Source organism: Ovis canadensis, chromosome 10 (assembly GCF_042477335.2).
Source record: "Ovis canadensis isolate MfBH-ARS-UI-01 breed Bighorn chromosome 10, ARS-UI_OviCan_v2, whole genome shotgun sequence".
Lineage (NCBI taxonomy): Eukaryota > Metazoa > Chordata > Mammalia > Artiodactyla > Bovidae > Ovis > Ovis canadensis.
The window spans coordinates 5,720,774-5,861,038 of NC_091254.1; positions in this window are offsets into that span (position 1 = coordinate 5,720,774).

Below are 140,265 nucleotides of genomic sequence, written 5' to 3' on the forward strand. Positions count from 1 at the left end.
CGGGTATGTCGGGGAACTTCTTGAGTTGCAGCAAGGGTGTGAAGGACCCTTTGGAAGTTCCAGTGGTTAGACGTGATTAGCCTCGAGAAGCCTCAGCGGAAATGGGCCTCATCTCGCCTGGAGGGCAAAACCTCCTGGATTTTCTCGAGTTGCGGCAGGTGCTCTCGACTTACGACGGGGACCTCAGGGACCCGCTCTGGTGGCCTCAGGAAAGGCCAGTCCCCAAGCGAGTTCCTCGGGGGCCTCTCGGGATTCCTCTCCCGTCGATGCCGGGGCCTAAGACCTTGTGTGGAGTCGGGGCCGGAACCTGAGGATTCCTCTCCAGTGCTGACATGGATCTTGGGGTACTTCTGGAGTCTCCCCAGGGGAGTCAGTCCTCGTCTCGAATGCGGGCATGCACTTGCGCTTTCCTCCAGAGCGGTAGCAGCAGTGTCACGCAGTCCGCCGCGTGGATCAAAGGATCTATGGTTTTCCCTCGAGTCTTTCCCACGAGGCTTTCCCACGAGGCTTTCCCACAGGGCTGTCCCACGTGCACACGTGGTGGGAGTGGATTCTCGGCTTGAACGTCAAGGCAGTGCAGGGAAAACAGGTTCCTCTGGAATGGACTGACACATCTGGGGGACTCTTGGAATGGTGGCACGACCCTGGAGTTCCTCTCGCCTTTCCTGTGGAGAGCGCCTCCTCTTGAGATGCGACGGGAACGCCGGGAATTCTTTCCCTACGAAACAGGGAAAGGATCCCTCATCTCGAGCTAGGAGGCGGAAACGGGGCTCCCCTGGATGTGTGCGGGAACCCACGTGCTTCCTCTCGAGTGGAGACGGGTATGTCGGGGAACTTCTTGAGTTGCAGCAAGGGTGTGAAGGACCCTTTGGAAGTTCCAGTGGTTAGACGTGATTAGCCTCGAGAAGCCTCAGCGGAAATGGGCCTCATCTCGCCTGGAGGGCAAAACCTCCTGGATTTTCTCGAGTTGCGGCAGGTGCTCCCGACTTACGACTTGGACCTCAGGGACCCGCTCTGGTGGCCTCAGGAAAGGCCAGTCCCCATGCGAGTTCCTTGGGGGCTTCTAGGGATTCCTCTCCCGTCGATGCCGGGGCCTAAGACCTTGTGTGGAATCGGGGCCGGAACCTGCGGATTCCTCTCCAGTGCTGACATGGATCTTGGGGTACTTCTGGAGTCTCCCCTGGGGAGTCAGTCCTCGTCTCGAATGCGGGCATGCACTTGCGCTTTCCTCCAGAGCGGTAGCAGCAGTGTCACGCAGTCCGCCGCGTGGATCAAAGGATCTATGGTTTTCCCTCGAGTCTTTCCCACGAGGCTTTCCCACGAGGCTTTCCCACAGGGCTGTCCCACGTGCACACGTGGTGGGAGTGGATCCTCGGCTTGAACGTCAAGGCAGTGCAGGGAAAACAGGTTCCTCTGGAATGGACTGACACATCTGGGGGACTCTTGGAATGGTGGCACGACCCTGGAGTTCCTCTCGCCTTTCCTGTGGAGAGCGCCTCCTCTTGAGATGCGACGGGAACGCCGGGAATTCTTTCCCTACGAAACAGGGAAAGGATCCCTCATCTCGAGCTAGGAGGCGGAAACGGGGCTCCCCTGGATGTGTGCGGGACCCCACGTGCTTCCTCTCGAGTGGAGACGGGTATGTCGGGGAACTTCTTGACTTGCAGCAAGGGTGTGAAGGACCCTTTGGAAGTTCCAGTGGTTAGATGTGATTAGCCTCGAGAAGCCTCAGCGGAAATGGGCCTCATCTCGCCTGGAGGGCAAAACCTCCTGGATTTTCTCGAGTTGCGGCATGTGCTCTCGACTTACGACGGGGACTTCGGGGACCCGCTCTGGTGACCTCAGGAAAGGCCAGTCCCCATGCGAGTTCCTCGGGGGCCTCTCGGGATTCCTCTCCCGTCGATGCCGGGGCCTAAGACCTTGTGTGGAGTCGGGGCCGGAACCTGAGGATTCCTCTCCAGTGCTGACATGGATCTTGGGGTACTTCTGGAGTCTCCCCAGGGGAGTCAGTCCTCGTCTCGAATGCGGGCATGCACTTGCGCTTTCCTCCAGAGCGGTAGCAGCAGTGTCACGCAGTCCGCCGCGTGGATCAAAGGATCTATGGTTTTCCCTCGAGTCTTTCCCACGAGGCTTTCCCACGAGGCTTTCCCACAGGGCTGTCCCACGTGCACACGTGGTGTGAGTGGATCCTCTGCTTGAACGTCAAGGCAGTGCAGGGAAAACAGGTTCCTCTGGAATGGACTGACACATCTGGGGGACTCTTGGAATGGTGGCACGACCCTGGAGTTCCTCTCGCCTTTCCTGTGGAGAGCGCCTCCTCTTGAGATGCGACGGGAACGCCGGGAATTCTTTCCCTACGAAACAGGGAAAGGATCCCTCATCTCGAGCTAGGAGGCGGAAACGGGGCTCCCCTGGATGTGTGCGGGACCCCACGTGCTTCCTCTCGAGTGGAGACGGGTATGTCGGGGAACTTCTTGAGTTGCAGCAAGGGTGTGAAGGACCCTTTGGAAGTTCCTGTGGTTAGACGTGATTAGCCTCGAGAAGCCTCAGCGGAAATGGGCCTCATCTCGCCTGGAGGGCAAAACCTCCTGGATTTTCTCGAGTTGCGGCAGGTGCTCTCCACTTACGACGGGGACCTCAGGGACCCGCTCTGGTGGCCTCAGGAAAGGCCAGTCCCCATGCGAGTTCCTCGGGGGCCTCTCGGGATTCCTCTCCCGTCGATGCCGGGGCCTAAGACCTTGTGTGGAGTCGGGGCCGGAACCTGAGGATTCCTCTCCAGTGCTGACATGGATCTTGGGGTACTTCTGGAGTCTCCCCAGGGGAGTTAGTCCTCGTCTCGAATGCGGGCATGCACTTGCGCTTTCCTCCAGAGCGGTAGCAGCAGTGTCACGCAGTCCGCCGCGTGGATCAAAGGATCTATGGTTTTCCCTCGAGTCTTTCCCACGAGGCTTTCCCACGAGGCTTTCCCACAGGGCTGTCCCACGTGCACACGTGGTGGGAGTCGATCCTCGGCTTGAACGTCAAGGCAGTGCAGGGAAAACAGGTTCCTCTGGAATGGACTGACACATCTGGGGGACTCTTGGAATGGTGGCACGACCCTGGAGTTCCTCTCGCCTTTCCTGTGGAGAGCGCCTCCCCTTGAGATGCGACGGGAACGCCGGGAATTCTTTCCCTACGAAACAGGGAAAGGATCCCTCATCTCGAGCTAGGAGGCGGAAACGGGGCTCCCCTGGATGTGTGCGGGACACCACGTGCTTCCTCTCGAGTGGAGACGGGTATGTCGGGGAACTTCTTTAGTTGCAGCAAGGGTGTGAAGGACCCTTTGGAAGTTCCAGTGGTTAGACGTGATTAGCCTCGAGAAGATTCAGCGGAAATGGGCCTCATCTCGCCTGGAGGGCAAAACCTCCTGGATTTTCTCGAGTTGCGGCAGGTGCTCTCGACTTACGACAGGGACCTCAGGGACCCGCTCTGGTGGCCTCAGGAAAGGCCAGTCCCCATGCGAGTTCCTCGGGGGCCTCTCGGGATTCCTCTCCCGTCGATGCCGGGGCCTAAGACCTTGTGTGGAGTCGGGGCCGGAACCTGAGGATTCCTCTCCAGTGCTGACATGGATCTTGGGGTACTTCTGGAGTCTCCCCAGGGGAGTCAGTCCTCGTCTCGAATACGGGCATGCACTTGCGCTTTCCTCCAGAGCGGTAGCAGCAGTGTCACGCAGTCCGCCGCGTGGATCAAAGGATCTATGGTTTTCCCTCGAGTCTTTCCCACGAGGCTTTCCCACGAGGCTTTCCCACAGGGCTGTCCCACGTGCACACGTGGTGGGAGTCGATCCTCGGCTTGAACGTCAAGGCAGTGCAGGGAAAACAGGTTCCTCTGGAATGGACTGACACATCTGTGGGTCTCTTGGAATGGTGCCACGACCCTGGAGTTCCTCTCGCCTCTCCTGCGGAGAGCGCCTCCTCTTGAGATGCGACGGGAACGCCGGGAATTCTTTCCGTACGAAACAGGGAAAGGATCCCTCATCTCGAGCTAGGAGGCGGAAACAGAGCTCCCCTGGATGTGTGCGGGACCCCACGTGCTTCCTCTCGAGTTGAGACGGGTATGTTGCGGAACTGCTTCAGTTGCAGCAAGGGTGTGAAGGACCCTTTGGAAGTTCAAGTGTTTAGATGTGATTAGCCTCGAGAAGTCTCAGTGGAAATGGGCCTCATCTCACCTGGAGGGCAAAACCTCCTGGATTTTCTCGAGTTGCGGCAGGTGCTCTCGACTTACGATGGGGAACTCAGGGACCCGCTCTGGTGGCCTCAGGAAAGGCCAGTCCCCATGCGAGTTCCTCGGGGGCCTCTCGGGATTCCTCTCCCGTCGATGCCGGGGCCTAAGACCTTGTGTGGAGTCGGGGCCGGAACCTGAGGATTCCTCTCCAGTGCTGACATGGATCTTGGGGTACTTCTGGAGTCTCCCCAGGGGAGTCAGTCCTCGTCTCGAATGCGGGCATGCACTTGCGCTTTCCTCCAGAGCGGTAGCAGCGGTGTCACGCAGTCCGCCGCGTGGATCAAAGGATCTATGGTTTTCCCTCGAGTCTTTCCCACGAGGCTTTCCCACGAGGCTTTCCCACAGGGCTGTCCCACGTGCACACGTGGTGGGAGTGGATCCTCGGCTTGAACGTCAAGGCAGTGCAGGGAAAACAGGTTCCTCTGGAATGGACTGACACATCTGGGGGACTCTTGGAATGGTGGCACGACCCTGGAGTTCCTCTCGCCTTTCCTGTGGAGAGCGCCTCCTCTTGAGATGCGACGGGAACGCCGGGAATTCTTCCCTACGAAACAGGGAAAGGATCCCTCATCTCGAGCTAGGAGGCGGAAACGGGGCTCCCCTGGATGTGTGCGGGACCCCACGTGCTTCCTTTCGAGTGGTGACGGGTATGTCGGGGAACTTCTTGAGTTGCAGGAAGGGTGTGAAGGACCCTTTGGAAATTCCAGTGGTTAGACGTGATTAGCCTCGAGAAGATTCAGCGGAAATGGGCCTCATCTCGCCTGGAGGGCAAAACCTCCTGGATTTTCTCGAGTTGCGGCAGGTGCTCTCGACTTACGACGAGGACCTCAGGGACCCGCTCTGGCGACCTCAGGAAAGGCCAGTCCCCATGCGAGTTCCTCGGGGGCCTCTCGGCATTCCTCTCCCGTCGATGCCGGGGCCTAAGACCTTGTGTGGAGTCGGGGCCGGAACCTGAGGATTCCTCTCCAGTGCTGACATGGATCTTGGGGTACTTCTGGAGTCTCCCCAGGGGAGTCAGTCCTCGTCTCGAATGCGGGCATGCACTTGCACTTTCCTCCAGAGCGGTAGCAGCAGTGTCACGCAGTCCGCCGCGTGGATCAAAGGATCTATGGTTTTCCCTCGAGTCTTTCCCACGAGGCTTTCCCACCAGGCTTTCCCACAGGGCTGTCCCACGTGCACACGTGGTGGGAGTGGATCCACGGCTTGAAAGTCAAGGCAGTGCAGGGAAAACAGGTTCCTCTGGAATGGACTGACACATCTGGGGGACTCTTGGAATGGTGGCACGACCCTGGAGTTCCTCTCGCCTTTGCTGCGGAGAGCGCCTCCTCTTGAGATGCGACGGGAACGCCGGGAATTCTTTCCCTACGAAACAGGGAAAGGATCCCTCATCTCGAGCTAGGAGGCGGAAACGGGGCTCCCCTGGATGTGTGCGGGACCCCACGTGCTTCCTCTCGAGTGGAGACGGGTATGTCGGGGAACTTCTTGAGTTGCAGCAAGGGTGTGAAAGACCCTTTGGAAGTTCCAGTGGTTAGACGTGATTAGCCTCGAGAAGCCTCAGCGGAAATGGGCCTCATCTCGCCTGGAGGGCAAAACCTCCTGGATTTTCTCGAGTTGCGGCAGGTGCTCTCGACTTACGACGAGGACCTCAGGGACCCGCTCTGGTGGCCTCAGGAAAGGCCAGTCCCCATGCGAGTTCCTCGGGGGCCTCTCGGCATTCCCCCCCCTCGATGCCGGGGCCTAAGACCTTGTGTGGAGTCGGGGCCGGAACCTGAGGATTCCTCTCCAGTGCTGACATGGACCTTGGGGTACTTCTGGAGTCTCCCCAGGGGAGTCAGTCCTCGTCTCGAATGCGGGCATGCACTTGCGCTTTCCTCCAGAGCGGTAGCAGCAGTGTCACGCAGTCCGCCGCGTGGATCAAAGGATCTATGGTTTTCCCTCGAGTCTTTCCCACGAGGCTTTCCCACGAGGCTTTCCCACAGGGCTGTCCCACGTGCACACGTGGTGGGAGTCGATCCTCGGCTTGAACGTCAAGGCAGTGCAGGGAAAACAGGTTCCTCTGGAATGGACTGACACATCTGGGGGTCTCTTGGAATGGTGGCACGACCCTGGAGTTCCTCTCGCCTTTGCTGTGGAGAGCGCCTCCTCTTGAGATGCGACGGGAACGCCGGGAATTCTTTCCCTACGAAACAGGGAAAGGATCCCTCATCTCGAGCTAGGAGGCGGAAACGGGGCTCCCCTGGATGTGTGCGGGACCCCACGTGCTTCCTCTCGAGTGGAGACGGGTATGTCGGGGAACTTCTTGAGTTGCAGCAAGGGTGTGAAGGACCCTTTGGAAGTTCCAGTGGTTAGACGTGATTAGCCTCGAGAAGCCTCAGCGGAAATGGGCCTCATCTCGCCTGGAGGGCAAAACCTCCTGGATTTTCTCGAGTTGCGGCAGGTGCTCTCGACTTACGACGAGGACCTCAGGGACCCGCTCTGGTGGCCCCAGGAAAGGCCAGTCCCCATGCGAGTTCCTCGGGGGCCTCTCGGCATTCCTCTCCCGTCGATGCCGGGGCCTAAGACCTTGTGTGGAGTCGGGGCCGGAACCTGAGGATTCCTCTCCAGTGCTGACATGGACCTTGGGGTACTTCTGGAGTCTCCCCAGGGGAGTCAGTCCTCGTCTCGAATGCGTGCATGCACTTGCGCTTTCCTCCAGAGCGGTAGCAGCAGTGTCACGCAGTCCGCCGCGTGGATCAAAGGATCTATGGTTTTCCCTCGAGTCTTTCCCACGAGGCTTTCCCACGAGGCTTTCCCACAGGGCTGTCCCACGTGCACACGTGGTGGGAGTCGATCCTCGGCTTGAACGTCAAGGCAGTGCAGGGAAAACAGGTTCCTCTGGAATGGACTGACACATCTGGGGGACTCTTGGAATGGTGGCACGACCCTGGAGTTCCTCTCGCCTTTCCTGTGGAGAGCGCCTCCTCTTGAGATGCGACGGGAACGCCGGGAATTCTTTCCCTACGAAACAGGGAAAGGATCCCTCATCTCGAGCTAGGAGGCGGAAACGGGGCTCCCCTGGATGTGTGCGGGACCCCACGTGCTTCCTCTCGAGTGGAGACGGGTATGTCGGGGAACTTCTTAAGTTGCAGCAAGGGTGTGAAGGACCCTTTGGAAGTTCCAGTGGTTAGACATGATTAGCCTCGAGAAGCCTCAGCGGAAATGGGCCTCATCTCGCCTGGAGGGCAAAACCTCCTGGATTTTCTCGAGTTGCGGCAGGTGCTCTCGACTTACGACAGGGACCTCAGGGACCCGCTCTGGTGGCCTCAGGAAAGGCCAGTCCCCATGCGAGTTCCTCGGGGGCCTCTCGGCATTCCTCTCCCGTCGATGCCGGGGCCTAAGACCTTGTGTGGAATCGGGGCCGGAACCTGCGGATTCCTCTCCAGTGCTGACATGGATCTTGGGGTACTTCTGGAGTCTCCCCAGGGGAGTCAGTCCTCGTCTCGAATGCGGGCATGCACTTGTGCTTTCCTCCAGAGCGGTAGCAGCAGTGTCACGCAGTCCGCCGCGTGGATCAAAGGATCTATGGTTTTCCCTCGAGTCTTTCCCACGAGGCTTTCCCACGAGGCTTTCCCACAGGGCTGTCCCACGTCCACACGTGGTGGGAGTGGATCCTCGGCTTGAACGTCAAGGCAGTGCAGGGAAAACAGGTTCCTCTGGAATGGACTGACACATCTGGGGGACTCTTGGAATGGTGGCACGACCCTGGAGTTCCTCTCGCCTTTCCTGTGGAGAGCGCCTCCTCTTGAGATGCGACGGGAACGCCGGGAATTCTTTCCCTACGAAACAGGGAAAGGATCCCTCATCTCGAGCTAGGAGGCGGAAACGGGGCTCCCCTGGATGTGTGCAGGACCCTCGTGCTTCCTCTCGAGTGGAGAAGGGTATGTCGGGGAACTTCTTGAGTTGCAGCAAGGGTGTGAAGGACCCTTTGGAAGTTCCAGTGGTTAGATGTGATTAGCCATGAGAAGCCTCAGCGGAAATGGGCCTCATCTCGCCTGGAGGGCAAAACCCCCTGGATTTTCTCGAGTTGCGGCAGGTGCTCTCGACTTACGACGGGGACATCAGGGACCCACTCTGGTGGCCTCAGGAAAGGCCAGTCCCCATGCGAGTTCCTCGGGGGCCTCTCGGGATTCCTCTCCCGTCGATGCCGGGGCCTAAGACCTTGTGTGGAGTCGGGGCCGGAACCTGAGTATTCCTCTCCAGTGCTGACATGGATCTTGGGGTACTGTTGGAGTCTCCCCAGGGGAGTCAGTCCTCGTCTCGAATGCGGGCATGCACTTGCGCTTTCCTCCAGAGCGGTAGCAGCAGTGTCACGCAGTCCGCCGCGTGGATCAAAGGATCTATGGTTTTCCCTCGAGTCTTTCCCACGAGGCTTTCCCACGAGGCTTTCCCTCAGGGCTGTCCCACGTGCACACGTGATGGGAGTCGATCCTCGGCTTGAACGTCTCGGCAGTGCAGGGAAAACAGGTTCCTCTGGAATGAACTGACACATCTGGGGGACTCTTAGAATGGTGGCACGACCCTGGAGTTCCTCTCGCCTTTCCTGTGGAGAGCGCCTCCTCTTGAGATGCGACGGGAAAGCCGGGAATTCTTTCCCTAGGAAACAGGGAAAGGATCCCTGATCTCGAGCTAGGAGGCGGAAACGGGTCTCCCCTGGATGTGTGCGGGACCCCACGTGCTTCCTCTCGAGTGGAGACGGGTATGTCGGGGAACTTCTTGAGTCGCAGCAAGGGTGTGAAGGACCCGTTGGAAGTTCCAGTATTTAGACGTGATTAGCCTCGAGAAGCCTCAGCGGAAATGGGCCTCATCTCGCCTGGAGGACAAAACCTCCTGGATTTTGTCGAGTTGCGGCAGGTGCTCTCGACTTACGACGGGGACCTCAGGGACCAGCTCGGGTGGCCTCAGGTAAGGCCAGTCCCCATGCGAGTTCCTCGGGGGCCTCTGGGGATTCCTCTCCCATCGATGCCGGTGCCGAAGACCTTGTGTGGAGTCATGGCCGGAACCTGAGGATTCCTCTCCAGTGCTGACATGGATCTTGGGGTACTTCTGGAGTCTCCCGAGGGGAGTCAGTCCTCGTCTCGAATGCGGGCATGCACTTGCGCTTTCCTCCAGAGCGGTAGCAGCAGTGTCACGCAGTCCGCCCAATGGATCAAAGGATCTATGGTTTTCCCTCGAGTCTTTCCCACGAGGCTTTCCCACGAGGCTTTCCCTCAGGGCTGTCCCACGTGCACACGTGATGGGAGTCGATCCTCGGCTTGAACGTCAAGGCAGTGCAGGGAAAACAGGTTCCTCTGGAATGGACTGACACATCTGGGGGACTCTTGGAATGGTGGCACGACCCTGGAGTTCCTCTCGCCTTTCCTGTGGAGAGCGCCTCCTCTTGAGATGCGACGGGAACGCCGGGAATTCCTTCCCTACGAAACAGGGAAAGGATCCCTCATCTCGAGCTAGGAGGCGGAAACGGGGCTCCCCTGGATGTGTGCGGGACCCCACGTGCTTCCTCTCGAGTGGAGACGGGTATGTCGGGGAACTTCTTGAGTTGCAGCAAGGGTGTGAAGGACCCTTTGGAAGTTCCAGTGGTTAGATGTGATTGGCCTCGAGAAGCCTCAGCGGAAATGGGCCTCATCTCGCCTGGAGGGCATAACCTCCTGGATTTTCTCGAGTTGCGGCAGGTGCCCTCGACTTACGACGGGGACCTCAGGGACCCGCTCTGGTGGCCTCAGGAATGGTCAGTCCCCATGCGAGTTCCTCGGGGCCTCTCGGGATTCCTCTCCCGTCGATGCCGGGGCCTAAGACCTTGTGTGGAGTCGGGGCCGGAACCTGAGGATTCCTCTCCAGTGCTGACATGGATCTTGGGGTACTTCTGGAGTCTCCCCAGGGGAGTCAGTCCTCGTCTCGAATGCGGGCATGCACTTGCGCTTTCCTCCAGAGCGGTAGCAGCAGTGTCACGCAGTCCGCCGCGTGGATCAAAGGATCTATGGTTTTCCCTCGAGTCTTTCCCACGAGGCTTTCCCACGAGGCTTTCCCACAGGGCTGTCCCACGTGCACACGTGGTGGGAGTCGATCCTCGGCTTGAACGTCAAGGCAGTGCAGGGAAAACAGGTTCCTCTGGAATGGACTGACACATCTGGGGGACTCTTGGACTGGTGGCACGACCCTGGAGTTCCTCTCGCCTTTCCTGTGGAGAGCGCCTCCTCTTGAGATGCGACGGGAACGCCGGGAATTCTTTCCCTACGAAACAGGGAAAGGATCCCTCATCTCGAGCTAGGAGGCGGAAACGGGGCTCCCCTGGATGTGTGCGGGACCCCACGTCCTTCCTCTCGAGTGGAGACGGGTATGTCGGGGAACTTCTTGAGTTGCAGCAATGGTGTGAAGGACCCTTTGGAAGTTCCAGTGGTTAGATGTGATTGGCCTCGAGAAGCCTCAGCGGAAATGGGCCTCATCTCGCCTGGAGGGCAAAACCTCCTGGATTTTCTCGAGTTGCGGCAGGTGCTCTCGACTTACGACGGGGACCTCAGGGACCCGCTCTGGTGGCCTCAGGAAAGGCCAGTCCCCGTGCGAGTTCCGCGGGGGCCTCTCGGGATTCCTCTCCCGTCGATGCCGGGGCCTAAGACCTTGTGTGGAGTCGGGGCCGGAACCTGAGGATTCCTCTCCAGTGCTGACATGGATCTTGGGGTACTTCTGGAGTCTCCCCAGGGGAGTCAGTCCTCGTCTCGAATGCGGGCATGCACTTGCACTTTCCTCCAGAGCAGTAGCAGCAGTGTCACGCAGTCCGCCGCGTGGATCAAAGGATCTATGGTTTTCCCTCGAGTCTTTCCCACGAGGCTTTCCCAAGAGGCTTTCCCACAGGGCTGTCCCACGTGCACACGTGGTGGGAGTCGATCCTCGGCTTGAACGTCAAGGCAGTGCAGGGAAAACAGGTTCCTCTGGAATGGACTGACACATCTGGGAGACTCTTGGAATGGTGGCACGACCGTGGAGTTCCTCTCGCCTTTCCTGTGGAGAGCGCCTCCTCTTGAGATGCGACGGGAACGCCGGGAATTCTTTCTCTAGGAAACAGGGAAAGGATCCCTCATCTCGAGCTAGGAGGCGGAAACGGGGCTCCCCTGGATGTGTGCGGGACCCCACGTGCTTCCTCTCGAGTGGAGACGGGTATGTCGGGGAACTTCTTGAGTTGCAGCAATGGTGTGAAGGACCCTTTGGAAGTTCCAGTGGTTAGATGTGATTGGCCTCGAGAAGCCTCAGCGGAAATGGGCCTCATCTCGCCTGGAGGGCAAAACCTCCTGGATTTTCTCGAGTTGCGGCAGGTGCTCTCGACTTACGACGGGGACCTCAGGGACCCGCTCTGGTGGCCTCAGGAAAGGCCAGTCCCCATGCGAGTTCCTCGGGGGCCTCTCGGGATTCCTCTCCCGTCGATGCCGGGGCCTAAGACCTTGTGTGGAGTCGGGGCCGGAACCTGAGGATTCCTCTCCAGTGCTGACATGGATCTTGGGGTACTTCTGGAGTCTCCCCAGGGGAGTCAGTCCTCGTCTCGAATGCGGGCATGCACTTGCACTTTCCTCCAGAGCTGTAGCAGCAGTGTCACGCAGTCCGCCGCGTGGATCAAAGGATCTATGGTTTTCCCTCGAGTCTTTCCCACGAGGCTTTCCCACGAGGCTTTCCCACAGGGCTGTCCCACGTGCACACGTGGTGGGAGTCGATCCTCGGCTTGAACGTCAAGGCAGTGCAGGGAAAACAGGTTCCTCTGGAATGGACTGACACATCTGGGGGACTCTTGGAATGGTGGCACGAACCTGGAGTTCCTCTCGCCTTTCCTGTGGAGAGCGCCTCCTCTTGAGATGCGACGGGAACGCCGGGAATTCTTTCCCTACGAAACAGGGAAAGGATCCCTCATCTCAAGCTAGGAGGCGGAAACGGGGCTCCCCTGGATGTGTGCGGGACACCACGTGCTTCCTCTCGAGTGGAGACGGGTATGTCGGGGAACTTCTTGAGTTGCAGCAAGGGTGTGAAGGACCCTTTGGAAGTTCCAGTGGTTAGATGTGATTAGCCTCGAGAAGCCTCAGCGGAAATGGGCCTCATCTCGCCTGGAGGGCAAAACCTCCTGGATTTTCTCGAGTTGCGGCAGGTGCTCTCGACTTACGACGGGGACCTCAGGGACCCGCTCTGGTGGCCTCAGGAAAGGCCAGTCCCCATGCGAGTTCCTCGGGGGCCTCTCGGGATTCCTCTCCCATCGATGCCGGGGCCTAAGACCCTGTGTGGAGTCGGGGCCGGAACCTGAGGATTCCTCTCCAGTGCTGACATGGATCTTGGGGTACTTCTGGAGTCTCCCCAGGGGAGTCAGTCCTCGTCTCGAATGCGGGCATGCACTTGCGCTTTCCTCCAGAGCGGTAGCAGCAGTGTCACGCAGTCCGCCGCGTGGATCAAAGGATCTATGGTTTTCCCTCGAGTCTTTCCCACGAGGCTTTCCCACGAGGCTTTCCCACAGGGCTTTCCCACGTGCACACGTGGTGGGAGTCGATCCTCGGCTTGAACGTCAAGGCAGTGCAGGGAAAACAGGTTCCTCTGGAATGGACTGACACATCTGGGGGACTCTTGGAATGCTGGCACGACCCTGGAGTTCCTCTCGCCTTTCCTGTGGAGAGCGCCTCCTCTTGAGATGCGACGGGAACGCCGGGAATTCTTTCCCTACGAAACAGGGAAAGGATCCCTCATCTCGAGCTAGGAGGCGGAAACGGGGCTCCCCTGGATGTGTGCGGGACACCACGTGCTTCCTCTCGAGTGGAGACGGGTATGTCGGGGAACTTCTTGAGTTGCAGCAATGGTGTGAAGGACCCTTTGGAAGTTCCAGTGGTAAGATGTGATTGGCCTCGAGAAGCCTCAGCGGAAATGGGCCTCATCTCGCCTGGAGGGCAAAACCTCCTGGATTTTCTCGAGTTGCTTCAGGTGCTCTCGACTTACGACGGGGACCTCAGGGACCCGCTCTGGTGGCCTCAGGAAAGGCCAGTCCCCATGCGAGTTCCTCGGGGGCCTCTCGGGATTCCTCTTCCGTCGATGCCGGGGCCTAAGGCCTTGTGTGGAGTCGGGGCCGGAACCTGAGGATTCCTCTCCAGTGCTGACATGGATCTTGGGGTACTTCTGGAGTCTCCCCAGGGGAGTCAGTCCTCGTCTCGAATGCGGGCATGCACTTGCGCTTTCCTCCAGAGCGGTAGCAGCAGTGTCACGCAGTCCGCCGCGTGCATCAAAGGATCTATGGTTTTCCCTCGAGTCTTTCCCATGAGGCTTTCCGACGAGGCTTTCCCACAGGGCTGTCCCACGTGCACACGTGGTGGGAGTCGATCCTCGGCTTGAACGTCAAGGCAGTGCAGGGAAAACAGGTTCCTCTGGAATGGACTGACACATCTGGGGGACTCTTGGAATGGTGGCATGACCCTGGAGTTCCTCTCGCCTTTCCTGTGGAGAGCGCCTCCTCTTGAGATGCGACAGGAACGCCGGGAATTCTTTCCCTAAGAAACAGGGAAAGGATCCCTCATCTCGAGCTAGGAGGCGGAAAAGGGGCTCCCCTGGATGTGTGCGGGACCGCACGTGCTTCCTCTCGAGTGGAGATGGGTATGTCGGGGAACTTCTTGAGTTGCAGCAATGGTGTGAAGGACCCTTTGGAAGTTCCAGTGGTTAGATGTGATTGGCCTCGAGAAGCCTCAGCGGAAATGGGCCTCATCTCGCCTGGAGGGCAAAACCTCCTGGATTTTCTCGAGTTGCGGCAGGTGCTCTCGACTTACGACGGGGACCTCAGGGAACCGCTCTGGTGGCCTCAGGAAAGGCCAGTCCCCATGCGAGTTCCTCGGGGGCCTCTCGGGATTCCTCTCCCGTCGATGCTGGGGCCTAAGACCTTGTGTGGAGACGGGGCCGGAACCTGAGGATTCCTCTCCAGTGCTGACCTGGATCTTGGGGTACTTCTGTAGTCTTCCCAGGGGAGTCAGTCCTCGTCTCGAATGCGGGCATGCACTTGCGCTTTCCTCCAGAGCGGTAGCAGCAGTGTCACGCAGTCCGCCGCGTGGATCAAAGGATCTATGGTTTTCCCTCGAGTCTTTCCCACGAGGCTTTCCCTCGAGGCTTTCCCACAGGGCTGTCCCACGTGCACACGTGGTGGGAGTCGATCCTCGGCTTGAACGTCAAGGCAGTGCAGGGAAAACAGGTTCTTCTGGAATGGACTGACACATCTGGGGGACTCTTGGAATGGTGGCACGACCCTGGAGTTCCTCTCGCCTTTCCTGTGGAGAGCGCCTCCTCTTGAGATGCGACGGGAACGCCGGGAATTCTTTCCCTACGAAACAGGGAAAGGATCCCTCATCTCGAGCTAGGAGGCGGAAACGGGGCTCCCCTGGATGTGTGCGGGACACCACGTGCTTCCTCTCGAGTGGAGACGGGTATGTCGGGGAACTTCTTGAGTTGCAGCAAGGGTGTGAAGGACCCTTTGGAAGTTCCAGTGGTTAGATGTGATTGGCCTCGAGAAGCCTCAGCGGAAATGGGCCTCATCTCGCCTGGAGGGCAAAACCTCCTGGATTTTCTCGAGTTGCGGCAGGTGCTCTCGACTTACGACGGGGACCTCAGGGACCCGCTCTGGTGGCCTCAGGAAAGGCCAGTCCCCATGCGAGTTCCTCGGGGGCCTCTCGGGATTCCTCTCCCGTCGATGCCGGGGCCTAAGACCTTGTGTAGAGTCGGGGCCGGATCCTGAGGATTCCTCTCCAGTGCTGACATGGATCTTGGGGTACTTCTGGAGTCTCCCCAGGGGAGTCAGTCCTCGTCTCGAATGCGGGCATGCACTTGCGCTTTCCTCCAGAGCGGTAGCAGCAGTGTCACGCAGTCCCCCGCGTTGAGCAAAGGATCTATGGTTTTCCCTCGAGTCTTTCCCACGAGGCTTTCCCACGAGGCTTTCCCACAGGGCTGTCCCACGTGCACACGTGGTGGGAGTCGATCCTCGGCTTGATCGTCAAGGCAGTGCAGGGAAAACAGGTTCCTCTGGAATGGACTGACACATCTGGGGGCTCTTGGAATGGTGGCACGACCCTGGAGTTCCTCTCGCCTTTCCTGTGGAGAGCGCCTCCTCTTGAGATGCGACGGGAACGCCGGGAATTCTTTCCCTACGAAACAGGGAAAGGATCCCTCATCTCGAGCTAGGAGGCGGAAACGGGGCTCCCCTGGATGTGTGCGGGACCCCACGTGCTTCCTCTCGAGTGGAGACGGGTATGTCGGGGAACTTCTTAAGTTGCAGCAATGGCGTGAAGGACCCTTTGGAAGTTCCAGTGGTTAGATGTGATTGGCCTCGAGAAGCCTCAGCGGAAATGGGCCTCATCTCGCCTGGAGGGCAAAACCTCCTGGATTTTCTCGAGTTGCGGCAGGTGCTCTCGACTTACGACGGGGACCTCAGGGAACCGCTCTGGTGGCCGCAGGAAAGGCCAGTCCCCATGCGAGTTCCTCGGGGGCTTCTCGGGATTCCTCTCCGTCGATGCCGGGGCCTAAGACCTTGTGTGGAGTCGGGGCCGGAACCTGAGGATTCCTCTCCAGTGCTGACATGGATCTTGGGGTACTTCTGGAGTCTCCCCAGGGGAGTCAGTCCTCGTCTCGAATGCGGGCATGCACTTGCGCTTTCCTCCAGAGCGGTAGCAGCAGTGTCACGCAGTCCGCCGCGTGGATCAAAGGATCTATGGTTTTCCCTCGAGTCTTTCCCACGAGGCTTTCCCACAGGGCTGTCCCACGTGCACACGTGGTGGGAGTCGATCCTCGGATTGAACTTCAAGGCAGTGCAGGGAAAAAAGTTTCCTCTGGAATGGACTGACACATCTGGGGGACTCTTGGAATGGTGGCACGACCCTGGAGTTCCTCTCGCCTTTCCTGTGGAGAGCGCCTCCTATTGAGATGCGACGGGATCGCCGGGAATTCTTTCCCTACGAAACAGGGAAAGGATCCCTCATCTCGAGCTAGGAGGCAGAAACGGGGCTCCCCTGGATGTGTGCGGGACCCACGTGCTTCCTCCCCAGTGGAGACGGGTATGTCGGGGAACTTCTTGAGTTGCAGCAAGGGTGTGAAGGACCCTTTGGAAGTTCCAGTGGTTAGACGTGATTAGCCTCGAGAAGCCTCAGCGGAAATGGGCCTCATCTCGCCTGAAGGGTAATACCTCCTGGATTTTCTCGAGTTGCGGCAGGTGCTCTCGACTTACGACGGGGACCTCAGGGACCCGCTCTCGTGGCCTCAGGAAAGGCCAGTCCTCATGCGAGTTCCTCGGGGGCCTCTCGGGATTCCTCTCCCGTCGATGCCGGGGCCTAAGACCTTGTGTGGAGTCGGGGCCGGAACCTGAGGATTCCTCTCCAGTGCTGACATGGATCTTGGGGTACTTCTGGAGTCTCCCCAGGGGAGTCAGTCCTCGTCTCGAATGCGAGCATGCACTTGCGCTTTCCTCCAGAGCGGTAGCAGCAGTGTCACGCAGTCCGCCGCGTGGATCAAAGGATCTATGGTTTTCCCTCGAGTCTTTCCCACGAGGCTTTCCCACGAGGCTTTCCCACAGGGCTGTCCCACGTGCACACGTGGTGGGAGTCGATCCTCGGCTTGAACGTCAAGGCAGTGCAGGGAAAACAGTTTCCTCTGGAATGGACTGACACATCTGGGGGACTCTTGGAATGGTGGCATGACCCTGGAGTTCCTCTCTCCTTTCCTGTGGAGAGCGCCTCCTCTTGAGATGCGACGGGAACGCCGGGAATTGTTTCCCTACGAAACAGGGAAAGGATCCCTCATCTCGAGCTAGGAGGCGGAAACGGGGCTCCCCTGGATGTGTGCGGGACCCCACGTGCTTCCTCTCGAGTGGAGACGGGTATGTCGGGGAACTTCTTGAGTTGCAGCAAGGGTGTGAAGGACCCTTTGGAAGTTCCAGTGGTTAGATGTGATTGGCCTCGAGAAGCCTCAGCGGAAATGGGCCTCATCTCGCCTGGAGGGCAAAACCTCCTGGATTTTCTCGAGTTGCGGCAGGTGCTCTCGACTTACAACGGGGACCTCAGGGAACCGCTCTGATGGCCTCAGGAAAGGCCAGTCTCCATGCGAGTTCCTCGGGGGCGTCTCGGGATTCCTCTCCCGTCGATGCCGGGGCTTAAGACCTTGTGTGGAGTCGGGGCCGGAACCTGAGGATTCCTCTCCAGTGCTGACATGGATCTTGAGGTACTTCTGGAGTCTCCCCAGGGGAGTCAGTCCTCGTCTCGAATGCGGGCATGCACTTGCGCTTTCCTCCAGAGCGGTAGCAGCAGTGTCACGCAGTCCGCCGCGTGGATCAAAGGATCTATGGTTTTCCCTCGAGGCTTTCCCACGAGGCTTTCCCACAGGGCTGTCCCACGTGCACACGTGGTGGGAGTCGATCCTCGGCTTGAACGTCAAGGCAGTGCAGGGAAAACAGGTTCCTCTGGAATGGACTGACACATCTGGGGGACTCTTGGAATGGTGGCACGACCCTGGAGTTCCTCTCGCCTTTCCTGTGGAGAGCGCCTCCTCTTGAGATGCGACGGGAACGCCGGGAATTCTTTCCCTACGAAACAGGGAAAGGATCCCTCATCTCGAGCTAGGAGGCGGAAACGGGGCTCCCCTGGATGTGTGCGGGACACCACGTGCTTCCTCTCGAGTGGAGACGGGTATGTCGGGGAACTTCTTGAGTTGCAGCAAGGGTGTGAAGGACCCTTTGGAAGTTCCAGTGGTTAGATGTGATTGGCCTCGAGAAGCCTCAGCGGAAATGGGCCTCATCTCGCCTGGACGGCAAAACCTCCTGGATTTTCTCGAGTTGCGGCAGGTGCTCTCGACTTACGACGGGGACCTCAGGGACCCGCTCTGTTGGCCTCAGGAAAAGCCAGTCCCCATGCGAGTTCATCGGGGGCGTCTCGGGATTCCTCTCCCGTCAATGCCGGGGCCTAAGACCTTGTGTGGAGTCGGGGCCGGAACCTGAGGATTCCTCTCCAGTGCTGACATGGATCTTGGGGTACTTCTGGAGTCTTCCCAGGGGAGTCAGTCCTCGTCTCGAATGCGGGCATGCACTTGCGCTTTCCTCCAGAGCGGTAGCAGCAGTGTCACGCAGTCCCCCGCGTGGAGCAAAGGATCTATGGTTTTCCCTCGAGTCTTTCCCACGAGGCTTTCCCACGAGGCTTTCCCACAGGGCTGTCCCACGTGCACACGTGGTGGGAGTCGATCCTCGGCTGGAACGTCAAGGCAGTGCAGGGAAAACAGGTTCCTCTGGAATGGACTGACACATCTGGGGGACTCTTGGAATGGTGGCACGACCCTGGAGTTCCTCTCGCCTTTCCTGTGGAGAGCGCCTCCTCTTGAGATGCGACGGGAACGCCGGGAATTCTTTCCCTACGAAACAGGGAAAGGATCCCTCATCTCGAGCTCGGAGGCGGAAACGGGGCTCCCCTGGATGTGTGCGGGACCCCACGTGCTTCCTCTCGAGTGGAGACGGGTATGTCGGGGAACTTCTTGAGTTGCAGCAAGGGTGTGAAGGACCCTTTGGAAGTTCCAGTGGTTAGATGTGATTGGCCTCGATAAGCCTCAGCGGAAATGGGCCTCATCTCGCCTGGAGGGCAAAACCTCCTGGATTTTCTCGAGTTGCGGCAGGTGCTCTCGACTTACGACGGGGACCTCAGGGAACCGCTCTGGTGGCCTCAGGAAAGGCCAGTCCCCATGCGAGTTCCTCGGGGGCCTCTCGGGATTCCTCTCCGGTCGATGCCGGGGCCTAAGACCTTGTGTGGAGTCGGGGCCGGAACCTGAGGATTCCTCTCCAGTGCTGACATGGATCTTGGGGTACTTCTGGAGTCTCCCCAGGGGAGTCAGTGCTCGTCTCGAATGCGGGCATGCACTTGCGCTTTCCTCCAGAGCGGTAGCAGCAGTGTCACGCAGTCCGCCGCGTGGATCAAAGGATCTATGGTTTTCCCTCGAGTCTTTCCCACGAGGCTTTCCCACGAGGCTTTCCCACAGGGCTGTCCCACGTGCACACGTGGTGGGAGTCGATCCTCGGCTTGAACGTCAAGGCAGTGCAGGGAAAACAGGTTCTTCTTAAATGGACTGACACATCTGGGGGACTCTTGGAATGGTGGCACGACCCTGGAGTTCCTCTCGCCTTTCCTGTGGAGAGCGCCTCCTCTTGAGATGCGACGGGAACGCCGGGAATTCTTTCCCTACGAAACAGGGAAAGGATCCCTCATCTCGAGCTAGGAGGTGGAAACGGGGCTCCCCTGGACGTTTGCGGGATACCACATGCTTCCTCTCGAGTGCAGACGGGTATGTCGGGGAACTTCTTGAGTTGCAGCAAGGGTGTGAAGGACCCTTTGGAAGTTCCAGTGGTTAGATGTGATTGGCCTCGAGAAGCCTCAGCGGAAATGGGCCTCATCTCGCCTGGAGGGCAAAACCTCCTGGATTTTCTCGAGTTGCGCAGGTGTTCTCGACTTACGACGGGGACCTCAGGGACCCTCTCTGGTGGCCTCAGGAAAGGCCAGTCCCCATGCGAGTTCCTCGGGGGCCTCTCGGGATTCCTCTCCCGTCGATGCCGGGGCCTAAGGCCTTGTGTGGAGTCGGGGCCGGAACCTGAGGATTCCTTTCCAGTGCTGACATGGATCTTGGGGTACTTCTGGAGTCTCCCCAGGGGAGTCAGTCCTCGTCTCGAATGCGGGCATGCACTTGCGCTTTCCTCCAGAGCGGTAGCAGCAGTGTCACGCAGTCCGCCGCGTGGATCAAAGGATCTATGGTTTTCCCTGGAGTCTTTCCCACGAGGCTTTCCCACGATGCTTTCCCACAGGGCTGTCCCACGTGCACACGTGGTGGGAGTCGATCCTCGGCTTGAACGTCAAGGCAGTGCAGGGAAAACAGGTTCCTCTGGAATGGACTGACACATCTGGGGGACTCTTGGAATGGTGTCACGACCCTGGAGTTCCTGTCGCCTTTCCTGTGGAGAGCGCCTCCTCTTGAGATGCGACGGGAACGCCGGGAATTCTTTCCCTACGAAACAGGGAAAGGATCCCTCATCTCGAGCTAGGAGGCGGAAACGGGGCTCCCCTGGATTTTTGCGGGACCCACGTGCTTCCTCTCGAGTGGAGACGGGTATGTCGGGGAACTTCTTGAGTTGCAGCAAGGGTGTGAAGGACCCTTTGGAAGTTCCATGGTTAGATGTGATTGGCCTCGAGAAGCCTCAGTGGAAATGGGCCTCATCTCGCCTGGAGAGCAAAACCTCCTGGATTTTCTCGAGTTGCGGCAGGTGCTCTCGACTTACGACGGGGACCTCAGGGACCCGCTCTGGTGGCCTCAGGAAAGGCCAGTCCCCATGCGAGTTCCTCGGGGGCCTCTCGGGATTCCTCTCCAGTTGATGCCGGGGCCTAAGACCTTGTGTGGAGTCGGGCCCGGAACCTGAGGATTCCTCTCCAGTGCTGACATGGATCTTGGGGTACTTCTGGAGTTCCCCGAAGGGAGTCAGTCCTCGTCTCGAATGCGGGCATGCACTTGCGCTTTCCTCCAGAGCGGTAGCAGCAGTGTCACGCATTCCGCCGCTTGGATCAAGGGAAATATGGCTTTCCCTCGAGGCTTTCCCACGAGGCTTTCCCACAGGGCTGTCCCACGTGCACACGTGGTGGGAGTCCATCCTCGGCATGAAAGTCGAGGCAGTGCAGGGAAAATACGTTCCTCTGGAATGGACTGACACATCTGGGGGACTCTTGGAATGGTGGGACGACCCTGGAGTTCCTCTCGCCTTTTCTGTGGAGAGCACCTCCTCTTGAGATGCGATGGGAACGCCGGGAATTCTTTCCCTACGAAACAGGGAAAGGATCCCTCATATCGAGCTAGGAGGCGGAAACGGGGCTGCCCTGGATGTGTGCGGGACCCCACGTGCTTCCTCTCGAGTGGAGACGGGTATGTCGGGGAACTTCTGGAGTTGCAGCAAGGGTGTGAAGGACCCTTTGGAAGTTCCAGTGGTTAGATGTGATTAGCCTCGAGAAGCCTCAGCGGAAATGGGCCTCATCTCGCCTGGAGGGCAAAACCTCCTGGATTTTCTCGAGTTGCGGCAGGTGCTCTCAACGTACGACGGGGACCTCAGGGACCCGCTCTGGTGGCCTCAGGAAAGGCCAGTCCCCTTTCGCGTTGCTCGGGGGCCTCTCAGGATTGCTCTCCCATCGATGCCGGGGCCTAAGACCTTGTGTGGAGTCGGGGCCGGAACCTGAGGATTCCTCTCCAGAGCTGACATGGATCTTGGGGTACTTCTGGAGTCTCCCCAGGGGATTCAGTCCTCGTCTCGAATGCGGGAATGCTCTTGCGCTTTCCTCCAGAGCGGTAGCAGACGTGTCACGCAGTCCGCCGCGTGGAGAAAAGGATCTATGGTTTTCCCTCGTGTCTTTCCCACAAGGCTTTCCCACGAGGCTTTCCCACAGGGCTGTCCCACGTGCACACGTGGTGGGAGTTGATCCTCGGCTTGAACGTCAAGGCAGTGCAGGGAAAACAGGTTCCTCTGGAATGGACTGACACATCTGGGGGACTCTTGGAATGGTGGCACGACCCTGGAGTTCCTCTCGCCTTTCCTGTGGAGAGCGCCCCTCTTGAGATCCGACGGGAACACCGGGAATTCTTTCCCTACGAAACAGGGAAAGGATCCCTCATCTCGAGCTAGGAGGCGGAAACGGGGCTCCCCTGCATGCGTGCGGGACCCTCGTGCTTCCTCTCCAGTGGAGACGGGTATGTCGGGGAACTTCTGGAGTTGCAGCAAGGGTGTGAAGGACCCTTTGGAAGTTCCAGTGGTTAGATGTGATTAGCCTGGAGAAGCCTCATCGGAAATGGGCCTCATCTCGCCTGGAGGGCAAAACCTCCTGAATTTTCTCAAGTTGCGGCAGGTACTCTCGACTTACGACGGGGACCTCAGGGACCCGCTCTGGTGGCCTCAGGAAAGGCCAGTCCCCATGCGAGTTCCTCGGGGGCCTCTCGGGATTCCTCTCCCGTCGATGCCGGGGCCTAAGACCTTGTGTGGAGTCGGGGCCGGAACCTGAGGATTCCTCTCCAGTGCTGACATGGATCTTGGGGTACTTCTGGAGTCTCCCCAGGGGAGTCAGTCCTCGTCTCGAATGCGGGCATGCACTTGCGCTTTCCTCCAGAGCGGTAGCAGCGGTGTCACGCAGTGCGCCGCGTGGATCAAAGGATCTATGTTGTTCCCTCGAGTTTTTCCCACAAGTCTTTCCCACGAGGCTTTCCCACAGGGCTGTCCCACGTGCACATGTGGTGGGAGTCGATCCTCGGCTTGAACGTCAAGGCAGTGCAGGGAAAACAGGTTCCTCTGGAATGGACTGACACACCTGGGGGACTCTTGGAATGGTGGCATGACCCTGGAGTTGCTCTCGCCTTTCCTGTGGAGAGCGACTCCTCTTGAGATGTGACGGGAACGCCGGAAACTCTTTCCCTACGAAACAGGGAAAGGATCCCTCATCTCGAGCTAGGAGGTGGAAACGGGGCTCCCCTGGGTGTGTGCGGGACCCTCGTGCTTCCTCTCGAGTGGAGACGGGTATGTCGGGGAACTTCTTGAGTTGCAGCAAGTGTGTGAAGGACCCTTTGGAAGTTCCAGTGGTTAGATGTGATTAGCCTCGAGAAGCCTCAGCGGAAATGGGCCTCATCTCACCTGGAGGGCAAAACCTCCTGGATTTTCTCGAGTTGCGGCAGGTGTTCTCGACTTACGACGCGGACCTCAGGGACCCTCTCTGGTGGCCTCAGGAAAGGCCAGTCCCCATGCGAGTTCCTCGGGGGCCTCTCGGGATTCCTCTCCCGTCGATGCCGGGGCCTAACACCTTGTGTGGAGTCGGGGCCGGAACCTGAGGATTCCTCTCCAGTGCTGACATGGATCTTGGGGTACTTCTGGAGTCTCCCCAGGGGAGTCAGTCCTCGTCTCAAATGCGGGCATGCACCTGCTCTTTCCTCCAGAGCGGTAGCAGCAGTGTCACGCAGTCCTCCGCTTAGATCAAAGGATCTATGGTTTTGCCTCGTGTCTTTCCCACGAGTCTTTCCCACGAGGCTTTCCCACAGGGCTGTCCCAAGTGCACACGTGGTGGGAGTTGATCCTAGGCTTGAACGTCAAGGCAGTGCAGGGAAAACAGGGTCCTCTGGAATGGACTGACACATCTGGGGGCTCTTGGAATGGTGGCACGACCCTGGAGTTCCTCTCGCCTTTCCTGTAGAGAGCGCCTCCTCTTGAGATGCGACGGGAACGCAGGGAATTCTTTCCCTACGAAACAGGGAAAGGATCCCTCATCTCGAGCTAGGAGGCGGAAACGGGGCTCCCCTGGATGTGTGCGGGACCCTCGTGCTTCCTCTCGAGTGGAGACGGGTATGTCGGGGAACTTCTTGAGTTGCAGCAAGGGTGTGAAGGACCCTTTGGAAGTTCCAGTGGTTAGATGTGATTAGCCTGGAGAAGCCTCAGCGGAAATGGGCCTCATTTCGCCTGGAGGGCAAAACCTCCTGGATTTTCTCGAGTTGCCGCAGGTGTTCTCGATTAACGACGGGGCCCTCAGGGACCCGCTCTGGTGTCCTCAGGAAAGGCCAGTCCCCATGCGAGTTCCTCGGGGGCCTCTCGGGATTCCTCTCCCGTCGATGCCGGGGCCTAAGACCTTGTGTGGAGTCGGGGCCGGATCATGAGGATTCCGCTCCAGTGCTGACATGGATCTTGGGGTACTTCTGGAGTCTCCCCAGGGGAGTCAGTCCTCGTCTCGAATGCGGGCATGCACTTGCGCTTTCCTCCAGAGCGTTAGCAGCAATGTCACGCAGGCCGCCGCGTGGATCAAGGGATCTATGGCGTTCCCTCGAGTCTTTCCCACGAGGCTTTCCCACGAGGCTTTCCCACAGGGCTGTCCCACGTGCACACGTGGTGGGAGTCGATCCTCGCTTGAAAGTCAAGGCAGTGCAGGGAAAACAGTTTCCTCTGGAATGGACTGACACATCTGGGGGACTCTTGGAATGGTGGCACGACCCTGGAGTTCCTCTCGCCTTTCCTGTGGAGAGAGCCTCCTCTTGAGATGCGACGGGAACGCCGGGAATTCTTTCCCTACGAAACAGGGAAAGGATCCCTCATCTCGAGCAAGGAGGCGGAAACGGAGCTCCCCTGGATGTGTGCGGGACCCTCGTGCTTCCTCTCGAGGGAGACGGGTATGTCGGGGAACTTCTTGAGTTGCAGCAAGGGTGTGAAGGACCCTTTGGAAGTTCCAGGGGTTAGATGTGATTAGCCTCGAGAACCCTCAGCGGAAATGGGCCTCATCTCGCCTGGAGGGCAAAACCTCCTGGATTTTCTCGCATTGCGGCAGTTGCTTTCGACTCTACGACGGGGCCCTCAGGGACCCACTCTGGTGGCCTCAGGAAAGTCCAGTCCCCATGCGAGTTCCTCAAGGGCCTTTCGGGCTAACTGTCCCGTTGATGCCGGGGCCTAAGACCTTGTGTGGAGTCGGGGCCGGAACCTGAGGATTCCTCTCCGGTGCTGACATGGATCTTGGGGTACTTCTGGAGTCTCCCCAGGGGAGTCAGTCCTCGTCTCGAATGCGGGCATGCACTTGCGCTTTCCTACAGAGCTGTAGCAGCAGTGTCAACCTTCTGCCGCGTGGATCAAAGGATCTATGGTTTTCCCTCGAGACTTTCCCACGAGGCTTTCCCATGAGGCTTTCCCACAGGGCTGTCCCACGTGCACACGTGGTGGGAGTCGATCCTCGGCTTGAACGTCAAGGCAGTGCAGGGAAAACAGGTTCCTCTGGAATGGACTGACACATCTGGGGGACTCTTGGAATGGTGGCACGACCCTGGAGTTCCTCTCGCCTTTCCTGTGGAGAGCGCCTCCTCTTGAGATGCGAAGGGAACGGCGGGAATTCTTTCCCTACGAAACAGGGAAAGGATCCCTCATCTCGAGCTAGGAGCCGGAAACGGGGCTCCCCTGCATGTGTGCGGGACCCTCGTGTTTCCTCTCGAGTGGAGACGGGTATGTCGGGGAACTTCCTGAGTTGCAGCAAGGGTGTGAAGGACCCTTTGGAAGTTCCAGTGGTTAGATGTGATTAGCCTCGAGAAGCCTCAGCAGAAATGGGCCTCATCTCGCCTGGAGGGCAAAACCTCCTGGATTTTCTCGAGTTGTGGCAGTTGCTCTCGACTTACGACAGGGACCTCAGGGACCCGCTCTGGTGGCCTCAGGAAAGGCCAGTCCCCATGCGAGTTCCTCGGGGGCCTCTCGGGATTCCTCTCCCGGCGATACCGGGGCCTAAGACCTTGTGTGGAGTCGGGGCCGGAACCTGAGATTCCTCTCCAGTGCTGACATGGATCTTGGGGTACTTCTGGAGTCTCCCCAGGGGAGTCAGTCCTCGTCTCGAATGCGGGCATGCACTTGCGCTTTCCTCCACATTGGTAGCAGCAGTGTCACGCAGTCCACCGTGTGGATCAAAGGATCTATGGTTTTCCCTCGAGTCTTTCCCACGAGGCTTTCCCACGAGGCTTTCCCACAGGGCTGTCACACGTGCACACGTGGTGGGAGTCGATCCTCAGCTTGTACGTCAAGGCAGTGCAGGGAAAACAGGTTCCTCTGGAATGGACTGACACATCTGGGGGTCTCTTGGAATGGTGGCACAACCCTGGAGTTCCTCTCGCCTTTCCTGTGGAGAGCGCCTCCTCTTGAGTTGCGACGGGAATGCCGGGAATTCTTTCCCTACGAAACAGGGAAAGGATCCCTCATCTCGAGCTAGGAGGCGGAAACGGGGCTCCCCTGGATGTGTGCGGGACCCTCGTGCTTCCTCTCGAGTGGAGACGGTTATGTCGGGGAACTTCCTGAGTTTCAGCAAGGGTGTGAAGGACCCTTTGGAAGTTCCAGTGGTTAGATGTGATTAGCCTCGAGAACCCTCAGCGGAAATGGGCCTCATCTCGCCTGGAGGGCAAAACCTCCTCGATTTTCTCGAGTTGCGGCAGGTGCTCTCGACTTACGACGGGGACCTCAGGGACCCGCTCTGGTGGCCTCAGGAAAGGCCAGTCCCCATGCGAGTTCCTCGGGGGCCTCTCGGGATTCCTCTCCCGTCGATGCCGGGGCCTAAGACCTTGTGTGGAGTCGGGGCCGGAACCTGAGGAGTCCTCTCCAGTGTTGACATGGATCTTGGGGTAATTCTGGAGTCTTCCCAGGGGAGTCAGTCCTCGTCACGAGTGGGGTCATGCAGGTGTGCTTTCCTCCTGAGCAGTAGCAGCAGTGTCTCGCTTCCCGTCTTGTGGATCAAGGGATCTGTGTCTTTCCCTCGAGGCTTTTCCATGGGCTTTCCCACAGGGCTATTCCACGTGCCACCATGCAGTGCTGGGAAAACAGGAACCTCCTTCCCCACATAGGGGGTACACTGTCCCCTTGGGCGTGTATCTCCGGGGCATTCGCGCTTGGGGGTTGCCACGGATGTTGGCCTCAGGCTCCACATGAAAAAGCCCCTAATGGCATTAGCTGCCGGTCCAGACGCTGGCCCCTCAGGTCTCTGGCCGGAGCCTTGGGCTCCAGGCAACTCAAAGCCCTCGGGGCTGGTGCTCTGGGACTGCTGTAGGGAAAGGACGCCAGGAGCCCACGGAGGAGTTGGGGAGGCGCAGGTGGCATATGGAGGCGAGGACAGCGTGGGATCTAGGTGGAGGCGCTGGAGAGAGCGTCCGTTGTCCCGGAATGCCTCGGAGGAGCCAGCGGGGGACAGTCCAGGCCCAGGGACCTGTGGTATGTGAAAAGGTGGGAAACCCCAGAACAAGGCAGGCTGGGAAAGGGGGCGTGGGCGGCCAATTCAAAGGGACCTAGGGGGCGTTTCCTGGGCGTTGAGCTCCCTTGGCACTGCTGAGGGCCCCTGATTGATCCACCCGGGGTTGATCCCACCATCCGCTGCGAGGGAGGGCCACAAACCAAAGCCCCCGAACTGCCCACCCACCCCAACGGGGATCTTGGCGGTCCGGGGCACAGCTGTGCCCGGGAAAAGCCCACTCACTCCACGGGACTCCGTCCAGGGTCTCTGCTTGGAAAGAGGCCAGGGGCGGCCCCCTCCATCTACGCACCCAAACCCTATTGACGTCAATGGGGGCGGAGACGCCTCCCGCTCTCCAGAGTCCTGGGCTGCTGGGTCCCCGCCCACTCGACCAGCAGTCTGCAGCGCTCCTGTGTGCCTCTCCCACCATGGCTTCGTCCAGCTCCTCCAGCACCTCAAGCGGTACGTTTGCCCTCGGTCCCTGGGGTCGAATCACGTCTCAGGGGATTTGCGGGTGGCCCGGGCAAGGGCTCTCGGCCCACGTGTCGACCCCCGCTCCCGCCCAAGAACGGCGGGGACCCATCGGCCGGGCCCCGGGTTCCCAGGCGTCAGGTGTGCCCAATGTTGGAGGGTGTTGCATCGTTCGTTCATCTTGCTCCTTTGGCACACACATGGCTTTTCCGTTCTCTTTTCTGGGAAGACAGTGTTGTTTTAGGGGGCATGCTGTGGGAGTCAGGGGCCGGTGGGAGCGGGTGCTGTGCTGGGATGAGGCCCTTTATCCTCACATCTTCCTGTGGGAACGGGAGTCGGGGAGCTCTGTGGCCTTGCCGCCTTCAGTGGCTTCCTCTGCACACGGGCTTAGTGCCTTCTGCCTTCTGTCAGTCGTTACGGGGTTTGGGCTTCGCTTTGGCGGCCTTGGCCTTGGCCCTGGCCTGGGGCTTGGCCTTACCCTTGGCGTTGCCCTTGCCCTTGCCCTTGGCCTTCGGCTTGGCCTTCCCTAGGCCTTGCCCTTGGCCTTACCTTGTCCTTGCCCTTACCTTGTCCTTGCCCTTAAACTTAAACTTGACCTTGACTTTGACCTTGAACTTGAAATTGACCTTGACTTTGACCTTGAACTTGAACTTGACCTTGACTTTGACTTTGAACTTTACCATGACTTTGACCTTGAACTTGAACTTGACCTTGACTTTGACCTTGAACTTGACCTTGAACTTGAACTTGACCTTGACCTTGACCTTGACTTTGACCTTGAACTTGAACTTGAACTTGACCTTGACTTTGACCTTGACCTTGAACTTGAACTTGAATTTGACCTTGAACTTGAACTTGACCTTGACCTTGACCTTGACCTTGAACTTGAACTTGACCAAGAACGGGAGACCAGATTTGCTCAGAGCACCGGAGGTCCAGAGGCAGGGCCGTGTATCTCCCCTTCCCTTTGTGATCATTGCAAAGACATTCCTAGCTGATAGCGGGAGTGCCCATGAAGAAGCAAGCAGTGGGAGTGTGTTTGACACGACTGTGTGCCTCAACTCCACAAGGGGCCTTTCCTCTCGAAGTAGGCCCCATGTCCCCTTGGGGAGGGTGTCATGCCTCTTTTCTCCACACTGCCAAAGGGTGGAGCAAAGCTCGCTCTGACAGAGGTACAAAAACAGCAATTGAATGGATTTTCAAGCTCTTGCTAGGCTGCACCCTTTCAGGGCCCACTTTACTGAAACAGGTGCTCTGTGGCCCCCGGTTGGGTATGCAGGTTCACAAACAGGGTGAGATCCTGTCCAAGCCAACAATTTTCCTGAAAGACCTAGGCTCACTAAAGCTCTCCTCCAGAGCAAAGGGGATAGAGGAGATGTATGGAGGAGTCTTTGCCTTTCCCTGTGAGTGTGGGGCTACTCCCTACGGCCCCAAGCTCAGGGATAACTGCCTCTAAGAAAGGAATGGCAAGAAGCGCTAATCTTGGAGGTTGGGACAGGGAGTTCGCAGCATGTGGGGAAAGAAAGACTTCTTCGGGGAAGAAGAGGCAACCACCGGGGGTGTGTTCACAAGCCTCTATTTGGAAGGAACACGTTTGCTTATACAACTCAAGACCTCCAGATCTGCTCAGAGGACTGAAGTTCCAGAGACAGGGCCATGTATCTCCCCTTCCCTTTGAGATCCTTGCCAAGACATTCCTAGCAGATTGTCGGAGTGCCCATGAAGAAGCAAGCAGCGGGAGTGTGCTTGACATCACTGGCTGCCTACCTGGGCTCAGCTCCTCAAGGGGCCTTTCTCTCCTGGTAGGCCCTATGTCCCCTTTGGGAGAGGGTTGTGCCCTCTTCCCTCCACACTGCCAAAGGGTGGAGGTGGAGCAAACTCGTTCTCTCCGAGGTAAAAGAAAGACAAATTGGATGGATCTTTAAGCTCTTGCTATGCTGCACCCCTCCAGGACCCACTCGAGCAAAACAGGTGCCCTGTGGCCCCTAGGTCGGGTATGCAGGTTCACACACCGGGTGTGATCCCGTCAAAGCCAACAATTTTCCTGACAGACCTAGGCTCACTAGAGCTCTCCTCCAGAGGAAAGGGGACAGAAAAGATGTGTGTGTGGAGGTGGCTCTGCCTTTCCAGGTCCCAATCTCAGGGATAACTGCCCCTAAGAAAGGAACTGCTGCTGCTGCTGCTGCTGCTGCTGCTGCTGCTGCTGCTGCTGCTGCTGCTGCTGCTAAGTTGGTTCAGTCGTGTTCGACTCTGTGCGACGCCATAGACGGTAGCCCACTAGGCTCCCCCGTCCCTGGGATTCTCCAGGCAAGAACAGTAAGTGGGTTGCCATTGCCTTCTCCAATGCATGAAAGTGAAAATGAAAGTGCAGTCGCTCAGTCGTGTCCGACCCTCAGCGACCCCATGGACTGCAGCCTACCAGGCTTCTCTGTCCATAGGATTTTCTGAAAGGAACTGCAAGAAGCACTTTTCCAGGAGGCTGGGAAAGGGAGTTTGCAGGATGTGGGGAAAGAGAGCCTCCTTCGGGGAAGAATAGGCGGCCACTTGTTTTGTGTTGCAAACCTCTATTTGGAAGGAACAGGTTAGCTTATACAAAGGGAGACCTCCAGATCTGCTCAGAGGAGCGAAGTTGCAGAGGCAGGTCGGTGTATCTTCCCTTCACTTTGCGATCCTTGCAAAGACATTCCTTGCTGCTAGATGACTCAGCAAGGGCCTTTGAGACTGTTGTTTTCTTTCCTAGGTTCAAAGATTCCTTCAGTTCCTAATATAGATATCCTAGAAATGATATGACATCCGTGAAAATCTGATATGTCCTGGTCAAATGCTGTCAGTTATCATTCTAGTTATCATATTAAAGCATTTCAAGTCGCAGCAGTGACCAGATGACATTGTCAATTTCTATTTCATCAGGTTTTAACCATGTCCTCTGTGGTTTCACACTGATGACTTTGCAGAAATACTGCTACTTCAAGATATATGGAAAATACTTTTTTTAAGCTTACTGATAATTTGTTTGTTTGTTTGCTTGTCTTCTGGTAAGCTGCTACCAGATGGAATTTAGTCTCCTCTCTAGGTTAAGAGAACTAAGTTTTCTTAGAATGCAATTTTTGATCACAGACTATGAGTTTCTCTACCTTTCATTGATTTATAATTGTTTTCATCATCTGTTTTTTTACTTCGGTAAAGTAAATAAGCCTTATTTAAGATTTTGGTACATGTAGGATGGACTAAGCTTTCCCAACTCTTGCAAGTTTCCTTAACCCTTCAGATTCTTCTCGTGGGACCAAGATCTCACTTTCCTCCAGAGGGACAATCCAAGCTTTTTATCAGTTGATCTGCCCCTGACATCAGAGTCAAGTTGAGCACGAGTTGGCCTATAATTTAGGCATGAAACTATGACTACATAAAGAAAAGGTGACTTTATGATTCAGGGATGGCCATGATATGCTTTGCACTTCAGAGAAAATGGGTTAAAATGATTTTTTTTTCCTTCAAAACTGCACACCCAGTTCTTTCAGCATATGCAATTGAAAACATCTAGTCATTAGGTCAGTTTTCATTCCAATCCCAAAGAAAGGCAATGACAAAGACTATTCAAGCTGCTGCACAATTGCACTCATCTCACACACTAGTAAAGTAATGCTCAAAATTCTCCAAGTTCACATGAACTGTGAACTTCCAGATGTTCAAGAGGGATTTAAAAAATGCAGAGAAACCAGAGATCAAATTGCCAACATCCACTGGATCATTGAAAAAGCAAGAGAGTTCCGGAAAAAAAAAAAAACCATCTATTTCTGCTTTATTGACAATGCCAAAGCCTTTGACTGTGTGGATCACAAGAAACTGGGAAAAATTCTGAAAGAGATGGGAATACCAGACCACCTGACCTGTCTCTTGAGAAACCTGTATGCAGGTCAGGAAGAAACAGTTCGAACTGGACATGGAACAACAGACTGGTTCTACATAGGAAAAGGAACATGTCAAGGCTGTATATTGTCACCCTGCTTATTTAACTTATATGCAGAGTACAGCATGAGAAACACTGGGCTGGAGGAAGCACACGCTGGAATCAAGGTTGCTGGGAGAAATATCAATAATCTCAGATATTCAGATGACACCACCCTTATGGCAGAAAGTGAAGAAGAGCTAAAGAGTCTCCTGATGAAAGTGAAAGAGGAGAGTGAAAAAGTTAGCTTAAAGCTCAGCATTCAGAAAACTACAATCATTGCATCCAGTCTCATCACTTCATGGCAAATAGATGGGAAAACATTGGAAACAGCAGCAGACTATTTTGGGGGGCTTGGAAATCACTGCAGGTGATGGCTGCCTCCATGAACTTAAAACATATTTATGACTTGGAAGAAAAGTGATGACCAAACTAGACAGCATATTAAAAAGCCGAGACGTTGCTTTGCCAACAAAGATCCATCCGGTCAAGGCTATGGTTTTTCCATATGTCATGGATGGATATGAAAGATGTACTATAAAGAAAGTGACAGCTGAAAATTTGATGCTTTTGAACAGTGGTGTTGGAGAAGATGCTTGTAGGTCGCTTAGACTACAAGGAGACGCAACCACTCCATCCTAAAGGAAATCAGGTCTGAATATCCATTGGAAGGACTAATACTGAACCTGAAACTCCAATACTTTGGCCACTTGATGTGAAGAGCTGACTCACTTGGAAGTTGCTTTGATTTGCCTATGAGTGTGGGAGCCCTCCCTGGGCAAAGGGCCTCAGGGGTCATTGCCACTGAATCATGACATCCAAGCAAGCGCATTCCAGCTGTGTGACATGCAGGAAGCAGGAGACTGGGAAAACTGTCTTCCTTAGAGGAAGGAAAGTCATCCACAGAGAGTGTGTTTTCAGGCCTCTCTTTGCAGCAAGTGTTTTGCTTCTCAGACATCAGAGCTGCAGGCTTGCTCTGAGGGCCTCAATTCCAGAGTCAGGGCTGTGTGTCTCACTGCACTTTCCAAGCATTGCAGACACATTCCTAGGTTGGAGCAGTGCTTCCCATGAGAAAGAAGCCTCGGGAGTGTGTCTGAGCGGGCTGAGTGCCATGCTAGGGTCACCTAGTCGAGGGCACCTTGCACATCCAATGGGCCCCAGGCGAGTAGCTATGGACCGGCCCCTCGGTTGAGATATCCCAAAGCAGGGAACAAAGCTAGCTCTGTCTGTCAGAAGGAGGAAAACAGCAATGGGATGGATTTTCAAGCAGTTGCTAAGTCACACCACGTGAGGGCTCCGCGGGAAAGAAATGCGAATTTTGGCCTCTAGGCCCAGTATCCAGATGTGTGCACAGGATATTTTCCCCACAGGATCCAAGAATGTTCCAGACAGACCTAAGCTCACTAGCTCTCTCCTGCAGAGGAAATGAAATATTGTTGCTGAACCACGAAAAGATGCTGGGATTCTTGGCTTATGGAGGAGAAGAATTCAATCCAGGGCCCAAGACGAGGCTTGATTGCTCAGAGCTTTTGTGCAATCGAGTCTTATTCAAGTAGAAAGGAGATAGAGAAAGTTTCTGACAGAGACATCACAAGGGGCAGAAAGTGTACCCCCTTGCTAGTGTTAGTAATGGAGTTATATACTCTCCAATAAGTTATTACAACGAACAAAAGAATGTCTGGAGGTTGTAAAGACTCACTAGACCTACTCCCATCATTTACATTTTAAGATAACAGGATTAGCCAGAAGGTTTTTCCAGAGACCGTCCTCAAGAAGGATGCATGATTGTTATATAATCCGAAGGAATGTAGAGGGAAAAAAGTGTGCCCTTTCTTCCTCCTTGAGAATTCTAGACCCCTCTCTCCTTGGGGACCCTCGAACTTCTTATAAACCTGCCTTGGCAATGACTCTCTCCGAAACATGATTGAACAGCCGTTTGGAGCTTCCTTTGACTTTCCCTGGGAGGGAGGGAGCCCTCCCTGAGCACAGGGCCTCAGGGGCCATGGCCAATGAAAACTAATCTCCCAGTAAGTGCTTTTCAGCCCTGTGTGACTCTCAGCCCACAGGAGGCTGAGAAAACTCTTTTCCTTGGAGGAAGGAAAGGCAGCCCAAGAGTGTGTTTTCAGGCCTGTATCTTGCAGCAAGTGTTTGGCTTGTTAGACATAAGACCTGCAGGCCTGCTCCAACAGACTCCATTCCAGAATCAGGGCCTTGTGTCTCCCTGCAGTTTCCTGGCCTCGCAAACACATTCCTAGGGGAGAGCAGTCCTGCCCATGGGGAAGCAGGCTGCGGGAGTGTGTCTGAGGGGGCCAGGTGCCATGCTGGGGTCACCTGGTCGAGGGCACCTTGCACCTCCAATGGACCCCAGGCAAGGAGTTGCAGGCCACCACCTTGCTTCTGAAATCCCAAAGTGGGGAGCAAAGCTCGCTCTGTCAGAGGGAAGAAAACAGCAACAGGATGGATTTTCAAGCAGTTGCTAGGCTGTACTGCGTTAGGGCTCCAAGGAAGAAAAATGCAGATGTTAGCCCCTACGACTGGTATCCAGGTGGGCTCCCAGGATGATTTCCCCGCAGGATCCAAGAACGTTCCAGACAGACCTGGGCTCACTAGCTCCCTCCTGCAGAGGAAACATGATAGAACAGCTGTTTGGAGGTTGCTTTGACTTCCCCTGGGAGGGTAGGATCCCTCCCTGGGTGCAGGGCCTCAGGGGCCATTGCCGCTGAGAAATGCCCTCTAAGCCAGACCTTTCCAGCCTTGTATGACTCAGCACGGAGGAGACTGGAAAAGCTATCTTCCTTGGAGGAAGGAAAGGCAGCCCCAGAGAGTGTGTTTTCACACCTGTATCTCGCAGCAAGCGTTTGCCGTCTCAGACGTCAGACCTCCAGGCCTGCTCCAACGGCCTCAGTTCCAGAGTCAGGGCCGTGTGTCTCCCTGCATTTTCTGAGCCTTGGGAACACATTCCTAGGTCAGAACAGTCCTGCCCATGGGGAAGGAGGCTGCGGGAGTGTGTCTGAGGGGGTCGGGTGCCATGCTGGGGTCCAGTAGACCTGGTACCTCCAATAGACCCCAGGACAACAGCGGTGGGGCTCCCCCTGGCTTCCGAAATGCCAAAGCGAGAAGCAAAGCTAGCTCTATCAGAAGGAAGAAAAGAGCAATTAGATGGATGTTCAGGCTGTTGCTGGGCCGCACCACTTCAGGTTACCCCCCGAGAGGAGCAGGCGCCCTGTGGCCCCTCGGTCCCATATGCAGGTTAACACACAGGATGTGTCCCCATAGGAGCCAAGAATTTTCCTGACAGACCTAGGCTCACTAGAGCTCTCCTACAGGGCAAAAGGGATAGAACAGACTGTGGATGTGACTCTGCCTTTCCCAGCGAGCATGGGGCCCTCCCTACGGCCCCGGGCTCCAGGGAAAATTGTCCCTGAAAAATGACCTCCAAGAAGCGCTTTTCCAGCAGGCTGGGATGCAGAGTTCACAGGATGTGGGGAAAGTGATCGTCCTTCAGGGAAGAAGAGGCAGCCACCCAGTGTGTGTTTGCAAGCCTGTATTTGGAAGAAACTGGTTTGCTTCTTCAAGGGGAGACCTCCAGGTCTGCTCAGAGGACCGAAATTCCAGAGGCAGCACCATGCATCTCCCCTGTCCTTTCTGAGCCTTGGAAAGACATTCCTAGCTTATAGCGGTATTGCTCATGAAGAAGCAGGATGCAGGAATGTGTCAGACATGACTGGGTGCCTTCCTGGGTTCAGCTCCGTGAGGGGCCTTTCCACTCAAAGTAGGTCCCATGCCTCCTTGGGGAGGAAGTGGGGCCCGCATGCCTCCAAATTGCCAAAGGCTGGAACAAAGCTAGTTCTATCAGAGGTAAGAAAAGAGCAATTGGATGGATGTGGAAGCTGTTGCTGGGCCGCACTGCTTCAGGCCCCCCACCCCTCCGGCCCCGAGAGAAACAGGCGCCCTGTGGCCCCTCGGTCCTGTATGCAGTTTCACACATAGAATGTGTCCCCATAGGAGCCAAGAATTTTCCTGACAGACCTAGGCTCACTAGAGCTCTCCTACAGAGCAAAGGGGATGGGACAGATGTGTGGCTGTGGCTCTGCCTTTCCCTGGGAGTGTGGAGCCACTCCCTATGGCCCCGGGCTCCAGGGGAAATTGCCCCTGAATAATGACCTCCAAGAAGCGCTTTTCCAACTGGCTGAGACGTGGAGTTCTCAGGATGCAGGGAAAGCGAGTGTCCCTTCGGGGAAGCAAAGGCAGTCACCTGTTATCATTACTTACTAGAATAGTAGGTACCTTCTCTGGTTGGGCAGAGGCCTTCCCTACCTGATCTGAAAAAGAAAATGAAGTAGCTCGCTGATTTGAGAAATAATTCCCAGACTTGGGTTTCCAACCAGTATAGAATCCGACAATGGCCCTGTCTTTGTAGCCGCGTTAATTAACAGGTATGTGAAGCTCTAAATATCAGTGGAAATTACATACAGCATATAGGCCCCATGTTCTGGAATGGTGGAAAGAAACAACCAAACTCTTGAAGAGACTCTTTCAAAATGGATCATAGAGACTGACTGTACATGGATGGGCTTACTTCTGGCAGACTTACTCATATTACGGGTAACTGCACGTTCCCATTGTTGTTGTCCTTATGAAATTTTCTATGGGAGAACCCCCCACCCCAAATGAGGCAGGTGTTAGCAGATTTGCCACAAGTAAGGAGGTGGGATTTCACAGCAGCTGGAACAATTAGGTAAGGTAATAAATCAGGTAACTAAGTTTGTGTAAAAAAAAATATCATTCCCCCTTGAGGAACAGATTCATGAATTTGTGCTCAGTGATCAGGTGTGGCTCAATGACTGGAAACACAATTCCTTGGCCTGACATCGGAAAGGTCCTTATACTGTTGTTTTAGCCACAATTCTGAAAGAGAAGGGAATACTAGACCACCTAACCTGCCTCTTGAGAAATCTGTATGACGGTCAGGAAGCAACAGTTAGAGCAGGACATGGAACAACATACTGGTTCCAAAAAGGAAAAGGAGTATGTCAAGGCTGTATATTGTCACCCTGTTTATTTAACTTATATGCAGACTACATCATGAAAAATGCTGGGATGGAAGATACCTGAGCTGGAATCAAGATTGCCGGAAGAAATAGCAACAAACTTAGATATGCAGATGTCACCACCATTATGGCAGAATGGGAAGAGGAACGCGTATGTCGGGGAACTTCTTGAGTTGCAGCAAAGGTGTGAAGGACCCTTTCGAAGTTCCAGAGGTTAGGTGTGGTTAGTCTCGAGATGCCTCAGCAGAAATGGGCCTCATGGCGCCTGGAATGGAGAGGCTTCTAGATATTCCCCAGTTTCAGCAGGTGCTCTCAAGTTACCACGGGGACTTCAGGGACCCGCTCTGGCGGCCTCAGGAAAGGCCAGTCATCATGCGTGTTGCTAGGGGGCCTCTCGTGATTCCTCTCCCGTCGGTGCCGGGGCCTAAGACGTTGTGTGGAGTCGGGGCCGGAACCTGAGGATTCCTCACCAATGCCGACATGGATCTTGGGGTAATTATGGAGTCTCCCCAGGGGAGTCAGTCCTCGTCTCGAGAGGGGGCATGCAGGTGCGCTTTCCTCCTGATCTGTAGCAGCAGTGTCACGCTTCCCATCTCGTGAGTCATGGGATCTGTGGCTTTCCCTCCAGGATTTTCCACGAGGCTTTCCCACGAGGCTTTCCCACAGGGCTGTCCCACGAGGCTTTCGCACAGGGCTGTCTCACGTGCCACCTTGGTGGCAGTCGATCCTCGGCGTGAAAGTCGAGGCAGTGCAGGGAAAACAGGTTCCTCTGGAATGGACTGAGACATCTGGGGGACTCTTGGAATGGTGGAACGACGCTGGCGTACCTCTCGCCTTTCCTGTGGAGAGCGCCTCCTCTTGAGATGTGACGGGAACGCCCAGAATTCTTTCCCGGCCACCAGCGAAAGGATCCCTCATCACGAGCTACGAGCGGAAACGGGGCTCTTCTGGATGTGGGCCGGACCCTCGTGCTTCCTCTCGAGTGGAGACGGGTATGTCAGGCAACTTCTTGAGTTGCAGCAAGGGTGTGAAGGACCTTTTGGAAGTTACAGACTGTAGGTTTGATTAGCTTCGAGAAGCCTCAACGGAAATGGGCCTCATCTCGCCTGGAGGGCAAAACCTCCTGGATTTTCTCGAGTTGCGGCAGGTGCTCTCGACTTACGACGGGGACCTCAGGGACCCTCTCTGGTGGCCTCAGGAAAGGCCAATCCCCATGCGAGTTGCTCGGGGGCCTCTCGGCATTCCTCTCCTTTCGATGCCGGGGCCTAAGACCTTGTGTGGAGTCGGGGCCAGAACCTGAGGATTCCTCTCCAGGGCTGACATGGATCTTGGGGTACTTCTGGAGTCTCCCCAGGGGAGTAAGTCCTCGTCTCGAATGGGGGCATGCACGTGCGCTTTCCTCCAGAGCAGTAGCAGCAGTGTCACCCTTCCTGTCACGTGGATCAAGGAATCTGTGGCTTTCCCTCGAGGCTTTCCCACGAGGTTTTCCCACGTGGCTTTCCCACGAGGCTTTCCCACGTGGCTTTCCCACGAGGCTTTAACACAGGGCTGTCCCACCTGCCACCGTGGTGGGAGTCGATCCTCGGCGTGAAAGTCGAGGCAGTGCATGGAAAATAGGTTCCTCTGGAATGGACTGAGACATCTGGGGGCTCTCGGAATGGTGGCACGACGCTGGAGTTCCTCTCGCCTTTCCTATTGCGACCGCCTCCTCTTGAAATGCAACGGGAACGCCGAGAATTCTTCCTCGACCAAGAAGCGAAAGGATGCCTCATCTCGAGCCACTAGGCGGAAACGAGGCTCCTCTGGATGTGCCCAGGACCCTCGTGCTTCCTCTAGAGTGGAGACGGGTAAGTCGGGGAACTTCTCGAGTGGCAGCAAGGGAGTGAAGGACCTTTTGGAAGTTCCAGAGGTTAGGTGTGATTAGCCTCGAGAAGCATCAGTGGAAATGGGACTCTTCTCGCCTGGAGGGCAAAACCTCCTGGATTTTTTCGAGTTGCGGCTGGTGCTCTCGACTTACCACGGGGACCTCAGGGACACTATCTGGTGGCCTCAGGAAAGGCCAGTCCCCATGCAGGTTTCTCGTGGGCATCTTGGGATTCCTCTCACTTTGATGTCGGGGCCTAAGACCTTGTGTGGTGTTGGGCCCGGAACATGAGGATTCCTCTCCAGTGTTGAAATGGATCTTGGGTCACTTCTGGAGTCTCCCCAGGGGAGTGAGTCCTCGTCTCGAGAGGGGGCATGCACGTGCGCTTTCCTTCCGACCTGTAGCAGCAGTGTCACGCTTCCCGTGGCGTGGATCAAGGGATCTGTGGCTTTCCCTCGAGGCTTTCCCACGAGGCTTTCCCACAGGGCTGTCCCACGTGAGACTGTGGTGGGAGTCGATCCTCGGCGTGAAAGTCGAGGCAGTGCAGGGAAAACAGGTTCCTCCGGAATGGACTGAGACATCTGGGGGACTCTTGGAATGGTGGCACGACACTGGAGTTGCTCTCACCTTTCCTGTGGAGAGCACCTCCTCTTGCGATGCGACGGGAACGCCCAGGATTCTCTCCCGAACAATCAGCGAAAGGATCCCTCATCTCCAGCTACGAGGCGGAAACGGAGCTCTTCTGGATGTGGGCGGGACCCACGTGCTTTCTCTCGAGTGGAGAGGGGTATGTCGGGGAACTTCTTGAGTTGCAACAAGGGTGTGAAGGACCCTTTGGAAGTTCCAGAGGTTAGATGTGATTAGCCTCGAGACGCCTCAGCGGAAATGGGCCTCATCGAGCCTGGATGGGAGAACTTCCTGGATTTTCTCGAGTTTTGGCAGGTGGTCTCGTCTTACGACGGTGACCTAAGGAACCCGGTCTGGTGACCTCAGGACTGGCCAGTCCCCATACGACTTGTTCGGTGGCCTCCTGGGATTACACTCCCGTCGATGCCAGGGCCTAAGTTGTTGTGTGGAGTCGGGGCCGGCACCTGAGAATTCCTCTCCAGTGCTGAAATGGATATTGGGGTAATTCTGGAGTCTCCCCAGGGAAGTCAGCCCTCCGCTCTAAGGGACATGCACGTGCGCTTTCCTCCCGAGCTGTAGCAGCAGTGTGACGCTTGCCATCGCGTCGACCATGGGATCTGTGGCTTTCCCTCGAGGATTTCCCTCGAAGCTTTCTCACGAGGATTTCGTACAGAGCTTTCCAACGTGCCACCGTGGTCGGAGTCGATCCTCGGCGTGAAAGTAGAGGCAGCACAGGGAAAACAGGTCCTCTGGAATGGACTGAGACAATGGGGGACTCTTGGTTTGGTGGCACGACCCTGGTGTTCCTTTCGCGTTTCCTGTGGAGAACGCATCCTCTTGAGATGGGACGGGAATGCCGAGAATTCTTTCCCGACCAAGCAGGGAAAGGATCCCTCATGTCAAGCTAGGAGGCGGAAACGGGGCTCCTCTGGATGTGGGCGGGACCTTCGTGCTTCCTCTCGAGTGGAGACAGGTAAGTCGGGGAACTTCTTCAGTTGCAGCAAGGGTGTGAAGGACCTTTTGAAAGTCCCAGATGTTAGGTGTGATTAGCCTCGAAACGCCTCAGCGGAAATGGGCCTCATCTCACCTGGAGGGCAAAACCTCGTGGATTTTCTCGAGTTGCGGCAGGTGCTCTCGACTTACGACGGGGACCTCAGGGACCCGCTCTGGTGGCCTCAGGAAAGGCCAGTCCCCATGCGAGTTTCTCGGGGTCCTCTCAGGATTCCTCTCCCTTTGATGCCAGGGCCTAAAACCTTGTGTGGAATCCGGGCCGGAACCTGAGGATTCCTCTCCAGTGCTGACATGGATCTTGGGGTACTTCTGGAGTCTTCCCAGGGGAGTAAGTCCTCGTCTCCAATGGGGGCATGCACGTGCGCTTTCCTCCAGAGTGGTAGCAGCAGTGTCACGCTACCGTCGCGTGGATCAAGGGATCTGTGGCTTTCCCTCAAAGCTTTCCCACGAGGCTTTCCCACAGGGCTCTCCCACGTGCCACCGTGGTGGTAGTCGATCCTCGGCGTGAAAGTCGAGGCAGTGCAGGGAAAACAGGTTCCTCTAGAATGGACTGAGATATTTGGGGGACTCTTGGAATGGCGGCACGACGCTGGAGTTCCTCTCGCCTTTCCTGTGGAGAGTGCCTCCTCTTGAGATGCGACGGGAATGCCCAGAATTCTTTCCCGACCAAGCAGGGAAAGGATCCCTCATCTCAAGGGGCGAGGCGGAAATGGGGCTTCTCTGGATGTGGGCGGGACCCTCGTGCTTCCTCTAGAGTGGAGAAGGGTATGTCGGGGAACTACTTGAGTTGCAGCAAGGGTGTGAAGGACCCTTTGGAAGTTCCAGAGGTTAGATGTGATTAGCCTCGAGACGCCTCAGCGAAAATGGGCCTCATCGAGCCTGGATGGGAGAACTTCCTGGATTTTCTCGAGTTTCGGCAGGTGATCTCGTCTTACGACGGTGACCTAAGGAACCCGCTCTGGTGACCTCAGGACTGGCCAGTCCCCATACAACTTGTTCGGTGGCCTCCTGGGATTACACTGCCGTTGATGCCGGGGCCTAAGAGGTTGTATGGAGTCGGGGCCGGAACCTGAGGCTTCCTCTCCAGTGCTGAAATGGATATTGGGGTAATTCTTGAGTCTCCCCAGGGAAGTCAGTCCTCGTCTCAAGAAGGGGCATGCACGTGCGCTTTCCTCCTGAGCTGTAGCAGCAGTTTCACGCTTCCCATCGCGTGAGTCATGGGATCTGTGGCTTTCCCTCGAGGATTTAACATGAGGCATTCCCACGAGGCTTTCCCACAGGGCTGTCACACGTGCCACCGTGGTGGGAGTCGATCCTCGGCGTGAAAGTCGAGGCAGTGCAGGGAAAACAGGTTCCTCTAGAATGGAATGAAACATCTGGGGTTTTCTGGGAATGGTGGCACGACGCTGGAGTTCTAGCCTTTCCTGTGGAGAGCACCTCCTAATTGAGATGCGACAGGAATGCACAGAATTCTTTCCCGAACACGCAGCGAAAGGATTCCTCATCTCGAGCTACGTAGCGGAAACGGGGCTCCTCTGGATGTGGCCGGGACCCTCGTGTTTCCTCTAGATGTGAGACGGGTATGTCAGGCAACTTCTTGAGCTGCAGCAAGGGTGCGAAAGACCTTTTGGAAATTCCATAGTTTAGGTGTGATTAGCTTCGGAAAGCCTCAGTGGAAATGGGCCTCATCTCTCCTGGAGGGCAAAACCTCTTGGATTCTGTCGAGTTGCGGCAGGTGCTCTCAACTTCCGACGGGGACCTCATGGACCCGCTCTGGTTGCCTCAGGAAAGGCCAGTCCCTATGCGAGTTGCACGGGGGCCACTCAGGATAACTTTCCCTTCGAAGCCGGGGCCTAAGACCTTGTGTGGAGTCGTGCCTGGAACATGAGGTTTCCTCTCCAGTGCTGACATGGATCGTGGGGTACTTCTGGAGTCTCCCCAGGGGAGTAAGTCCTCGTCTCGAATGGGTGCATGCACGTGTGCTTTCCTCCAGAGCTGTAGCTGCAGTGTCACTCTTCCCGTCCCGTGGATCAAGGGATCTGTGGCTTTCCCTCGAGGCTTTCCCACGAGGCTTTCCACTAGGCTTTCCCACAGGGCTGCTTCACGTGCCACCGTTGTGGCTGTCGATCCTCGGCGAGAAAGTCGAGGCAGTGCAGGGAAAACAGGTTCCTCTGAAATGAACTGAGAAATCTGGGGGACTCGGAATGGTGGCGCGGCCCTGGAGTTCCTCTTGCCTTTCCTGTGGAGACGGCCTCCTCTTGAGATGCAACGGGAACGACGGGAATTCTTTCCCAACCAAGCAGGGAAAGGATCCCTCATCTCGAGCTATGAGGCAGAAACGGGGCTCCCCTGGATGTGCGAGGGAGCCTCGTGCTCCCTCTAGAGTGGATACAGGTATGTCGGGGTCCTTCTTGAGCTGCGGCAAGTGTGTGAAGGACCTTTTAGAATTTCCACAAATTAGGTGTGATTAGCCTTGAGAAGCCTCAGAGGAAATGGGCCTCATCTCGCCTGGAGGGCAAAACCTCCTGGATTTTCTCGAGTTGGGGCAGGTGCTCTCGACTTACGATGGGGACCTCAGGGACCCGCTCTGGTGACTTCAGGAAAGGCCAGTCCCCATGCGAGTTGCTCGGGGGCCTCTCGGGATTCCTCTCCCGTCCTTGCCGGGGTCTAAGACCTTGTGTGGAGTCGGGGCCGGAAAGTGAAGATTCCACTCCAGTGCTGACATGGATCTTGGGGTTCTTCTGAAGTCCCCCGAGGGGAGGCAGTACTCGTCTTTAGAGGGGGCATGCACGTTCGCTTTCATCCCGAGGTGTAACAACAGTGTCACGCCTCCCGGCACGCCGATCATGGGATCTGTGGCTTACCCACGAGGCTTTCCCACGAGGCTTTCCCACAGGGCTGTCCCACGTGCCACCGTGGTGTGAGTCGATGCTCGGTGTGAAACTCGAGGCAATGCAGGGAAAACAGGTTCCTCTGGAATGGACTGAGATATCTGGGGGACTCTGGGAATGGTGGCACGACGCTGGAGTTCCTCTCGCCTTTCCTGTGGGGAGCGCCTCCACTTGAGATGCAACAGGAACTCCCAGAATTATTTCCCGAAAAAGCTGCGAAAGGATCCCTCATCTTGAGCTACGAGGCGGACACGGGGCTCCTCTGGATGTGGGCGGGACCGTCGTGCTTCCTCTCGAGTGGAGATGGGTATGTTAGGGAACTTCTTGAGTTGCAGCAAGGGTGTGAAGGACCTTTTAGAAGTTCCAGAGGTTAGATGTGATTACCTTCCAGAAGCCTCAGCGGAAATGGGCGTCATCTCGCCTGGAGTGCCAAACCTCCTTGATTTTCCCGAGTTGCCGCAGGTGCTCTCGACTTACGACGTGGACTTTAGGGACCAGCTCTGGTGGCCTCAAGAGTGGCCCGTCCCCATCCGAATTGCTCGGGGTCCTCTCGGGTTTCCTCTTCCGTAGATGCCGGGGCCTAAGTCCTTGTGTGGAGTCGGGGCCGGAACCTGAGGATTCCTCTCCAGTACTGACATGGATCTTGGAGTACTTTTGGAGTCTCCCCAAGGGAGTAAGTCCTCGTCTCGAATGGGGGCATGCACGTGCGCTTTCCTCCGAGCTGTAGCACCAGCGTCACGATTCCTGTCGCATGGATCAAGGGATCTGTGGCTTTCCCTCGAGGCTTTCCCACGAGGCTTTCCCACAGGGCTGTCCTACGTGAGACCGTGGTTGGAGTCGATCCTCCTCGTGAAAGTCAAGGCAGTGCAGGGAAAACAGTTTCCTCAGGAATGTTCTGAGACATCTGGGGGACTCTTGGAATGGTGGCACTACGCTGGAGTTGCTCTCAGCTTTCCTGTGGAGAGCCCCTACCCTTGAGATGCGACGGGAACGCCCAGGAATCTCTCCTGAACAAGCAGCGAAAGGATTCCTCATCTCGACCTACGAGGCGGAAATGGAGCTCTTCTGGATGTGGGTGGGACCCACGTGCTTCCTCTCGAGTGGGAGGGGTATCTCGGGGAACTTCTTGAGTTGCAGCAAGGGTGTCAAGGACCCTTTGAAAGTTCCAGAGCTTAGGTGTGATTAGCCTTGAGAAGCCTCAGCGGAAATGGTCCTCATCTCGCCTGGAGGGCAAATCCTCCTGGATTTTCTGAAGTTGCCGCAGGTGCTCTCGACATACGACGGGGACCTCTGGGACCCGCTCTGGTGGCCTCAGGAAAGGCCAGTCCCCATGCGAGTTGCACGTGGGCCTCTCGGGATACCTCTCCCTTCGATGCCTGCGCCTAATACCTTGTGTGGAGGCGGGGCCGGAATCGGAGGATTCCTCTCCAGTGCTGACATGGATAATGGGGTAATTCTGGAGTCTCCCCAGGGGAGTAAGTCCTCGTCTCAAATGGGGGCATGCACGTGTGCTTTCCTCCAGAGCAGTAGCAGCAGTGTCATGCTTTCCATCGCCTGGAACAAGGGATCTGTGGCTTTCCCTCGAGGCTTTCCCACGAGGCTTTCCCACAGGGCTGTCACACGTGCCACTGTGGTGGGAGTCAATCCTCGGCGTGAAAGTCGAGGCAGTGCAGGGAAAACAGGTTCCACTGGAATGGACTGAGACTTCTGGGGAACTCTTGGAATGGTGACACGACGCTGGAGTTCCTCTCGCCTTTCCTGTGGAGAGCACCTCCTCTTGAGGTGAGAGTGGAACGCCGGGAATTCTTTCCCGACAAAGCAGAGAAATGTCCCTCATCTCGAGGCGGAAACGGGTCTCCTCTGGATGTGGCCGGGACCCTTGTGCTTCCTCTAGAGTGGAGACGGGTATGTCAGGCAACTTCTTGAGTTACAGCAAGGGTGTGAAGGAACTTTTGGAAGTTACAGAGGTTAGGTTTGATTAGCTTCGAGAAGCCTCAGCGGAAATGGGCTCTTCTCGCCTGGAGGGCAATACCTCCTAGATTTTTTCGAGTTGCGGCAGGTGCTCTCGATTTACGACGGGGACCTCAGGGACTCGCTCTGGTGGCCTCAGGCAATGCCAGTCCTCATGCGAGTTGCTCGGGTGCCTCTCGGGATTCCTCTCGCTTCGATGCCGGGGCCTGAGACCTTGTGTGGCGTCGGGGCGGAACATGAGGATTCCTCTTCAGTGCTGACATGGATCTTGTGGGAACTTCTGGAGTCTCCCCAGGGGAGTAAGTCCTCGTCTCGAGAGGGGGTCATGCACGTGCGCTTTCCTCCAGAACGGTAGCAGCAGTGTCTGGTTCCAGGAGCATGGATCATGAGATCTGTGGCTTTCCCTCGAGGTTTTTCAATGAGGATTTTCCACGAGGCTTTCCCACAGGGCGGTCCCAAGTGCCACTGTGGTGGGAGTCGATCCTCGGCGTGAAAGTCAAGGCAGTGCAGGGAAAACAGGTTCCTCTGGAATGGACAAAGACATCTGGGGGACTCTGGGAATGGTCGCACGACACTGGAGTTCTTCTCTCCTTTCCTGTGGAGAGCTTCTCCTCTTAAGATGCGACGGGAATGCCCCGAATTCTTTCTCGACCAAGCAGGGAAAGGATCCCTCATCTCGAGCTACGAGGCGGAAACGGGGCTCTTCTGGATGTGGCCAGGACCCTCGTGCTTCCTCTCTAGTGTAAACGGTTATGTCAGGGAACCTCGTGAGTTGAAGCAAGGGTGTGAAGGACCTTTTTGAAGTTCCAGAGTTTAGGTGTCATTAGCTTCGAGAAGCCTCAGTGGAAATGGGCATCACCTCGCCTGGAGGGCAAAACTTCCTGGATTTTATCCAGTTGTGGCAGCTGCTCTCGACTTACCACGGCGACCTCAGGGACCCTCTCTAGTGGCCTCAGGAAAGGCCAGTCCGTATGCGAGTTGCTCAGGGGCCTCTCGGGATTCCTGTACCATCGATGCCGGGACTCAAGACCTTGTGTGGAGTTGGCGCCGGAACCTGCGGATTCCTCCCCAGTGCTGACATGGATCTTGGGGTACTTCTGGAGTCTCCCCAGGGGAGTCAGTCATTATCTCCAGAGGGGGTATTCACGTGTGCTGTCCTCCCGAGCTGTACCAGCAGTGTCACGTTTCCTGTCGCGTTGATCATGGGATCTCTGGTTTTCCTTTGAGGATTTCCCACGAGGCTTTCCCAACAGGCTCTCCCACAGTGCTCTCCCACGTATCACCGAGGTGGGAGTCGAACCTCGGCTTGAAAGTCGAGGCAGTGCAGGGAAAACAGGTTCCTCTGGAATGGACTGAGACTTCTGGAGGACTCTTGGAATGGTGGAACGATGCTGTAGTTCCTCCCGCGTTTCCTGTGGAGACCGCCTCCTCTTGAGATTGGACGGGAATGCCCAGAATTCTTTCCCGACAAAGCAGTGAAAGGATCCCTCATCTCGAGCTACGAGGCGGAAACGGGGCTCCTCTGGATGTGGGCGGGACCCTCTGCTTCCGCTCGAAGGGAGACGGGTATGTCGGGGAACTTCTTGAGTTGCAGCAAGGGTGTGAAGGAACTTTTGGAAGTTCCAGGGCTTAGATGTGATTAGCCTTGAGAAACCTCCGAGGAAATCGGCCCCATCTCTCCTGGAGGGCAAAACCTGCTGGATTTACTCGAGTTGCGGCAGGTGCTCTCGACTTACGACGGGGACCTCAGGGACACACTCTGGTGGCCTCAGGAAAGGCCAGTCCCCATGCGAGTTGAAAGGGGACCTCTCATGATTCCTGTACCTTCTATAACGGGGCCTAAGACATTGTGTGGAGTTGGGGCTGGAACCTGAGGATTCCTCTCCAGTGCTGACATGGATCTTGGGGTACTTCTGGAGTCTCCCCAGGGGAGTAAGTCCTCGTCTCAAATGGGGGCATGCACGTGCCCTTTCCTCCCGAGCGGTAGCAGCAATGTCACGCTTCCTGTTGCGTGGTTCAAGGGATCTGTGGCTTTCCCTCGAGGCTTTCCCACGAGGCTTTCCCACGAGGCTTTCCCACAGGGCTGTCCCACTTGCCACCGTGGTGGAGTCGTACCTCGGCGAGAAAGTCGAGGCAGTGCAGGGAAAACAGGTTCCTCTGGAATGGACCTAGAATTCTGGGGGACTCTTGGAATGGTGGCACGACGCTGGAGTTCCTCTCGCCTTTCCTGTGGAGAGCGGCTCCTCTTGAGAAGTGACGGGAATGCCAAGAATTCTTTCCCGTCCAAGCCGCGAAAGGATCACTCATCTCGAGGTACGAGGCGGAAACAGGGCTTCTCTGAATGTGGCCGGGACCCTCGTGCTTCCTCTAGATTGGAGACGGGTATGTCAGGGAACATCTTGAGTTGCAGCAAGGGTGTGAAGGACCTTTCGGAAGTTCCAGAGGTTAGGTGTGATTAGCCTCGAGAAGCCTCAGTGGAAATGGGCCTCATCTCGCCTGGAGGGCAAAACCTCCTAGATTTTCTCGAGTTGTGGCAGGTGCTCTCGACTTACGACGGGGACCTCAGGGACCCGCTCTGGTGGCCTCAGGAAAGGCCAGTCCCAATGCGAGTTGCTCGGGGGCCTCTCGGGATTCCTCTCCTTTCGATGCCGCGGCCTAAGTCCTTGTGTGGTGTCGGGCCCGGAACCTTAGGATTCCTCTCCTGTGCTGACATGGATCTTGGGGTACTTCTGGAGTCTCCCCAGGGGAGTAAGTCCTCGTCTCGATTGGCGGAATGCACGAGCGCTTTCCTCAAGACTGTATCAGCAGTGTCACGCTTCCCATCGCCTGGATCAAGGGATCTGTATTTTTCCCTCGAGGCTTTCCCCCGAGGTGTTCTCACGAGGCTATCCAACAGGGCTGTCCCACGTGCCACCATTGTGTGAGTAGATCCTCAGCGTGAAAGTCGTGGCAGTGCAAGGAAAACATGTTCCTCTTGAATGGACTGAGATATCTGGGGGACTTTGGGATAGCGGCACGGCCCTCGATTTCCCCTCGCTTTTGCTGTCGAGAGCGCCTCCTCTTGAGATGCGATGGGAACCCCGGGAATTCTTTCCCGAGGAAGCATGGGAAGGATCCCTCATCTCGAGCTACAAGGCGTAAACGGGGGCTCCTCTGGATGTGGGCGGGACCGTCGTGCTTCCTCTACAGTGGAGACGGAGATGTCGGGGAACTTCTTGAGTTGCAGCAAGGGTGTGAAGTACCTTTTGGAAGTTCCAGAGGTTAGGTGTGATCAGCCTCGAGAAGCCTCAGCGGAAATGGGCCTCATCTCGCCTGGAGGGCAAAACCGCTTGGATTTTCTCGAGTTGTGGCAGGTGCTCTCGACTTAAGGCGGGGACATCAGGGACCTGCTCTGGTGGCCTCAGGACTGGCCAGTCCCCAATCGAGTTGCTCGGGGGCCTCTCGGGATTACTTTCCCGTCGATGCCGGGGCCTAAGTCCTTGTGTGGTGTCGGGCCCAGGACCTGAGGATTCCTCTGCAGTGCTGACATGGATTTTCGGGTACGTCTGGAGTCTCCCCATTGGAGTAAGTCCTCGTCTCGAATGGGGGCATGCACGTGCGCTTTCCTCAACAGCTGTAGCAGCAGTGTCAACTTCCCATCGCCTACATCAAGTGATCTGTGCCTTTTCCTTGAGGATTTCCCACGAGGTGTTTCCACCAGTCCTTCCCACAGGGCTGTCCCACGTGCCACCGAGTTGTGAGTCGATCCTCGGCTTGAATGTCGAGGCAGTGCAGGGAAAACAGATTCCTCTGGAATGGACTAAGACATCTAGCCGACTCTTGGAATGGTGGCACGACGCTGGAGTTCCTCTCGCCTTCCCTATGGAGAGCGCCTCCTCTTGAGATGCGAAGGGAACGCCGGGAATTCTTGCCCGACGAAGCAGGGAAAGGATCCCACATCTCGAGCAACGAGCAGAAACGGGGCTCCTCTGGATGTGGGCGGGACCCTCGTGCTTCCTCTACAGTGGAGACCAGGATGTCGAGGAACTTCTTGAGTTGCAGCAAGGTTGTGAAGGACCTTTTGGAAGTTCCAGAGGTTAGGTGTGATTAGCCTCGAGAAGCCTCAGTGGAAATGGGCCTCATCTCGCCTGGAGGGCAAACCTCCTGGATTTTCTCGAGTTGCCGCAGGTGCTCTCGACTTACGACGGGGACCTCAGGGACCCGCTCTGGTGGCCTCAGGAAAGGCCAGTCGCCATGCGAGTTCCTCGGGGTCCTCTCGGGATTCCTCTCCCGTCGATGCCGGGGCATAAGACCTTGTGTGGAGTCGGGGCCGGAACCTGAGGATTCCTCTCCAGTGCTGACATGGATCTTGGGGTACTTCTGGAGTCTCCCCAGGGGAGTCAGTCCTCGTCTCGAATGCGGGCATGCACTTGCGCTTTCCTCCAGAGCGGTAGCAGCAGTGTCACGCAGTCCGCCGCGTGGATCAAAGGATCTATGGCTTTCCATCGAGTCTTTCCCACGAGGCTTTTTCACGAGGCTTTCCCACAGGGCTGTCCCACGTGCACACGTGGTGGGAGTCGATCCTTGGCTTGAACGTCAAGGCAGTGAAGGGAAAACAGGTTCCTCTGGAATGGACTGACACATCTGGGGGACTCTTGGAACGGTGGCACGACCCTGGAGTTCCTCTCGCCTTTCCTATGGAGAGCGCCTCGTCTTGAGATGCGACGGGAACGCCGGGAATTCTTTCCCTACGAAACAGGGAAAGGATCCCTCATCTCGAGCTAGGAGGCGGAAACGGGGCTCCCCTGGATGTGTGCGGGACCCTCGTGCTTCCTCTCGAGTGGAGACGGCTATGTCGGGGAACTTCTTGAGTTGCAGCAAGGGTGTGAAGGACCCTTTGGAAGTTCCAGTGGTTAGATGTGATTAGCCTCGAGAAGCCTCAGCGGAAATGGGCCTCATCACGCCTGGAGGGCAAAACCTCCTGGATTTTCTCGAGTTGCGGCAGGTGCTCTCGACGTACGACGGGGACCTCAGGGACCCGCTCTGGTGGCCTCAGGAAAGGCCAGTCAGCACGCGAGTTCCTCGGGGGCCTCTCGGGATTCCGCTCCAGTCCATGCCGTGGCCTAAGACCTTGTGTGGAGTCGGGGCCGGAACCTGCGGATTCCTCTCCAGTGCTGACATGGATCTTGGGGTACTTCTGGAGTCTCCTCAGGGGAGTCAGTCCTCGTCTCGAATGCGGGCATGCACTTGCGCTTTCCTCCAGATCGGTAGCAGCAGTGTCACGCAGTCCGATGCGTGGATCAAAGGATCTATGGTTTTCCCTCGAGTCTTTCCCACGAGGCTTTCCCACGAGGCTTTCCCATGAGGCTTTCCCACAGGGCTGTCCCACGTGCACACGTGGTGGGAGTCGATCCTCGGCTTGAACGTCAATGTAGTGCAGGGAAAACAGGTTCCTCTGGAATGGACTGACACATCTGGGGGACTCTAGGAATGGTGGCACGACCCTGAAGTTCCTCCCGGCGTTCCTGTGGAGAGCGCCTTCTCTTGAGATGCGACGGGAACGCCGGGAATTCTTTCCCTACGAAACAGGGAAAGGATCCCTCATCTCGAGCTAGGAGGCGGAAACGGGGCTCCCCTGGATGTGTGCGGGACCCTGGTGCTTCCTCTCGGCTGGATACGGGTAAGGCGGGGAACTTCTTGAGTTGCAGCAAGAGTGTGAAGGACCCTTTGGAAGTTCCAGTGGTTAGATGTGATTAGCCTCGAGAATCCCGAAAGGAAATGGGCCTCATCTCGCCTGGAGGGCAAAACCTCCTGGATTTTCTCGAGTTGCGGCAGGTGCTCTCGACTTACGACGGGGACCTCAGGGACCCGCTCTGCTGGACTCAGGAAAGGCCAGTCCCCAGGCGAGTTCCTCGGGGGCCTCTCGGGATTCCTCTCCCGTCGATGCCGGGGCCTAAGACCTTGTGTGGAGTCGGGGCCGGAACCTGAGGAATCCTCTCCAGTGCTGACATGGATCTTGGGGTACTTCTGAAGTCTCCCCAGGGGAGTCAGTCCTCGTCTCGAATGCGGGCATGCACTTGCGCTTTCCTCCAGAGCGGTAGCAGCAGTGTCACGCAGTCCGCCGCGTGGAGCAAAGGATCTATGGTTTTCCCTCGAGTCTTTCCCTCGAGGCTTTCCCACGAGGCTTTCGCACAGGGCTGTCCCACGTGCACACGTGCTGGGAGTCGATCCTCGGCTTGAACGTCAAGGCAGTGCAGGGAAAACAGGTTCCTCTGGAATGGACTGACACAACTGGGGAACTCTTGGAATGGTGGCACGACCCTGGAGTTCCTCTCGCCTTTCCTGTGGAGAGCGCCTCCTCTTGAGGTGCGACGGGAACGCCGGGAATTCTTTCCCTACGAAACAGGGAAAGGATCCCTCATCTCGAGCTAGGAGGCGGAAACGGGGCTCTGCTGGATGTGTGCGGGACCCTCGTCCTTCCTCTCGAGTGAAGACGAGTATGTCAGGGAACTTCTTGAGTTGCAGCAAGGGTGTGAAGGACCCTTTGGAAGTTCCAGTGGTTAGATGTGATTAGCCTCGAGAAGCCTCAGCGGAAATGGGCCTCATTTCTCCTGGAGGGCAAAACCTCCTGGATTTTCTCGAGTTGCGGCAGTTGCTCTCGACTTAAGACGGGGACCTCAGGGACCCGTTCTGGTGGCCTCAGGAAAGGCCAGTCCCCATGCGAGTTCCTCGGGGGCCTCTCGGGATTCCTCTCCCGTCGATGCCGGGGCCTAACCTTGCGTGGAGTCGGGGCCGGAACCTGAGGATTCCTCTCCAGTGCTGACATGGATCTTGGGGTACTTCTGGAGTCTCCCCAGGGGAGTCAGTCCTCGTCTCGAATGCGGGCATGCACTTGCGCTTTCCTCCAGAGCGGTAGCAGCAGTGTCACCCAGTCCGCCTCATGGATAAAAGGATCTATGGTGTTCCCTCGAGTCTTTCCCACGAGGCTTTCCCACGAGGCTTTCCCACAGGGCTGTCCCACGTGCACACGTGGTGGGAGTCGATCCTTGGCTTGAACGTCAAGGCAGTGCAGGGAAAACAGTTTCCTCTGGAATGGACTGACACATCTGGGGGCCTCTTGGAATGGTGGCACGACCCTGGAGTTCCTCTCGCCTTTCCTGTGGAGAGCGCCTCTTCTTGAGATGCGACGGGAACGCCGGGAATTCTTTCCCTACGAAACAGGGAAAGGATCCCTCATCTGGAGCTAGGAGGCGGAAACGGGGCTCCCCTGGATGTGTTCGGGACCCCACGTGCTTCCTTTCGAGTGGAGACGGGTATGTCGGGGAACTTCTTGAGTTGCAGCAAGGGTGTGAAGGACCCTTTGGAAGTTCCAGTGGTTAGACGTGATTAGCCTCGAGAAGCCTCAGAGGAAATGAGCCTCATCTCGCCTGGAGGGCAAAACCTCCTGGATTTTCTCGAGTTGCAGCAGGTGCTCTCGACTTACGACGGGGACCTCAGGGACCCTCTCTGGTGGCCTCAGGAAAGGCCAGTCCCCATGCGAGTTCCTCGGGGGCCTCTCGGGATTCCTCTCCCGTCGATGCCGGGGCCTAAGACCTTGTGTGGAGTCGGGGCCGGAACCTGAGGATTCCTCTCCAGTGCTGACATGGATCTTGGGGTACTTCTGGAGTCTCCCCAGGGGAGTCAGTCCTCGTCTCGAATGCGGGCATGCACTTGCGCTTTCCTCCAGAGCGGTAGCAGCAGTGTCACGCAGTCCGCCGCGTGAATCAAAGGATCTATGGTTTTCCCTCGAGTCTTTCCCACGAGGCTTTCCCACGAGGCTTTCCCACAGGGCTGTCCCACGTGCACACGTGGTGGGAGTCGATCCTCGGCTTGAACGTCAAGGCAGTTCAGTGAAAACAGGTTCCTCTGGAATGGACTGACACATCTGGGGGACTCTTGGAATGGTGGCACGACCCTGGAGTTCCTCTCGCCTTTCCTGTGGAGAGCGCCTCTTCTTGAGATGCGACGGGAACGCAGGGAATTCTTTCCTACGAAACAGGGAAGGATCACTCATCTCGAGCTAGGAGGCGGAAACGGGGCTCCCCTGGATGTGTGAGGGACCCCACGTGCTTCCTCTCGAGTGGAGACGGGTATGTAGGGGAACTTCTTGAGTTTCAGCAATGGTGTGAAGGACCCTTTGGAAGTTCCAGTGGTTAGATGTGATTAGCCTAGAGAAGCCTCAGCGGAAATGGGCCTCATCTCGCCTGGAGGGCAAAACCTCCTGGATTTTCTCGAGTTGCGGCAGGTGCTCTCGACTTACGACGGGGACCTCAGGGACCCGCTCTGGTGGCCTCAGGAAAGGCCAGTCCCCATGCGAGTTCCTCGGGGGCCTCTCGGGATTCCTCTCCCGTCGATGCCGGGGCCTAAGACCTTGTGTGGAGTCGGGGCCGGAACCTGAGGTTTCCTCTCCAGTGCTGACATGGATCTTGGGGTACTTCTGGAGTCTCTCCAGGGGAGTCAGTCCTCGTCTCGAATGCGGGCATGCACTTGCGCTTTCCTCCAGAGCGGTAGCAGCAGTGTCACGCAGTCCGCCGCGTGGATCAAAGGATCTATGGTTTTCCCTCGAGTCTTTCCCACGAGGCTTTCCCACGAGGCTTTCCCACAGGGCTGTCCCACGTGCACACGTGATGGGAGTCGATCCTCGGATTGAACGTCAAGGCAGTGCAGGGAAAACAGGTTCCTCTGGAATGGACTGACCCATCTGGGGGACTCTTGGAATGGTGGCACAACCCTGGAGTTCCTCTCGCCTTTCCTGTGGAGAGCACCTCCTCTTGAGATGCGACGGGAACGCCGGGAATTCTTTCCCTACGAAACAGGGAAAGGATCCCTCATCTCGAGCTAGGAGGCAGAAACGGGGCTCCCCTGGATGTGTGCGGGACCCACGTGCTTCCTCTCGAGTGGAGACGGGTATGTCGGGGAACTTCTTGAGTTGCAGCAAGGGTGTGAAGGACCCTTTGAAAGTTCCAGTGGTTAGACGTGATTAGCCTCGAGAAGCCTCAGCGGAAATGGGCCTCATCTCGCCTGGAGGGCAAAACCTCCTGGATTTTCTCGAGTTGCGGCAGGTGCTCTCGACTTACGACGGGGACCTCAGGGACCCGCTCTGGTGGCCTCAGGAAAGGCCAGTCCCCATGCGAGTTCCTCGGGGGCCTCTCGGGATTCCTCTCCCGTCGATGTCGGGGCCTAAGACCTTGTGTGGAGTCGGGGCCGGAACCTGAGGATTCCTCTCCAGTGCTGACATGGATCTTGGGGTACTTCTGGAGTCTCCCCAGGGGAGTCAGTCCTCGTCTCTAATGCGGGCATGCACTTGCGCTTTCCTCCAGAGCGGTAGCAGCAGTGTCACGCAGTCCGCCGCATGGATCAAAGGATCTATGGTTTTCCCTCGAGTCTTTCCCACGAGGCTTTCCCACGAGGCTTTCCCACAGGGCTGTCCCACGTGCACACGTGGTGGGAGTCGATCCTCGGCTTGAACGTCAAGGCAGTGCAGGGAAAACAGGTTCCTCTGGAATGGACTGACACATCTGGGGGACTCTTGGAATGGTGGCATGACCCTTGAGTTCCTTTCGCCTTTCCTGTGGAGAGCGCCTCCTCTTGAGATGCGACGGGAACGCCGGGAATTCTTTCCCTACGAAACAGGGAAAGGATCCCTCATCTCGAGCTAGGAGGCGGAAACGGGGCTCCCCTGGATGTGTGCGGGACACCACGTGCTTCCTCTCGAGTGGAGACCGGTATGTCGGGGAACTTCTTGAGTTGCAGCAAGGGTGTGAAGGACCCTTTGAAAGTTCCAGTGGTTAAATGTGATTGGCCTCGAGAGGCCTCAGCGGAAATGGGCCTCATCTCGCCTGGAGGGCAAAACCTCCTGGATTTTCTCTAGTTGCGGCAGGTGCTCTCGACTTACGACGCGGAGCTCAGGGACCCGCTCTGGTGGCCTCAGGAAAGGCCAGTCCCCATGCGAGTTCCTCGGGGGCCTCTCGGGATTCCTCTCCCGTCGATGCCGGGGCCTAAGACCTTGTGTGGAGTCGGGGCCGGAACCTGAGGATTCCTCTCCAGTGCTGACATGGATCTTGGGGTACTTCTGGAGTCTCCCCAGGGGAGTCAGTCCTCGTCTCGAATGCGGGCATGCACTTGCGCTTTCCTCCAGAGCGGTAGCAGCAGTGTCACGCAGTCCGCCGCGTGGATCAAAGGATCTATGGTTTTCCCTCGAGTCTTTTCCACGAGGCTTTCCCACGAGGCTTTCCCACAGGGCTGTCCCACGTGCACACGTGGTGGGAGTCGATCCTCGGCTTGAACGTCAAGGCAGTGCAGGGAAAACAGGTTCCTCTGGAATGGACTGACACATCTGGGGGACTCTTGGAATGGTGGCACGAACCTGGAGTTCCTCTCGCCTTTCCTGTGGAGAGCGCCTCCTCTTGAGATGCGACGGGAACGCCGGGAATTCTTTCCCTACGAAACAGGGAAAGGATCCCTCATCTCGAGCTAGGAGGCGGAAACGGGGCTCCCCTGGATGTGTGCGGTACCCCACGTGCTTCCTCTCGAGTGGAGACGGGTATGTCGGGGAACTTCTGGAGTTGCAGCAAGGGTGTGAAGGACCCTTTGGAAGTTCCAGTGGTTAGACGTGATTGGCCTCGAGAAGCCTCAGCGGAAATGGGCCTCATCTCGCCTGGAGGGCAAAACCTCCTGGATTTTCTCGAGTTGTGGCAGGTGCTCTCGACTTACCACGGGGACCTCTGGGAACCGCTCTGGTGGCCTCAGGAAAGGCCAGTCCCCATGCGAGTTCCTCGGGGGCCTCTCGGGATTCCTCTCCCGTCGATGCCGGGGCCTAAGACCTTGTGTGGAATCGGGGCCGGAACCTGAGGATTCCTCTCCAGTGCTGACATGGATCTTGGGGTACTTCTGGAGTCTCCCCAGGGGAGTCAGTCCTCGTCTCGAATGCGGGCATGCACTTGCGTTTTCCTCCAGAGCGGTAGCAGCAGTGTCACGCAGTCTGCCGCGTGGATCAAAGGATCTATGGTTTTCCCTCGAGTCTTTCCCACGAGGCTTTCCCACGAGGCTTTCCCACAGGGCTGTCCCACGTGCACACGTGGTGGGAGTCGATCCTCGGCTTGAACGTCAAGGCAGTGCAGGGAAAACAGGTTCCTCTGGAATGGACTGACACATCTGGGGGACTCTTGGAATGGTGTCACGACCCTGGAGTTCCTCTCGCCTTTCCTGTGGAGAGCGCCTCCTCTTGAGATGCGACGGGAACGCGGGGAATTCTTTCCCTACGAAACAGGGAAAGGATCCCTCATCTCGAGCTAGGAGGCGGAAACGTTGCTCCCCTGGATGTGTGCGCGACCCCACGTGCTTCCTCTCGAGTGGAGACGGGTATGTCGGGGAACTTCTTGAGTTGCAGCAATGGTGTGAAGGACCCTTTGGAAGTTCCAGTTGTTAGATGTGATTGGCCTCGAGAAGCCTCAGCGGAAATGGGCCTCATCTCGCCTGAAGGGCAAAACCTCCTGGATTTTCTCGAGTTGCTGCAGGTGCTCTCGACTTACGACGAGGACCTCAGGGAACCCCTCTGGTGGCCTCAGGAAAGGCCAGTCCCCATGCGAGTTCCTCGGGGGCGTCTCGGGATTCCTCTCCCGTCGATGCCGGGGCCTAAGACCTTGTGTGGAGTCGGGGCCGGAACCTGAGGATTCCTCTCCAGTGCTGACATGGATCTTGGGGTACTTCTGGAGTCTCCCCAGGGGAGTCAGTCCTCGTCTCGAATGCGGGCATGCACTTGCGCTTTCCTCCAGAGCGGTAGCAGCAGTGTCACGCAGTCCGCCGCGTGGATCAAAGGATCTATGGTTTTCCCTCGAGTCTTTTCCACGAGGCTTTCCCACGAGGCTTTCCCACAGGGCTGTCCCACGTGCACACGTGGTGGGAGTCGATCCTCGGCTTGAACGTCAAGGCAGTGCAGGGAAAACAGGTTCCTCTGGAATGGACTGACACATCTGGGGGACTCTTGGAATGGTGGCACGACCCTGGAGTTCCTCTCGCCTTTCCTGTGGTGAGCGCCTCCTCTTGAGATGCGACGGGAACGCCGGGAATTCTTTCCCTACGAAACAGGGAAAGGATCCCTCATCTCGAGCTAGGAGGCGGAAACGGGGCTCCCCTGGATGTGTGCGGGACCCTCGTCCTTCCTCTCGAGTGGAGACGAGTATGTCAGGGAACTTCCTGAGTTGCAGCAAGGGTGTGAAGGACCCTTTGGAAGTTCCAGTGGTTAGATGTGATTAGCCTCGAGAAGCCTCAGCGGAAATGGGCCTCATTTCTCCTGGAGGGCAAAACCTCCTGGATTTTCTCGAGTTGCGGCAGTTGCTCTCGACTTAAGACGGGGACCTCAGGGACCCGCTCTGGTGGCCTCAGGAAAGGCCAGTCCCCATGCGAGTTCCTCGGGGGCCTCTCGGGATTCCTCTCCCGTCGATGCCGGGGCCTAACCTTGCGTGGAGTCGGGGCCGGAACCTGAGGATTCCTCTCCAGTGCTGACATGGATCTTGGGGTACTTCTGGAGTCTCCCCAGGGGAGTCAGTCCTCGTCTCGAATGCGGGCATGCACTTGCGCTTTCCTCCAGAGCGGTAGCAGCAGTGTCACGCAGTCCGCCTCATGGATCAAAGGATCTATGGTGTTCCCTCGAGTCTTTCCCACGAGGCTTTCCCACGAGGCTTTCCCACAGGGCTGTCCCACGTGCACACGTGGTGGGAGTCGATCCTTGGCTTGAACGTCAAGGCAGTGCAGGGAAAACAGGTTCCTCTGGAATGGACTGACACATCTGGGGGCCTCTTGGAATGGTGGCACGACCCTGGAGTTCCTCTCGCCTTTCCTGTGGAGAGCGCCTCTTCTTGAGATGCGACGGGAACGCCGGGAATTCTTTCCCTACGAAACAGGGAAAGGATCCCTCATCTGGAGCTAGGAGGCGGAAACGGGGCTCCCCTGGATGTGTTCGGGACCCCACGTGCTTCCTTTCGAGTGGAGACGGGTATTCGGGGAACTTCTTGAGTTGCAGCAAGGGTGTGAAGGACCCTTTGGAAGTTCCAGTGGTTAGACGTGATTAGCCTCGAGAAGCCTCAGAGGAAATGAGCCTCATCTCGCCTGGAGGGCAAAACCTCCTGGATTTTCTCGAGTTGCAGCAGGTGCTCTCGACTTACGACGGGGACCTCAGGAACCCGCTCTGGTGGCCTCAGGAAAGGCCAGTCCCCATGCGAGTTCCTCTGGGGATTCCTTTCCCGTCGATGCCGGGGCCTAAGACCTTGTGTGGAGTCGGGGCCGGAACCTGAGGATTCCTCTCCAGTGCTGACATGGATCTTGGGGTACTTCTGGAGTCTCCCCAGGGGAGTCAGTCCTCGTCTCGAATGCGGGCATGCACTTGCGCTTTCCTCCAGAGCGGTAGCAGCAGTGTCACGCAGTCCGCCGCATGGATCAAAGGATCTATGGTTTTCCCTCGAGTCTTTCCCACGAGGCTTTCCCACGAGGCTTTCCCACAGGGCTGTCCCACGTGCACACGTGGTGGGAGTCGATCCTTGGCTTGAACGTCAAGGCAGTGCAGGGAAAACAGGTTCCTCTGGAATGGACTGACACATCTGGGGGACTCTTGGAATGGTGGCACGACCCTGGAGTTCCTGTCGCCTTTCCTGTGGAGAGCGCCTCCTCTTGAGATGCGACGGGAACGCCGGGAATTCTTTCCCTACGAAACAGGGAAAGGATCCCTCATCTGGAGCTAGGAGGCGGAAACGGGGCTCCCCTGGATGTGTGCGGGACCCCACGTGCTTCCTCTCGAGTGGAGACGGGTATGTCGGGGAACTTCTTGAGTTGCAACAAGGGTGTGAAGGACCCTTTAGAAGTTCCAGTGGTTAGATGTGATTGGCCTCGAGAAGCCTCAGCGGAAATGGGCCTCATCTCGCCTGGAGGGCAAAACCTCCTGGATTTTCTCGAGTTGCGGCAGGTGCTCTCGACTTACGACGGGGACCTCAGGGACCCTCTCTGGTGGCCTCAGGAAAGGCCTGTCCCCATGCGAGTTCCTCGGGGGCCTCTCGGGATTCCTCTCCCGTCGATGCCGGGGCCTAAGACCTTGTGTGGAGTCGGGGCCGGAACCTGAGGATTCCTCTCCAGTGCTGACATGGATCTTGGGGTACTTCTGGAGTCTCCCCAGGGGAGTCAGTCCTCGTCTCGAATGCGGGCATGCACTTGCGCTTTCCTCCAGAGCGGTAGCAGCAGTGTCACGCAGTCCGCCGCGTGGATCAAAGGATCTATGGTTTTCCCTCGAGTCTTTCCCACGAGGCTTTCCCACGAGGCTTTCCCACAGGGCTGTCCCACGTGCACACGTGGTGGGAGTCGATCCTCGGCTTGAACGTCAAGGCAGTGCAGGGAAAACAGGTTCCTCTGGAATGGACTGACACATCTGGGGGACTCTTGGAATGGTGGCACGACCCTGGAGTTCCTCTCGCCTTTCCTGTGGAGAGCGCCTCCTCTTGAGATGCGACGGGAACGCCGGGAATTCTTTCCCTACGAAACAGGGAAAGGATCCCTCATCTCGAGCTAGGAGGCGAAACGGGGCTCCCCTGGATGTGTGCGGGACACCACGTGCTTCCTCTCGAGTGGAGACGGGTATGTCGGGGAACTTCTTGAGTTGCAGCAAGGGTGTGAAGGACCCTTTGGAAGTTCCAGTGGTTAGATGTGATTGGCCTCGAGAAGCCTAAGCGGAAATGGGCCTCATCTCGCCTGGAGGGCAAAACCTCCTGGATTTTCTCGAGTTGCGGCAGGTGCTCTCGACTTACGACGGGGACCTCAGGGACCCGCTCTGGTGGCCTCAGGAAAGGCCAGTCCCCATGCGAGTTCCTCGGGGGCCTCTCGGGATTCCTCTCCCGTCGATGCCGGGGCCTAAGACCTTGTGTGGAGTCGGGCCGGAACCTGAGGATTCCTCTCCAGTGCTGACATGGATCTTGGGGTACTTCTGGAGTCTCCCCAGGGGAGTCAGTCCTCGTCTCGAATGCGGGCATGCACTTGCGCTTTCCTCCAGAGCGGTAGCAGCAGTGTCACGCAGTCTGCCGCGTGGATCAAAGGATCTATGGTTTTCCCTCGAGTCTTTCCCACGAGGCTTTCCCACGAGGCTTTCCCACAGGGCTGTCCCACGTGCACACGTGGTGGGAGTCGATTCTCGGCTTGAACGTCAAGGCAGTGCAGGGAAAACAGGTTCCTCTGGAATGGACTGACACATCTGGGGGACTCTTGGAATGGTGGCACGACCCTGGAGTTCCTCTCGCCTTTCCTGTGGAGAGCGCCTCCTCTTGAGATGCGACGGGAACGCCGGGAATTCTTTCCCTACGAAACAGGGAAAGGATCCCTCATCTCGAGCTAGGAGGCGGAAACGGGGCTCCCCTGGATGTGTGCGGTACCCCACGTGCTTCCTCTCGAGTGGAGACGGGTATGTCGGGGAACTTCTTGAGTTGCAGCAAGGGTGTGAAGGACCCTTTGGAAGTTCCAGTGGTTAGATGTGATTGGCCTCGAGAAGCCTCAGCGGAAATGGGCCTCATCTCGCCTGGAGGGCAAAACCTCCTGGATTTTCTCGAGTTGTGGCAGGTGCTCTCGACTTACCACGGGGACCTCTGGGAACCGCTCTGGTGGCCTCAGGAAAGGCCAGTCCCCATGCGAGTTCCTCGGGGGCCTCTCGGGATTCCTCTCCCGTCGATGCCAGGGCCTAAGACCTTGTGTGGAGTCGGGGCCGGAACCTGAGGATTCCTCTCCAGTGCTGACATGGATCTTGGGGTACTTCTGGAGTCTCCCCAGGGGAGTCAGTCCTCGTCTCGAATGCGGGCATGCACTTGCGCTTTCCTCCAGATCGGTAGCAGCAGTGTCACGCAGTCTGCCGCGTGGATCAAAGGATCTATGGTTTTCCCTCGAGTCTTTCCCACGAGGCTTTCCCTCGAGGCTTTCCCACAGGGCTGTCCCACGTGCACACGTGGTGGGAGTCGATCCTCGGCTTGAACGTCAAGGCAGTGCATGGAAAACAGGTTCCTCTGGAATGGACTGACACATCTGGGGGACTCTTGGAATGGTGGCACGACACTGGAGTTCCTCTCGCCTTTCCTGTGGAGAGCGCCTCCTCTTGAGATGCGACGGGAACGCCGGGAATTCTTTCCCTTCGAAACAGGGAAAGGATCCCTCATCTCGAGCTAGGAGGCGAAACGGGGCTCCCCTGGATGTGTGCGGGACACCACGTGTTTCCTCTCGAGTGGAGACGGGTATGTCGGGGAACTTCTTGAGTTGCAGCAAGGGTGTGAAGGACCCTTTGGAAGTTCCAGTGGTTAGATGTGATTGGCCTCGAGAAGCCTAAGCGGAAATGGGCCTCATCTCGCCTGGAGGGCAAAACCTCCTGGATTTTCTCGAGTTGCGGCAGGTGCTCTCGACTTACCACGGGGACCTCAGGGACCCGCTCTGGTGGCCTCAGGAAAGGCCAGTCCCCATGCGAGTTCCTCGGGGGCCTCTCGGGATTCCTCTCCCGTCGATGCCGGGGCCTAAGACCTTGTGTGGAGTCGGGGCCGGAACCTGAGGATTCCTCTCCAGTGCTGACATGGATCTTGGGGTACTTCTGGAGTCTCCCCAGGGGAGTCAGTCCTCGTCTCGAATGCGGGCATGCACTTGCGCTTTCCTCCAGAGCGGTAGCAGCAGTGTCACGCAGTCCGCCGCGTGGATCAAAGGATCTATGGTTTTCCCTCGAGTCTTTCCCACGAGGCTTTCCCACGAGGCTTTCCCACAGGGATGTCCCACGTGCACACGTGGTGGGAGTCGATCCTCGGCTTGAACGTCAAGGCAGTTCAGGGAAAACAGGTTCCTCGGGAATGGACTGACACATCTGGGGGACTCTTGGAATGGTGTCACGACCCTGGAGTTCCTCTCGCCTTTCCTGTGGAGAGCGACTCCTCTTGAGATGCGACGGGAACGCCGGGAATTCTTTCCCTTTGAAACAGTGAAAGGATCCCTCATCTCGAGTTAGGAGGCGGAAACGGGGCTCCCCTGTATGTGTGCGGGACCCACGTGCTTCCTCTCGAGTGGAGACGGGTATGTCGGGGAACTTCTTGAGTTGCAGCAAGGGTGTGAAGGACCCTTTGGAAATTCCAGTGGTTAGACGTGATTAGCCTCGAGAAGCCTCAGCGGAAATGGGCCTCATCTCGCCTGGAGGGCAAAACCTCCTGGATTTTCTCGAGTTGCGGCAGGTGCTCTCGACTTACGACGGGGACCTCAGGGACCCGCTCTGGTGGCCTCAGGAAAGGCCAGTCCCCATGCGAGTTCCTCGGGGGCCTCTCGGGATTCCTCTCCCGTCGATGCCGGGGCCTAAGACCTTGTGTGGAGTCGGGGCCGGAACCTGAGGATTCCTCTCCAGTGCTGACATGGATCTTGGGGTACTTCTGGAGTCTCCCCAGGGGAGTCAGTCCTCGTCTCGAATGCGGGCATGCACTTGCGCTTTCCTCCAGAGCGGTAGCAGCAGTGTCACGCAGTCCGCCGCGTGGATCAAAGGATCTATGGTTTTCCCTCGAGTCTTTCCCACGAGGCTTTCCCACGAGGCTTTCCCACAGGGCTGTCCCACGTGCACACGTGGTGGGAGTCGATCCTCGGCTTGAACGTCAAGGCAGTGCAGGGAAAACAGGTTCCTCTGGAATGGACTGACACATCTGGGGGACTCATGGAATGGTGGCATGACCCTGGAGTTCCTCTCGCCTTTCCTGTGGAGAGCGCCTCCTCTTGAGATGCGACGGGAACGCCGGGAATTCTTTCCCTACGAAACAGGGAAAGGATCCCTCATCTCGAGCTAGGAGGCGGAAACGGGGCTCCCCTGGATGTGTGCGGGACCCACGTGCTTCCTCTCGATTGGAGACGGGTATGTCGGGGAACTTCTTGAGTTGCAGCAAGGGTGTGAAGGACCCTTTGGAATTTCCAGTGGTTAGACGTGATTAGCCTCGAGAAGCCTCAGCGGAAATGGGCCTCATCTCGCCTGGAGGGCAAAACCTCCTGGATTTTCTCGAGTTGCGGCAGGTGCTCTCGACTTACCACGGGGACCTCAGGGACCCGCTCTGGTGGCCTCAGGAAAGGCCAGTCCCCATGCGAGTTCCTCGGGGGCCTCTCGGGATTCCTCTCCCGTCGATGCCGGGGCCTAAGACCTTGTGTGGAGTCGGGGCCGGAACCTGAGGATTCCTCTCCAGTGCTGACATGGATCTTGGGGTACTTCTGGAGTCTCCCCAGGGGAGTCAGTCCTCGTCTCGAATGCGGGCATGCACTTGCGCTTTCCTCCAGAGCGGTAGCAGCAGTGTCACGCAGTCCGCCGCGTGGATCAAAGGATCTATGGTTTTCCCTCGAGTCTTTCCCACGAGGCTTTCCCACGAGGCTTTCCCACAGGGATGTCCCACGTGCACACGTGGTGGGAGTCGATCCTCGGCTTGAACGTCAAGGCAGTTCAGGGAAAACAGGTTCCTCTGGAATGGACTGACACATCTGGGGGACTCTTGGAATGGTGTCACGACCCTGGAGTTCCTCTCGCCTTTCCTGTGGAGAGCGCCTCCTCTTGAGATGCGACGGGAACGCCGGGAATTCTTTCCCTTTGAAACAGGGAAAGGATCCCTCATCTCGAGTTAGGAGGCGGAAACGGGGCTCCCCTGTATGTGTGCGGGACCCACGTGCTTCCTCTCGAGTGGAGACGGGTATGTCGGGGAACTTCTTGAGTTGCAGCAAGGGTGTGAAGGACCCTTTGGAAATTCCAGTGGTTAGACGTGATTAGCCTCGAGAAGCCTCAGCGGAAATGGGCCTCATCTCGCCTGGAGGGCAAAACCTCCTGGATTTTCTCGAGTTGCGGCAGGTGCTCTCGACTTACGACGGGGACCTCAGGGACCCGCTCTGGTGGCCTCAGGAAAGGCCAGTCCCCATGCGAGTTCCTCGGGGGCCTCTCGGGATTCCTCTCCCGTCGATGCCGGGGCCTAAGACCTTGTGTGGAGTCGGGGCCGGAACCTGAGGATTCCTCTCCAGTGCTGACATGGATCTTGGGGTACTTCTGGAGTCTCCCCAGGGGAGTCAGTCCTCGTCTCGAATGCGGGCATGCACTTGCGCTTTCCTCCAGAGCGGTAGCAGCAGTGTCACGCAGTCTGCCGCGTGGATCAAAGGATCTATGGTTTTCCCTCGAGTCTTTCCCACGAGGCTTTCCCACGAGGCTTTCCCACAGGGCTGTCCCACGTGCACACGTGGTGGGAGTCGATCCTCGGCTTGAACGTCAAGGCAGTGCAGGGAAAACAGGTTCCTCTGGAATGGACTGACACATCTGGGGGACTCTTGGAATGGTGGCACGACCCTGGAGTTCCTCTCGCCATACCTGTGGTGAGCGCCTCCTCTTGAGATGCGACGGGAACGCCGGGAAATCTTTCCCTACGAAACAGGGAAAGGATCCCTCATCTCGAGCTAGGAGGCGGAAACGGGGCTCCCCTGGATGTGTGCGGGACCCCACGTGCTTCCTCTCGAGTGGAGACGGGTATGTCGGGGAACTTCTTGAGTTGCAGCAATGGTGTGAAGGACCCTTTGGAAGTTCCAGTGGTTAGATGTGATTGGCCTCGAGAAGCCTCAGCGGAAATGGGCCTCATCTCGCCTGGAGGGCAAAACCTCCTGGATTTTCTCGAGTTGCGGCAGGTGCTCTCGACTTACGACGGGGACCTCAGGGAACCGCTCTGGTGGCCTCAGGAAAGGCCAGTCCCCATGCGAGTTCCTCGGGGGCCTTTCCGGATTCCTCTCCCGTCGATGCCAAGGGCCTAAGACCTTGTGCGGAGTCGGCGCCGGAACCTGAGGATTCCTCTCCAGTGCTGACATGGATCTTGGGGTACTTCTGGAGTCTCCCCAGGGGAGTCAGTCCTCGTCTCGAATGCGGACATGCACTTGCGCTTTCCTCCAGAGCGGTAGCAGCAGTGTCACGCAGTCCGCCGCGTGGATCAAAGGATCTATGGTTTTCCCTCGAGTCTTTCCCACGAGGCTTTCCCACAGGGCTGTCCCACGTGCACACGTGGTGGGAGTCGATCCTCGGCTTGAACGTCAAGGCAGTGCAGGGAAAACAGGTTCCTCTGGAATGGACTGACACATCTGGGGGACTCTTGGAATGGTGGCACGACCCTGGAGTTCCTCTCGCCTTTCCTGTGGAGAGCGCCTCCTCTTGAGATGCGACGGGAACGCCGGGAATTCTTTCCCTACGAAACAGGGAAAGTATCCCTCATCTAGAGCTAGGAGGCGAAACGGGGCTCCCCTGGATGTGTGCGGGACACCACGTGCTTCCTCTCGAGTGGAGACGGGTATGTCGGGGAACTTCTTGAGTTGCAGCAAGGGTGTGAAGGACACTTTGGAAGTTCCAGTGGTTAGATGTGATTGGCCTCGAGAAGCCTAAGCGGAAATGGGCCTCATCTCGCCTGGAGGGCAAAACCTCCTGGATTTTCTCGAGTTGCGGCAGGTGCTCTCGACTTACGACGGGGACCTCAGGGACCCGCTCTGGTGGCCTCAGGAAAGGCCAGTCCCCATGCGAGTTCCTCGGGGGCCTCTCGGGATTCCTCTCCCGTCGATGCCGGGGCCTAAGACCTTGTGTGGAGTCGGGGCCGGAACCTGAGGATTCCTCTCCAGTGCTGACATGGATCTTGGGGTACTTCTGGAGTCTCCCCAGGGGAGTCAGTCCTCGTCTCGAATGCGGGCATGCACTTGCGCTTTCCTCCAGAGCGGTAGCAGCAGTGTCACGCAGTCCGCCGCGTGGATCAAAGGATCTATGGTTTTCCCTCGAGTCTTTCCCACGAGGCTTTCCCACGAGGCTTTCCCACAGGGCTGTCCCACGTGCACACGTGGTGGGAGTCGATCCTCGGCTTGAACGTCAAGGCAGTTCAGGGAAAACAGGTTCCTCTGGAATGGACTGACACATCTGGGGGACTCTTGGAATGGTGTCACGACCCTGGAGTTCCTCTCGCCTTTCCTGTGGAGAGCGCCTCCTCTTGAGATGCGACGGGAACGCAGGGAATTCTTTCCTACGAAACAGGGAAGGATCACTCATCTCGAGCTAGTAGGCGGAAACGGAGCTCCCCTGGATGTGTGAGGGACCCCACGTGCTTCCTCTCGAGTGGAGACGGGTATGTCGGGGAACTTCTTGAGTTTCAGCAATGGTGTGAAGGACCCTTTGGAAGTTCCAGTGGTTAGATATGATTGGCCTCGAGAAGCCTCAGCGGAAATGGGCCTCATCTCGCCTGGAGGGCAAAACCTCCTGGATTTTCTCGAGTTGCGGCAGGTGCTCTCGACTTACGACGGGGACCTCAGGGACCCGCTCTGGTGGCCTCAGGAAAGGCCAGTCCCCATGCGAGTTCCTCGGGGGCGTCTCAGGATTCCTCTCCCGTCGATGCCGGAGCCTAAGCCCTTCTGTGGAGTCGGGGCCGGAACCTGAGGATTCCTCTCCAGTGCTGACATGGATCTTGGGGTACTTCTGGAGTCTCCCCAGGGGAGTCAGTCCTCGTCTCGAATGCGGGCATGCACTTGCGCTTTCCTCCAGAGCGGTAGCAGCAGTGTCACGCAGTCCGCCACGTGGATCAAAGGATCTATGGTTTTCCCTCGAGTCTTTCCCACAAGGCTTTCCCACGAGGCTTTCCCACAGGGCTGTCCCACGTGCACACGTGGTGGGAGTCGATCCTCGGCTTGAACGTCAAGGCAGTGCAGGGAAAACAGTTTCCTCTGGAATGGGCTGACACATCTGGGGGACTCTTGGAATGGTGGCACGACCCTGGAGTTCCTCTCGCCTTTCCTGTGGAGAGCGCCTCCTCTTGAGATGCGACGGGAACGCCGGGAAATCTTTCTCTACGAAACAGGGAAAGGATCCCTCATCTCGAGCTAGGAGGCGGAAACGGGGCTCCCATGGATGTGTGCGGGACACCACGTGCTTCCTCTCGAGTGGAGACGGGTATGTCGTGGAACTTCTTGAGTTGCAGCAAGGGTGTGAAGGACCCTTTGGAAGTTCCAGTGGTTAGATGTGATTGGCCTCGAGAAGCCTCAGCGGAAATGGGCCTCATCTCGCCTGGAGGGCAAAACCTCCTGGATTTTCTCGAGTTGCGGCAGGTGCTCTCGACTTACGACGGGGACCTCAGGGACCCGCTCTGGTGGCCTCAGGAAAGGCCAGTCCCCATGCGAGTTCCTCGGGGGCGTCTCGGGATTCCTCTCCCGTCGATGCCAGGGCCTAAGACCTTGTGTGGAGTCGTGGCCGGAACCTGAGGATTCCTCTCCAGTGCTGACATGGATCTTGGGGTACTTCTGGAGTCTCCCCAGGGGAGTCAGTCCTCGTCTCGAATGCGGGCATGCACTTGCGCTTTCCTCCAGAGCGGTAGCAGCAGTGTCACGCATTCCGCCGCGTGGATCAAAGGATCTATGGTTTTCCCTCGAGTCTTTCCCACGAGGCTTTCCCACGAGGCTTTCCCACAGGTATGTCCCACGTGCACACGTGGTGGGAGTCGATCCTCGGCTTGAACGTCAAGGCAGTGCAGGGAAAACAGGTTCCTCTGGAATGGACTGACACATCTGGTGGACTCTTGGAATGGTGTCTCGACCCTGGAGTTCCTCTCGCCTTTCCTGTGGAGAGCGCCTCCTCTTGAGATGCGACGGGAACGCCGGGAATTCTTTCCCTACGAAACAGGGAAAGGATCCCTCATCTCGAGCTAGGAGGCGGAAACGGGGCTCACCTGGATGTGTGCGGGAACTCACGTGCTTCCTCTCGAGTGGAGACGGGTATGTCGGGGAACTTCTTGAGTTGCAGCAATGGTGTGAAGGACCCTTTGGAAGTTCCAGTGGTTAGATGTGATTGGCCTCGAGAAGCCTCAGCGGAAATGGGCCTCATCTCGCCTGGAGGGCAAAACCTCCTGGATTTTCTCGAGTTGCGGCAGGTGCTCTCGACTTACCACGGGGACCTCTGAGAACCGCTCTGGTGGCCTCAGGAAAGGCCAGTCCCCATGCAAGTTCCTCGGGGGCCTCTCGGGATTCCTCTCCCGTCGATGCCAGGGCCTAAGACCTTGTGTGGAGTCGGGGCCGGAACCTGAGGATTCCTCTCCAGTGCTGACATGGATCTTGGGGTACTTCTGGAGTCTCCCCAGGGGAGTCAGTCCTCGTCTCGAATGCGGGCATGCACTTGCGCTTTCCTCCTGAGCGGTAGCAGCAGTGTCACGCAGTCTGCCGCGTGGATCAAAGGATCTATGGTTTTCCCTCGAGGCTTTTCCCCGAGGCTTTCCCACAGGGCTGTCCCACGTGCACACGTGGTGGGAGTCGATCCTCGGCTTGAACGTCAAGGCAGTGCAGGGAAAACAGGTTCCTCTGGAATGGACTGACACATCTGGGGGACTCTTGGAATGGTGGCACGACCCTGGAGTTCCTCTCGCCTTTCCTGTGGAGAGCGCCTCCTCTTGAGATGCGACGGGAATGCCGGGAATTCTTTCCCTACGAAACAGGGAAAGGATCCCTCATCTCGAGCTAGGAGGCGAAACGGGGCTCCCCTGGATGTGTGCGGGACACCACGTGCTTCCTCTCGAGTGGAGACGGGTATGTCGGGGAACTTCTTGAGTTGCAGCAAGGGTGTGAAGGACCCTTTGGAAGTTCCAGTGGTTAGATGTGATTGGCCTCGAGAAGCCTAAGCGGAAATGGGCCTCATCTCGCCTGGAGGACAAAACCTCCTGGATTTTCTCGAGTTGCGGCAGGTGCTCTCGACTTACGACGGGGACCTCAGGGACCCGCTCTGGTGGCCTCAGGAAAGGCCAGTCCCCATGCGAGTTCCTCGGGGGCCTCTCGGGATTCCTCTCCCGTCGATGCCGGGGCCTAAGACCTTGTGTGGAGTCGGGGCCGGAACCTGAGGATTCCTCTCCAGTGCTGACATGGATCTTGGGGTACTTCTGGAGTCTCCCCAGGGGAGTCAGTCCTCGTCTCGAATGTGGGCATGCACTTGCGCTTTCCTCCAGAGCGGTAGCAGCGGTGTCACGCAGTCTGGTACGTTGATCAAAGGATCTATGGTTTTCCCTCGAGTCTTTCCCACGAGGCTTTCCCACGAGGCTTTCCCACAGGGCTGTCCCACGTGCACACGTGGTGGGAGTCGATCCTCGGCTTGAACGTCAAGGCAGTGCAGGGAAAACAGGTTCCTCTGGAATGGACTGACACATCTGGGGGACTCTTGGAATGGTGGCACGACCCTGGAGTTCCTCTCGCCTTTCCTGTGGAGAGCGCCTCCTCTTGAGATGCGACGGGAACGCCGGGAATTCTTTCCCTATGAAACAGGGAAAGGATCCCTCATCTCGAGCTAGGAGGCGGAAACGGGGCTCCCCTGGATGTGTGCGGGACCCACGTGCTTCCTCTCGAGTGGAGACGGGTATGTCGGGGAACTTCTTGAGTTGCAGCAAGGGTGTGAAAGACCCTTTGGAAGTTCCAGTGGTTAGACGTGATTGGCCTCGAGAAGCCTCAGCGGAAAAGGGCCTCATCTCGCCTGGAGGGCAAAACCTCCTGGATTTTCTCGAGTTGCGGCAGGTGCTCTCGACTTATGACAGGGACCTCAGGGACCCGCTCTGGTGGCCTCAGGAAAGGCCAGTCCCCATGCGAGTTCCTCGGGGGCCTCTCGGGATTCCTCTCCCGTCGATGCCGGGGCCTAAGACCTTGTGTGGAGTCGGGGCCGGAACCTGAGGATTCCTCTCCAGTGCTGACATGGATCTTGCGGTACTTCTGGAGTCTCCCCAGGGGAGTCAGTCCTCGTCTCGAATGCCGGCATGCACTTGCGCTTTCCTCCAGAGCGGTAGCAGCAGTGTCACGCAGTCCGCCGCGTGGATCAAAGGATCTATGGTTTTCCCTCGAGTCTTTCCCACGAGGCTTTCCCACGAGGCTTTCCCACAGGGCTGTCCCACGTGCACACGTGGTGGGAGTCGATCCTCGGCTTGAACGTCAAGGCAGTGCAGGGAAAACAGGTTCCTCTGGAATGGACTGACACATCTGGGGGACTCTTGGAATGGTGACACGACCCTGGAGTTTCTCTCGCCTTTCCTGTGGAGAGCGCCTCCTCTTGAGATGCGACGGGAACGCCGGGAATTCTTTCCCTACGAAACAGGGAAAGGATCCCTCATCTCTAGCTAGGAGGTGGAAACGGGGCTCCCCTGGATGTGTGCGGGACACCACGTGCTTCCTCTCGAGTGGAGACGGGTATGTCGGGAAACTTCTTGAGTTGCAGCAAGGGTGTGAAGGACCCTTTGGAAGTTCCAGTGGTTAGACGTGATTGGCCTCGAGAAGCCTCAGCGGAAATGGGCCTCATCTCGCCTGGAGGGCAAAACCTCCTGGATTATCTCGAGTTGCGGCAGGTGCTCTCGACTTACGACGGGGACCTCAGGGACCCGCTCTGGTGGCCTCAGGAAAGGCCAGTCCCCATGCGAGTTCCTCGGGGTCCTCTCGGGATTCCTCTCCCGTCGATGCCGGGGCCTAAGACCTTGTGTGGAGTCGGGGCCGGAACCTGAGGATTCCTCTCCAATGCTGACATGGATCTTGGGGTACTTCTGGAGTCTCCCCAGGGGAGTCAGTCCTCGTCTCGAATGCGGGCATGCACTTGCGCTTTCCTCCAGAGCGGTAGCAGCAGTGTCACGCAGTCCGCCGCGTGGATCAAAGGATCTATGGTTTTCCCTCGAGTCTTTCCCACGAGGCTTTCCCACGAGGCTTTCCCCCAGGGCTGTCCCACATGCACACGTGGTGGGAGTCGATCCTCGGCTTGAACGTCAAGGCAGTGCAGGGAAAACAGGTTCCTCTGGAATGGACTGACACATCTGGGGGAGTCTTGGAATGGTGGCACGACCCTGGAGTTCCTCTCGCCTTTGCTGTGGAGAGCGCCTCCTCTTGAGATGCGACGGGAACGCCGGGAATTCTTTCCCTACGAAACAGGGAAAGGATCCCTCATCTCGAGCTAGGAGGCGGAAACGGGGCTCCCCTGGATGTGTGCGGGACCCCACGTGCTTCCTCTCGAGTGCAGACGGGTATGTCGGGGAACTTCTTGAGTTGCAGGAAGGGTGTGAAGGACCCTTTGGAAGTTCCAGTGGTTAGATGTGATTGGCCTCGAGAAGCCTCAGCGGAAATGGGCCTCATCTCGCCTGGAGGGCAAAACCTCCTGGATTTTCTCGAGTTGCGGCAGGTGCTCTCGACTTACGACGAGGACCTCAGGGAACCGCTCTGGTGGCCTCAGGAAAGGCCAGTCCCCATGCGAGTTCCTCGGGGGCGGCTCGTGATTCCTCTCCCGTCGATCCCGGGCCTAAGACCTTGTGTGGAGTCGGGGCCGGAACCTGAGGATTCCTCTCCAGTGCTGACATGGATTTTGGGGTACTTCTGGAGTCTCCCCAGGGGAGTCAGTCCTCGTCTCGAATGCGGGCATGCACTTGCGCTTTCCTCCAGAGCGGTAGCAGCAGTGTCACGCAGTCCGCCCCGTGGATCAAAGGATCTATGGTTTTCCCTCGAGTCTTTCCCACGAGGCTTTCCCACGAGGCTTTCCCACAGGTCTGTCCCACGTGCACACGTGGTGGGAGTCGGTCCTCGGCTTGAACGTCAAGGCAGTGCAGGGAAAACAGGTTCCTCTGGAATGGACTGGCACATCTGGGGGACTCTTGGAATGGTGACACGACCCTGGAGTTCCTCTCGCCTTTCCTGTGGAGAGCGCCTCCTCTTGAGATGCGACGGGAACGCCGGGAATTCTTTCCCTACGAAACAGGGAAAGGATCCCTCATCTCTAGCTAGGAGGCGGAAACGGGGCTCCCCTGGATGTGTGCGGGACACCACGTGCTTCCTCTCGAGTGGAGACGGGTATGTCGGGAAACTTCTTGAGTTGCAGCAAGGGTGTGAAGGACCCTTTGGAAGTTCCAGTGGTTAGACGTGATTGGCCTCGAGAAGCCTCAGCGGAAATGGGCCTCATCTCGCCTGGAGGGCAAAACCTCCTGGATTTTCTCGAGTTGCGGCAGGTGCTCTCGACTTACGACGGGGACCTCAGGGACCCGCTCTGGTGGCCTCAGGAAAGGCCAGTCCCCATGCGAGTTCCTCGGGGGCCTCTCGGGATTCCTCTCCCGTCGATGCCGGGGCCTAAGACCTTGTGTGGAGTCGGGGCCGGAACCTGAGGATTCCTCTCCAGTGCTGACATGGATCTTGGGGTACTTCTGGAGTCTCCCCAGGGGAGTCAGTCCTCGTCTCGAATGCGGGCATGCACTTGCGCTTTCCTCCAGAGCGGTAGCAGCAGTGTCACGCAGTCCGCCGCCTGGATCAAAGTATCTATGGTTTTCCCTCGAGTCTTTCCCACGAGGCTTTCCCACAGGGCTGTCCCATGTGCACACCTGTTGGGAGTCGATCCTCGGCTTGAACGTCAAGGCAGTGCAGGGAAAACAGGTTCCTCTGGAATGGACTGACACATCTGGGGGACTCTTGGAATGGTGGCACGACCCTGGAGTTCCTCTCGCCTTTCCTGTGGAGAGCGCCTCCTCTTGAGATGCGACGGGAACGCCGGGAATTCTTTCCCTACGAAACAGGGAAAGGATCCCTCATCTCGAGCAAGGAGGCGGAAATGGGGCTCCCCTGGATGTGTGCGGGACCCCACGTGCTTCCTCTCGAGTGGAGACGGGTATGTCGGGGAACTTCTTGAGTTGCAGCAATTGTGTGAAGGACCCTTTGGAAGGTCCAGTGGTTAGATGTGATTGGCCTCGAGAAGCCTCAGCGGAAATGGGCCTCATCTCGCCTGGAGGGCAAAACCTCCTGGATTTTCTCGAGTTGCGGCAGGTGCTCTCGACTTACGACGGGGACCTCAGGGACCCGCTCTGGTGGCCTCAGGAAAGGCCAGTCCCCATGCGATTTCCTCGGGGGCCTCTCGGGATTCCTCTTCCGTCGATGCCGTGGCCTAAGACCTTGTGTGGAGTCGGGGCCGGAACCTGAGGATTCCTCTCCAGTGCTGACATGGATCTTGGGGTACTTCTGGAGTCTCCCCAGGGGAGTCAGTCCTCGTCTCGAAAGCGGGCATGCACTTGCGCTTTCCTCCAGAGCGGTAGCAGCAGTGTCACGCAGTCCGCCGCGTGGATCAAAGGATCTATGGTTTTCCCTCGAGTCTTTCCCACGAGGCTTTCCCACGAGGCTTTCCCACAGGGCTGTCCCACGTGCACACGTGGTGGGAGTCGATCCTCGGCTTGAACGTCAAGGCAGTGCAGGGAAAGCAGGTTCCTCTGGAATGGACTGACACATCTGGGGGACTCTTGGAATGGTGGCATGACCCTGGAGTTCCTCTCGCCTTTCCTGTGCAGAGCGCCTCCTCTTGAGATGCGACGGGAACGCCGGGAATTCTTTCCCTAAGAAACAGGGAAAGGATCCCTCATCTCGAGCTAGGAGGCGGAAACGGGGCTCCCCTGGATGTGTGCGGGACCCCACGTGCTTCCTCTCGAGTGCAGACGGTTATGTCGGGGAACATCTTGAGTTGCAGCAATGGTGTGAGGGACCCTATTGGAAGTTCCAGTGGTTAGATGTGATTGGCCTCGAGAAGCCTCAGCGGAAATGGGCATCATCGCGCCTGGAGGGCAAAACCTCCTGGATTTTCTCGAGTTGCGGCAGGTGCTCTCGACTTACGACGAGGACATCAGGGAACCGCTCTGGTGGCCTCAGGAAAGGCCAGTCCCCATGCGAGTTCCTCGGGGGCGTCTCGTGATTCCTCTCCCGTCGATGCCGGGGCCTAAGACCTTGTGTGGAGTCGGGGCCGGAACCTGAGGATTCCTCTCCAGTGCTGACATGGATCTTGGGGTACTTCTGGAGTCTCCCCAGGGGAGTCAGTCCTCGTCTCGAATGCGGGCATGCACTTGCACTTTCCTCCAGAGCGGTAGCAGCAGTGTCACCCAGTCCGCCGCGTGGATCAAAGGATCTATGGTTTTCCCTCGAGTCTTTCCCACGAGGCTTTCCCAAAGGGCTGTCCCACGTGCACACGTGTTGGGAGTCGATCCTCGGCTTGAACGTCAAGGCAGTGCAGGGAAAACAGGTTCCTCTGGAATGGACTGACACATCTGGGGGACTCTTGGAATGGTGGCACGACCCTGGAGTTCCTCTCGCCTTTCCTGTGGAGAGCGCCTCCTCTTGAGATGCGACGGGAACGCCGGGAATTCTTTCCCTACGAAACAGGGAAAGGATCCCTCATCTCGAGATAGGAGGCGGAAACGGGGCTCCCCTGGATGTGTGCGGGACCCCACGTGCTTCCTCTCGAGTGGAGACGGGTATGTCGGGGAACTTCTTGAGTTGCAGCAATTGTGTGAAGGACCCTTTGCAAGGTCCAGTGGTTAGATGTGATTGGCCTCGAGAAGCCTCAGCGGAAATGGGCCTCATCTCGCCTGGAGGGCAAAACCTCCTGGATTTTCTCGAGTTGCGGCAGGTGCTCTCTACTTACGACGGGGACCTCAGGGACCCGCTCTGGTGGCCTCGGGAAAGGCCAGTCCCCATGCGAGTTCCTCGGGGGCCTCTCGGGATTCCTCTCCCTTCGATGCCGGGGCCTAAGACCTTGTGTGGAGACGGGGCCGGAACTTGAGGATTCCTCTCCAGTGCTGACATGGATCTTGGGGTACTTCTGGAGTCTCCCCAGGGGAGTCAGTCCTCGTCTCGAATGCGGGCATGCACTTGCGCTTTCCTCCAGAGCGGTAGCAGCAGTGTCACCCAGTCCGCCGCGTGGATCAAAGGATCTATGGTTTTCCCTCGAGTCTTTCCCTCGAGGCTTTCCCACAGGGCTGTCCCACGTGCACACGTGGTGGGAGTCGATCCTCGGCTTGAACGTCAAGGCAGTGCAGGGAAAACAGGTTCCTCTGGAATGGACTGACACATCTGGGGGACTCTTGGAATGGTGGCACGACCCTGGAGTTCCTCTCGCCTTTCCTGTGGAGAGCGCCTCCTCTTGAGATGCGACGGGAACGCCGGGAATTCTTTCCCTACGAAACAGGGAAAGGATCCCTCATCTCGAGCAAGGAGGCGGAAACGGGGCTCCCCTGGATGTGTGCGGGACCCCACGTGCTTCCTCTCGAGTGGAGACGGGTATGTCGGGGAACTTCTTGAGTTGCAGAAATTGTGTGAAGGACCCTTTGGAAGGTCCAGTGCTTAGATGTGATTGGCCTCGAGAAGCCTCAGCGGAAATGGGCCTCATCTCGCCTGGAGGGCAAAACCTCCTGGATTTTCTCGAGTTGCGGCAGGTGCTCTCGACTTACGACGGGGACCTCAGGGACCCGCTCTGGTGGCCTCAGGAAAGGCCAGTCCCCATGCGATTTCCTCGGGGGCCTCTCCGGATTCCTCTTCCGTCGATGCCGGGGCCTAAGACCTTGTGTGGAGTCGGGGCCGGAACCTGAGGATTCCTCTCCAGTGCTGACATGGATCTTGGGGTACTTTTGGAGTCTCCCCAGTGGAGTCAGTCCTCGTCTCGAATGCGAGCATGCACTTGCGCTTTCCTCCAGAGCGGTAGCAGCAGTGTCACGCAGTCCGCCGCGTGGATCAAAGGATCTATGGTTTTCCCTCGAGTCTTTCCCACGAGGCTTTCCCACGAGGCTTTCCCACAGGGCTGTTCCACGTGCACACGTGGTGGGAGTCGATCCTCGGCTTGAACGTCAAGGCAGTGCAGGGAAAACAGGTTCCTCTGGAATGGACTGACACATCTGGGGGACTCTTGGAATGGTGGCATGACCCTGGAGTTCCTCTCGCCTTTCCTGTGGAGAGCGCCTCCTCTTGAAATGCGACGGGAACGCCGGGAATTCTTTCCCTAAGAAACAGGGAAAGGATCCCTCATCTCGAGCTAGGAGGCGGAAACGGGGCTCCCCTGGATGTGTGCGGGACCCCACGTGCTTCCTCTCGAGTGGAGACGGGTATGTCGGGGAACTTCTTGAGTTGCAGCAATGGTGTGAAGGACCCTTTGGAAGTTCCAGTGGTTAGATGTGATTGGCCTCGAGAAGCCTCAGCGGAAATGGGCCTCATCGCGCCTGGAGGGCAAAACCTCCTGGATTTTCTCGAGTTGCGGCAGGTGCTCTCGACTTACGACGGGGACCTCAGGGACCCGCTCTGGTGGCCTCAGGAAAGGCCAGTCCCCATGCGAGTTCCTTGGGGGCGTCTCGTGATTCCTCTCCCGTCGATGCCGGGGCCTAAGACCTTGTGTGGAGTCGGGGCCGGAACCTGAGGATTCCTCTCCAGTGCTGACATGGATCTTGGGGTACTTCTGGAGTCTCCCCAGGGGAGTCAGTCCTCGTGTCGAATGCGGGCATGCACTTGCGCTTTCCTCCAGAGCGGTAGCAGCAGTGTCACGCAGTCCGCCGCGTGCATCAAAGGATCTATGGTTTTCCCTCGAGTCTTTCCCACGAGGCTTTCCCACGAGGCTTTCCCACAGGGCTGTCCCACGTGCACACGTGGTGGGAGTCGATCCTCGGCTTGAACGTCAAGGCAGTGCAGGGAAAACAGGTTCCTCTGGAATGGACTGACACATCTGGGGGAGTCTTGGAATGGTGGCACGACCCTGGAGTTCCTCTCGCCTTTCCTGTGGAGAGCGCCTCCTCTTGAGATGCGACGGGAACGCCGGGAATTCTTTCCCTACGAAACAGGTAAAGGATCCCTCATCTCGAGCTAGGAGGCGGAAACGGGGCTCCCCTGGATGTGTGCGGGACCCCACGTGCTTCCTCTCGAGTGGGGACGGGTATGTCGGGGAACTTCTTGAGTTGCAGCAATCGTGTGAAGGACCCTTTGGAAGTTCCTGTGGTTAGACTTGATTGGCCTCGAGAAGCCTCAGCGGAAATGGGCCTCATCTCCCTGGAGGGCAAAACCTCCTGGATTTTCTCGAGTTGCGGCAGGTGCTCTCGACTTACGACGGGGACCTCAGGGACCCGCTCTGGTGGCCTCAGGAAAGGCCAGTCCCCATGCGAGTTCCTCGGGGGCCTCTCGGGATTCCTCTTCCGTCGATGCCGGGGCCTAAGACCTTGTGTGGAGTCGGGGCCGGAACCTGAGGATTCCTCTCCAGTGCTGACATGGATCTTTTGGTACTTCTGGAGTCTCCCCAGGGGAGTCAGTCCTCGTCTCGAATGCGAGCATGAACTTGCGCTTTCCTCCAGAGCGGTAGCAGCAGTGTCACGCACTCCGCCGCGTGGATCAAAGGATCTATGGTTTTCCCTCGAGTCTTTCCCACGAGGCTTTCCCACGAGGCTTTCCCACAGGGCTGTCCCACGTGCACACGTGGTGGGAGTCGATCCTCGGCTTGAACGTCAAGGCAGTGCAGGGAAAACAGGTTCCTCTGGAATGGACTGACACATCTGGGGGACTCTTGGAATGGTGGCATGACCCTGGAGTTCCTCTCGCCTTTCCTGTGGAGAGCGCCTCCTCTTGAGATGCGACGGGAACGCCGGGAATTCTTTCCCTACGAAACAGGGAAAGGATCCCTCATCTCGAGCTAGGAGGCGGAAACGGGGCTCCCCTGGATGTGTGCGGGACCCCAAGTGCTTCCTCTCGAGTGGAGACGGGTATGTCGGGGAACTTCTTGAGTTGCAGCAAGGGTGTGAAGGACCCTTTGGAAGGTCCAGTGGTTAGATGTGATTGGCCTCGAGAAGCCTCAGCGGAAATGGGCCTCATCTCGCCTGGAGGGCAAAACCTCCTGGATTTTCTCGAGTTGCGGCAGGTGCTCTCGACTTACGACGGGGACCTCAGGGACCCGCTCTGGTGGCCTCAGGAAAGGCCAGTCCCCATGCGAGTTTCTCGGGGGCCTCTCGGGATTCCTCTCCCGTCGATGCCGGGGCCTAAGACCTTGTGTGGAGTCGGGGCCGGAACCTGAGGATTCCTCTCCAGTGCTGACATGGATCTTGGGGTACTTCTGGAGTCTCCCCAGGGGAGTCAGTCCTCGTCTCGAATGCGGGCATGCACTTGCGCTTTCCTCCAGAGCGGTAGCAGCAGTGTCACGCAGTCCGCCGCCTGGATCAAAGTATCTATGGTTTTCCCTCGAGTCTTTCCCACGAGGCTTTCCCACAGGGCTGTCCCACGTGCACACCTGTTGGGAGTCGATCCTCGGCTTGAACGTCAAGGCAGTGCAGGGAAAACAGGTTCCTCTGGAATGGACTGACACATCTGGGGGACTCTTGGAATGGTGGCACGACCCTGGAGTTCCTCTCGCCTTTCCTGTGGAGAGCGCCTCCTCTTGAGATGCGACGGGAACGCCGGGAATTCTTTCCCTACGAAACAGGGAAAGGATCCCTCATCTCGAGCAAGGAGGCGGAAATGGGGCTCCCCTGGATGTGTGCGGGACCCCACGTGCTTCCTCTCGAGTGGAGACGGGTATGTCGGGGAACTTCTTGAGTTGCAGCAATTGTGTGAAGGACCCTTTGGAAGGTCCAGTGGTTAGATGTGATTGGCCTCGAGAAGCCTCAGCGGAAATGGGCCTCATCTCGCCTGGAGGGCAAAACCTCCTGGATTTTCTCGAGTTGCGGCAGGTGCTCTCGACTTACGACGGGGACCTCAGGGACCCGCTCTGGTGGCCTCAGGAAAGGCCAGTCCCCATGCGATTTCCTCGGGGGCCTCTCGGGATTCCTCTTCCGTCGATGCCGTGGCCTAAGACCTTGTGTGGAGTCGGGGCCGGAACCTGAGGATTCCTCTCCAGTGCTGACATGGATCTTGGGGTACTTCTGGAGTCTCCCCAGGGGAGTCAGTCCTCGTCTCGAAAGCGGGCATGCACTTGCGCTTTCCTCCAGAGCGGTAGCAGCAGTGTCACGCAGTCCGCCGCGTGGATCAAAGGATCTATGGTTTTCCCTCGAGTCTTTCCCACGAGGCTTTCCCACGAGGCTTTCCCACAGGGCTGTCCCACGTGCACACGTGGTGGGAGTCGATCCTCGGCTTGAACGTCAAGGCAGTGCAGGGAAAACAGGTTCCTCTGGAATGGACTGACACATCTGGGGGACTCTTGGAATGGTGGCACGACCCTGGAGTTCCTCTCGCCTTTCCTGTGGAGAGCGCCTCCTCTTGAGATGCGACGGGAACGCCGGGAATTCTTTCCCTACGAAACAGGGAAAGGATCCCTCATCTCGAGCTAGGAGGCGGAAACGGGGCTCCCCTGGATGTGTGCGGGACCCACGTGCTTCCTCTCCAGTGGAGATGGGTATGTCGGGGAACTTCTTGAGTTGCAGCAAGGGTGTGAAGGACCCTTTGGAAGTTCCAGTGGTTAGACGTGATTAGCCTCGAGAAGCCTTAGCGGAAATGGGCCTCATCTCGCCTGGAGGGCAAAACCTCCTGGATTTTCTCGAGTTGCGGCAGGTGCTCTCGACTTACGACGGGGACCTCAGGGACCCGCTCTGGTGGCCTAAGGAAAGGCCAGTCCCCATGCGAGTTCCTCGGGGGCCTCTCGGGATTCCTCTCGCGTCGATGCCGGGGCCTAAGACCTTGTGTGGAGTCGGGGCCGGAAACTGAGGATTCCTCTCCAGTGCTGACATGGATCTTGGGGTACTTCTGGAGTCTCCCCAGGATAGTCAGTCCTCGTCTCGAATGCGAGCATGCACTTGCGCTTTCCTCCAGAGCGGTAGCAGCAGTGTCACGCAGTCCGCCCCGTGGATCAAAGGATCTATGGTTTTCCCTCGAGTCTTTCCCAAGAGGCTTTCCCACGAGGCTTTCCCACAGGGCTGTCCCACGTGCACACGTGGTGGGAGTCGATCCTCGGCTTGAACGTCAAGGCAGTGCAGGGAAAGCAGGTTCCTCTGGAATGGACTGACACATCTGGGGGACTCTTGGAATGGTGGCATGACCCTGGAGTTCCTCTCGCCTTTCCTGTGCAGAGCGCCTCCTCTTGAGATGCGACGGGAACGCCGGGAATTCTTTCCCTAAGAAACAGGGAAAGGATCCCTCATCTCGAGCTAGGAGGCGGAAACGGGGCTCCCCTGGATGTGTGCGGGACCCCACGTGCTTCCTCTCGAGTGCAGACGGTTATGTCGGGGAACTTCTTGAGTTGCAGCAATGGTGTGAGGGACCCTATTGGAAGTTCCAGTGGTTAGATGTGATTGGCCTCGAGAAGCCTCAGCGGAAATGGGCATCATCGCGCCTGGAGGGCAAAACCTCCTGGATTTTCTCGAGTTGCGGCAGGTGCTCTCGACTTACGACGAGGACATCAGGGAACCGCTCTGGTGGCCTCAGGAAAGGCCAGTCCCCATGCGAGTTCCTCGGGGGCGTCTCGTGATTCCTCTCCCGTCGATGCCGGGGCCTAAGACCTTGTGTGGAGTCGGGGCCGGAACCTGAGGATTCCTCTCCAGTGCTGACATGGATCTTGGGGTACTTCTGGAGTCTCCCCAGGGGAGTCAGTCCTCGTCTCGAATGCGGGCATGCACTTGCACTTTCCTCCAGAGCGGTAGCAGCAGTGTCACCCAGTCCGCCGCGTGGATCAAAGGATCTATGGTTTTCCCTCGAGTCTTTCCCACGAGGCTTTCCCAAAGGGCTGTCCCACGTGCACACGTGGTGGGAGTCGATCCTCGGCTTGAACGTCAAGGCAGTGCAGGGAAAACAGGTTCCTCTGGAATGGACTGACACATCTGGGGGACTCTTGGAATGGTGGCACGACCCTGGAGTTCCTCTCGCCTTTCCTGTGGAGAGCGCCTCCTCTTGAGATGCGACGGGAACGCCGGGAATTCTTTCCCTACGAAACAGGGAAAGGATCCCTCATCTCGAGATAGGAGGCGGAAACGGGGCTCCCCTGGATGTGTGCGGGACCCCACGTGCTTCCTCTCGAGTGGAGACGGGTATGTCGGGGAACTTCTTGAGTTGCAGCAATTGTGTGAAGGACCCTTTGCAAGGTCCAGTGGTTAGATGTGATTGGCCTCGAGAAGCCTCAGCGGAAATGGGCCTCATCTCGCCTGGAGGGCAAAACCTCCTGGATTTTCTCGAGTTGCGGCAGGTGCTCTCTACTTACGACGGGGACCTCAGGGACCCGCTCTGGTGGCCTCGGGAAAGGCCAGTCCCCATGCGAGTTCCTCGGGGGCCTCTCGGGATTCCTCTCCCTTCGATGCCGGGGCCTAAGACCTTGTGTGGAGACGGGGCCGGAACTTGAGGATTCCTCTCCAGTGCTGACATGGATCTTGGGGTACTTCTGGAGTCTCCCCAGGGGAGTCAGTCCTCGTCTCGAATGCGGGCATGCACTTGCGCTTTCCTCCAGAGCGGTAGCAGCAGTGTCACCCAGTCCGCCGCGTGGATCAAAGGATCTATGGTTTTCCCTCGAGTCTTTCCCTCGAGGCTTTCCCACAGGGCTGTCCCACGTGCACACGTGGTGGAAGTCGATCCTCGGCTTGAACGTCAAGGCAGTGCAGGGAAAACAGGTTCCTCTGGAATGGACTGACACATCTGGGGGACTCTTGGAATGGTGGCACGACCCTGGAGTTCCTCTCGCCTTTCCTGTGGAGAGCGCCTCCTCTTGAGATGCGACGGGAACGCCGGGAATTCTTTCCCTACGAAACAGGGAAAGGATCCCTCATCTCGAGCAAGGAGGCGGAAACGGGGCTCCCCTGGATGTGTGCGGGACCCCACGTGCTTCCTCTCGAGTGGAGACGGGTATGTCGGGGAACTTCTTGAGTTGCAGAAATTGTGTGAAGGACCCTTTGGAAGGTCCAGTGCTTAGATGTGATTGGCCTCGAGAAGCCTCAGCGGAAATGGGCCTCATCTCGCCTGGAGGGCAAAACCTCCTGGATTTTCTCGAGTTGCGGCAGGTGCTCTCGACTTACGACGGGGACCTCAGGGACCCGCTCTGGTGGCCTCAGGAAAGGCCAGTCCCCATGCGATTTCCTCGGGGGCCTCTCCGGATTCCTCTTCCGTCGATGCCGGGGCCTAAGACCTTGTGTGGAGTCGGGGCCGGAACCTGAGGATTCCTCTCCAGTGCTGACATGGATCTTGGGGTACTTTTGGAGTCTCCCCAGTGGAGTCAGTCCTCGTCTCGAATGCGAGCATGCACTTGCGCTTTCCTCCAGAGCGGTAGCAGCAGTGTCACGCAGTCCGCCGCGTGGATCAAAGGATCTATGGTTTTCCCTCGAGTCTTTCCCACGAGGCTTTCCCACGAGGCTTTCCCACAGGGCTGTCCCACGTGCACACGTGGTGGGAGTCGATCCTCGGCTTGAACGTCAAGGCAGTGCAGGGAAAACAGGTTCCTCTGGAATGGACTGACACATCTGGGGGACTCTTGGAATGGTGGCATGACCCTGGAGTTCCTCTCGCCTTTCCTGTGGAGAGCGCCTCCTCTTGAAATGCGACGGGAACGCCGGGAATTCTTTCCCTAAGAAACAGGGAAAGGATCCCTCATCTCGAGCTAGGAGGCGGAAACGGGGCTCCCCTGGATGTGTGCGGGACCCCACGTGCTTCCTCTCGAGTGGAGACGGGTATGTCGGGGAACTTCTTGAGTTGCAGCAATGGTGTGAAGGACCCTTTGGAAGTTCCAGTGGTTAGATGTGATTGGCCTCGAGAAGCCTCAGCGGAAATGGGCCTCATCGCGCCTGGAGGGCAAAACCTCCTGGATTTTCTCGAGTTGCGGCAGGTGCTCTCGACTTACGACGAGGACATCAGGGAACCGCTCTGGTGGCCTCAGGAAAGGCCAGTCCCCATGCGAGTTCCTCGGGGGCGTCTCGTGATTCCTCTCCCGTCGATGCCGGGGCCTAAGACCTTGTGTGGAGTCGGGGCCGGAACCTGAGGATTCCTCTCCAGTGCTGACATGGATCTTGGGGTACTTCTGGAGTCTCCCCAGGGGAGTCAGTCCTCGTCTCGAATGCGGGCATGCACTTGCGCTTTCCTCCAGAGCGGTAGCAGCAGTGTCACGCAGTCCGCCGCGTGCATCAAAGGATCTATGGTTTTCCCTCGAGTCTTTCCCACGAGGCTTTCCCACGAGGCTTTCCCACAGGGCTGTCCCACGTGCACACGTGGTGGGAGTCGATCCTCCGCTTGAACGTCAAGGCAGTGCAGGGAAAACAGGTTCCTCTGGAATGGACTGACACATCTGGGGGAGTCTTGGAATGGTGGCACGACCCTGGAGTTCCTCTCGCCTTTCCTGTGGAGAGCGCCTCCTCTTGAGATGCGACGGGAACGCCGGGAAGTCTTTCCCTACGAAACAGGAAAGGATCCGTCATCTGGAGCTAGGAGGCAGAAACGGGGCTTCCCTGGATGTGTGCGGGACCCCCGTGCTTCCTCTCGAGTGGAGACGGCTATGTCGGGGAACTTCTTGAGTTGCAGCAAGGGTGTGAAGGACCCTTTGGAAATTCCAATGGTTAGATGTGATTAGCCTCGAGAAGCCTCAGCGGAAATGGGCCTCATCTCGCCTGGAGGGCAAAACCTCCTGGATTTTCTCGAGTTGCGGCAGGTGCTCTCGACTTACGACGTGGACCTCAGGGACCCGCTCTGGTGGCCTCAGGAAAGCCCAGTCCTCATGCGAGTTCTTCGGGGGCCACTCGGGATTCCTCTCCCCTCGATGCCGGGGCCTAAGATCTTGTGTGGAGTCGGGGCCGGAACCTGAGGATTCCTCTCCAGTGCTGACATGGATCTTGGGGTTCTGCTGGAGTCTCCCCAGGGGAGTCAGTCCTCGTCTCGAATGCGGTCATGCACTTGCGCTTTCCTCCAGAGCGGTAGCAGCAGTGTCACGCAGTCCGCCACGTGGATCAAAGGATCTATGGTTTTCTCTCGAGACTTTCATACGAGGCTTTCCCACGAGGCTTTCCCACAGGGCTGTCCCAGGTGCACACGTGGTGGGAGTCGATCCTCGGCTTGAACGTCAAGGCAGTGCAGGGAAAACAGGTTCGTCTGGAATGGACTGACACATCTGGGGGACTCTTGAATGGTGGCACGACCCTGGAGTTCCTCTCGCCTTTCCTGTGGAGAGCGCCTCCTCTTGAGATGCGACGGGAACGCCGGGAATTCTTTCCCTACGATACAGGGAAAGGATCCCTCATCTCGAGCTAGGAGTCGGAAACGGGGCTCCCCTGGATGTGTGCGGGACCCTCGTGCTTCCTCTCTCGAGGGGAGACGGGTATGTCGGGGAACTTCTTGAGTTGCAGCAAGGGTGTGAAGGACCCTTTGGAAGTTCCAGTGGTTAGATGTGATTAGCCTCGAGAAGCCTCAGCGGAAATGGGCCTCATCTCGCCTGGAGGGCAAAACCTCCTGGATTTTCTCGAGTTGCGGCAGGTGCTCTCGACTTACGACGGGGATCTCAGGGACCCGCTCTGGTGGCCGCAGGAAAGGCCAGTCCCCATGCGAGTTCCTCGGGGGCCTCTCGGGATTCCTCTCCCATCAATGCCGGGGCCTAAGACCTTGTGTGGAGTCGGGGCCGGAACCTGAGGATTCCTCTCCAGTGCTGACATGGATCTTGGGGTATTTCTGGAGTCTCCCCAGGGGAGTCAGTCCTCGTCTCGAATGCGGACATGCACTTGCGCTTTCCTCAAGAGAGGTAGAAGCAGTGTCACGCAGTCCGCCTCGGGCATCAAAGGATCTATGGTTTTCCCTCGAGTTTTCCTACGAGGCTTTCCCACGAGGCTTTCCCACAGGGCTGTCTAACGTGCAAACGTGGTGGGAGTCGATCCTCGGCTTGAACGTCAAGGCAGTGCAGGGCATACAGGTTCCTCTGGAATGGACTGACACATCTGGGGGACTCTTGGAATGGTGGCACGACCCTCGAGTTCCTCTCGCCTTTCCTGTGGAGAGCGCCTTCTCTTGAGATGCGACGGGAACGCCGGGAATTCTTTCCCTACGAAACAGGGAAAGGATCACTCATCTCGAACTAGGAGGCGGAAACGGGGCTCCCCTGGATGTGTGCGGGACCCTGGTGCTTCCTCTCGAGTGGAGACGGGTATGTCGGGTTACTTCTGGACTTGCAGCAAGGGTGTGAAGGACCCTTTGGAAGTTCCAGTGGTTAGATGTGATTACCCTCGAGAAGCCTCTTCGGAAATAGGCCTCATCTCGCCTGGAGGCCAAAACCTCCTGGATTTTCTCGAGTTGCGGCAGGTGCTCTCGACTTACGACGGGGACCTCATGGACACGCTCTGGTGGCCTCAAGAAAGGCCAGTCCCGATGCGAGTTCCTCGGGGACCTCTTGGGATTCCTCTCCCGTCGATGCCGGGGCCTAAGACCTTGTGTGGAGTCGGGGCCGGAACCTGAGGATTCCTCTCCAGTGCTGACATGGATCTTGGGGTAATTCTGGAGTCTCCCCAGGGGAGTCAGTCCTCGTCTCGAATGCGGTCATGCACTTGCGCTTTCCCCAGAGCGGTAGCAGCAGTGTCACGCAGTCCGCCATGTGGATCAAAGGATCTATGGTTTTCTCTCGAGACTTTCCCACGAGGCTTTCCCACGAGGCTTTCCCACAGGGCTGTCCCACGTGCACACGGGGTGGGAGTCGATCCTCGGCTTGAAGGTCAAGGCAGTGCAGGGAAAAGAGGTTCCTCTGGAATGGACTGACACATCTGGGGAACTCTTGGAATTGTGGCACGACCCTGGAGTTCCTCTCGCCTTTCCTGTGGAGATCGCCTTCTCTTGAGATGCGACGGGAACGCCGGGAATTCTTTCCCTAAGAAACAGGGAAAGGATCCCTCATCTCGAGCTAGGGGCGGAAACGGGGCTCCCCTGGATGTGTGCGGGACCCTCGTGCTTCCTCTCGAGTGGAGACGGGTATGTCGGGGAACTTCTTCAGTTGCAGCAAGGTTGTGAAGGACCCTTTGGAAGTTCCAGTGGTTAGATGTGATTAGCCTCGAGAAGCCTCAGCGGAAATGGGCCTCATCTCGCCTGGAGGGCAAAACCTCCTGGATTTTCTCGAGTTGCGGCAGGTGCTCTCGACTTACGACGGGGACCACGGGGACCCGCTCTGGTTGCCTCAGGAAAGGCCAGTCCCCATGCGAGTTCCTCGGGGGCCTCTCGGGATTCCTCTCCCGTCGATGCCGGGGCCTAAGACCTTGTGTGGAGTCGGGGCCCGAACGTGAGGATTCCTCTACAGTGCTGACATGGATCTTGGGGTACTTCTGGAGGCTCCCCACGGGAGTCAGTCCTCGTCTCGAATGCGGGCATGCACTTGCGCTTTCCTCCAGAGCGGTAGCAGCAGTGTCACGCAGTCCGCCGCGTGGATCAAAGGATCTATGGTTTTCCGTCGAGTCTATCCCGGGGCTTTCCCACGAGGCTTACCCACAGGGCTGTCCCACGTGCACACGTGGTGGGAGTCGATCCTCGGCTTGAACATCAAGGCAGTGCAGGGAAAACAGGTTCCTCTGGAATGGACTGACACATCTGGGGGACTCTTGGAATGGTGGCACGACCCTCGAGTTCCTCTCGCCTTTCCTGTGGAGAGCGCCTCCTCTTGAGATGCGACGGGAACGCCGGGAATTCTTTCCCTACGAAACAGGGAAAGGATCCGTCATCTGGAGCTAGGAGGCAGAAACGGGGCTTCCCTGGATGTGTGCGGGACCCCAGTGCTTCCTCTCCAGTGGAGACGGGAATGTTGGGAACTTCTTGAGTTGCAGCAAGGGTGTGAAGGACCCTTTGGAAATTCCAGTGGTTAGACGTGATTAGCCTCGAGAAGCCTCAGCGGAAATGTGCCTCATCTCGCCTGGAGGGCAAAACCTCCTGGATTTTCTCGAGTTGTGGCAGGTGTTCTCGACTTACGACGTGGACCTCAGGGACCCGCTCTGGTGGCCTCAGGAAAGCCCAGTCCCCATGCGAGTTCTTCGGGGGCCTCTCGGGATTCCTCTCCCGTCGATGCCGGGGCCTAAGACCTTGTGTGGAGTCGGGGCCGGAACCTGAGGATTCCTCTCCAGTGCTGACATGGATCTTGGGGTACTTCTGGAGTCTCCCCAGGGGAGTCAGTCCTCGTCTCGAATGCGGGCATGCACTTGCGCTTTCCTCCAGAGAGGTAGCAGCAGTGTCACGCAGTCCGCCACGTGGATCAAAGGATCTATGGTTTTCTCTCGAGACTTTCCCACGAGGCTTTCCCACGAGGCTTTCCCACAGGGCTGTCCCACGTGCACACGGTGTGGGAGTCGATCCTCGGCTTGAAGGTCAAGGCAGTGCAGGGAAAAGAGGTTCCTCTGGAATGGACTGACACATCTGGGGGACTCTTGGAATTGTGGCACGACCCTGGAGTTCCTCTCGCCTTTACTGTGGAGAGCGCCTTCTCTTGAGATGCGACGGGAACGCCGGGAATTCTTTCCTACGAAACAGGGAAAGGATCCCTCATCTCGAGCTAGGAGGCGGAAACGGGGCTCCCCTGGATGTGTGCGGGACCCCTCGTGCTTCCTCTCGAGTGGAGACGGGTATGTCGTGGAACTTCTCCAGTTGCAGCAAGGTTGTGAAGGACCCTTTGGAAGTTCCAGTGGTTAGATGTGATTAGCCTCGAGAAGCCTCAGCGGAAATGGGCCTCATCTGGCCTGGAGGGCAAAACCTCCTGGATTTTCTCGAGTTGCGGCAGGTGCTCTCGACTTACGACGGGGACCACGGGGACCCGCTCTGGTGGCCTCAGGAAAGGCCAGTCCCCATGCGTGTTCCTCGGGGGCCTCTCGGGATTCCTCTCCCCTCGATGCCGGGGCCTACGACCTTGTGTGGAGTCGGGGCCCGAACGTGAGGATTCCTCTCCAGTGCTGACATGGATCTTGGGGTACTTCTGGAGTCTCCCCAGGGGAGTCAGTTCTCGTCTCGAATGCGGACATGCACTTGCGCTTTCCTCCAGAGCGGTAGCAGCAGTGTCACGCAGTCCGCCGCGTGGATCAAAGGATCTATGGTTTTCCCTCGAGTCTTTCCTAAGAGGCTTTCCCACGAGGCTTTCCCACAGGGCTGTCCCACGTGCACACGTGGTGGGAGTCGATCCTCGGCTTGAACCTCAAGGCAGTGCAGGGAAAACAGGTTCCTCTGGAATGGACTGACACATCTGGGGGACTCTTGGAATGGTGGCACGACCCTGGAGTTCCTCTAGCCTTTCCTGTGGAAAGCGCCTCCTCTTGAGATGCGACGGGAACGCCGGGAATTCTTTCCCTACGAAACAGGGAAAGGATCCCTCATCTCGAGCTAGGCAGCGGAAACGGGGCTCCCCTGTATGTGTGCGGGACCACCGTGCTTCCTCTCGAGTGGAGACGGGTATGTCGGGGAACTTCTTGAGTTGCAGCAAGGGTGTGAAGGACCCTTTGGAAGTTCCAGTGGTTAGATGTGATTGGCCTCGAGCAGCCTCAGCGGAAATGGGCCTCATCTCGCCTGGAGGGCAAAACCTCCTGGATTTTCTCGAGTTGCGGCAGGTGCTCTCGACTTACGACGGGGACCTCGGGGACCCGCTCTGGTGGCCTCAGGAAAGGCCAGTCCCCATGCGAGTTCCTCGGGGGCATCTCGGGATTCCCCTCCCGTCGATGCTGGGGCCTAAGACCTTGTGTGGAGTCGGGGCCGGAAACTGAGGATTCCTCTCCAGTGCTGACATGGATCTTGGGGTACTTCTGGAGTCTCCCCAGGGGAGTCAGTCCTCGACTCGAATGCGCGCATGCACTTGCGCTTTCCTCCAGAGCGGTAGCATAAGTGTCACGCAGTCCGCCGCGTGGATCAAAGGATCTATGGTTTTCCCTCGAGTCTTTCCCACGAGGCTTTCCCACAGGGCTGTCCCACGTGCACACGTGGTGGGAGTCGATCCTCGGCTTGAACGTCAAGGCAGTGCAGGGAAAACAGGTTCCTCTGGAATGGACTGACACATCTGGGGGACTCTTGGAATGGTGGCACGACCCTCGAGTTCCTCTCGCCTTTCCTGTGGAGAGCGCCTCCTCTTGAGATGCGACGGGAAGCCGGGAATTCTTTCCCTACGAAACAGGGAAAGGATCCGTCATCTGGAGCTAGGAGGCAGAAACGGGGCTTCCCTGGATGTGTGCGGGACCCCAGTGCTTCCTCTCCAGTGGAGACGGGAATGTTGGGAACTTCTTGAGTTGCAGCAAGGGTGTGAAGGACCCTTTGGAAATTCCAGTGGTTAGATGTGATTAGCCTCGAGAAGCCTCAGCGGAAATGTGCCTCATCTCGCCTGGAAGGCAAAACCTCCTGGATTTTCTCGAGTTGCGGCAGGTGTTCTCGACTTACGACGTGGACCTCAGGGACCCGCTCTGGTGGCCTCAGGAAAGCCCAGTCCCCATGCGAGTTCTTCGGGGGCCTCTCGGGATTCCTCTCCCGTCGATGCCGGGGCCTAAGACCTTGTGTGGAGTCGGGGCCGGAACCTGAGGATTCCTCTCCAGTGCTGACATGGATCTTGGGGTACTTCTGGAGTCTCCCCAGGGGAGTCAGTCCTCGTCTCGAATGCGGGCATGCACTTGCGCTTTCCTCCAGAGCGGTAGCAGCAGTGTCACGCAGTCCGCCACGTGGATCAAAGGATCTATGATTTTCTCTCGAGACTTTCCCACGAGGCTTTCCCACGAGGCTTTCCCACAGGGCTGTCCCACGTGCACACGGGGTGGGAGTCGATCCTCGGCTTGAAGGTCAAGGCAGTGCAGGGAAAAGAGGTTCCTCTGGAATGGACTGACACATCTGGGGGACTCTTGGAATTGTGGCACGACCCTGGAGTTCCTCTCGCCTTTACTGTGGAGAGCGCCTTCTCTTGAGATGCGACGGGAACGCCGGGAATTCTTTCCTACGAAACAGGGAAGGGATCCCTCATCTCGAGCTAGGAGGCGGAAACGGGGCTCCCCTGGATGTGTGCGGGACCATCGTGCTTCCTCTCGAGTGGAGACGGGTATGTCGTGGAACTTCTCCAGTTGCAGCAAGGTTGTGAAGGACCCTTTGGAAGTTCCAGTGGTTAGATGTGATTAGCCTCGAGAAGCCTCAGCGGAAATGGGCCTCATCTCGCCTGGAGGACAAAACCTTCTGGATTTTCTCGAGTTGCGGCAGGTGTTCTCGACTTACGACGTGGACCTCAGGGACCCGCTCTGGTGGCCTCAGGAAAGCCCAGTCCCCATGCGAGTTCTTCGGGGGCCTCTCGGGATTCCTCTCCCGTCGATGCCGGGGCCTAAGACCTTGTGTGGAGTCGGGGCCGGAACCTGAGGATTCCTCTCCAGTGCTGACATGGATCTTGGGGTACTTCTGGAGTCTCCCCAGGGGAGTCAGTCCTCGTCTCGAATGCGGGCATGCACTTGCGCTTTCCTCCAGAGCGGTAGCAGCAGTGTCACGCAGTCCGCCGCGTGGATCAAAGGATCTATGGTTTTCCCTCGAGTCTTTCCTAAGAGGCTTTCCCACGAGGCTTTCCCACAGGGCTGTCCCACGTGCACACGTGGTGAGAGTCGATCCTCGGCTTGAACCTCAAGGCAGTGCAGGGAAAACAGGTTCCTCTGGAATGGACTGACACATCTGGGGGACTCTTGGAATGGTGGCACGACCCTGGAGTTCCTCTAGCCTTTCCTGTGGAGAGCGCCTCCTCTTGAGATGCGACGGGAACGCCGGGAATTCTTTCCCTACGAAACAGGGAAAGGATCCCTCATCTCGAGCTAGGCGGCGGAAACGGGGCTCCCCTGTATGTGTGCGGGACCACCGTGCTTCCTCTCGAGTGGAGACGGGTATGTCGGGGAACTTCTTGAGTTGCAGCAAGGGTGTGAAGGACCCTTTGGAAGTTCCAGTGGTTAGATGTGATTGGCCTCGAGCAGCCTCAGCGGAAATGGGCCTCATCTCGCCTGGAGGGCAAAACCTTCTGGATTTTCTCGAGTTGCGGCAGGTGCTCTCGACTTACCACGGGGACCTCGGGGACCCGCTCTGGTGGCCTCAGGAAAGGCCAGTCCCCATGCGAGTTCCTCGGGGGCATCTCGGGATTCCCCTCCCGTCGATGCTGGGGCCTAAGACCTTGTGTGGAGTCGGGGCCGGAACCTGAGGATTCCTCTCCAGTGCTGACATGGATTTTGGGGTACTTCTGGAGTCTCCCCAGGGGAGTCAGTCCTCGTCTCGAATGCGGGCATGCACTTGCGCTTTCCTCCAGAGCGGTAGCAGCAGTGTCACGCAGTCCGCCCCGTGGATCAAAGGATCTATGGTTTTCCCTCGAGTCTTTCCCACGAGGCTTTCCCACAGGGCTGTCCCACGTGCACACCTGTTGGGAGTCGATCCTCGGCTTGAACGTCAAGGCAGTGCAGGGAAAACAGGTTCCTCTGGAATGGACTGACACATCTGGGGGACTCTTGGAATGGTGGCACGACCCTGGAGTTCCTCTCGCCTTTCCTGTGGAGAGCGCCTCCTCTTGAGATGCGACGGGAACGCCGGGAATTCTTTCCCTACGAAACAGGGAAAGGATCCCTCATCTCGAGCAAGGAGGCGGAAATGGGGCTCCCCTGGATGTGTGCGGGACCCCACGTGCTTCCTCTCGAGTGGAGACGGGTATGTCGGGGAACTTCTTGAGTTGCAGCAATTGTGTGAAGGACCCTTTGGAAGGTCCAGGGGTTAGATGTGATTGGCCTCGAGAAGCCTCAGCGGAAATGGGCCTCATCTCGCCTGGAGGGCAAAACCTCCTGGATTTTCTCGAGTTGCGGCAGGTGCTCTCGACTTACGACGGGGACCTCAGGGACCCGCTCTGGTGGCCTCAGGAAAGGCCAGTCCCCATGCGATTTCCTCGGGGGCCTCTCGGGATTCCTCTTCCGTCGATGCCGTGGCCTAAGACCTTGTGTGGAGTCGGGGCCGGAACCTGAGGATTCCTCTCCAGTGCTGACATGGATCTTGGGGTACTTCTGGAGTCTCCCCAGGGGAGTCAGTCCTCGTCTCGAAAGCGGGCATGCACTTGCGCTTTCCTCCAGAGCGGTAGCAGCAGTGTCACGCAGTCCGCCGCGTGGATCAAAGGATCTATGGTTTTCCCTCGAGTCTTTCCCACGAGGCTTTCCCACGAGGCTTTCCCACAGGGCTGTCCCACGTGCACACGTGGTGGGAGTCGATCCTCGGCTTGAACGTCAAGGCAGTGCAGGGAAAACAGGTTCCTCTGGAATGGACTGACACATCTGGGGGACTCTTGGAATGGTGGCACGACCCTGGAGTTCCTCTCGCCTTTCCTGTGGAGAGCGCCTCCTCTTGAGATGCGACGGGAACGCCGGGAATTCTTTCCCTACGAAACAGGGAAAGGATCCCTCATCTCGAGCTAGGAGGCGGAAACGGGGCTCCCCTGGATGTGTGCGGGACCCACGTGCTTCCTCTCCAGTGGAGATGGGTATGTCGGGGAACTTCTTGAGTTGCAGCAAGGGTGTGAAGGACCCTTTGGAAGTTCCAGTGTTTAGACGTGATTAGCCTCGAGAAGCCTTAGCGGAAATGGGCCTCATCTCGCCTGGAGGGCAAAACCTCCTGGATTTTCTCGAGTTGCGGCAGGTGCTCTCGACTTACGACGGGGACCTCAGGGACCCGCTCTGGTGGCCTAAGGAAAGGCCAGTCCCCATGCGAGTTCCTCGGGGGCCTCTCGGGATTCCTCTCGCGTCGATGCCGGGGCCTAAGACCTTGTGTGGAGTCGGGGCCGGAAACTGAGGATTCCTCTCCAGTGCTGACATGGATCTTGGGGTACTTCTGGAGTCTCCCCAGGATAGTCAGTCCTCGTCTCGAATGCGAGCATGCACTTGCGCTTTCCTCCAGAGCGGTAGCAGCAGTGTCACGCAGTCCGCCGCGTGGATCAAAGGATCTATGGTTTTCCCTCGAGTCTTTCCCAAGAGGCTTTCCCACGAGGCTTTCCCACAGGGCTGTCCCACGTGCACACGTGGTGGGAGTCGATCCTCGGCTTGAACGTCAAGGCAGTGCAGGGAAAGCAGGTTCCTCTGGAATGGACTGACACATCTGGGGGACTCTTGGAATGGTGGCATGACCCTGGAGTTCCTCTCGCCTTTCCTGTGCAGAGCGCCTCCTCTTGAGATGCGACGGGAACGCCGGGAATTCTTTCCCTAAGAAACAGGGAAAGGATCCCTCATCTCGAGCTAGGAGGCGGAAACGGGGCTCCCCTGGATGTGTGCGGGACCCCACGTGCTTCCTCTCGAGTGCAGACGGTTATGTCGGGGAACTTCTTGAGTTGCAGCAATGGTGTGAGGGACCCTATTGGAAGTTCCAGTGGTTAGATGTGATTGGCCTCGAGAAGCCTCAGCGGAAATGGGCATCATCGCGCCTGGAGGGCAAAACCTCCTGGATTTTCTCGAGTTGCGGCAGGTGCTCTCGACTTACGACGAGGACATCAGGGAACCGCTCTGGTGGCCTCAGGAAAGGCCAGTCCCCATGCGAGTTCCTCGGGGGCGTCTCGTGATTCCTCTCCCGTCGATGCCGGGGCCTAAGACCTTGTGTGGAGTCGGGGCCGGAACCTGAGGATTCCTCTCCAGTGCTGACATGGATCTTGGGGTACTTCTGGAGTCTCCCCAGGGGAGTCAGTCCTCGTCTCGAATGCGGGCATGCACTTGCACTTTCCTCCAGAGCGGTAGCAGCAGTGTCACCCAGTCCGCCGCGTGGATCAAAGGATCTATGGTTTTCCCTCGAGTCTTTCCCACGAGGCTTTCCCAAAGGGCTGTCCCACGTGCACACGTGGTGGGAGTCGATCCTCGGCTTGAACGTCAAGGCAGTGCAGGGAAAACAGGTTCCTCTGGAATGGACTGACACATCTGGGGGACTCTTGGAATGGTGGCACGACCCTGGAGTTCCTCTCGCCTTTCCTGTGGAGAGCGCCTCCTCTTGAGATGCGACGGGAACGCCGGGAATTCTTTCCCTACGAAACAGGGAAAGGATCCCTCATCTCGAGATAGGAGGCGGAAACGGGGCTCCCCTGGATGTGTGCGGGACCCCACGTGCTTCCTCTCGAGTGGAGACGGGTATGTCGGGGAACTTCTTGAGTTGCAGCAATTGTGTGAAGGACCCTTTGCAAGGTCCAGTGGTTAGATGTGATTGGCCTCGAGAAGCCTCAGCGGAAATGGGCCTCATCTCGCCTGGAGGGCAAAACCTCCTGGATTTTCTCGAGTTGCGGCAGGTGCTCTCTACTTACGACGGGGACCTCAGGGACCCGCTCTGGTGGCCTCGGGAAAGGCCAGTCCCCATGCGAGTTCCTCGGGGGCCTCTCGGGATTCCTCTCCCTTCGATGCCGGGGCCTAAGACCTTGTGTGGAGACGGGGCCGGAACTTGAGGATTCATCTCCAGTGCTGACATGGATCTTGGGGTACTTCTGGAGTCTCCCCAGGGGAGTCAGTCCTCGTCTCGAATGCGGGCATGCACTTGCGCTTTCCTCCAGAGCGGTAGCAGCAGTGTCACCCAGTCCGCCGCGTGGATCAAAGGATCTATGGTTTTCCCTCGAGTCTTTCCCTCGAGGCTTTCCCACAGGGCTGTCCCACGTGCACACGTGGTGGGAGTCGATCCTCGGCTTGAACGTCAAGGCAGTGCAGGGAAAACATGTTCCTCTGGAATGGACTGACACATCTGGGGGACTCTTGGAATGGTGGCACGACCCTGGAGTTCCTCTCGCCTTTCCTGTGGAGAGCGCCTCCTCTTGAGATGCGACGGGAACGCCGGGAATTCTTTCCCTACGAAACAGGGAAAGGATCCCTCATCTCGAGCAAGGAGGCGGAAACGGGGCTCCCCTGGATGTGTGCGGGACCCCACGTGCTTCCTCTCGAGTGGAGACGGGTATGTCGGGGAACTTCTTGAGTTGCAGAAATTGTGTGAAGGACCCTTTGGAAGGTCCAGTGCTTAGATGTGATTGGCCTCGAGAAGCCTCAGCGGAAATGGGCCTCATCTCGCCTGGAGGGCAAAACCTCCTGGATTTTCTCGAGTTGCGGCAGGTGCTCTCGACTTACGACGGGGACCTCAGGGACCCGCTCTGGTGGCCTCAGGAAAGGCCAGTCCCCATGCGATTTCCTCGGGGGCCTCTCCGGATTCCTCTTCCGTCGATGCCGGGGCCTAAGACCTTGTGTGGAGTCGGGGCCGGAACCTGAGGATTCCTCTCCAGTGCTGACATGGATCTTGGGGTACTTTTGGAGTCTCCCCAGTGGAGTCAGTCCTCGTCTCGAATGCGAGCATGCACTTGCGCTTTCCTCCAGAGCGGTAGCAGCAGTGTCACGCAGTCCGCCGCGTGGATCAAAGGATCTATGGTTTTCCCTCGAGTCTTTCCCACGAGGCTTTCCCACGAGGCTTTCCCACAGGGCTGTTCCACGTGCACACGTGGTGGGAGTCGATCCTCGGCTTGAACGTCAAGGCAGTGCAGGGAAAACAGGTTCCTCTGGAATGGACTGACACATCTGGGGGACTCTTGGAATGGTGGCATGACCCTGGAGTTCCTCTCGCCTTTCCTGTGGAGAGCGCCTCCTCTTGAAATGCGACGGGAACGCCGGGAATTCTTTCCCTAAGAAACAGGGAAAGGATCCCTCATCTCGAGCTAGGAGGCGGAAACGGGGCTCCCCTGGATGTGTGCGGGACCCCACGTGCTTCCTCTCGAGTGGAGACGGGTATGTCGGGGAACTTCTTGAGTTGCAGCAATGGTGTGAAGGACCCTTTGGAAGTTCCAGTGGTTAGATGTGATTGGCCTCGAGAAGCCTCAGCGGAAATGGGCCTCATCGCGCCTGGAGGGCAAAACCTCCTGGATTTTCTCGAGTTGCGGCAGGTGCTCTCGACTTACGACGAGGACATCAGGGAACCGCTCTGGTGGCCTCAGGAAAGGCCAGTCCCCATGCGAGTTCCTCGGGGGCGTCTCGTGATTCCTCTCCCGTCGATGCCGGGGCCTAAGACCTTGTGTGGAGTCGGGGCCGGAACCTGAGGATTCCTCTCCAGTGCTGACATGGATCTTGGGGTACTTCTGGAGTCTCCCCAGGGGAGTCAGTCCTCGTCTCGAATGCGGGCATGCACTTGCGCTTTCCTCCAGAGCGGTAGCAGCAGTGTCACGCAGTCCGCCGCGTGCATCAAAGGATCTATGGTTTTCCCTCGAGTCTTTCCCACGAGGCTTTCCCACGAGGCTTTCCCACAGGGCTGTCCCACGTGCACACGTGGTGGGAGTCGATCCTCGGCTTGAACGTCAAGGCAGTGCAGGGAAAACAGGTTCCTCTGGAATGGACTGACACATCTGGGGGAGTCTTGGAATGGTGGCACGACCCTGGAGTTCCTCTCGCCTTTCCTGTGGAGAGCGCCTCCTCTTGAGATGCGACGGGAACGCCGGGAATTCTTTCCCTACGAAACAGGTAAAGGATCCCTCATCTCGAGCTAGGAGGCGGAAACGGGGCTCCCCTGGATGTGTGCGGGACCCCACGTGCTTCCTCTCGAGTGGGGACGGGTATGTCGGGGAACTTCTTGAGTTGCAGCAATCGTGTGAAGGACCCTTTGGAAGTTCCTGTGGTTAGACTTGATTGGCCTCGAGAAGCCTCAGCGGAAATGGGCCTCATCTCCCTGGAGGGCAAAACCTCCTGGATTTTCTCGAGTTGCGGCAGGTGCTCTCGACTTACGACGGGGACCTCAGGGACCCGCTCTGGTGGCCTCAGGAAAGGCCAGTCCCCATGCGAGTTCCTCGGGGGCCTCTCGGGATTCCTCTTCCGTCGATGCCGGGGCCTAAGACCTTGTGTGGAGTCGGGGCCGGAACCTGAGGATTCCTCTCCAGTGCTGACATGGATCTTTTGGTACTTCTGGAGTCTCCCCAGGGGAGTCAGTCCTCGTCTCGAATGCGAGCATGAACTTGCGCTTTCCTCCAGAGCGGTAGCAGCAGTGTCACGCACTCCGCCGCGTGGATCAAAGGATCTATGGTTTTCCCTCGAGTCTTTCCCACGAGGCTTTCCCACGAGGCTTTCCCACAGGGCTGTCCCACGTGCACACGTGGTGGGAGTCGATCCTCGGCTTGAACGTCAAGGCAGTGCAGGGAAAACAGGTTCCTCTGGAATGGACTGACACATCTGGGGGACTCTTGGAATGGTGGCATGACCCTGGAGTTCCTCTCGCCTTTCCTGTGGAGAGCGCCTCCTCTTGAGATGCGACGGGAACGCCGGGAATTCTTTCCCTACGAAACAGGGAAAGGATCCCTCATCTCGAGCTAGGAGGCGGAAACGGGGCTCCCCTGGATGTGTGCGGGACCCCAAGTGCTTCCTCTCGAGTGGAGACGGGTATGTCGGGGAACTTCTTGAGTTGCAGCAAGGGTGTGAAGGACCCTTTGGAAGGTCCAGTGGTTAGATGTGATTGGCCTCGAGAAGCCTCAGCGGAAATGGGCCTCATCTCGCCTGGAGGGCAAAACCTCCTGGATTTTCTCGAGTTGCGGCAGGTGCTCTCGACTTACGACGGGGACCTCAGGGACCCGCTCTGGTGGCCTCAGGAAAGGCCAGTCCCCATGCGAGTTCCTCGGGGGCCTCTCGGGATTCCTCTCCCGTCGATGCCGGGGCCTAAGACCTTGTGTGGAGTCGGGGCCGGAACCTGAGGATTCCTCTCCAGTGCTGACATGGATCTTGGGGTACTTCTGGAGTCTCCCCAGGGGAGTCAGTCCTCGTCTCGAATGCGGGCATGCACTTGCGCTTTCCTCCAGAGCGGTAGCAGCAGTGTCACGCAGTCCGCCGCCTGGATCAAAGTATCTATGGTTTTCCCTCGAGTCTTTCCCACGAGGCTTTCCCACGAGGCTTTCCCACAGGGCTGTTCCACGTGCACACGTGGTGGGAGTCGATCCTCGGCTTGAACGTCAAGGCAGTGCAGGGAAAACAGGTTCCTCTGGAATGGACTGACACATCTGGGGGACTCTTGGAATGGTGGCATGACCCTGGAGTTCCTCTCGCCTTTCCTGTGGAGAGCGCCTCCTCTTGAAATGCGACGGGAACGCCGGGAATTCTTTCCCTAAGAAACAGGGAAAGGATCCCTCATCTCGAGCTAGGAGGCGGAAACGGGGCTCCCCTGGATGTGTGCGGGACCCCACGTGCTTCCTCTCGAGTGGAGACGGGTATGTCGGGGAACTTCTTGAGTTGCAGCAATGGTGTGAAGGACCCTTTGGAAGTTCCAGTGGTTAGATGTGATTGGCCTCGAGAAGCCTCAGCGGAAATGGGCCTCATCGCGCCTGGAGGGCAAAACCTCCTGGATTTTCTCGAGTTGCGGCAGGTGCTCTCGACTTACGACGAGGACATCAGGGAACCGCTCTGGTGGCCTCAGGAAAGGCCAGTCCCCATGCGAGTTCCTCGGGGGCGTCTCGTGATTCCTCTCCCGTCGATGCCGGGGCCTAAGACCTTGTGTGGAGTCGGGGCCGGAACCTGAGGATTCCTCTCCAGTGCTGACATGGATCTTGGGGTACTTCTGGAGTCTCCCCAGGGGAGTCAGTCCTCGTCTCGAATGCGGGCATGCACTTGCGCTTTCCTCCAGAGCGGTAGCAGCAGTGTCACGCAGTCCGCCGCGTGCATCAAAGGATCTATGGTTTTCCCTCGAGTCTTTCCCACGAGGCTTTCCCACGAGGCTTTCCCACAGGGCTGTCCCACGTGCACACGTGGTGGGAGTCGATCCTCGGCTTGAACGTCAAGGCAGTGCAGGGAAAACAGGTTCCTCTGGAATGGACTGACACATCTGGGGGAGTCTTGGAATGGTGGCACGACCCTGGAGTTCCTCTCGCCTTTCCTGTGGAGAGCGCCTCCTCTTGAGATGCGACGGGAACGCCGGGAATTCTTTCCCTACGAAACAGGTAAAGGATCCCTCATCTCGAGCTAGGAGGCGGAAACGGGGCTCCCCTGGATGTGTGCGGGACCCCACGTGCTTCCTCTCGAGTGGGGACGGGTATGTCGGGGAACTTCTTGAGTTGCAGCAATCGTGTGAAGGACCCTTTGGAAGTTCCTGTGGTTAGACTTGATTGGCCTCGAGAAGCCTCAGCGGAAATGGGCCTCATCTCCCTGGAGGGCAAAACCTCCTGGATTTTCTCGAGTTGCGGCAGGTGCTCTCGACTTACGACGGGGACCTCAGGGACCCGCTCTGGTGGCCTCAGGAAAGGCCAGTCCCCATGCGAGTTCCTCGGGGGCCTCTCGGGATTCCTCTTCCGTCGATGCCGGGGCCTAAGACCTTGTGTGGAGTCGGGGCCGGAACCTGAGGATGCCTCTCCAGTGCTGACATGGATCTTTTGGTACTTCTGGAGTCTCCCCAGGGGAGTCAGTCCTCGTCTCGAATGCGAGCATGAACTTGCGCTTTCCTCCAGAGCGGTAGCAGCAGTGTCACGCACTCCGCCGCGTGGATCAAAGGATCTATGGTTTTCCCTCGAGTCTTTCCCACGAGGCTTTCCCACGAGGCTTTCCCACAGGGCTGTCCCACGTGCACACGTGGTGGGAGTCGATCCTCGGCTTGAACGTCAAGGCAGTGCAGGGAAAACAGGTTCCTCTGGAATGGACTGACACATCTGGGGGACTCTTGGAATGGTGGCATGACCCTGGAGTTCCTCTCGCCTTTCCTGTGGAGAGCGCCTCCTCTTGAGATGCGACGGGAACGCCGGGAATTCTTTCCCTACGAAACAGGGAAAGGATCCCTCATCTCGAGCTAGGAGGCGGAAACGGGGCTCCCCTGGATGTGTGCGGGACCCCAAGTGCTTCCTCTCGAGTGGAGACGGGTATGTCGGGGAACTTCTTGAGTTGCAGCAAGGGTGTGAAGGACCCTTTGGAAGGTCCAGTGGTTAGATGTGATTGGCCTCGAGAAGCCTCAGCGGAAATGGGCCTCATCTCGCCTGGAGGGCAAAACCTCCTGGATTTTCTCGAGTTGCGGCAGGTGCTCTCGACTTACGACGGGGACCTCAGGGACCCGCTCTGGTGGCCTCAGGAAAGGCCAGTCCCCATGCGAGTTCCTCGGGGGCCTCTCGGGATTCCTCTCCCGTCGATGCCGGGGCCTAAGACCTTGTGTGGAGTCGGGGCCGGAACCTGAGGATTCCTCTCCAGTGCTGACATGGATCTTGGGGTACTTCTGGAGTCTCCCCAGGGGAGTCAGTCCTCGTCTCGAATGCGGGCATGCACTTGCGCTTTCCTCCAGAGCGGTAGCAGCAGTGTCACGCAGTCCGCCGCCTGGATCAAAGTATCTATGGTTTTCCCTCGAGTCTTTCCCACGAGGCTTTCCCACAGGGCTGTCCCACGTGCACACCTGTTGGGAGTCGATCCTCGGCTTGAACGTCAAGGCAGTGCAGGGAAAACAGGTTCCTCTGGAATGGACTGACACATCTGGGGGACTCTTGGAATGGTGGCACGACCCTGGAGTTCCTCTCGCCTTTCCTGTGGAGAGCGCCTCCTCTTGAGATGCGACGGGAACGCCGGGAATTCTTTCCCTACGAAACAGGGAAAGGATCCCTCATCTCGAGCAAGGAGGCGGAAATGGGGCTCCCCTGGATGTGTGCGGGACCCCACGTGCTTCCTCTCGAGTGGAGACGGGTATGTCGGGGAACTTCTTGAGTTGCAGCAATTGTGTGAAGGACCCTTTGGAAGGTCCAGTGGTTAGATGTGATTGGCCTCGAGAAGCCTCAGCGGAAATGGGCCTCATCTCGCCTGGAGGGCAAAACCTCCTGGATTTTCTCGAGTTGCGGCAGGTGCTCTCGACTTACGACGGGGACCTCAGGGACCCGCTCTGGTGGCCTCAGGAAAGGCCAGTCCCCATGCGATTTCCTCGGGGGCCTCTCGGGATTCCTCTTCCGTCGATGCCGTGGCCTAAGACCTTGTGTGGAGTCGGGGCCGGAACCTGAGGATTCCTCTCCAGTGCTGACATGGATCTTGGGGTACTTCTGGAGTCTCCCCAGGGGAGTCAGTCCTCGTCTCGAAAGCGGGCATGCACTTGCGCTTTCCTCCAGAGCGGTAGCAGCAGTGTCACGCAGTCCGCCGCGTGGATCAAAGGATCTATGGTTTTCCCTCGAGTCTTTCCCACGAGGCTTTCCCACGAGGCTTTCCCACAGGGCTGTCCCACGTGCACACGTGGTGGGAGTCGATCCTCGGCTTGAACGTCAAGGCAGTGCAGGGAAAACAGGTTCCTCTGGAATGGACTGACACATCTGGGGGACTCTTGGAATGGTGGCACGACCCTGGAGTTCCTCTCGCCTTTCCTGTGGAGAGCGCCTCCTCTTGAGATGCGACGGGAACGCCGGGAATTCTTTCCCTACGAAACAGGGAAAGGATCCCTCATCTCGAGCTAGGAGGCGGAAACGGGGCTCCCCTGGATGTGTGCGGGACCCACGTGCTTCCTCTCCAGTGGAGATGGGTATGTCGGGGAACTTCTTGAGTTGCAGCAAGGGTGTGAAGGACCCTTTGGAAGTTCCAGTGGTTAGACGTGATTAGCCTCGAGAAGCCTTAGCGGAAATGGGCCTCATCTCGCCTGGAGGGCAAAACCTCCTGGATTTTCTCGAGTTGCGGCAGGTGCTCTCGACTTACGACGGGGACCTCAGGGACCCGCTCTGGTGGCCTAAGGAAAGGCCAGTCCCCATGCGAGTTCCTCGGGGGCCTCTCGGGATTCCTCTCGCGTCGATGCCGGGGCCTAAGACCTTGTGTGGAGTCGGGGCCGGAAACTGAGGATTCCTCTCCAGTGCTGACATGGATCTTGGGGTACTTCTGGAGTCTCCCCAGGATAGTCAGTCCTCGTCTCGAATGCGAGCATGCACTTGCGCTTTCCTCCAGAGCGGTAGCAGCAGTGTCACGCAGTCCGCCCCGTGGATCAAAGGATCTATGGTTTTCCCTCGAGTCTTTCCCAAGAGGCTTTCCCACGAGGCTTTCCCACAGGGCTGTCCCACGTGCACACGTGGTGGGAGTCGATCCTCGGCTTGAACGTCAAGGCAGTGCAGGGAAAGCAGGTTCCTCTGGAATGGACTGACACATCTGGGGGACTCTTGGAATGGTGGCATGACCCTGGAGTTCCTCTCGCCTTTCCTGTGCAGAGCGCCTCCTCTTGAGATGCGACGGGAACGCCGGGAATTCTTTCCCTAAGAAACAGGGAAAGGATCCCTCATCTCGAGCTAGGAGGCGGAAACGGGGCTCCCCTGGATGTGTGCGGGACCCCACGTGCTTCCTCTCGAGTGCAGACGGTTATGTCGGGGAACTTCTTGAGTTGCAGCAATGGTGTGAGGGACCCTATTGGAAGTTCCAGTGGTTAGATGTGATTGGCCTCGAGAAGCCTCAGCGGAAATGGGCATCATCGCGCCTGGAGGGCAAAACCTCCTGGATTTTCTCGAGTTGCGGCAGGTGCTCTCGACTTACGACGAGGACATCAGGGAACCGCTCTGGTGGCCTCAGGAAAGGCCAGTCCCCATGCGAGTTCCTCGGGGGCGTCTCGTGATTCCTCTCCCGTCGATGCCGGGGCCTAAGACCTTGTGTGGAGTCGGGGCCGGAACCTGAGGATTCCTCTCCAGTGCTGACATGGATCTTGGGGTACTTCTGGAGTCTCCCCAGGGGAGTCAGTCCTCGTCTCGAATGCGGGCATGCACTTGCACTTTCCTCCAGAGCGGTAGCAGCAGTGTCACCCAGTCCGCCGCGTGGATCAAAGGATCTATGGTTTTCCCTCGAGTCTTTACCACGAGGCTTTCCCAAAGGGCTGTCCCACGTGCACACGTGGTGGGAGTCGATCCTCGGCTTGAACGTCAAGGCAGTGCAGGGAAAACAGGTTCCTCTGGAATGGACTGACACATCTGGGGGACTCTTGGAATGGTGGCACGACCCTGGAGTTCCTCTCGCCTTTCCTGTGGAGAGCGCCTCCTCTTGAGATGCGACGGGAACGCCGGGAATTCTTTCCCTACGAAACAGGGAAAGGATCCCTCATCTCGAGATAGGAGGCGGAAACGGGGCTCCCCTGGATGTGTGCGGGACCCCACGTGCTTCCTCTCGAGTGGAGACGGGTATGTCGGGGAACTTCTTGAGTTGCAGCAATTGTGTGAAGGACCCTTTGGAAGGTCCAGTGGTTAGATGTGATTGGCCTCGAGAAGCCTCAGCGGAAATGGGCCTCATCTCGCCTGGAGGGCAAAACCTCCTGGATTTTCTCGAGTTGCGGCAGGTGCTCTCTACTTACGACGGGGACCTCAGGGACCCGCTCTGGTGGCCTCGGGAAAGGCCAGTCCCCATGCGAGTTCCTCGGGGGCCTCTCGGGATTCCTCTCCCTTCGATGCCGGGGCCTAAGACCTTGTGTGGAGACGGGGCCGGAACTTGAGGATTCCTCTCCAGTGCTGACATGGATCTTGGGGTACTTCTGGAGTCTCCCCAGGGGAGTCAGTCCTCGTCTCGAATGCGGGCATGCACTTGCGCTTTCCTCCAGAGCGGTAGCAGCAGTGTCACCCAGTCCGCCGCGTGGATCAAAGGATCTATGGTTTTCCCTCGAGTCTTTCCCTCGAGGCTTTCCCACAGGGCTGTCCCACGTGCACACGTGGTGGAAGTCGATCCTCGGCTTGAACGTCAAGGCAGTGCAGGGAAAACAGGTTCCTCTGGAATGGACTGACACATCTGGGGGACTCTTGGAATGGTGGCACGACCCTGGAGTTCCTCTCGCCTTTCCTGTGGAGAGCACCTCCTCTTGAGATGCGACGGGAACGCCGGGAATTCTTTCCCTACGAAACAGGGAAAGGATCCCTCATCTCGAGCAAGGAGGCGGAAACGGGGCTCCCCTGGATGTGTGCGGGACCCCACGTGCTTCCTCTCGAGTGGAGACGGGTATGTCGGGGAACTTCTTGAGTTGCAGAAATTGTGTGAAGGACCCTTTGGAAGGTCCAGTGCTTAGATGTGATTGGCCTCGAGAAGCCTCAGCGGAAATGGGCCTCATCTCGCCTGGAGGGCAAAACCTCCTGGATTTTCTCGAGTTGCGGCAGGTGCTCTCGACTTACGACGGGGACCTCAGGGACCCGCTCTGGTGGCCTCAGGAAAGGCCAGTCCCCATGCGAGTTCCTCGGGGGCGTCTCGTGATTCCTCTCCCGTCGATGCCGGGGCCTAAGACCTTGTGTGGAGTCGGGGCCGGAACCTGAGGATTCCTCTCCAGTGCTGACATGGATCTTGGGGTACTTCTGGAGTCTCCCCAGGGGAGTCAGTCCTCGTCTCGAATGCGGGCATGCACTTGCGCTTTCCTCCAGAGCGGTAGCAGCAGTGTCACGCAGTCCGCCGCGTGCATCAAAGGATCTATGGTTTTCCCTCGAGTCTTTCCCACGAGGCTTTCCCACGAGGCTTTCCCACAGGGCTGTCCCACGTGCACACGTGGTGGGAGTCGATCCTCGGCTTGAACTTCAAGGCAGTGCAGGGAAAACAGGTTCCTCTGGAATGGACTGACACATCTGGGGGAGTCTTGGAATGGTGGCACGACCCTGGAGTTCCTCTCGCCTTTCCTGTGGAGAGCGCCTCCTCTTGAGATGCGACGGGAACGCCGGGAATTCTTTCCCTACGAAACAGGTAAAGGATCCCTCATCTCGAGCTAGGAGGCGGAAACGGGGCTCCCCTGGATGTGTGCGGGACCCCACGTGCTTCCTCTCGAGTGGGGACGGGTATGTCGGGGAACTTCTTGAGTTGCAGCAATCGTGTGAAGGACCCTTTGGAAGTTCCTGTGGTTAGACTTGATTGGCCTCGAGAAGCCTCAGCGGAAATGGGCCTCATCTCCCTGGAGGGCAAAACCTCCTGGATTTTCTCGAGTTGCGGCAGGTGCTCTCGACTTACGACGGGGACCTCAGGGACCCGCTCTGGTGGCCTCAGGAAAGGCCAGTCCCCATGCGAGTTCCTCGGGGGCCTCTCGGGATTCCTCTTCCGTCGATGCCGGGGCCTAAGACCTTGTGTGGAGTCGGGGCCGGAACCTGAGGATTCCTCTCCAGTGCTGACATGGATCTTTTGGTACTTCTGGAGTCTCCCCAGGGGAGTCAGTCCTCGTCTCGAATGCGAGCATGAACTTGCGCTTTCCTCCAGAGCGGTAGCAGCAGTGTCACGCACTCCGCCGCGTGGATCAAAGGATCTATGGTTTTCCCTCGAGTCTTTCCCACGAGGCTTTCCCACGAGGCTTTCCCACAGGGCTGTCCCACGTGCACACGTGGTGGGAGTCGATCCTCGGCTTGAACGTCAAGGCAGTGCAGGGAAAACAGGTTCCTCTGGAATGGACTGACACATCTGGGGGACTCTTGGAATGGTGGCATGACCCTGGAGTTCCTCTCGCCTTTCCTGTGGAGAGCGCCTCCTCTTGAGATGCGACGGGAACGCCGGGAATTCTTTCCCTACGAAACAGGGAAAGGATCCCTCATCTCGAGCTAGGAGGCGGAAACGGGGCTCCCCTGGATGTGTGCGGGACCCCAAGTGCTTCCTCTCGAGTGGAGACGGGTATGTCGGGGAACTTCTTGAGTTGCAGCAAGGGTGTGAAGGACCCTTTGGAAGGTCCAGTGGTTAGATGTGATTGGCCTCGAGAAGCCTCAGCGGAAATGGGCCTCATCTCGCCTGGAGGGCAAAACCTCCTGGATTTTCTCGAGTTGCGGCAGGTGCTCTCGACTTACGACGGGGACCTCAGGGACCCGCTCTGGTGGCCTCAGGAAAGGCCAGTCCCCATGCGAGTTCCTCGGGGGCCTCTCGGGATTCCTCTCCCGTCGATGTCGGGGCCTAAGACCTTGTGTGGAGTCGGGGCCGGAACCTGAGGATTCCTCTCCAGTGCTGACATGGATCTTGGGGTACTTCTGGAGTCTCCCCAGGGGAGTCAGTCCTCGTCTCGAATGCGGGCATGCACTTGCGCTTTCCTCCAGAGCGGTAGCAGCAGTGTCACGCAGTCCGCCGCCTGGATCAAAGTATCTATGGTTTTCCCTCGAGTCTTTCCCACGAGGCTTTCCCACAGGGCTGTCCCACGTGCACACCTGTTGGGAGTCGATCCTCGGCTTGAACGTCAAGGCAGTGCAGGGAAAACAGGTTCCTCTGGAATGGACTGACACATCTGGGGGACTCTTGGAATGGTGGCACGACCCTGGAGTTCCTCTCGCCTTTCCTGTGGAGAGCGCCTCCTCTTGAGATGCGACGGGAACGCCGGGAATTCTTTCCCTACGAAACAGGGAAAGGATCCCTCATCTCGAGCAAGGAGGCGGAAATGGGGCTCCCCTGGATGTGTGCGGGACCCCACGTGCTTCCTCTCGAGTGGAGACGGGTATGTCGGGGAACTTCTTGAGTTGCAGCAATTGTGTGAAAGACCCTTTGGAAGGGCCAGTGGTTAGATGTGATTGGCCTCGAGAAGCCTCAGCGGAAATGGGCCTCATCTCGCCTGGAGGGCAAAACCTCCTGGATTTTCTCGAGTTGCGGCAGGTGCTCTCGACTTACGACGGGGACCTCAGGGACCCGCTCTGGTGGCCTCAGGAAAGGCCAGTCCCCATGCGATTTCCTCGGGGGCCTCTCGGGATTCCTCTTCCGTCGATGCCGTGGCCTAAGACCTTGTGTGGAGTCGGGGCCGGAACCTGAGGATTCCTCTCCAGTGCTGACATGGATCTTGGGGTACTTCTGGAGTCTCCCCAGGGGAGTCAGTCCTCGTCTCGAAAGCGGGCATGCACTTGCGCTTTCCTCCAGAGCGGTAGCAGCAGTGTCACGCAGTCCGCCGCGTGGATCAAAGGATCTATGGTTTTCCCTCGAGTCTTTCCCACGAGGCTTTCCCACGAGGCTTTCCCACAGGGCTGTCCCACGTGCACACGTGGTGGGAGTCGATCCTCGGCTTGAACGTCAAGGCAGTGCAGGGAAAACAGGTTCCTCTGGAATGGACTGACACATCTGGGGGACTCTTGGAATGGTGGCACGACCCTGGAGTTCCTCTCGCCTTTCCTGTGGAGAGCGCCTCCTCTTGAGATGCGACGGGAACGCCGGGAATTCTTTCCCTACGAAACAGGGAAAGGATCCCTCATCTCGAGCTAGGAGGCGGAAACGGGGCTCCCCTGGATGTGTGCGGGACCCACGTGCTTCCTCTCCAGTGGAGATGGGTATGTCGGGGAACTTCTTGAGTTGCAGCAAGGGTGTGAAGGACCCTTTGGAAGTTCCAGTGGTTAGACGTGATTAGCCTCGAGAAGCCTTAGCGGAAATGGGCCTCATCTCGCCTGGAGGGCAAAACCTCCTGGATTTTCTCGAGTTGCGGCAGGTGCTCTCGACTTACGACGGGGACCTCAGGGACCCGCTCTGGTGGCCTAAGGAAAGGCCAGTCCCCATGCGAGTTCCTCGGGGGCCTCTCGGGATTCCTCTCGCGTCGATGCCGGGGCCTAAGACCTTGTGTGGAGTCGGGGCCGGAAACTGAGGATTCCTCTCCAGTGCTGACATGGATCTTGGGGTACTTCTGGAGTCTCCCCAGGATAGTCAGTCCTCGTCTCGAATGCGAGCATGCACTTGCGCTTTCCTCCAGAGCGGTAGCAGCAGTGTCACGCAGTCCGCCCCGTGGATCAAAGGATCTATGGTTTTCCCTCGAGTCTTTCCCAAGAGGCTTTCCCACGAGGCTTTCCCACAGGGCTGTCCCACGTGCACACGTGGTGGGAGTCGATCCTCGGCTTGAACGTCAAGGCAGTGCAGGGAAAGCAGGTTCCTCTGGAATGGACTGACACATCTGGGGGACTCTTGGAATGGTGGCATGACCCTGGAGTTCCTCTCGCCTTTCCTGTGCAGAGCGCCTCCTCTTGAGATGCGACGGGAACGCCGGGAATTCTTTCCCTAAGAAACAGGGAAAGGATCCCTCATCTCGAGCTAGGAGGCGGAAACGGGGCTCCCCTGGATGTGTGCGGGACCCCACGTGCTTCCTCTCGAGTGCAGACGGTTATGTCGGGGAACTTCTTGAGTTGCAGCAATGGTGTGAGGGACCCTATTGGAAGTTCCAGTGGTTAGATGTGATTGGCCTCGAGAAGCCTCAGCGGAAATGGGCATCATCGCGCCTGGAGGGCAAAACCTCCTGGATTTTCTCGAGTTGCGGCAGGTGCTCTCGACTTACGACGAGGACATCAGGGAACCGCTCTGGTGGCCTCAGGAAAGGCCAGTCCCCATGCGAGTTCCTCGGGGGCGTCTCGTGATTCCTCTCCCGTCGATGCCGGGGCCTAAGACCTTGTGTGGAGTCGGGGCCGGAACCTGAGGATTCCTCTCCAGTGCTGACATGGATCTTGGGGTACTTCTGGAGTCTCCCCAGGGGAGTCAGTCCTCGTCTCGAATGCGGGCATGCACTTGCACTTTCCTCCAGAGCGGTAGCAGCAGTGTCACCCAGTCCGCCGCGTGGATCAAAGGATCTATGGTTTTCCCTCGAGTCTTTACCACGAGGCTTTCCCAAAGGGCTGTCCCACGTGCACACGTGGTGGGAGTCGATCCTCGGCTTGAACGTCAAGGCAGTGCAGGGAAAACAGGTTCCTCTGGAATGGACTGACACATCTGGGGGACTCTTGGAATGGTGGCACGACCCTGGAGTTCCTCTCGCCTTTCCTGTGGAGAGCGCCTCCTCTTGAGATGCGACGGGAACGCCGGGAATTCTTTCCCTACGAAACAGGGAAAGGATCCCTCATCTCGAGATAGGAGGCGGAAACGGGGCTCCCCTGGATGTGTGCGGGACCCCACGTGCTTCCTCTCGAGTGGAGACGGGTATGTCGGGGAACTTCTTGAGTTGCAGCAATTGTGTGAAGGACCCTTTGCAAGGTCCAGTGGTTAGATGTGATTGGCCTCGAGAAGCCTCAGCGGAAATGGGCCTCATCTCGCCTGGAGGGCAAAACCTCCTGGATTTTCTCGAGTTGCGGCAGGTGCTCTCTACTTACGACGGGGACCTCAGGGACCCGCTCTGGTGGCCTCGGGAAAGGCCAGTCCCCATGCGAGTTCCTCGGGGGCCTCTCGGGATTCCTCTCCCTTCGATGCCGGGGCCTAAGACCTTGTGTGGAGACGGGGCCGGAACTTGAGGATTCCTCTCCAGTGCTGACATGGATCTTGGGGTACTTCTGGAGTCTCCCCAGGGGAGTCAGTCCTCGTCTCGAATGCGGGCATGCACTTGCGCTTTCCTCCAGAGCGGTAGCAGCAGTGTCACCCAGTCCGCCGCGTGGATCAAAGGATCTATGGTTTTCCCTCGAGTCTTTCCCTCGAGGCTTTCCCACAGGGCTGTCCCACGTGCACACGTGGTGGAAGTCGATCCTCGGCTTGAACGTCAAGGCAGTGCAGGGAAAACAGGTTCCTCTGGAATGGACTGACACATCTGGGGGACTCTTGGAATGGTGGCACGACCCTGGAGTTCCTCTCGCCTTTCCTGTGGAGAGCACCTCCTCTTGAGATGCGACGGGAACGCCGGGAATTCTTTCCCTACGAAACAGGGAAAGGATCCCTCATCTCGAGCAAGGAGGCGGAAACGGGGCTCCCCTGGATGTGTGCGGGACCCCACGTGCTTCCTCTCGAGTGGAGACGGGTATGTCGGGGAACTTCTTGAGTTGCAGAAATTGTGTGAAGGACCCTTTGGAAGGTCCAGTGCTTAGATGTGATTGGCCTCGAGAAGCCTCAGCGGAAATGGGCCTCATCTCGCCTGGAGGGCAAAACCTCCTGGATTTTCTCGAGTTGCGGCAGGTGCTCTCGACTTACGACGGGGACCTCAGGGACCCGCTCTGGTGGCCTCAGGAAAGGCCAGTCCCCATGCGAGTTCCTCGGGGGCGTCTCGTGATTCCTCTCCCGTCGATGCCGGGGCCTAAGACCTTGTGTGGAGTCGGGGCCGGAACCTGAGGATTCCTCTCCAGTGCTGACATGGATCTTGGGGTACTTCTGGAGTCTCCCCAGGGGAGTCAGTCCTCGTCTCGAATGCGGGCATGCACTTGCGCTTTCCTCCAGAGCGGTAGCAGCAGTGTCACGCAGTCCGCCGCGTGCATCAAAGGATCTATGGTTTTCCCTCGAGTCTTTCCCACGAGGCTTTCCCACGAGGCTTTCCCACAGGGCTGTCCCACGTGCACACGTGGTGGGAGTCGATCCTCGGCTTGAACTTCAAGGCAGTGCAGGGAAAACAGGTTCCTCTGGAATGGACTGACACATCTGGGGGAGTCTTGGAATGGTGGCACGACCCTGGAGTTCCTCTCGCCTTTCCTGTGGAGAGCGCCTCCTCTTGAGATGCGACGGGAACGCCGGGAATTCTTTCCCTACGAAACAGGTAAAGGATCCCTCATCTCGAGCTAGGAGGCGGAAACGGGGCTCCCCTGGATGTGTGCGGGACCCCACGTGCTTCCTCTCGAGTGGGGACGGGTATGTCGGGGAACTTCTTGAGTTGCAGCAATCGTGTGAAGGACCCTTTGGAAGTTCCTGTGGTTAGACTTGATTGGCCTCGAGAAGCCTCAGCGGAAATGGGCCTCATCTCCCTGGAGGGCAAAACCTCCTGGATTTTCTCGAGTTGCGGCAGGTGCTCTCGACTTACGACGGGGACCTCAGGGACCCGCTCTGGTGGCCTCAGGAAAGGCCAGTCCCCATGCGAGTTCCTCGGGGGCCTCTCGGGATTCCTCTTCCGTCGATGCCGGGGCCTAAGACCTTGTGTGGAGTCGTGGCCGGAACCTGAGGATTCCTCTCCAGTGCTGACATGGATCTTTTGGTACTTCTGGAGTCTCCCCAGGGGAGTCAGTCCTCGTCTCGAATGCGAGCATGAACTTGCGCTTTCCTCCAGAGCGGTAGCAGCAGTGTCACGCACTCCGCCGCGTGGATCAAAGGATCTATGGTTTTCCCTCGAGTCTTTCCCACGAGGCTTTCCCACGAGGCTTTCCCACAGGGCTGTCCCACGTGCACACGTGGTGGGAGTCGATCCTCGGCTTGAACGTCAAGGCAGTGCAGGGAAAACAGGTTCCTCTGGAATGGACTGACACATCTGGGGGACTCTTGGAATGGTGGCATGACCCTGGAGTTCCTCTCGCCTTTCCTGTGGAGAGCGCCTCCTCTTGAGATGCGACGGGAACGCCGGGAATTCTTTCCCTACGAAACAGGGAAAGGATCCCTCAACTCGAGCTAGGAGGCGGAAACGGGGCTCCCCTGGATGTGTGCGGGACCCCAAGTGCTTCCTCTCGAGTGGAGACGGGTATGTCGGGGAACTTCTTGAGTTGCAGCAAGGGTGTGAAGGACCCTTTGGAAGGTCCAGTGGTTAGATGTGATTGGCCTCGAGAAGCCTCAGCGGAAATGGGCCTCATCTCGCCTGGAGGGCAAAACCTCCTGGATTTTCTCGAGTTGCGGCAGGTGCTCTCGACTTACGACGGGGACCTCAGGGACCCGCTCTGGTGGCCTCAGGAAAGGCCAGTCCCCATGCTATTTCCTCGGGGGCCTCTCGGGATTCCTCTCCCGTCGATGCCAGGGCCTAAGACCTTGTGTGGAGTCGGGGCCGGAACCTGAGGATTCCTCTCCAGTGCTGACATGGATCTTGGGGTACTTCTGGAGTCTCCCCAGGGGAGTCAGTCCTCGTCTCGAATGCGGGCATGCACTTGCGCTTTCCTCCAGAGCGGTAGCAGCAGTATCACGCAGTCCGCCGCGTGGATCAAAGGATCTATGGTTTTCCCTCGAGTCTTTCCCACGAGGCTTTCCCACGAGGCTTTCCCACAGGGCTGTCCCACGTGCACACGTGGTGGGAGTCGATCCTCGGCTTGAACGTCAAGGCAGTGCAGGGAAAACAGGTTCCTCTGGAATGGACTGACACATCTGGGGGACTCTTGGAATGGTGGCACGACCCTGGAGTTCCTCTCGCCTTTCCTGTGGAGAGCGCCTCCTCTTGAGATGCGACGGGAACGCCGGGAATTCTTTCCCTACGAAACAGGGAAAGGATCCCTCATCTCGAGCTAGGCGGCGGAAACGGGGCACCCCTGGATGTGTGCGGGACCCACGTGCTTCCTCTCGAGTGGAGATGGGTATGTCGGGGAACTTCTTGAGTTGCAGCAAGGGTGTGAAGGACCCTTTGGAAGTTCCAGTTGTTAGACGTGATTAGCCTCGAGAAGCCTCAGCGAAAATGGGCCTCATCTCGCCTGGAGGGCAAAACCTCCTGGATTTTCTCGAGTTGCGGCAGGTGCTCTCGACTTACGACGGGGACCTCAGGGACCCGCTCTGGTGGCCTCAGGACAGGCCAGTCCCCATGCGAGTTCCTCGGGGGGCTCTCGGGATTCCTCTCCCGTCGATGCCGGGGCCTAAGACCTTGTATGGAGTCGGGGCCGGAAACTGAGGATTCCTCTCCAGTGCTGACATGGATCTTGGGGTACTTCTGGAGTCTCCCCAGGGGAGTCAGTCCTCGTCTCGAATGCGCGCATGCACTTGCGCTTTTCACCAGAGCGGTAGCAGCAGTGTCACGCAGTCCGCCGCGTGGATCAAAGGATCTATGATTTTCCCTCGAGTCTTTCCCACGAGGCTTTCCCACGAGGCTTTCCCACAGGGCTGTCCCACGTGCACACGTGGTGGGAGTCGATCCTCGGCTTGAACGTCAAGGCAGTGCAGGGAAAACAGGTTCCTCTGGAATGGACTGACACATCTGGGGGACTCTTGGAATGGTGGCACGACCCTGGACTTCCTCTCGCCTTTCCTGTGGAGAGCGCCTCCTCTTGAGATGCGACGGGAACGATGGGAAATCTTTCCCTACGAAACAGGGAAAGGATCCCTCATCTCGAGCTAGGAGGCGGAAACGGGGCTCCCCGGGATGTGTGCGGGACCCTCGTGCTTCCTCTCGAGTGGAGACGGGTATGTCGGGGAACTTCTTGAGTTGCAGCAAGGGTGTGAAGGACCCTTTTGAAGTTCCAGTGGTTAGATATGATTAGCCTCGAGAAGCCTCAGCGGAAATGGGCCTCATCTTGCCCGCCGGCAAAACCTCCTGGATTTTCTCGAGTTGCGGCAGATGCTCTCGACTTACGTCGGGGACCTCGGGGACCCGCTCTGGTGGCCTCAGGAAAGGCCAGTCCCCATGCGAGTTCCTCGGGGGCCTCTCGGGAGTCCTCTACCGTCAATGCCGGGGCCTAAGACCTTGTGTGGAGTTGGGGCTGGAACCTGAGGATTCCTCTCCAGTGCTGACATGGATCTTGGGGTAATTCTTTAGTCTCCAAAGGGGAGTCAGTCCTCGTCTCGAATGCGGGCATGCACTTGCGCTTTCCTCCAGAGGGGTAGCAGCAGTGTCACGCAGTCCGCCGCGTGGATCAAAGGATCTAGGGTTTTCCCTCGAGACTTTCCCACGAGGCTTTCCCACGAGGCTTTCCCACAGGGCTGTCCCACGTGCACACGTGGTGGGAGTCGATCCTCGGCTTGAAAGTCAAGGCAGTGTAGGGAAAACAGGTTGCTCTGGATTGGACTGACACATCTGGGGGACTCTTGGAATGGTGGCACGACCCTGGAGTTCCTCTCGCCTTTCCTGTGCAGAGCGCCTCCTCTTGAGATGCGACGGGAACGCCGGGAATTCTTTCCCTACGAAACAGGGAAAGGATCCCTCATCTCGAGCTAGGAGGCGGAAACGGGGCTCCCCTGGATGTGTGCGGGACACCACGTGCTTCATCTCGAGAGGAGACGGGTATGTCGGGGAACTTCTTGAGTTGCAGCAAGGGTGTGAAGGACCCTTTCGAAGTTCCAGTGGTTAGATGTGATTGGCCTCGAGAAGCCTCAGCGGAAATGGGCCTCGTCTCGCCTGGAGGGCAAAAACTCCTGGATTTTCTCGAGTTGCGGCAGGTGCTCTCGACTTACGACGGGGACCTCAGGGACCCGCTCTGGTGGCCTCAGGAAAGGCCAGTCCCCATGCGAGTTCCTAGGGGGCCTCTCGGGATTCCTCTCCCGTCGATGCCGGGGCCTACGACCTTGTGTGGAGTCGGGGCCAAAACGTGAGGATTCCTCTCCAGTGCTGACATGGATCTTGGGGTATTTCTGGAGTCTCCCCAGGAGAGTCAGTCCTCGTCTCGAATGCGGGCATGCACTTGCGCTTTCCTCCAGAGCGGTAGCAGCAGTGTCACGCAGTCCGCAGCATGCATCAAAGGATCTATAGTTTTCCCTCGAGTCTTTCACACGAGGCTTTCCCACGAGGCTTTCCCACAGGGCTGCCTAACGTGCAAACGTGGTGCGAGTCGATCCTCCGCTTGAACGTCAAGGCAGTGCAGGGCAAACAGGTTCCTCTGGAATGGACTGACACATCTGGGGGACTCTTGGAATGGTGGCACGACCCTGGAGTTCCTCTCGCCTTTCCTGTGGAGAGCGCCTCCTCTTGAGATGCGACGGGAACGCCGGGAAGTCTTTCCCTACGAAACAGGAAAGGATCCGTCATCTGGAGCTAGGAGGCAGAAACGGGGCTTCCCTGGATGTGTGCGGGACCCCCGTGCTTCCTCTCGAGTGGAGACGGCTATGTCGGGGAACTTCTTGAGTTGCAGCAAGGGTGTGAAGGACCCTTTGGAAATTCCAATGGTTAGATGTGATTAGCCTCGAGAAGCCTCAGCGGAAATGGGCCTCATCTCGCCTGGAGGGCAAAACCTCCTGGATTTTCTCGAGTTGCGGCAGGTGCTCTCGACTTACGACGTGGACCTCAGGGACCCGGTCTGGTGGCCTCAGGAAAGCCCAGTCCTCATGCGAGTTCTTCGGGGGCCACTCGGGATTCCTCTCCCCTCGATGCCGGGGCCTAAGACCTTGTGTGGAGTCGGGGCCGGAACCTGAGGATTCCTCTCCAGTGCTGACATGGATCTTGGGGTTCTTCTGGAGTCTCCCCAGGGGAGTCAGTCCTCGTCTCGAATGCGGGCATGCACTTGCGCTTTCCTCCAGAGCGGTAGCAGCAGTGTCACGCAGTCCGCCACGTGGATCAAAGGATCTATGGTTTTCTCTCGAGACTTTCCTAAGAGGCTTTCCCACGAGGCTTTCCCACAGGGCTGTCCCAGGTGCACACGTGGTGGGAGTCGATCCTCGGCTTGAACGTCAAGGCAGTGCAGGGAAAACAGGTTCGTCTGGAATGGACTGACACATCTGGGGGACTCTTGAATGGTGGCACGACCCTGGAGTTCCTCTCGCCTTTCCTGTGGAGAGCGCCTCCTCTTGAGATGCGACGGGAACGCCGGGAATTCTTTCCCTACGATACAGGGAAAGGATCCCTCATCTCGAGCTAGGAGTCGGAAACGGGGCTCCCCTGGATGTGTGCGGGACCCTCGTGCTTCCTCTCTCGAGGGGAGACGGGGATGTCGGGGACCTTCTTGAGTTGCAGCAAGGGTGTGAAGGACCCTTTGGAAGTTCCAGTGGTTAGATGTGATTAGCCTCGAGAAGCCTCAGCGGAAATGGGCCTCATCTCGCCTGGAGGGCAAAACCTCCTGGATTTTCTCGAGTTGCGGCAGGTGCTCTCGACTTACGACGGGGATCTCAGGGACCCGCTCTGGTGGCCGCAGGAAAGGCCAGTCCCCATGCGAGTTCCTCGGGGGCCTCTCGGGATTCCTCTCCCATCAATGCCGGGGCCTAAGACCTTGTGTGGAGTCGGGGCCGGAACCTGAGGATTCCTCTCCAGTGCTGACATGGATCTTGGGGTATTTCTGGAGTCTCCCCAGGGGAGTCAGTCCTCGTCTCGAATGCGGACATGCACTTGCGCTTTCCTCAAGAGAGGTAGAAGCAGTGTCACGCAGTCCGCCTCGGGCATCAAAGGATCTATGGTTTTCCCTCGAGTTTTCCTACGAGGCTTTCCCACGAGGCTTTCCCACAGGGCTGTCCCACGTGCACACGTGGTGGGAGTCGATCCTCGGCTTGAACGTCAAGGCAGTGCAGGGCATACAGGTTCCTCTGGAATGGACTGACACATCTGGGGGACTCTTGGAATGGTGGCACGACCCTGGAGTTCCTCTCGCCTTTCCTGTGGAGAGCGCCTTCTCTTGAGATGCGACGGGAACGCCGGGAATTCTTTCCCTACGAAACAGGGAAAGGATCACTCATCTCGAACTAGGAGGCGGAAACGGGGCTCCCCTGGATGTGTGCGGGACCCTGGTGCTTCCTCTCGAGTGGAGACGGGTATGTCGGGTTACTTCTGGACTTGCAGCAAGGGTGTGAAGGACCCTTTGGAAGTTCCAGTGGTTAGATGTGATTACCCTCGAGAAGCCTCTTCGGAAATAGGCCTCATCTCGCCTGGAGGCCAAAACCTCCTGGATTTTCTCGAGTTGCGGCAGGTGCTCTCGACTTACGACGGGGACCTCATGGACACGCTCTGGTGGCCTCAAGAAAGGCCAGTCCCGATGCGAGTTCCTCGGGGACCTCTTGGGATTCCTCTCCCGTCGATGCCGGGGCCTAAGACCTTGTGTGGAGTCGGGGCCGGAACCTGAGGATTCCTCTCCAGTGCTGACATGGATCTTGGGGTAATTCTGGAGTCTCCCCAGGGGAGTCAGTCCTCGTCTCGAATGCGGTCATGCACTTGCGCTTTCCCCAGAGCGGTAGCAGCAGTGTCACGCAGTCCGCCATGTGGATCAAAGGATCTATGGTTTTCTCTCGAGACTTTCCCACGAGGCTTTCCCACGAGGCTTTCCCACAGGGCTGTCCCACGTGCACACGGGGTGGGAGTCGATCCTCGGCTTGAACGTCAAGGCAGTGCAGGGAAAAGAGGTTCCTCTGGAATGGACTGACACATCTGGGGGACTCTTGGAATTGTGGCACGACCCTGGAGTTCCTCTCGCCTTTCCTGTGGAGATCGCCTTCTCTTGAGATGCGACGGGAACGCCGGGAATTCTTTCCCTAAGAAACAGGGAAAGGATCCCTCATCTCGAGCTAGGGGCGGAAACGGGGCTCCCCTGGATGTGTGCGGGACCCTCGTGCTTCCTCTCGAGTGGAGACGGGTATGTCGGGGAACTTCTTCAGTTGCAGCAAGGTTGTGAAGGACCCTTTGGAAGTTCCAGTGGTTAGATGTGATTAGCCTCGAGAAGCCTCAGCGGAAATGGGCCTCATCTCGCCTGGAGGGCAAAACCTCCTGGATTTTCTCGAGTTGCGGCAGGTGCTCTCGACTTACGACGGGGACCACGGGGACCCGCTCTGGTTGCCTCAGGAAAGGCCAGTCCCCATGCGAGTTCCTCGGGGGCCTCTCGGGATTCCTCTCCCGTCGATGCCGGGGCCTAAGACCTTGTGTGGAGTCGGGGCCCGAACGTGAGGATTCCTCTACAGTGCTGACATGGATCTTGGGGTACTTCTGGAGGCTCCCCACGGGAGTCAGTCCTCGTCTCGAATGCGGGCATGCACTTGCGCTTTCCTCCAGAGCGGTAGCAGCAGTGTCACGCAGTCCGCCGCGTGGATCAAAGGATCTATGGTTTTCCGTCGAGTCTATCCCGGGGCTTTCCCACGAGGCTTACCCACAGGGCTGTCCCACGTGCACACGTGGTGGGAGTCGATCCTCGGCTTGAACGTCAAGGCAGTGCAGGGAAAACAGGTTCCTCTGGAATGGACTGACACATCTGGGGGACTCTTGGAATGGTGGCACGACCCTCGAGTTCCTCTCGCCTTTCCTGTGGAGAGCGCCTCCTCTTGAGATGCGACGGGAACGCCGAGAATTCTTTCCCTACGAAACAGGGAAAGGATCCGTCATCTGGAGCTAGGAGGCAGAAACGGGGCTTCCCTGGATGTGTGCGGGACCCCAGTGCTTCCTCTCCAGTGGAGACGGGAATGTTGGGAACTTCTTGAGTTGCAGCAAGGGTGTGAAGGACCCTTTGGAAATTCCAGTGGTTAGATGTGATTAGCCTCGAGAAGCCTCAGCGGAAATGGGCCTCATCTCGCCTGGAGGGCAAAACCTCCTGGATTTTCTCGAGTTGTGGCAGGTGTTCTCGACTTACGACGTGGACCTCAGGGACCCGCTCTGGTGGCCTCAGGAAAGCCCAGTCCCCATGCGAGTTCTTCGGGGGCCTCTCGGGATTCCTCTCCCGTCGATGCCGGGGCCTAAGACCTTGTGTGGAGTCGGGGCCGGAACCTGAGGATTCCTCTCCAGTGCTGACATGGATCTTGGGGTACTTCTGGAGTCTCCCCAGGGGAGTCAGTCCTCGTCTCGAATGCGGGCATGCACTTGCGCTTTCCTCCAGAGCGGTAGCAGCAGTGTCACGCAGTCCGCCACGTGGATCAAAGGATCTATGGTTTTCTCTCGAGACTTTCCCACGAGGCTTTCCCACGAGGCTTTCCCACAGGGCTGTCCCACGTGCACACGGGGTGGGAGTCGATCCTCGGCTTGAAGGTCAAGGCAGTGCAGGGAAAAGAGGTTCCTCTGGAATGGACTGACACATCTGGGGGACTCTTGGAATTGTGGCACGACCCTGGAGTTCCTCTCGCCTTTACTGTGGAGAGCGCCTTCTCTTGAGATGCGACGGGAACGCCGGGAATTCTTTCCTACGAAACAGGGAAAGGATCCCTCATCTCGAGCTAGGAGGCGGAAACGGGGCTCCCCTGGATGTGTGCGGGACCCTCGTGCTTCCTCTCGAGTGGAGACGGGTATGTCGTGGAACTTCTCCAGTTGCAGCAAGGTTGTGAAGGACCCTTTGGAAGTTCCAGTGGTTAGATGTGATTAGCCTCGAGAAGCCTCAGCGGAAATGGGCCTCATCTGGCCTGGAGGGCAAAACCTCCTGGATTTTCTCGAGTTGCGGCAGGTGCTCTCGACTTACGACGGGGACCACGGGGACCCGCTCTGGTGGCCTCAGGAAAGGCCAGTCCCCATGCGTGTTCCTCGGGGGCCTCTCGGGATTCCTCTCCCCTCGATGCCGGGGCCTACGACCTTGTGTGGAGTCGGGGCCCGAACGTGAGGATTCCTCTCCAGTGCTGACATGGATCTTGGGGTACTTCTGGAGTCTCCCCAGGGGAGTCAGTTCTCGTCTCGAATGCGGACATGCACTTGCGCTTTCCTCCAGAGCGGTAGCAGCAGTGTCACGCAGTCCGCCGCGTGGATCAAAGGATCTATGGTTTTCCCTCGAGTCTTTCCTAAGAGGCTTTCCCACGAGGCTTTCCCACAGGGCTGTCCCACGTGCACACGTGGTGGGAGTCGATCCTCGGCTTGAACCTCAAGGCAGTGCAGGGAAAACAGGTTCCTCTGGAATGGACTGACACATCTGGGGGACTCTTGGAATGGTGGCACGACCCTGGAGTTCCTCTAGCCTTTCCTGTGGAAAGCGCCTCCTCTTGAGATGCGACGGGAACGCCGGGAATTCTTTCCCTACGAAACAGGGAAAGGATCCCTCATCTCGAGCTAGGCAGCGGAAACGGGGCTCCCCTGTATGTGTGCGGGACCACCGTGCTTCCTCTCGAGTGGAGACGGGTATGTCGGGGAACTTCTTGAGTTGCAGCAAGGGTGTGAAGGACCCTTTGGAAGTTCCAGTGGTTAGATGTGATTGGCCTCGAGCAGCCTCAGCGGAAATGGGCCTCATCTCGCCTGGAGGGCAAAACCTCCTGGATTTTCTCGAGTTGCGGCAGGTGCTCTCGACTTACGACGGGGACCTCGGGGACCCGCTCTGGTGGCCTCAGGAAAGGCCAGTCCCCATGCGAGTTCCTCGGGGGCATCTCGGGATTCCCCTCCCGTCGATGCTGGGGCCTAAGACCTTGTGTGGAGTCGGGGCCGGAAACTGAGGATTCCTCTCCAGTGCTGACATGGATCTTGGGGTACTTCTGGAGTCTCCCCAGGGGAGTCAGTCCTCGACTCGAATGCGCGCATGCACTTGCGCTTTCCTCCAGAGCGGTAGCATAAGTGTCACGCAGTCCGCCGCGTGGATCAAAGGATCTATGGTTTTCCCTCGAGTCTTTCCCACGAGGCTTTCCCACAGGGCTGTCCCACGTGCACACGTGGTGGGAGTCGATCCTCGGCTTGAACGTCAAGGCAGTGCAGGGAAAACAGGTTCCTCTGGAATGGACTGACACATCTGGGGGACTCTTGGAATGGTGGCACGACCCTCGAGTTCCTCTCGCCTTTCCTGTGGAGAGCGCCTCCTCTTGAGATGCGACGGGAAGCCGGGAATTCTTTCCCTACGAAACAGGGAAAGGATCCGTCATCTGGAGCTAGGAGGCAGAAACGGGGCTTCCCTGGATGTGTGCGGGACCCCAGTGCTTCCTCTCCAGTGGAGACGGGAATGTTGGGAACTTCTTGAGTTGCAGCAAGGGTGTGAAGGACCCTTTGGAAATTCCAGTGGTTAGATGTGATTAGCCTCGAGAAGCCTCAGCGGAAATGTGCCTCATCTCGCCTGGAAGGCAAAACCTCCTGGATTTTCTCGAGTTGCGGCAGGTGTTCTCGACTTACGACGTGGACCTCAGGGACCCGCTCTGGTGGCCTCAGGAAAGCCCAGTCCCCATGCGAGTTCTTCGGGGGCCTCTCGGGATTCCTCTCCCGTCGATGCCGGGGCCTAAGACCTTGTGTGGAGTCGGGGCCGGAACCTGAGGATTCCTCTCCAGTGCTGACATGGATCTTGGGGTACTTCTGGAGTCTCCCCAGGGGAGTCAGTCCTCGTCTCGAATGCGGGCATGCACTTGCGCTTTCCTCCAGAGCGGTAGCAGCAGTGTCACGCAGTCCGCCACGTGGATCAAAGGATCTATGATTTTCTCTCGAGACTTTCCCACGAGGCTTTCCCACGAGGCTTTCCCACAGGGCTGTCCCACGTGCACACGGGGTGGGAGTCGATCCTCGGCTTGAAGGTCAAGGCAGTGCAGGGAAAAGAGGTTCCTCTGGAATGGACTGACACATCTGGGGGACTCTTGGAATTGTGGCACGACCCTGGAGTTCCTCTCGCCTTTACTGTGGAGAGCGCCTTCTCTTGAGATGCGACGGGAATGCCGGGAATTCTTTCCTACGAAACAGGGAAGGGATCCCTCATCTCGAGCTAGGAGGCGGAAACGGGGCTCCCCTGGATGTGTGCGGGACCATCGTGCTTCCTCTCGAGTGGAGACGGGTATGTCGTGGAACTTCTCCAGTTGCAGCAAGGTTGTGAAGGACCCTTTGGAAGTTCCAGTGGTTAGATGTGATTAGCCTCGAGAAGCCTCAGCGGAAATGGGCCTCATCTCGCCTGGAGGACAAAACCTTCTGGATTTTCTCGAGTTGCGGCAGGTGTTCTCGACTTACGACGTGGACCTCAGGGACCCGCTCTGGTGGCCTCAGGAAAGCCCAGTCCCCATGCGAGTTCTTTGGGGGCCTCTCGGGATTCCTCTCCCGTCGATGCCGGGGCCTAAGACCTTGTGTGGAGTCGGGGCCGGAACCTGAGGATTCCTCTCCAGTGCTGACATGGATCTTGGGGTACTTCTGGAGTCTCCCCAGGGGAGTCAGTCCTCGTCTCGAATGCGGGCATGCACTTGCGCTTTCCTCCAGAGCGGTAGCAGCAGTGTCACGCATTCCGCCGCGTGGATCAAAGGATCTATGGTTTTCCCTCGAGTCTTTCCTAAGAGGCTTTCCCACGAGGCTTTCCCACAGGGCTGTCCCACGTGCACACGTGGTGGGAGTCGATCCTCGGCTTGAACCTCAAGGCAGTGCAGGGAAAACAGGTTCCTCTGGAATGGACTGACACATCTGGGGGACTCTTGGAATGGTGGCACGACCCTGGAGTTCCTCTAGCCTTTCCTGTGGAGAGCGCCTCCTCTTGAGATGCGACGGGAACGCCGGGAATTCTTTCCCTACGAAACAGGGAAAGGATCCCTCATCTCGAGCTAGGCGGCGGAAACGGGGCTCCCCTGTATGTGTGCGGGACCACCGTGCTTCCTCTCGAGTGGAGACGGGTATGTCGGGGAACTTCTTGAGTTGCAGCAAGGGTGTGAAGGACCCTTTGGAAGTTCCAGTGGTTAGATGTGATTGGCCTCGAGCAGCCTCAGCGGAAATGGGCCTCATCTCGCCTGGAGGGCAAAACCTTCTGGATTTTCTCGAGTTGCGGCAGGTGCTCTCGACTTACCACGGGGACCTCGGGGACCCGCTCTGGTGGCCTCAGGAAAGGCCAGTCCCCATGCGAGTTCCTCGGGGGCATCTCGGGATTCCCCTCCCGTCGATGCTGGGGCCTAAGACCTTGTGTGGAGTCGGGGCCGGAAACTGAGGATTCCTCTCCAGTGCTGACATGGATCTTGGGGTACTTCTGGAGTCTCCCCAGGGGAGTCAGTCCTCGACTCGAATGCGCGCATGCACTTGCGCTTTCCTCCAGAGCGGTAGCATCAGTGTCACGCAGTCCGCCGCGTGGATCAAAGGATCTATGGTTTTCCCTCGAGTCTTTCCCACGAGGCTTTCCCACGAGGCTTTCCCACAGGGCTGTCCCACGTGCACACGTGGTGGGAGTCGATCCTCGGCTTGAACGTCAAGGCAGTGCAGGGAAAACAGGTTCCTCTGGAATGGACTGACACATCTGGGGGACTCTTGGAATGGTGGCACGACCCTGGAGTTCCTCTCTCCTTTCCTGTGGAGAGCGCCTCCTCTTGAGATGCGACGGGAATGCCGGGAATTCTTTCCCTACGAAACAGGGATAGGATCCCTCATCTCGAGCTAGGAGGCGGAAAAGGGGCTCCCCTGAATGTGTGCGGGACCCTCGTGCTTCCTCTCGAGTGGAGACAGGTATGTCGGAGAACTTCTTGAGTTGCAGCAAGGGTGTGAAGGACCCTTTGGAAATTCCAGTGGTTAGAGGTGATTAACCTCGAGAAGCCTCAGCGGAAATGGGCCTCATCTCGCCTGGAGGGCAAAACCTCCTGGATTTTCTCGAGTTGCGGCAGGTGCTCTCGACTTACGACGGGGACATCAGGGACCCGCTCTGGTGGCCTCAGGAAAGCCCAGTCCCCATGTGAGTTCTTCGGGGGCCTCTCGGGTTTCCTCTCCCGTCGATGCCGGGGCCTAAGACCTTGTGTGGAGTCGGGGCCGGAACCTGAGGATTCCTCTCCAGTGCTGACATGGATCTTGGGGTACTTCTGGAGTCTCACCAGGGGAGTCAGTCCTCGTCTCGAATGCGCGCATGCACTTGCACTTTCCTCCAGAGCGGTAGCAGCAGTGTCACGCAGTCCGCCGCGTGGATCAAAGGATCTATGGTTTTCTCTCGAGACTTTCATAGGAGGCTTTCCCACGAGGCTTTCCCACAGGGCTGTCCCACATGCACACGTGGTGGGAGTCGATCCTCGGATTGAACGTCAAGGCAGTGCAGGGAAAACAGGTTCCTCTGGAATGGACTGACACATCTGGGGGACTCTTTAAATGGTGGCACGACCCTCGAGTTCCTCTCGCATTTCCTGTGGAGAGCGCCTCCTCTTGAGATGGGACGGGAAGCCGGGAATTCTTTCCCTACGAAACAGGGAAAGGATCCCTCACCTCGAGCTAGGAGGCGGAAACGGGGCTCCCCTGGATATGTGCGGGACCCTCGTGCTTCCTCTCGAGTGGAGACGGGTATGTCGGGGAACTTCTGGACTTGCAGCGAGGGTGTGAAGGACCCTTTGGAAGTTCCAGTGGTTAGATGTGATTAGCCTCGAGAAGCATCAGCGGAAATGGGCCTCATCTCGCCTGGAGGGCAAAACCTCCTGGATTTTCTCGAGTTGCGGCAGGTGCTCTCGACTTACGACGGGGACCTCGGGGACCCGCTCTGGTGGCCTCAGGAAAGGCCAGTCCCCATGCGAGTTCCTCGGGGGCCTCTCGGGATTCCTCTCCCGTCGATGCCGGGGCCTACGACCTTGTGTGGAGTCGGGGCCCGAACGTGAGGATTCCTCTCCAGTGCTGACATGGATCTTGGGGTACTTCTGGAGTCTCCCCAGGGGAGTCAGTCCTCATCTCGAATGCGGGCATGCACTTGCGCTTTCCTCCAGAGCGGTAGCAGCAGTGTCACGCATTCCGCAGCGTGCATCAAAGGATCTATGGTTTTCCCTCTAGACTTTCCCACGAGGCTTTCCCACGAGGCTTTCCCACAGGGCTGTCTAACGTGCAAACGTGGTGCGAGTCGATCCTCGGCTTGAACGTCAAGGCAGTGCAGGGAAAACAGGTTCCTCTGGAATGGACTGACACATCTGGGGGACTCTTGGAATGGTGGCAAGACCCTGGAGTTCTTCTCGCCTTTCCTGTGGAGAGCGCCTCCTCTTGAGATGCGACGGGAACGCCGAGAATTCTTTCCCTACGAAACAGGGAAGGGATCCGTCATCTGGAGCTAGGAGGCAGAAACGGGGCTTCCCTGGATGTGTGCGGGACCCCAGTGCTTCCTCTCCAGTGGAGACGGGTATGTTGGGAACTTCTTGAGTTGCAGCAAGGGTGTGAAGGACCCTTTGGAAATTCCAGTGGTTAGATGTGATTAGGCTCGAGAAGCCTCAGCGGAAATGGGCCTCATCTCGCCTGGAGGGCAAAACCTCCTGGATTTTCTCGAGTTGCGGCAGGTGTTCTCGACTTACGACGTGGACCTCAGGGACCCGCTCTGGTGGCCTCAGGAAAGCCCAGTCCCCATGCGAGTTCTTCGGGGGCCTCTCGGGATTCCTCTCCCGTCGATGACGGGGCCTAAGACCTTGTGTGGAGTCGGGGCCGGAACCTGAGGATTCCTCTCCAGTGCTGACATGGATCTTGGGGTACTTCTGGAGTCTCCCCAGGGGAGTCAGTCCTCGTCTCGAATGCGGGCATGCACTTGCGCTTTCCTCCAGAGCGGTAGCAGCAGTGTCACGCAGTCCGCCACGTGGATCAAAGGATCTATGGTTTTCTCTCGAGACTTTCCCACGAGGCTTTCCCACGAGGCTTTCCCACAGGGCTGTCCCACGTGCACACGGGGTGGGAGTCGATCCTCAGCTTGAAGGTCAAGGCAGTGCAGGGAAAAGAGGTTCCTCTGGAATGGACTGAAACATCTGGGGGACTCTTGGAATTGTGGCACGACCCTGGAGTTCCTCTCGCCTTTACTGTGGAGAGCGCCTTCTCTTGAGATGCGACGGGAACGCCGGGAATTCTTTCCCTAAGAAACAGGGAAAGGATCCCTCATCTCGAGCTAGGAGGCGGAAACGGGGCTCCCCTGGATGTGTGCGGGACCCTCGTGCTTCCTCTCGAGTGGAGACGGGTATGTCGTGGAACTTCTCCAGTTGCAGCAAGGTTGTGAAGGACCCTTTGGAAGTTCCAGTGGTTAGATGTGATTAGCCTCGAGAAGCCTCAGTGGAAATGGGCCTCATCTCGCCTGGAGGGCAAAACCTCCTGGATTTTCTCGAGTTGCGGCAGGTGCTCTCAACTTACGACGGGGACCACGGGGACCCGCTCTGGTGGCCTCAGGAAAGGCCAGTCCCCATGCGAGTTCCTCGGGGGCCTCTCGGGATTCCTCTCCCGTCGATGCCGGGGCCTACGACCTTGTGTGGAGTCGGGGCCCGAACGTGAGGATTTCTCTCCAGTGCTGACATGGATCTTGGGGTACTTCTGGAGTCTCCCCAGGGGAGTCAGTTCTCGTCTCGAATGCGGACATGCACTTGCACTTTCCTCCAGAGCGGTAGCAGCAGTGTCACGCAGTCCGCCGCGTGGATCAAAGGATCTATGGTTTTCCCTCTAGTCTTTCCTAAGAGGCTTTCCCACGAGGCTTTCCCACAGGGCTGTCCCACGTGCACACGTGGTGGGAGTCGATCCTCGGCTTGAACCTCAAGGCAGTGCAGGGAAAACAGGTTCCTCTGGAATGGACTGACACATCTGGGGGACTCTTGGAATGGTGGCACGACCCTGGAGTTCCTCTAGCCTTTCCTGTGGAGAGCGCCTCCTCTTGAGATGCGACGGGAACGCCGGGAATTCTTTCCCTACGAAACAGGGAAAGGATCCCTCATCTCGAGCTAGGCGGCGGAAACGTGGCTCCCTTGTATGTGTGCGGGACCACCGTGCTTCCTCTCGAGTGGAGACGGGTATGTCGGGGAACTTCTTGAGTTGCAGCAAGGGTGTGAAGGACCCTTTGGAAGTTCCAGTGGTTAGATGTGATTGGCCTCGAGCAGCCTCAGCGGAAATGGGCCTCATCTCGCCTGGAGGGCAAAACCTCCTGGATTTTCTCGAGTTGCGGCAGGTGCTCTCGACTTACGACGGGGACCTCGGGGACCCGCTCTGGTGGCCTCAGGAAAGGCCAGTCCCCATGCGAGTTCCTCGGGGGCATCTCGGGATTCCCCTCCCGTCGATGCTGGGGCCTAAGACCTTGTGTGGAGTCGGGGCCGGAACCTGAGGATTCCTCTCCAGTGCTGACATGGATCATGGGGTACTTCTGGAGTCTCCCCAGGGGAGTCAGTCCTCGACTCGAATGCGCGCATGCACTTGCGCTTTCCTCCAGAGCGGTAGCATCAGTGTCACGCAGTCCGCCGCGTGGATCAAAGGATCTATGTTTTTCCCTCGAGTCTTTCCCACGAGGCTTTCCCACGAGGCTTTCCCACAGGGCTGTCCCACGTGCACACGTGGTGGGAGTCGATCCTCGGCTTGAACGTCAAGGCAGTGCAGGGAAAACAGGTTCCTCTGGAATGGACTGACACATCTGGTGGACTCTTGGAATGGTGGCACGACCCTGGAGTCCCTCTCGCCTTTCCTGTGGAGAGCGCCTCCTCCTGAGATGCGACGGGAACGCCGGGAATTCTTTCCCTACGAAACAGGGATAGGATCCCTCATCTCGAGCTAGGAGGCGGAAAAGGGGCTCCCCTGAATGTGTGCGGGACCCTCGTGCTTCCTCTCGAGTGGAGACGGGTATGTCGGAGAACTTCTTGAGTTGCAGCAAGGGTGTGAAGGACCCTTTGGAAATTCCAGTGGTTAGAGGTGATTAGCCTCGAGAAGCCTCAGCGGAAATGGGCCTCATCTCGCCTGGAGGGCAAAACCTCCTGGATTTTCTCGAGTTGCGGCAGGTGCTCTCGACTTACGACGGGGACATCAGGGACCCGCTCTGTTGGCCTCAGGAAAGCCCAGTCCCCATGCGAGTTCTTCGGGGGCCTCTCGGGATTCCTCTCCCGTCGATGCCGGGGCCTAAGACCTTGTGTGGAGTCGGGGCCGGAACCTGAGGATTCCTCTCCAGTGCTGACATGGATCTTGGGGTACTTCTGGAGTCTCACCAGGGGAGTCAGTCCTCGTCTCGAATGCGCGCATGCACTTGCACTTTCCTCCAGAGCGGTAGCAGCAGTGTCACGCAGTCCGCCGCGTGGATCAAAGGATCTATGGTTTTCTCTCGAGACTTTCATACGAGGCTTTCCCACGAGGCTTTCCCACAGGGCTGTCCCACGTGCACACGTGGTGGGAGTCGATCCTCGGCTTGAACCTCAAGGCAGTGCAGGGAAAACAGGTTCCTCTGGAATGGACTGACACATCTGGGGGACTCTTGGAATGGTGGCACGACCCTGGAGTTCCTCTCGCCTTTCCTGTGGAGAGCGCCTCCTCTTGAGATGCGACGGGAACGCAGGGAATTCTTTCCCTACGAAACAGGGATAGGATCCCTCATCTCGAGCTAGGAGGCGGAAAAGGGGCTTCCCTGGATGTGTGCGGGACCCTCGTGCTTCTTCTCGAGTGGAGACGTGTATGTCGGGGAACTTCTTGAGTTGCAGCAAGGGTGTGAAGGACCCTTTGGAAGTTCCAGTGGTTAGATGTGATTGGCCTCGAGAAGCCTCAGCGGAAATGGGCCTCATCTCGCCTGGAGGGCAAAACCTCCTGGATTTTCTCGAGTTGCGGCAGGTGCTCTCGACTTACGACGGGGACCTCAGGGACCCGCTCTGGTGGCCTTAGGAAAGGCCAGGCCCCATGCGAGTTCCTCGGGGACCTCTCGGAATTCCCCTCCCGTCGATGCTGGGGCCTAAGACCTTCTGTGGAGTCGGGGCCGGAACCTGAGGATTCCTCTCCAGTGCTGACATGGATCTTGGGGTACTTCTGGAGTCTCCCTAGGGGAGTCAGTCCTCGACTCGAATGCGCGCATGCACTTGCGCTTTCCTCAAGAGCGGTAGCAGTAGTGTCACTCAGTCCGCCGCGTGGATCAAAGGATCTATGGTTTTCCCTCGAGTCTTTCCCACGAGGCTTTCCCACGAGGCTTTCCCACAGGGCTGTCCCACTTGCACACGTGGTGGGAGTCGATCCTCGGCTTGAACGTCAAGGCAGTGCAGGGAAAACAGGTTCCTCTGGAATGGACTGACACATCTGGGGGACTCTTGGAATGGTGGCACGACCCTCGAGTTCCTCTCGCATTTCCTGTGGAGAGGGCCTCCTCTTGAGATGCGACGGGAAGCCGGGAATTCTTTCCCTACGAAACAGGGAAAGGATCCCTCACCTCGAGCTAGGAGGCGGAAACGGGGCTCCCCTGGATGTGTGCGGGACCCTCGTGCTTCCTCTCGAGTGGAGACCGGTATGTCGGGGAACTTCTGGACTTGCAGCGAGGGTGTGAAGGACCCTTTGGAAGTTCCAGTGGTTAGATGTGATTAGCCTCGAGAATCATCAGCGGAAATGGGCCTCATCTCGCCTGGAGGGCAAAACCTCCTGGATTTTCTCGAGTTGCGGCAGGTGCTCTCGACTACGACGGGGACCTCGGGGACCCGCTCTGGTGGCCTCAGGAAAGGCCAGTCCCCATGCGAGTTCCTCGGGGGCCTCTCGGGATTCCTCTCCCGTCGATGCCGGGGCCTACGACCTTGTGTGGAGTCGGGGTCCGAACGTTAGGATTCCTCTCCAGTGCTGACATGGATCTTGGGGTACTTCTGGAGTCTCCCCAGGGGAATCAGTCCTCATCTCGAATGCGGGCATGCACTTGCGCTTTCCTCCAGAGCGGTAGCAGCAGTGTCACGCATTCCGCAGCGTGCATCAAAGGATCTATGGTTTTCCCTCGAGACTTTCCCACGAGGCTTTCCCACGAGGCTTTCCCACAGGGCTGTCTAACGTGCAAACGTGGTGCGAGTCGATCCTCGGCTTGAACGTCAAGGCAGTGCAGAGAAAACAGGTTCCTCTGGAATGGACTGACACATCTGGGGGACTCTTGGAATGGTGGCAAGACCCTGGAGTTCTTCTCGCCTTTCCTGTGGAGAGCGCCTCCTCTTGAGATGCGACGGGAACGCCGAGAATTCTTTCCCTACGAAACAGGGAAAGGATCCGTCATCTGGAGCTAGGAGGCAGAAACGGGGCTTCCCTGGATGTGTGCGGGACCCCAGTGCTTCCTCTCCAGTGGAGACGGGTATGTTGGGAACTTCTTGAGTTGCAGCAAGGGTGTGAAGGACCCTTTGGAAATTCCAGTGGTTAGATGTGATTAACCTCGAGAAGCCTCAGCGGAAATGGGCCTCATCTCGCCTGGAGGGCAAAACCTCCTGGATTTTCTCGAGTTGCGGCAGGTGCTCTCGACTTACGACGGGGACCTCAGGGACCCGCTCTGGTGGCCTCAGGAAAGGCCAGGCCCCATGCGAGTTCCTCGGGGGCCTCTCGGAATTCCCCTCCCGTCGATGCTGGGGCCTAAGACCTTCTGTGGAGTCGGGGCCGGAACCTGAGGATTCCTCTCCAGTGCTGACATGGATCTTGGGGTACTTCTGGAGTCTCCCCAGGGGAGTCAGTCCTCGACTCGAATGCGCGCATGCACTTGCGCTTTCCTCCAGAGCGGTAGCAGCAGTGTCACGCAGTCCGCCGCGTGGATCAAAGGATCTATGGTTTTCCCTCGAGTCTTTCCCACGAGGCTTTCCCACGAGGCTTTCCCACAGGGCTGTCCGACTTGCACACGTGGTGGGAGTCGATCCTCGGCTTGAACGTCAAGGCAGTGCAGGGAAAACAGGTTCCTCTGGAATGGACTGACACATCTGGGGGACTCTTGGAATGGTGGCACGACCCTGGAGATCCTCTCGCCTTTCCTGAGGAGAGCGCCTCCTCTTGAGATGCGACGGGAACGCCGGGAATTCTTTCCCTACGAAACAGGGAAAGGATCCCTCATCGGGAGCTAGGAGGCGGAAACGGGGCTCCCCTGGATGTGTGCGGGACCCTGTTGCTTCCTCTCGAGTGGAGACGGGTATGTCGGGGAACTTCTTGAGTTGCAGCAAGGGTGTGAAGGACCCTTTGGAAGTTCCAGTGGTTAGATGTGATTAGCCTCGAGAAGCCTCAGCGGAAATGGGCCTCATCTCGCCTGGAGGGCAAAACCTCCTGGATTTTCTCGAGTTGCGGCAGGTGCTCTCGACTTACGACGGGGACCTCGGGAACCCGCTCTGGTGGCCTCAGGAAAGGCCAGTCCCCATGCGAGTTCCTCGGGGGCCTCTCGGGATTCCTCTCCCGTCGATGCCGGGGCCTAAGACCTTGTGTGGAGTCGGGGCCGGAACCTGAGGATTCCTCTCCAGTGCTGACATGGATCTTGGGGAACTTCTGGAGTCTCCCCAGGGGAGTCAGTCCTCGTCTCGAATGTGCGCATGCACTTGCTCTTTCCTCCAGAGCGGTAGCAGCAATGTCACGCAGTCCGCCGCGTGGATCAAAGGATCTATGGTTTTCCCTCGAGTCTTTCCCACGAGGTTTTCCCACGAGGCTTTCCCACAGGGCTGTCCCACGTGCACACGTGGTGGGAGACGATCCTCGGCTTGAACATCAAGGCAGTGCAGGGAAAACAGCTTCCTCTGGAATGGACTGACACATCTGGGGGACTCTTGGAATTGTGGAACGACCCTGGAGTTCCTCTCGCCTTTCCTGTGGAGAGCGCCTCCTCTTGAGATGCGACGTGAATGCCGGGAATTCTTTCCCTACGAAACAGGGAAAGGATCCCTCATCTCGAGCTAGGAGGCGAAAACGGGGCTCCCCTGGATGTGTGCGGGACACTCGTGCTTCCTCTCGAGTGGAGACGGGTATGTCGGGGAACTTCTTGAGTTGCAGCAAGGGTGTGAAGGACCCTTTGGAAGTTCCAGTGGTTAGATGTGATTAGCCTCGAGAAGCCTCAGCGTAAATGGGCCTCATCTCGCCTGGAGGGCAAAACTTCCTGGATTTTCTCGAGTTGCGGTAGGTGCCTCGACTTACTATGGGGACCTCGGGGACCCGCTCTGGTGGCCTCAGGAAAGGCCAGTCCACATGCGAGTTCCTCGAGGGCCTCTCGGGATTCCTCTCCCGTCGATACCGGGGCCTAACACCTTGTGTGGAGTCGGGGCCGGAACCTGAGGATTCCTCTCCAGTGCTGACATGGATCTTGGGGTACTTCTGGAGTCTCCCCAGGGGAGTCAGTCCTCGTCTCGAATGCGGGCATGCACTTGCGCTTTCCTCCAGAGCGGTAGCAGCAGTGTCACGCAGTCCGCCGCGTGGATCAAAGGATCTATGGTTTTCCCTCGAGTCTTTCCCACGAGGCGTTCCCACGAGGCTTTCCCACAGGGCTGTCCCACGTGAACACGTGGTGGGAGTCGATCCTCGGCTTGAACGTCAAGGCAGTGCAGGGAAAACAGGTTCCTCTGGAATGGACTGACACATCTGGGGGACTCTTGGAATGGTGGCACGACCCTGGAGTTCCTCTCGCCTTTCCTGTGGAGAGCGCCTCCTCTTGAGATGCGACGGGAACGCCGGGAATTCTTTCCCTACGAAACAGGGAAAGGATCCGTCATCTCGAGCTAGCAGGCGGAAACGGGGCTCCCCTGAATGTGTGCGTGACCCCACGTGCTTCCTCTCGAGTGGAGACGGGTATGTTGGGGAACTTCTTGAGTTGCAGCAAGGGTGTGAAGGACCCTTTGGAAGTTCCAGTGGTTAGATGTGATTAGCCTCGAGAAGCCTCAGCGGAAATGGGCCTCATGTCTCCTGGAGGGCAAAACCTCCTTGATATTCTCGAGTTGCGGCAGGTGCTCTCGACTTACGACGGGGACCTCGGGGACCCGCTCTGGTGGCCTCAGGAAAGGCCAGTCCCCATGCGAGTTCCTCGGGGGCCTCTCGGGATTCCTCTCCCGTCGATGCCGGGGCCTAAGACCTTGTGTGGAGTCGGGGCCGGAACCTAAGTATTCCTCTCCAGTGCTGACATGGATCTTGGGGTACTTCTGGAGTCTCCTCAGGGGAGTCAGTCCTCGTCTCGAATGCGGGCATGCATTTGCGCTTTCCTCCAGAGCGGTAGCAGCAGTGTCACGCAGTCCGCGCGTGGATCAAAGGATCTATGGTTTTCCCTCGTGTCTTTCCCACGAGGCTTTCCCACGAGGCTTACCCACAGGGCTGTACCACATGCACACGTGGTGGGACTCGATCCTCGGCTTGAACGTCAAGGCAGGGCCGGGAAAACAGGTTCCTCTGGAATGGACTGACACATCTGGGGGTCTCTTGGAATGGTGGCACGACCCTTGAGTTCCTCTCGCCTTTCATGTGCAGAGCGCCTCCTCTTGAGATGCGACGGGAACGCCGGGAATTTTTTCCCTGCGAAACAGGGAAAGGATCCCTCATCTCGAGCTAGGAGGCGGAAAAGGGGCTCCCGTGGATTTGTGCGGGACCCACGTGTTTCCCCTCGAGTGGAGACCGGTATGTCGCGGAACTGCTTGAGTTGCAGCAAGTGTGTGAAGGACCCTTTGGAAGTTCCAGTGGTTAGATGTGATTGGCCTCGAGAAGCCTCAGCGGAAATGGGCCTCATCTCGCCTGGAGGGCAAAACCTCCTGGATTTTCTCGAGTAGCGGCAGATGCTCTCGACTTACGACGGGGACCTCGGGGACCCGCTCTGGTGGCCTCAGGAAAGGCCAGTCCCCATGCGAGTTCCTCGGGGGCCTCTCGGGATTCCTCTCCCGTCGATGCCGGGGCCTAAGACCTTGTGTGGAGTCGGGGCCGGAACCTGAGGATTCCTCTCCAGTGCTGACATGGATCTTGGGGTACTTCTGGAGTCTCCCCAGGGGAGTCAGTCCTCGTCTCGAATGCGGGCATGCACTTGCGCTTTCCTCCAGAGCGGTAGCAGCAGTGTCACGCAGTCCGCCGCGTGGATCAAAGGATCTATGGTTTTCCCTCGAGTCTTTCCCACGAGGCTTTCCCACGAGGCTTACCCACAGGGCTGTCCCACGTGCACACGTGGTGGGAGTCGATCCTCGGCTTGAACGTCAAGGCAGTGCAGGGAAAACAGGTTCCTCTGGAATGGACTGACACATCTGGGGGACTCTTGGAATCTTGGCACGACCCTGGAGTTCTTCTCGCCTTTCCTGTGGAGAGCGCCTCCTCTTGAGATGCGACGGGAACGCCGGGAATTCTTTCCCTACGAAACAGGGAAAGGATCCGTCATCTCGAGCTAGGAGGCGGAAACGGGGCTCCCCTGGATGTGTGCGGGACCGCACGTGCTTCCCCTCGAGTGGAGACGGATATGTCGGGGAACTTCTTGAGTTGCAGCAAGGGTGTGAAGGACCCTTTGGAAGTTCCAGTGGTTAGATGTGATTAGCCTCGAGAAGCCTCAGCGGAAATGGGCCTCATGTCGCCTGGAGGGCAAAACCTCCTGGATATTCTCGAGTTGCCGCAGGTGCTCTCGACTTACGACGGGGACCTCAGGGACCCGCTCTGGTGGCCTCAGGAAAGGCCAGTCCCCATGCGAGTTCCTCGGGGGCCTCTCGGGATTCCTCTCCCGTCGATGCCGGGGCCTAAACCTTGTGTGGAGTCGGGGCCGGAACCTGAGGATTCCTCTCCAGTGCTGACATGGATCTTGGGGTACTTCTGGAGTCTCCCCAGGGGAGTCAGTCCTCGTCTCGAATGCGGGCATGCACTTGCGCTTTCCTCCAGAGCGGTAGCAGCAGTGTCACGCAGTCCGCCGCATGGATCAAAGGATCTATGGTTTTCCCTCGTGTCTTTCCCACGAGGCTTTCCCACGAGGCTTACCCACAGGGCTGTACCACATGCACACGTGGTGGGACTCGATCCTCGGCTTGAACGTCAAGGCAGGGCCGGGAAAACAGGTTCCTCTGGAATGGACTGACACATCTGGGGGTCTCTTGGAATGGTGGCACGACCCTTGAGTTCCTCTCGCCTTTCCTGTGCAGAGCGCCTCCTCTTGAGATGCGACGGGAACGCCGGGAATTCTTTCCCTACGAAACAGGGAAAGGATCCCTCATCTCGAGCTAGGAGGCGGAAAAGGGGCTCCCGTGGATTTGTGCGGGACCCACGTGTTTCCCCTCGAGTGGAGACCGGTATGTCGCGGAACTGCTTGAGTTGCAACAAGTGTGTGAAAGACCCTTTGGAAGTTCAAGTGGTTAGATGTGATTGGCCTCGAGAAGCCTCAGCGGAAATGGGCCTCATCTCGCCTGGAGGGCAAAACCTCCTGGATTTTCTCGAGTAGCGGCAGATGCTCTCGACTTACGACGGGGACCTCGGGGACACGCTCTGGTGGCCTCAGGAAAGGCCAGTCCCCATGCGAGTTCCTCGGGGGCCTCTCGGGATTCCTCTCCCGTCGATGCCGGGGCCTAAGACCTTGTATGGAGTCGGGGCCGGAACCTGAGGATTCCTCTCCAGTGCTGACATGGATCTTGGGGTACTTCTGGAGTCTCCCCAGAGGAGTCAGTCCTCGTCTCGACTGCGGGCATGCACTTGCGCTTTCCTCCAGAGCGGTAGCAGCAGTGTCACGCAGTCCGCCGCGTGGATCAAAGGATCTATGGTTTTCCCTCGAGTCTTTCCCACGAGGCTTTCCCACGAGGCTTACCCACAGGGCTGTACCCCATGCACACGTGGTGGGACTCGATCCTCGGCTTGAACGTCAAGGCAGTGCCAGGAAAACAGGGTCCTCTGGAATGGACTGACACATCTGGGGGTCTCTTGGAATGGTGGCACGACCCTGGAGTTCCTCTCGCCTTTCCTGTGGAGAGCGCCTCCTCTTGAGATGCGACGGGAACGCCGGGAATTCTTTCCCTACGAAACAGGGAAAGGATCCCTCATCTCGAGCTAGGAGGCGGAAAAGGGGCTCCCCTGGATGTGTGCGGGACCGCACGTGCTTCCGCTCGAGTGGAGACGGATATGTCGCGGAACTGCTTGAGTTGCAGCAAGGGTGTGAAGGACCCTTTGGAAGTTCCAGTGGTTAGATGTGATTGGCCTCGAGAAGCCTCAGCGGAAATGGGCCTCATCTCGCCTGGAGGGCAAAACCTCCTGGATTTTCTCGAGTTGCGGCAGGTGCTCTCGACTTACGACGGGGACCTCGGGGACCCACTCTGGTGGCCTCAGGAAAGGCCAGTCCCCATGCGAGTTCCTCGGGGGCCTCTCGGGATTCCTCTCCCGTCGATGCCGGGGCCTAAGACCTTGTATGGAGTCGGGGCCGGAACCTGAGGATTCCTCTCCAGTACTGACATGAATCTTGGGGTACTTCTGGAGTCTCCCCAGGGGAGTCAGTCCTCGTCTCGAATGCGGGCATGCACTTGCGCTTTCCTCCAGAGCGGTAGCAGCAGTGTCACGCAGTCCGCCGCATGGATCAAAGGATCTATGGTTTTCCCTCGAGTCTTTCCCACGAGGCTTTCCCACGAGGCTTTCCCACAGGGCTGTCCCACGTGCACACGTGGTGGGAGTCGATCCTCGGCTTGAACGTCAAGGCAGTGCAGGGAAAACAGGTTCCTCTGGAATGGACTGACACATCTGGGGGACTCTTGGAATGGTGGCACGACCCTGGAGTTCCTCTCGCCTTTCCTGTGGAGAGCGCCTCCTCTTGAGATGCGACGGGAACGCCGGGAATTCTTTCCCTACGAAACAGGGAAAGGATCCCTCATCTCGAGCTAGGCAGCGGAAACGGGTCTCCCCTGGATGTGTGCGGGACCCTCGTGCTTCCTCTCGACTGGAGACGAGTATGTCGGGGAACTTCTTGAGTTGCAGCAAGGGTGTGAAGGACCCTTTGGAAGTTCCAGTGGTTAGATGTGATTAGCCTCGAGAAGCCTCAGCGGAAATGGGCCTCATCTCGCCTGGAGGGCAAAACCTCCTGGATTTTCTCGAGTTGCGGCAGGTGCTCTCGACTTACGACGGGGACCTCAGGGACCCGCTCTGGTGGCCTCAGGAAAGGCCAGTCCCCATCCGAGTTGCTCGGGGACCTCTCGGGATTCCTCTCCCGTTGATGCCGGGCCCGAAGACCTCGTGTGGAATCGGGGCCGGAACCTGAGGATTCCTCTCCAGTGCTGACATGGATCTTGGGGTACTTCTGGAGTCTCCCCAGGGGAGTCAGTCTTCGTCTCAAATGCGGGCATGCACTTGCGCTTTCCTCCAGAGCGGTAGCAGCAGTGTCACGCAGTCCGCCGCGTGGATCAAAGGATCTATGGTTTTCCCTCGAGTCTTTTCCACGAGGCTTTCCCACGAGGCTTTCCCACAGGGCTGTCCCACGTGCACACGTGGTGGGAGTCGATCCTCGGCTTGAACGTCAAGGCAGTGCAGGGAAAACAGGTTCCTCTGGAATGGACTGACACAGCTGGGGGACTCTTGGAATGGTGGCACGACCCTGGAGTTCCTCTCGCCTTTCCTGTGGAGAGCGCCTCCTCTTGAGATGCGACGGGAACGCCGGGAATTCTTTCCCTACGAAACAGGGAAAGGATCCCACATCTCGAGCAAGGAGGCGGAAAAGGGGCTCCCCTGGATGTGTGCAGGACCCTCGTGCTTCCTCTCGAGTGGAGACGGGTATGTCGGGGACCTTCTTGAGTTGCAGCAAGGGTGTGAAGGACCCTTTGGAAGTTCCAGTGGTTAGATGTGATTAGCCTCGAGAAGCCTCAGCGGAAATGGGCCTCATCTCGCCTGGAGGGCAAAACCTCCTGGATTTTCTCGAGTTGCGGCAGGTGGTCTAGACTTACCACGGGGACCTCAGGGACCAGCTCTGGTGGCCTCAGGAAAGGCCAGTCCCCATGCGAGTTCCTCGGGGGCCTCTCGGGATTCCTCTCCCGTCGATGCCGGGGCCTAAACCTTGTGTGGAGTCGGGGCCGGAACCTGAGGATTCCTCTCCAGTGCTGACATGGATCTTGGGGGTATTTCTGGAGTCTCCCCAGGAGAGTCAGTCCTCGTCTCGAATGCTGGCATGCACTTGCGCTTTCCTCCAGAGCGGTAGCAACAGTGTCACGCAGTCCGCCGCGTGGATCAAAGGATCTATGGTTTTCCCTCGAGTCTTTCCCACGAGGCTTTCTCACGAGGCTTTCCCACAGGGCTGTCCCACGTGCACACGTGGTGGGAGTCGATCCTCGGCTTGAACGTCAAGGCAGTGCTGGGAAAACAGGTTCCTCTGGAATGGAATGACACATCTGGGGGACTCTTGGAATGGTGGCACGACCCTGGAGTTCCTCTCGCCTTTCCTGTGGAGAGTGCCTCCTCTTGAGATGCGACTGGAACGCCGAGAATTCTTTCCCTACGAAACAGGGAAAGGATCCCTCATCTCGAGCTAGCAGGCGGAAACGGGGCTCCCCTGGATGTGTGCGGGACCCCACGTACTTCCTCTCGTGTGGAGACGGGTATGTCGGGGAACTTCTTGAGTTGCAGCAAGGGTGTGAAGGACCCCTTGGAAGTTCCAGTGGTTAGATGTGATTAGCCTCGAGAAGCCTCAGCGGAAATGGGCCTCATGTCGCCTGGAGGGCAAAACCTCCTGGATATTCTCGAGTTGCGGCAGGTGCTCTCGACTTACGACGGGGACCTCAGGAACCCGCTCTGGTGGCCTCAGGAAAGGCCAGTCCCCATGCGAGTTCCTCGGGGTCCTCTCGGGATTCCTCTCCCGTCGATGCCGGGGCCTAAGACCTTCTGTGGAGTCGGGGCCGGTACCTGAGGATTCCTCTCCTGTGCTGACGTGGATCTTGGGGTACTTCTGGAGTCTCCCCAGGGGAGTAAGTCCTCGTCTCGAATGCGGGCATGCACTTGCGCTTTCCTCCAGTGCGGTAGCAGCAGTGTCACGCAGTCCGCCGCATGAATCAAAGGATCTATGGTTTTCCCTCGAGTCTTTCCCACGAGGCTTTCCCACGAGGCTTTCCCACAGGGCTGTCCCACGTGCACACGTGGTGGGAGTCGATCCTCGGCTTGAACGTCAAGGCAGTGCAGGGAAAACAGGTTCCTCTGGAATGGACTGACACAGCTGGGGGACTCTTGGAATGGTGGCACGACCCTGGAGTTCCTCTCGCCTTTCCTGTGGATAGTGCCTCCTCTTGAGATGCGACGGGAACGCCGGGAATTCTTTCCCTACGAAACAGGGAAAGGATCCCTCATCTCGAGCTAGGAGGCAGAAACGGGGCTCCCCTGGATGTGTGCGGGACCCCACGTGCTTCCTCTCGAGTGGAGACGGGTATGTCGGGGAACTTCTTGAGTTGCAGCAAGGGTGTGAAGGACCCTTTGGAAGTTCCAGTGGTTAGACGTGATTGGCCTCGAGAAGCCTCAGCAGAAATGGGCCTCATCTCGCCTGGAGGGCAAAGCCTCTTGGATTTTTCCGAGTTGGGGCAGGTGTTCGCGACTTCCGACGGGACCACAGGGACCCGCTCTGGTGACCTTACGAAAGGCCAGTCCCCATGCGAGTTCCTCGGGGGCCTCTCGGGATTCCTCTCCCGTCGATGCCGGGGCCTAAGACCTTGTGTGGAGTCGGGGCCGGAAACTGAAGATTCCTCTCGAGTGCTGACATGGATCTTGGGGTACTTCTGGAGTCTCCCCAGGGGAGTCAGTCCTCGTCTCGAATGCGGGCATGCACTTGCGCTTTCCTCCAGAGCGGTAGCAGCAGTGTCACGCAATCCGTCGCGTGGATCAAAGGATCTATGGTTTTCCCTCGAGTCTTTCCCACGAGGCATTCCCACGAGGCTTACCCACAGGGCTGTACCACATGCACACGTGGTGGGACTCGATCCTCGGCTTGAACGTCAAGGCAGGGACGGGAAAACAGGTTCCTCTGGAATGGACTGACACATCTGGGGGTCTCTTGGAATGGTGGCACGACCCTTGAGTTCCTCTCGCCTTTCCTGTGCAGAGCGCCTCCTCTTGAGATGCGACGGGAACGCCGGGAATTCTTTCCCTACGAAACAGGGAAAGGATCCCTCATCTCGAGCTAGGAGGCGAAAAATGGGCTCCCGTGGATGTGTGCGGGACCCCACGTGTTTCCCCTCCAGCGGAGACCGGTTTGTCGCGGAACTGCTTGAGTTGCAGCAAGTGTGTGAAGGACCCTTTGGAAGTTCCAGTGGTTAGATTTGATTGGCCTCGAGAAACCTCAGCGGAAATAGGCCTCATCTCGCCTGGAGGGCCAAACCTCCTGGATTTTCTCGAGTTGAGGCAGGTGCTCTCGACTTACGATGGGGACCTCAGGGAACCGCTCTGGTGGCCTCAGGAAAGGCCAGTCCCCATGCGAGTTCCTCGGGGGCCTCTCGGGATTCCTCTCCCGTCGATGCTGGGGCCTAAGACCTTGTATGGAGTCGGGGCCGGAACCTGAGGATTCCTCTCCAGTGCTGACATGGATCTTGGGGTACTTCTGGAGTCTCCCCAGGGGAGTCAGTGCTCGTCTCGAATGCGGGCATGCACTTGCGCTTTCCTCCAGAGCGGTAGCAGCAGTGTCACGCAGTCCGCCGCATGGATCAAAGGATCTATGGTTTTCCCTCGAGTCTTTCCCACGAGGCTTTCCCACGAGGCTTTCCCACAGGGCTGTCCCACGTGCACACGTGGTGGGAGTCGATCCTCGGCTTGAACGTCAAGGCAGTGCAGGGAAAACAGGTTCCTCTGGAATGGACTGACACATCTGGGGGACTCTTGGAATGGTGGCACGACCCTGGAGTTCCTCTCGCCTTTCCTGTGGAGCGCGCCTCCTCTTGAGATGCGACGGGAACGCCGGGAATCTTTCCCTACGAAACAGGGAAAGGATCCCTCATCTCGAGTTAGGAGGCGGAAACGGGTCTCCCCTGGATGTGTGCGGGACCCCACGTGCTTCCTCTCGAGTGGAGACGGGTATGTCGGGGAACATCTTGAGTTGCAGCAAGGGTGTGAAGGACCCTTTGGAAGTTCCAGTGGTTAGACGTGATTGGCCTCGAGAAGCCTCAGCGGAAATGGGCCTCATCTCGCCTGGAGGGCAAAACCTCCTGGATTTTCTCGAGTTGCGGCAGGTGCTCTCGACTTACGACGGGGACTTCAGGGACCCGCTCTGGTGGCCTCAGGAAAGGCCAGTCTCCATGCGAGTTCCTCGGAGGCCTCTGGGGATTCCTCTCCCGTCGATGCCGGGGACTAAAACCTTGTGTGGAGTCGGGGCCGGAACCTGAGGATTCCTCTCCAGTGCTGACATGGATCTTGAGGTAATTCTGGAGTCTCCCCAGGGGAGTCAGTCCTCGTCTCGAATGCGGGCATGCACTTGCGCTTTCCTCCAGAGCGGTAGCTGCAGTGTCACGCAGTCCGCCGCGTGGATCAAAGGATCTATGGTTTTCCCTCGAGTCTTTCCCACGAGGCTTTCTCACGAGGCTTTCCCACAGGGCTGTCCCACGTGCACAGGTGGTGGGACTCGATCCTCGTCTTGAACGTCAAGGCAGTACAGGGAAAACAGGTTCCTCTGGAATGGACTGACACAGCTGGGGGACTCTTGCAATGGTAGCACGACCTGAAGTTCCTCTCGCCTTTCCTGTGGAGAGTGCCTCCTCTTGAGATGCGACGGGAACGCCGGGAATTCTTTCCCTACGAAACAGGGAAAGGATCCCTCATCTCGAACTAGGAGGCGGAAACGCAGCTCCCCTGGATGTGTGCGGGACCCCACGTGCTTCCTCTCCAGTGGAGACGGGTACGTCGCGGAACTGCTTGAGTTGCAGCAAGCGTGTGAAGGACCCTTTGGAAGTTCCAGTGGTTAGACGTGATTAGCCTC